We start from the raw sequence: 142294 nt of genomic DNA, 5'->3' as shown, positions 1-142294 counted from the left end.
TGAATGCCAGTAACAAGCAATATGTAACAAATGGAAATTTGGTTGGTAGTCCTGCTTTTATCAAGGAAGAAATTTCATGCTAAGCAAATGTTTGTGCTTAGCAGCTCTATGAAATTGGGCCCAGTCGTTTTCTTTATCTTTTTTTTTTCTTCAATTCAGTGTGCATTGTGTGATGTGCTTTTGATCATGTTATGTATGTAAAGGACACAATATAAGTTTCAATTTTTTTTATGAAATTAATATAATTTATAATATTATTTTGATGATAGAATTTTTCTCTGAAAATGGTCCGTAATAAATAATACAGCAACTGACCTTAGGAGGTGAATGAAATGTTTCTGTCAAGTTTGTGTGAAATAGGAGATAGGGTATGTGGTTGGGTAAACTTATTCAAAACTCCCTAAAAAACAGCCCCTAAAAAACAGCCCTTTGAGGAATTTTATCATGTATACCCCATTTGTAGGCAGATACTTGTATGCTCTGTGATATGGGAGTGGAAAGAGCTCGTTTTGATAATCTAATTTTCAAAGTAAATGCTTATTATGTTAGGCATTCTACTCCTGTAAGTGCGAGAGAGATTGCCATATTGATTTTGAGTTAAAATCTTGCTACTCTGCATTATAAGGCGATACAAATTCTGGCGCCTGGGCAGGTTACATGCCAACATTCCATAAAGTTTACACTACTGCAATTGGTGCCTCACCCATTTGTCTCATGCCAAACTGCTGTGTGACATTTGGCCCAGTACTAAAAGCACAAACAACAAACCCGTTTTAGAATTGGTTTCCCCCACAGGACTGTGAAAGCATATAGTCCATCACACTTCAGTGAAGTGTTATTCCAAAAGAAACATTTCCCATATTCCATGTGATATTTATTACACGTTACCAAACAGTTTCAATTAGATTGTTATTGCAGTTTCACTCTTCCAACCTTACTTACCGTTGCTTTTCTTTGTTTTATTTTGCTTTTATGGAGTGCACAGAACGGGTAATTTTTTTCAGGAATAAATAACCACAATTCTAATCCCTCAACTAATTGAAAACTTCCCCTTTCTGTCAATCCACCGCATAAAGTATGCCCGCATTGTTCATCACAATTGAAACAAGCATCAGTGCGCATGACAGACTACTGGAAATTCCCTGGGTTTTTTGCTGAATGTGCAATGCTGTTATTAAGTGGCACCACACCTAACGCCCGTTAAGTTAACATGACAACATTCTTATTGTTAAAAGATAACTGTTTGTTAACAACAGACCTGATACTTCACCCCTTGCCATTGCCTTTGTGTCCTTGAAATGCTCCAGTAGAAATTTACAATTTCCTGATAGGGTGCCCTTTGCCAAAGAGAAAATGCCTTGGTGCCCTTGCCCTTTCGAAAACGAAGCATACAGCCCTGTTTGTATGTGGAGGGAAGGGACCTTAGTCACATTTCTGTGGTATATAGTGGGGCACATTTAACTATAGATGCCCATGTAAATTTTTTATATTAAAATAGATACTTTTCAAACAAGACAAGCATTGGTGTATCCATCATGGATGCTCGCGGGGGCTGTGGTGTATAACCCCCTTTGCAAACCCATGATATATCTCACAATTTGCCGATACAAAATTTATTTCAGCAAAAAAAATTACCGGGGGAAAATGATCCAGTGGTTAAAAGATATTGATAAATAAAAATGTGGGCGTGGTGCATTGGCTACTTCACGGGGCTCGTGGAGATATATCGACGGTACATTATTTGTAAAAAAGCTATGATTTCGTCTGAAACGGTTCCCAATTGGTTAGAAATCAATAAAAGTCTTGTCTGACATTTTTAATCTCAACAGATCCTCCTGCAGCAATTAGGCCTACAAGAGATTCAAATCCTCAACTTTGTTGTATGTTGTGACAGTGACAGTTTTCTGTGAGTTTTATTGTATATATTTTTAATACCTATAAATCAGCACTACGTTGACACAAAACAAAAAGTTGTAGCTGATGAGCCCTCATTCAACTGACGAGCTTGGATTGTAGGCAAGAAAATTTCAAATAATGGGGGTCCCTTTTTTATTAACCCCTCACCCTCAACTCAACACGCTAGAGGGTGATTATTTCATACCAATAATTGTGTTTTTATGCCAGAAAAGGTTTGTTTTGATACATTGTCTGTAAAAGCGACGTTCCAATCGTCACGTAAATCAGCACACTAAGTTGGCAAAAATCCAAGAATTGTTGTAGCTTTCATCATCAGAATCAAGTAGCTGATGAGCTTGTTGGATCGCTAGTATTTTCTGGAAAAATTTAATGAGTCCCTTTCATCAATGCCACCCTCAACTTAAACAGCTAAAATGGTAGTTACCCAATAATTCTGGTTTGAGCTAGAACAAGTTTGTTTTGGTACATTAGCACCAAGGCGACGTCGCGTTCCCATTGTCTACCATTTTACGTAAGGGTAGTGCGTCAGAGCCTGCAGTTTACCCATGACCGTGCGTCATTCCCTGGCAAGCCTTGAACCCTCACCTAAAGCCTCCCATGAGCGGAGCCTGTTTTGTACATGAATGCGTGGGATTTTAAATCAACCCTTTTTCAAACAAACTCCAAGTAATGATAAAAATGTAGGGTGGATTAATGTAGAGACAACCCGTTTGTTTCATATCAATGAACATCAACTTTCTACAACTAGTTCCGTTCAAGATCTTCGTGGTTCTTGTGCGTTTAATTATTGGCACCAGGCCACATTTGTATTTTTCACTTGTTGACAACAAAATGAACAAAATAGCCATCTTTATCCCCAGATAACCAAACCATCACATGAAATTAATATGTTGTGCTTTCATTATACCCATAGAGCTATATAATAAGACCTAGCTCTATGATTATACCGTAGTAAACATAGTAGTATTTTACAAGATAGTAAGTATTGGTGCAACTCTACCAGCCCTTCCCACAATAAACAACACACAACAACTACAACATTGCCAACCAAATAAAACACATCAAACCAAACAAAACAAAACAAAAAAATACTAACAAAACTAACCAAACTTCTGAACTAAACTAAACTGAACTAAAAAGCTAACAAGCTAACTAGATTAAACCATGGAGGTGGATTAAACTAAAACAAAACAAAGGCAAATTAAAACAGCAACAGACAAAACAACAAGTTCAACTTGCGAATTAACCCCTTATGTTTTGTAACCGTGCAGTTTTTAAAATTAGTTTCAATTTTTCCGTTTTAGCAAAAATAGTTTACATGACTGAGCAACAATGCATCTAACTAACAGTTGTTTATCATAATTACTATTATTGCACACAGTTCATACCGAAATCGTTATAGATAGCTCTTACATGAATCTTTCTCTATGCATGTACTTTTTACGAGTCATTGTTCGTGTAGGCGGTTAAATGTGGGATTCCCCCAAATAAGACAATCCGATTGGCTGTGATATCACATGTTCAGTTTGGCCAATCAGCTGTATGGAAATCTGAAAAGGGGAATCCCCTGCAAAATCCACGACCGGCGGCTGCGTGGACAAATTCGACACTTACCAAAGCATCTCAACCCGAAGAGGAAGGAATCCCATTTAGTTGCAGTAAATTTTGTATTTGTATAATTTAGTATTTCGTACTCCCTTTGGAATCAGTTTAGATCCACAAAACCTGTGAAAAACTTCAGTACTTACCAGATTTCGCCAACGCAACGGTAAAAAATAAACGAGTCATTTGATTTTGACCACCATCAACTGAAGCAACGCACGTAATACACACAACAAACGGAACATTTTGTGTGTAGTCTCCAGCGATTCGAGAAGCAAATCAAAGACAAGATGTCTTTACCCAGTGATGTTGAAACAGACTCCGTCATGGATAGTCCAGCAGAGATTCAAATGAACATGAATAAGCTACAATCTAAACTTTCCAGCGTTACTCAAGACGAGAGATTTGACTCCGGAATTGACTCGTTACGTTCTGTTGATTCGGCGTACTGCTTGAGCTTCGAAAGGGAATCGAGTCTGGCTTCGATAAATGAGAAGACGTCTCTTACATCACACCTGGAACAGCTTCATCTTTCACATGAAACAAGAACAGAAACCCAGAAGACTGAAACGACAGTAGAAGACATCGATGAAGCTTATCATGATGAGTGTACTATGTCTGAAACACTCGACAATTTGGAAGAAACTGCAACAATTGTGGAATATCCTGAACAAAGATGCACAGGACGTCTTACAGATGATGCCTTCGACCAAGACCAAGAGGGAGATACGTAAGTTAGCTTTTGATTGTAAATTTTAACAAAGTTCAAGATGAACAAAATATGTTTCTTTAAATCGATAGCTTTAATTACACACTTTGATTAGAACGCTTATTCGGTTATTCTGTCTTAAACTTCAACCTTTGAATCACATTAGTTTTGTGAAAAGTACATGTTGTAACAAAAGAATTATTTAAGAAATTGAGTAATTTGTATTAAAACAATTGTTTCCCATTAAAATAATCCAGCCTTGCTTTGTTAAACAATATGTTAAACAATAATTGAATTTCTAAAATTGCCCTGTCAGCATGATTGAATTGAACTTTGAAGAGGGGTAACTGCAATATGAATTTGATAAAGCATCTTGTGAATTACATTGTATGTCTTGTTGGATGGGACGGGAAAGAGCAAAATACCCATTTTACAGTGACACTCGCCATAAAATTTCCCGGACGATGGAAATCACACCAAAGTTTCTCAATTCAAAGTTCATTGGAAATTGCACATTGGAAAAAATTCCCAGGGAATTCCCCCGTGTAGCACATACAAAGCCTACTCAGTTTGATTGATGATGTGCTGCGCACTGCGCAGTCGATCAATACACCCGGTTTATCGTTGCCAACATGACCGGTGCCACAGAGTGCAGTGAACTGTTAAAGTGATTCACCGTTGTTTTCCATGGCGACAATACTCGACTTTCTGAGAATTGTGTAATTTCCCTAAACTGTTTGTATTTTATTTTTAAGAGCACATGATCGATGTTGTAACATTTTTACCTAATTGCACGTTTGAAAAAAAAGATATAATAATAGTGTCGTACCCTGGACATGCCGGCTGAATCTGAAAGAGAAGTGTACACGCTGTATAATAATCTGGGATTAGTGGATGGTGCTGTTGGTTGAAAGTGAGACTTAACTTGACAAATAGTTTTGATTTATAAATCTTCGGGAAAGTTTCTGGGAAAGTCCCCTTGCATTTGCGGTTCGATACTTGGAAAAACCCAACAGTAGCCTATACAAAGGAAGGAACGTTAATTTCACTGTGAACTTAAATAATTGAAAAGTTTTCTAAATACAAAAGAAGCGAGACAATGGTTTTGGATGACAAAGATGTTATCGAAAAGGGAAATGTTGTTGTTGATTCAACGTATCATTATTGAGTCACCGGATTCTTCAACTTGCAATTGAATTGACTGAAATCGATAATTCACCACTGACCAACAGGATATAAATGCCACCGTATCACCCCCCCCCCCCCCCCCGCCTCACTTTTGTCAGTTTTTTAAAGGGGTATCATGATAATATTTCCTCTTAAGAGCGCGGTTCATCCTTCAGGCATATAAGCAAAGTGAATTTCTTGAGTGGCAAGTGAACAAACTTATAACATAAACAGGACTCGAGGAGTGAGGCCTACTGGCACAAATGAAAATATGATCTTTCTTTTGCATGCTCTGATAAGATTGAAAATATGATCTTTCTTTTGCATGCTGTGATAAGATATAGTAATAAAACAAAGCAGAGAACCTAACAAATGGAGGGCAACACAGGACAAAAGCAAAACGATAAAGGACCAACAACAAGCCAAATTAGGATGGTTCTGGGGAAAAAAAAGTCTTTAGGAGGTGGTTTAACACAGCCAGCGATGCAGCTTCTCTCAGACTTGTTGGTAGCGCGTTCCACAAGTTCGATGCAGCATCTGCGAAGGCTGTGTCCCCACTCCCCAACCTTAATTTTTGATCTAGGAATAAAGAGCCGGGTCAAGTCTGACGAGGATGTCTCTATTTTTTAATAGGAAAAATAGTAGTTTATGTTCAGAATTGTAGTTTTTTTTTTTTATTCCCCTCTTTTTTCCTCTCTCAAATTTTGTAACCTCCAGGCCCCTTCATCTTGCTATTATTCATAAGGAAGTGGACTTCGCAGAAAAATTCATCATCTTTGTTGCAGATCCTGAGTTACTGAACATCAGCAATGATCTTATGCAGGTACGAATTGTTACAAACTTTACTTCTTATTTATCAGGTGATTTGTTTAAAATTGTTTACAGATTACATGAAAGGATAATGAACTGTTGGCTTTAATTGTGAAAGTTTGCTTAATATCCTTCCTTGCTAAGCAAATGAGTACCAGAGAGTCAGAACAAAATGGTATCAGTTTTCCTGTTGCTCTTCACTTGGGGAATTTTGTTGACTGAGTCACTACAGGCTTTGTACGGAATTTGTGCGTGGGGTCAAGACAGGATTGCTATGCTACTTTCATATATCCCACTTGTTTCTATGTTAATTTTCAACATGCAGAACATCAAAAGTTAACTTGTTTAAAGGAGTTGATAGGTTGGACCCACGTTATATAGAAGTTTGACTTCTTTTCCATTAGTCACAGCTTTTAATCAAACTTAAAGGCAGTGGACACTATTAGTAATTACTCAAAATAGTTAGCATAAAACCTCACTTGGTATATGAGTAATGGGGAGAGGTTGATAGTAGTCTTTGACAATTACCAATAGTGTCCAGTGTCTTTAAACTCAGCAGGCCACGGAGCCCATGGCTTCCGTTGCCCCTGGTCTTGGCCTTGTGCCCTTTAAAAGGTTCCCATTGACTTTAAAAGGTTTTCCAATGGAATTGCCCTTTGCAAGCGAAAATGGCCTTGCCCTTTCTTTTACATTTAATTTTTGTTTGTTCAAACAGACTCCTTTACACCTTAGCGTATTAACAAGGCAACAAGATATCTGTCGTGCTCTCGTCTTGGGCAATGCCCAAATCGACTGCACCGACCGAAACGGCGACACTCCTCTTCATATTGCATGCAGACTGAGAGACGAGGGCTGTATCAGAGCTCTGACTGAAGGAATATCTCCACTCGAGCGTAAGAGAGGGATGGTTCCACAGAATAGAGCATGTGGGGTACAACAGCTTCCACAGAATCTTGAACTCAGAAACTTTGAAGGTAAGTTCTTTGTCATCAAAGTAGAGTTTTTTTTTAATGCAGTCCATCTTTTATCCAAAATAAGAAGATACAAATTGAAACTTACATTGTCAAGGTTCAACTTGTCTGCTTTGGTAAAATCAACGCGGAGTATGCATGCAAGTTGGTTTGTTATTATTCTAATTTAGACCTGGTCAAGTATTAAACCAGCGAGCTTGTTGAAATGATTGGTCAAGCTGGTCCGTTTCAACAACAGCCCTGATTCTTTCATAAAGGCTGATGAAACTTCACACAGAACCACACCCCACTCATTAACCGTTGATGTATTGTTCTATGAGTAACATGAGCATTGTTTCCCTGCTTTCAAAATCGATAGCCCCAGGCAAAACAACTACTGCCTGTTGTGTTTACAGCCCTTGTCTTTTGATCAAAGAGTCGTATGACATTTCTATTGGAAAGTCCAGTTGATTGAAACTACCACCAGTTGCATTGCATACAGGAAACAATGGCCCAGAACTAAAAGTAAAGGGAGTTCCGTAACTGGCTGTGATGGTCCTGCTGATGACCCTGTTGTTGCGTACCTTGCTCAAATCATGCTCAAATCAACAGACATAGCATGGCGTTGCCTGACCTGGGAAAGTTCCTAAGCACAGCCATGAAAATTTTCTCAGTTGTGGGATACCCCTGGGAAATTTTTTGCAGAGTTTCTCACCACTGGAAATTCCCCAACATTGAAACAGATTCATGGTGGGCTGATGCACATGCCACACGTACAACATGCAATACATCAGTCCATGTAGACCATCTCTGTATAGTTAATAATGGAGGCTGTATCAGGAATTTGTTTGCAAAGTAAATTCTATTTGAACAAGGATGAATTTTTTAGCTTTCATAAATTGTGCGCCTTGGAAATTAACCAGTGGAAATAATTGACTTTGTTTGCTAAATGCCTTCAAATGCGTCTAATCACAAGAGTTTTATCAGATTTTGTGTACTGTCTGTCTAGCATTTTACACTCAAAATAATATTGGCACTCGATGTATCTTTTTTTTCCCTTGGCATCTTGGTTGGGCTTACTTCACGAGCAGATTCCAAGCTTTAGAAACGTTAAAGTCCACTGTGTTATGAAATCAATGAAGCTGGCAAATAAGCTTACTGGCAAATACAGAGAGGAAAACAACAAATTAAAACAGTCCAGAGGGCTTTTTTTGTGTCGTTCGGAACACAGCTGCAAGTGTTTTTTTTTACAGGACTAGAACTGTTTTCCTTTCTTCTCTTCCTTATTTGGAAAGGGGATTGAGATTTTGGATTCGAGTCTCACTTCGAAACAGGTCTGCATACTGAAAAAAAATGCTCAATAAGAGTTCCCTTAGAAAGACCATGTAGGGCTCCACTGGATCGCAGGCCAACGGTTTCAGTGTCAGGCCAGTAAACTCACAACCAGACAAGTTTGGCAGTTTTGTGTTTTACCTACCGCATTTTGTAATGTCTTGAACAGAAACAAATTATGTTCAAATGTTGACCATGAGTCTGGAAAATACCTTTCAGTTCTGTTAGAGTAATGAAGTTTACATGAGATCAATATTCTCTAGCAGTGCTTAGAATAAAAAAATTAAAATGTATGTTACAATTTATCAGGAAGTTTTTTTCTCGTTTTCACTCTGGTCTTGTGCACACGTTTCAGATACAGTTAAAATATTGAGCTAGTACAAGCCCTGTAGTCTCGTAGGCAATATCTCACAAATTTGAGCCGTGAACATGTAGTTTGAGGTCAATAAGACCATGATCTTTGGACTGTTACGACTCTGGCCAGCAGCCAAATGCCCAGTTTGTTTTGTGCCCTGTAGTTTAACATTATACACTTGTTCTTGAAACCCTGATTACATTCAGGGTACAGTTTTATTATCTGCGGCTCCAGATTTTAGTTGTGATAAAAAAAAATACCCCCATGAAGGCTTTTGTAACTTGTTTGTTCCTTCCTCAATATTTGGAGAGACCCTGGGAAGAAAAACACTACACAAAAGACTATTATCTAGTTTATTAAGGAAAAAAAATCCCCCTGGAAAAACCCACAGTTGCATGGGAACCCCCTTCAATTGTTTGGGTATTATTGATAATGTTCAGTGTTCACGTTTGGATGACTTTGTGCACTGAGCCCATTCAGGACCTTCTAGCAAGTTTGGTCAAAGGTCAATAGTGAATAGGACTGCTCAAATTTGCATATGGGGAATACCCTTTGAGACTACCATGGCATTAAAGACTGTCCTCTTATTCAGAAACAAGTGTTTATCATAAACATCATGTGACCACAGATTGTTTTTATAGGCTCCTGGGAAGACCACAAGGAAGTACACAAATAAATAGAAATTTGCAAACAGCAACACAACTTTTGTCAGCACAAGAAAATACTTAAAGCCATTGGACCCTTTCGGTACAGCAAAAAAAAAAAAAGTTCACAGATTTACAAATAACTTACATGGTTTACAGAAGGTAGTGGTGAAATACTTGTCTTGAAATATTATTCCATGAAATGCTTTACTTTTTGAGAAAACAGTAAAACAATATCAATTCTCGTTAACGAGAATTACGGGTCCAATGGCTTTAACCATGTATTATGCATGAGATAGGATGTCGACTCTCCAAGATTAAATAATAAATAAGACTTTGTAGGAATAGATGCATTGATTATCAATAATAAGATAAAATTGCTATTATGACAAAAGATAACACTACTAATAGAGAGATTTGTATCCCATCCCTCTTTACTGTTACATTATTTTCACAGACTGCACAAATTAAGACAAGTGGAAGTTTTAATTATGTTTTTTCTCCCCTTGTATGTTGCAGGCTACACATGCATCCATATTGCAGGATTCGCTTGTAGCGCTGATCAGTTGGAGTACCTTGTGCAGTTAGGCGGCGACATAAATGCCCCGGATGGAAAGAGCGGAAGGACCATTCTCCACTACGCTGTAGAGGCGGGTGACTTTTCTCTTTGTCAGTACCTCATTGCGAACTTGGGTGCCAATGTTAATGCATTGACCTTTGACCAGTGCACACCCTTACACTTGGCAGTAGGGCGAGGCCTGAAGGCCATCATGCTGTTGTTAGTGGCGAACGGAGCAGATAAAGACATCACAAACTTTGAAGGAGAGCGACCTTGTGACCTGGCAAGAGATAGAGAATTGATGCTGTACATGAATGCAGGATCTGACGATAGTATGTACACAGATATTAGAATACAAGGACAATATTAAGGGTATTCTGAACGGTATAAATGCGCTTTGAACATGGGCATGCTGTATGCGCCATCTTTAATATGGGCAATTTTTTTTTTTTTGAGCTCGTCAGGTGTTCTAACTTTTCTATGCAGCAGCTAAGTTCCCCACCGACCAATTAAGGCAACAAATATAAATGGAAAAAAAAAAATGGCCTGTACCAAATGCAGCATTTGTGCAGAACGCATATTGTTTGTATTTGAAAAAATGATTTATCATTGCCCGTAATTAATGGCCGGCTGTGCACAGTGTTGCATCAAGTGGGAACTATCTTTCATATTTTACGACATTATGAAGGAGAAAGAGACGTATGTATAAATGTAAATACATCAGTTCATAATATGTGATTAATTTGCCTGAATATTAGGCCATGTAGTTTTAAGTAATTTCTCGGGACATGGTTGTGTATCAATTCTTTTCATATTTACATTAGACTAATTTTCTAAGAATTCTACCAGTCAAACATCAACAAAGAGTGTGATTCATCTGTGGATGTTATCAAGAAACCTGTAATTTGTTAAATATTCACAACAAAAGTGAGGTATAATGGGGTTCATATTAATGGCAATAATTTCACTTTCGTGGACCAATAAAGTCCGTCAAACAGTCAATGTCAAAATAGTTTGGATTGCGACATGCTGGTTTTTTATTAGTGACCTGTAGAGGGCAAAACATCAACTGCTCCGAAGGACTGGGCAAGTCTTTACAGTCAAGATTTGTCGCCACTTGCACCAAATTTGCAAAATTAGTAATGTCACTGTAAAAACATTACAGTAGACCAAATGCATTGACATCTTTGTTCTAGATAGGGGTAAACCAATTTTATTATGAAACATTGAAAATGAACAGATTTGTACTCGCATTGCAAAGCAATTGGGAGTTATTCAAAGGTTTAAAATGCCATCATTTCAGCATGCCTTGCTAGAAGTTTAACCTAGTTTCAGACTTTCTTGTCAGTATTGACTCTCATCCCTGCTTACTCATACACCATATGTTCATATTAAGCTCCATTTGATTTTTTTTTTATGCAGGTCAGGTTTGCGATAGCACCATGTGTAATTCTTTTTTGAATAGTGTTGGTGCTAAAAAGAAGCGGTGATTGACAACTCAATGTTTTGATTAGTATGCTCAGGTTGGCTTCAGAATAATGGAGTCTTATACAAATGTCTGAAGCTGTGTTTTTTGTTAAAGTTCATTAAGAAACCCTTCCTTGCTCTTTTCAACTCGTTTTATACTTTATGAAAGTTCAGATGGTGTCTGAATTGCACCATTAGCCAATTTGGCACCAGTGCGATTCTCTTTATTGACAGAAAGTCATGGTTGTGGAGCTATTAATGGAAATGGTGTTACATTAATAGTATGATCAAATTGTTTTTGACCAATCACCTGTAATGTATCTAGCAGAAGAACTTTATAGTTTTAATGTATTCGTGTAATAAATTTGTGAGTTATGCTTTTCAAGATGCTATATTTTAATTGAGGCACTTTTTAGGAGAGAGTGCATGTCTTTAAGTGCTTATGCAGATATTTAAGTGTAAGTTTGCAAGCTTCCCTCACTGGTAAAAATACCTTGCTGTTGACGTTGTTGTTGTTTTTAGGGGTGTGGGTAAAAAGCTTGGGAGGAAAGTTTTTTATAGGGGGTTTGTTGTTTACTGGAAAGGGCTATCATTGAATGAGTTTAGAAATTACTGGAAAAAAGGGTATTGAAAAAGTGTAGGAAAGCACATTGTCCTAGTGTGTAATAAAACGGCTTTTGCAGTCAAGTTTTATGTACAGTGCAGTGAGTTTTTGATGCTTTCAATAGTTGTTCACAAAGAAGACTTTTGCACCAACGTCTAGAGACCTATATAGTTCTTACATCATAAGCTAAAAAGCAATGGCACATCACTGTTATCTTATCACATGGTCATAAAGTATTCAAAATCTTATCTGATACTAGTTTTTCCATGTTTAAAAAGAAAAGAAAATGTTAACTTTATTACCTTGTTACAATGGTGTTAATGGTACTTGAAAATGGATTTTCACTGAAGAGGGTGTATGCTCAATTATTATCAAAATATGCTCAATTATTACCAAAATTTACTTTTTTGTAGATATTAAACCTGTGAGGAAGTAATAGCAGGAATTATGTACATTCTGGAAGGTTCCACAAATTTGAAGATAATAGCTAAGAGGGGAAAAACAGGTCCCAGAGTTGTATGGTCAAGCCAAGGATATAAAGGAATTCGACTCCAGGTGGCGTTTCGTTTGGGAGAAAACAGTAAAATAAATGACCATGTGCCATAACTTAGTGTTATCATTAAGGGTGACTACAATGTTTTGGGGGAATCGGGTAATAAATAATTCATTGGTCTAGTTGTTTGTAAGATATAGTGAGGGTTTGTAGTGTAAAGCCAACAGAGTGTTCGTTTAGAATGACTGATTTTATCACTAAATAATTTGTAATCAATTTAAGAGTTAATTGGCCTTATTTATTTACTCCCGTATACCCCATTACGATCGGTCATAAAAAAAAAATTAATTTATGAATTCCTATGCTAATACTTTTGTTTTGTTCCAAACAATTATTGTCGCTGTAAAGCTTTTTTGTGAATTAAAAAATTGCGGCAGAATTAATTCAGAGATTTAACTTTTGTGTGTTTTGAATATTGAGTTGTTTCTTAGGGTGTTTTGTTTTCCTTCACTACGTTTGACTTTCAGTTTGTGATGTTTCAAAGATTGAGGTAGATTGTAGACAAACACAATCATTTAATTAGATAAATGCAGGCAAAGATTCGAAGGGATGGGTCAAGGCTGGGGTCCTAACCCCCTTTCTTTTATCTGACTGTTCACTTCTTTTCCATTTTACTAACTTTGAACTTGCTGCATCATACAGCCTAGTCTCCAAACTGAACCACAAGACTATGACACTGTTAAGGCTCATATATAACTATTGATAGGCCTCTCAGTAAAAGATTGGGTCAGGCCAGACAAAGATGAGTTGGGACTTCTGTGATGGGAAACGGTAATAAAAAGCTGTGATTTAGCAGGCAATGGGCGAATTAGGTTATGGTCCTATAGCTCTATGGTTATACAAACATCAACTGCATGTCATTCATGTCGCGTAATTATGGCCTTGCGAATCCTTATTGAATAAAGGTGGATTGAGCTATTTTCTTCCTCCATGGATTGAGTAACAAAAATGTGGGCAAAGGCCAATAAGTCTGATTTGTTAGGATGGTTTGTGACGCAACCAGGAGGGAGGTCTCTGGCTCCGGCCCCTCAGTTCCAAGATCGAACAAAATCGTATTTTTCTCCGCTTACAAAATAAACATCACCCCTGGAAAAAGGAGACTAAAAGAATAGTACTTCTAAAAACTATAAGGCTCCGGGGAGCCTTATAGTTTCTAGAAGTAGGAGAATAGCTTTTAAACGGTTTCTTTCGCTACTTTCCACCAAAAACGGCGATAAAATAAAAATGTTATAAAATGATAGGCGTACACTTTAGGCCTATAGAAGTTGGTCTAGCCCTAGACTAGCCTATATGGCCTTGACAATTTGAGAGAGAAAAAATGCCCGAAAACCGTTGTGCACGGCTTACGGGAAACAAAATTGCTTTTGTTTTCGGCCCTCCTTGTTTTCAGCCTTAGACATAGGCCTCTCCATCTTTTGTTGTTGGTGTTTGTTTGCGTTCGATTTTGTTTCACAGAGTTTTTTTCCGTTTGATAATGATATCCCGTTTGCACATGCTGGACGACACGTTCGCCATTCGCAAACGTGCCATCTTCAGCATACCACATGTAACTTTGCAATTTATTTTTTGCGAAGGCCTCAAGAGCGCCCTCTACAGTTTTGTGTTCACTGTATAAGTTTGGCGCGAGTTCCGATACACAACCTATCCGGCCAAGTACAGAATTTCTCGATTAAAACCAACAACTAGACGAACAAAGAAGGGGGCAAAATGATGGCGACATCTATGATAACCGAAGATGAATTGGTTCAAGAGTTCGAAGATTTTGATGTTGAACTTTCAGATCCCGACGTGGTGGAAAAATGTAAGTATGCAGAGAGAGTGCACTAGAGAACGACACAGCACACATTAAAAACACACAATACAAACTACACTCATTGCAATTGCACTGCCTGAGTGCCACTGTCACTGTCAGACTGGTGTTTCATTACGCCTAACGTTACCTTACACATTACAGACTGAGGAATCCCAGACTGAGACTCAGTTGTGTATGTCTGTTGGTAACTGTCCTAGTATAGGCTATAGCTAATATTGCGATGTGTTTACTGTTTTGATATATTGAGGGATGTTTTGAAAATTTTTACCAATTCTTCCTCCATGATTGAACTAGCCCTAATTCTAATTGCAGATGATATTGATTGATGATGGGTACGGAAAAGTTTCTGCATGGCGCCACCACTTTTTCATTCGATGATGAAATAGAACAGTATCTAATTTACCTCAATGAGATGAGATATCCCTTTTTGTAAAAACGAGTGAAAAAGTGGTGGCACCATACGAAAAGTTATCCATGGGGGTACACTTTAAAGTTCAATTCAACAATAATAACATAAAATTTTAAAATAGTAAAAATGGTTTCCCACATTTTAAGTAGGAACGTCATACTCATAGTTCTACTTCTACTAGGCGTAGTTATGGTTCATCATGTTCATAATCATACGTAGAAGCATATTTGATAGTCATAAAGATAGTCTACACAGTCTGACAACTGGCTGTCAGTTGAATATAGACCTCTTGCTTGGAGTCTTGTCTTGGTGTCATCAGCAAGCATGCAATGCAAGTGCGTACATGCCAGGCACAACTAATGATTGCATGTCTTCCTTTGACCGAAGTATAAGACAGTGTTTGAGCTTGTGACATACATAAATTGGAGCAGTCTATAGCAATTTGTTTTATAAATTCTCAGGGAATGTTTACCATTCATCCCTTTGTTTTTTATTGATAAATAAAATGCAATTTTTCTGCATTTTGGTTCAACTTACAGTGAAGGAACTGTGCATGGTTTACAGGTTGGACTCAGCCAGCATCGTTTCAGAATGGGTTGCATTTTCAATTAGTCGAAGCAACTTGAAGATTTCAACAGAATCACTGGAAGAATTGGAACAAGAGGTTGGTTTGAAGTCAAATATTAAATGTGTACTTTCTTTGGAAGACTGGGAGACTTTTGAGACGCTGGTGGCAACAAACACAACTGTCCTATTTTGCGACTGACTGCTTCTGTGTCCCATATCCAATGAGGACGAAGGCTGAGTTGGATATGGGACGCAGACGCGCTATATTTTGTTCATATTCCACGAGCGCGCAACTTATAACAAATTTATCTTCCTGTTTCACGTCAACGCGCAAATTTTAAAATTTCAGAACGTTATTTCGCGACGAAGCGCACAAAGTTTAGATTATGTAAGTTATGCATTGTCCGTACACGGAGCGTGACGCATTGACATTTACAATACGCACTGTGCAATAAAAACAGAGGAAGTAGTATATAGGTTTTTATACCACCTCCAGTTCAAGCATCTGATGGTGGATTTAGCGCGTGATGGAAAATGAAGCCAGATGTCTTCAATCAACTTGATTGAATGGTGAGTATGTTTTTGGAAAAGTTGACTCTTCTGTGCTAGGGCACGACAACGAAACTGACTCTCTCATCACACCATACTTCATTGAATTTTGATTGTTGCTCAATTCCAGAGAATATGTAAGAAGAGGAAAGCTATCAAGGTGTCGTCTCATATTGAGTCTAGTCCAGCTCTCTTTCCTTCAGACTCGCTGATTGATGAATCTGATGATCTGATGAATTCATACACCCCTCAAGCTGGAAAGGTAATGGCAACCACTGCAGTGCAGCCTCATGAAGGGATGGTAAACTATACAGTTAATGCACGCCGTGACGGGGTCCATGACGTTTTGTACACCCGAGGGGGAAAATGGCACCCGAGCCAAAGCCGAGGGTGCCATTTTCACCTGAGCATGAGCGTGCAACAATTGTTTTGTTATACCTTGGTAACATGATTATTCCTCTTCTCAGAGTTATGTTGTCATGTTCAAACATTGTAACGACGGAGTATGCATAGTTTAATAAGCAGACGAACAGTTGTTCAAATACGAAACCATTCTTCACTGTTCCCTCGAAACGACCGCCGTACTAAGCCCTGGAAATCGACCAATGGTGGGAACGATCAAGTTGATGTACATCGGTTATAACATCACTCATGTTACCCGCCGTGAAGGCAGCTGTGGTACATGCGTATTTGTTGCACGGCACGTGATTGGTTCTCGACCAATCAAACTTCACAGTTTGTTACTGAGGTATAACAAATTCATTTGAACCACAGGGCTGAAGCCCTGGACTGCAGGCCCGAGGCCAGAGAAACTCATGACCAGACAAGTCTGGGCCCAATTTCATAGAGCTGCTTAGCACAAACATTTGCTTGGCATGAAATTTCTTTCTCGATAAAAACAGGATTACCAACCAAATTTCCACGTGATTTTCAGGATTTAAGCAAACAACAGCTGAATACCAGTAACAAGCAATTTGCAACAAATGGAAATTTGGTTGGTAATCCTGTTTTTTTCTCAAGGAAGAAATTTCATGCTAAACAAATTTTTGTGCTAAGCAGCTCTATGAAGTTGGGCCTTGGTGGTCTTGTATGTGTTTTGACGCGTTGTTTTACAGTCTGAATACATTCTGTTGGTTTGGAAAAATACATACCCATGAAACAAATCAGATAAATCTTCTTTAAATGTGCCTTTTCAAATACAAACAGTTCAATTCTTAAACTGTGTAGGCGTTTTTTAACATTTTAATTATGTTCTTGTTGACAAAACTCTTGTCCAGTTTTATTATTTTGAGCTACATGCCCTGCAGTCTTGTGGGTTCCCCTAAATTTGAGCAGTGATGAGTGACGACTGAGATCACTATCTTAAACAACTATTTGTGTGCCAACTTATCATCTGCCAGTCCATTTGCTTTTCCATTTCTCTCCATAGCTCTCTTGGGCTTCAAGTACAAAATGAACCGTAAGTTTCTCAAATGTTTAATATTGCTTCCCTGCCACACAGAATAAACATAAACGTCTTCATACGACACCAGAGAATCCAACCAACAAGAGACTATTGGGTCAGAATAGTGTGACGTTTTCACCATCAAGTTTCTCACCTACAGTGTAAGTCAAAGTATGTGTCCTAGGCCTAATTTCATAGAGCTGCTTACTTAAAAGCAGAAAATATTGCTTTTAAAACAATTTTCTGCTTAGCAGAAATGAGCAGGATACCAGTCACATGTTGTACGTGTGACATGGTAGTTTGGCTGCTTACCATATTCTGCTGAGCAAAATTTTATTGTGCTTAGCTACTTTTTGTGCTTTTAAGCAGCTTTATGAAACTGGGCCCAGCTTTGAAACTTGTAATATCCAATATCTTGGGTGTTTAAAACGGCGGTCCATCATGAATACATTCGATTCAATCCATAAATTATGGGTTGCAGGTGCGTTAAACGCTCGCTGCTCACCACTGTGGCCCAGGTTCCATTCCCGGTGCGACCATTTGTGACTATAGCCATGCATTGGTTCTCTCCTGTGCTACAAAGTCTTAACTCAGGACCTTCAAACACTTTTGAACTTTGGTTGTGCCCCGCGGACTTATGAGTCAATGTGGCTGGTTGCCAAAGGCGCCCTTGCATGCTTGCAGCTTGAGCATGTTGTAGCTGTATCCTTCGCAACTCAGCTTCTCAGCTGGGAGTAAGGATGATGAGCCTCCCAATTTATTTTAATTTTCATATTTTATCATAGTAATTATCAAGAAACATATCATCAAATTAACCAGTTGAAGTTTTAGAAGGAGCTTTTTTTTTCTCAGGAAAACAGTCTACGGAAAGGATTAACACTTTGTTTTATTCTTGGAGCAAATCAACAGTTACAAATGTTTAAAACCTGTTTTGAATTATTGGTTTTTTTCTGCTAACAATTAGTGCTACACCTTCACAAAAGTATGGCAGTCGGACCAATAAACGAGAGGTAGTTGCAAAGTTTGGTTCAACAGAAGGGACGACTTGGAAGGGTACCAACGCAGCGACGTGTTCAGTGGAATACTACGATCCTGAAGGCACACTCAAGCAGAACTACAAGTATATGTTCCAGAAATTTACAGACAAAGCTAGCAGTAAGTTGCTCTAAAGACAATGAGCCCTCAAAAAACAATATTAACTAAATAATAGTCGGGATTGTCAAAATTTGGAAAGTGGATTAGCTCTTTAGTGCGAAAAAAAAAGGAAAATATTTGATGTCATTTGTTAGGGGTTCATTGTATTAAATGAAGGTTGCCAAATATTTTTCTTGAAGTTTTGAGCAAAAAATTAACACTAGACTGCAGGCCCGAGGCAAGTTTTCTAAGCATCCGGAAAGTAAAGTCATGACTGGACAAGTCCGGCGTCTTGCACTTTTTGTTCAAATGGTGACTTTCAATCTTGTAACAATAGACCAATCCATTAGGCTCCGCCCACGACGCACGTTTGAGCAAGAACACGTGGGGCCCTCCAATGCCTTTCTGCACAACTCTGCCGCGCACGCATGTCAGACCTTATTTGTCGGATCTTCGTTGTGTTGTGATTGGTCAATACGCAATGGGGCGGAGCTTAATGGATCAGTCTATTCCCATATAAACAACTAATTTTGCTGAATATTTTTGTTTTTCAGTATTGAACGAAATGATTGAGAGTATGGGACAGCAAATTCAAGATAAATACAACATAGAAAGCTTCTCACACCTAGCTCTTCCAATCCAGGTAGGGAGGTCATGTCTACTTCTTACATCAAAATGGTTGTCTTAATTCAAAGGCATAAGAAAGTATTGTTCCAAGACACAAGAGCCACATACAAATTAATATTTACCTCATTGGGTTTACCCCGAAACAGAGAGTTGGGCCTGGATGAACTGAAATTTTGTGGTGATTAACTGAAAGTACATAAAACAAAGAGACTTTTCTTTGAATCTTTTTTTCTCAAAATTGTGAAAAAACCAAACCCAGAGCAGTGATAAAATCGATAGTTGAAGTGCCACCAGCCCTTCCTCCTGTCATCCAAAGAATAAAAAGTTGCAAAACTGTGTCCTATTCTTTCGAAATGGCTGTTGAATCACACCACCTGTTGAAAATATATGTACCTAACATGTGAAAATTCATTTTGCTTTGAAACATGTTTTACTATTCCAAGGAACCAGTGACGGTGGTAGGTCGAGTCTGTTGCGATACCAGCAGTGGGCGTCTAAATTCCCAGTCTGTGATCCTCGAGGGATCGGTGGAGACGTCAGCGGGCAAGCAAGTCATGTTGAACCTGTCCGAGATCAAGGAATATTCCCTGTTTCCGGGTCAGATCATTGCCATGGACGGAATCAACAGTAAAGGCATCAAACTGGTGGCTTCTAAAATATATGAGGTTTGTAAATATGTTGTCTCTGTTAAATTAAAGTAATTAATCATGTGGGAAACTGACTGGGTTTCTGTAGATAATTTTGGCTTGAACAAAGACAAGTTTACTAGAGCGGCACTTGAATATGTCACCTTCGGCACATTAATCTGGAGGTTCTAATACCACTGTAGTAAATTTGTCTTGCTCAACCTAAAATTTGAAAAAATATAACTAAAAGATTCATGGGAGTTTTTTTGCCTATGCTAGGTGCCCGCCAACAAACTTACAAAGGAAATCAATCAGAACTTAAGAACAAATTAAACATAAGTCATTTACTTACTGAACAGGGCAGGGAAAGTTGAAGTTGAAGTTCCAGTGTAATTATTTATTGTATTAAGCCCTGTTCATACTTGTGCCAAAGAGAATGCAAAGTGAATGACGCAGAATTCAGCGGTAAAGCAGAGGCATAAATCTGAGCTCAGCTCCTTTCAACCTCTACGTGAGGGTGCCCTACTAAAATGACATCGTTTACATAAGGTCCATAACCAAAGTTAGCCTTCAGATTAAAGAACACTTCAACATTTCTTTCTGACAATCACCAAAACTTCATGTAGAGATCGACCCCCTTATTGGATAAAAATAAGTAATTTTGTTCCAGCCCCTAAATTTTGAAACAGCAACCCACATTCACTCCCATTCTTCTACAGCTAAACTAGACCCCCAGCAGTACAGCCATACTGGGTACTGTAGATACTTTCCGCCCAGTCAGCCACATTGCGGATGACTGCTTTTGTGAAGAGCATTAAACACATTTGATTCACCAGAACAATCACCAAGACTTCATCTTCCGTCTCTTTCTTTTTCTCAGAGTGTTCCTCTACCTCTTTGTGAGTCTGAGGATAACTCACTCTTAGACTACGGTTCATTACATGTCATGGTGGCTGGTGGACCATACACAACGGCTGATACTCTGAGTTATGAGCCAATGAGCGATCTAGTCAGAGTTCTACTTCAAGACACACCGGATGTCTGCATTCTTGTGAGTGACTCTTTGCAAATTTATCTAGATTCTTGACAAAATTTAGCAGGAAAAAAAACTACTGTTTTGGGACCACTTCAGGCCTGGAATTTCAACTTTGTGTGGGCAGGGCCATTATGATTCTGCAAACGGCACTTCCATATGAAAATGTGCATGGGAATCTTGAAGGGGCACCTAGGCCAAGACCACGGCATCGGAGGCCATCGTGTAACTCCAGACCTCTTGCTTATAAAGGAAGTACTTTATTGACTTTGGAAGAGTAAATTCAAATTTGTTTTCCTTCAAAAAGTCAGCTTTTTGTTTAACCCCCCCCCCCCCCTAGCTAAAAAGGAGAAAGACCTCCGATTAATGGATCTGAAGTCAACATGGTTTTAATGAGTGCTCATTTCTGGCATAGATTTGCCAACATAAATTCATCAAATGTTTTTTATTCTGTGATTTCTCTTCATAGTTTGGGCCGTTTGTGGATGCAAATCACGCAGAAATCAAGGTAGGTTATTGTAAAATTACTTCACACCCCATCTTTCTTCCATTTAAAAGTTTAATAAAACCATTTTCATCAATTTGCCATCAATTAGAAACCTTTAATTTACTCATTCTCCTTATTTGGTAAAAAGACTTCTTCTTAAATTGGACATAATTCCTAAGGGAAATCACTTAGAGTTGAAATCATTTATATACAAACAGCCATTTTCAGAGCTCACACGGGGTGTCATATCCGGGCTATAAAGGGCGATGCACTCAAGTTCTGTAGTGTACAGAGTGTGTGTCCAAAGTTTTTAACTTCTAGAAATCCCTCATGAACTATTTTTTCTTTCTCTAGGATTATGCGCAAGATCCTGAAGATTTGTTCAAGAAGCAGATGACAAAACTAGTAGAAGCCACAAGGAAGTACGTCAGAGATTATTTGTTTTTAAGTTAACAATTCTTCTGAGTTTTCCTTAATCTTCCATTCATGAGGGTTCTCATTGTGAATAAATTTTAGTGGATAATACAGGGTTTTTCCATTGTCCTTAATTTGTCTAATGACCAGCCAGTGGGACCAGTCAGCTTGTCATTTCACTGGGGTGGATTTCACAAAGAGTTAAGGCTAGTCTTATCTCGAGTTAGGACGAGTACCCTAACTAAGGACTAGCCACACGTTTTGTATATCTCCTAGGACTAGTCCAAAGTTCGGAACTCTTTGTGAAATCGACCCCAGGTCTCCTAGCTTTTTCACAAGTTCATAATTTATAGAATATAAGGATATTTGTCGATGTGATTTATCTACTATTTACCCAACTGAACACTGTTAACGGGACGGCGCTGTGGACAGTTTGTCTTGCAAAAGCAATCAGCCGTCGATTTTACAAACTCTTCCTAACTTAGGATTAATCTTAGGACTTAGGACGAGTTGAGTTCCGTATCCAAATACGTAGGACGAATTGAACCCATCCTAAGTTAGGACGGTTACTTGTCCTAACTCGAGTTAGGGTTAATCCTAGCATTTTGAGAAATCGGATGCAGGCATGATATACTTCCTACTTAATTTGATTTCCAATTTTTTTTGCCCTTGGGAAAAATTAGACAAATTATGATTAAACAGCCTGAAAAGTCCTTTAAAGGTAACACCTTGTGTACATATAGGTTAGCTCTTGTACTCGATAAAATATTCCTACTTTTTTTCCAAAGACCAAATATCATGCCCGAGTTAAGGCGTGCCACTCTGCAAATCCAACAAAGTTTGATGTCGATATACACACCACTGTGGTAATATTTAAAACAATTCATCTTTAAGATGAATCCCAGTGCTTGGTAAAATCAATCCCTGATGATATGATTGAGTACTTACAATGTGGTCTCTTTTCCTTCCCCTGTTTCTAGAGCCGGAACCCACTTAGTCTTTGTGCCGTCTCTACGCGATGTTCATCATGAATTCATCTATCCACAACCTCCTTTCCCAACCCCAGATAATTTCCTAGACAAACATGTGAGTAACGTAACTTTTTATATAATGCAGCACTTGCGCTTTGTATTGCCAATTGGGGCCAACTTCATGGAGCTGTTTGAGCTGGAAAAATCAAACACTTTCAATCTTGGCTGTGCTCCGTGGTCATAATGGGTTGATGTGGCTGGCAGCCAAAGGCGCTCTTGCATGCCTGCTTCTTGAACAGGTTGTAGCCCCGTCCTTCGCAATTCAGCTCTTAGCTGCGAGTAAGGATGATTAGCCCCCCCAAATTATTATTATAATTATTATTAACTCAGTCTGTTTGAGCAGGCGACCAGAATTTTTTTGGGGCTGGTATCCGTTTCTGGCAGAATTGTGTGCTTACGACGCCCTTTAAAACGTAGAGTTCTGCAGTAAACAGTGGTGCCATTCAATTGGGCCCAGATGGCAAAATTATCATTTAAATTTGTTTCATTTTGGGTTCATTCACCACAGTGAAAGTCCAATGACTAATTACTGTTTGGTTTAAAAGTACAGAAACTTACTGCAAAAAATCGAATGTGACATCGATAAAGAATAAAATATATGTTAATGAGTACAAATTTTACAAAAAAGGAAAAATATCATTGAGATTCTTGATTATTGAAAAGGCAACTGAGAGTAAATTTCTAGTTATTCTGATTTTAAATATAAAAAACCCCAAATTAAAGGCACCAATCTACAATGACACAAGCCTCATTTTAGTTATCACCGAGTTGAATTAGGGAATACCAATATGGCTGCTTGTCAGATGATTTTTAACTCAAAGATATATGTTTATTTTCTCATACAGAGAGTACATCTTGTACCCGACCCCTGTACACTCGTTATCAATGGCATCGTGTTTGGATTGACATCAAGTGATATTCTCTTTCATTTAGGGAGTGAAGAAATATCCCAGTAAGTTTTAATATGTTTTAGGAATGGTGAAGTTGGTTCCCTTTAATAGTTGTATCAGACTCTCATTTTAAGGAAAAATAGAAACGCAAACGCTCAGGTCATAAATAAAACCATGTCTCTTCTAGTTTTGGGGTTCAGCGAAGACAAATTTACTTAAACTTGACTTGAACCTGTGACTTAAAGGCAGTGGACACATTGGTAATTACTCAAAATAATTATTATCATAAAACCTTACTTGGTAACAAGTAATGGGGAGAGGTTGATAATATAAAACATTGTGAAAAACAGCTCCCTCTGAAGTGACGTAGTTTTTGAGAAAGAAGTAATTTTCCACGAATTTGATTTTGAGACCTTAGATTTAGAATTTGAGGTCATGAAATCTTTATAAACAAAAGTTGTAGCCAAGTTAACTAAATCACTAACTTATGATTAAAAAACCCTGTTTGTAGATTAGGTTTTTATTCCCTATCTGGTTGCATAGGTTTTTCCCCGGATTATTTCTCTGAGATTTTCCTCCCAAATATAAAACTGAACCTTCCTTTTTTTGTCTTCTCTGTTTGGGGTTCTTAGTTAGTGTAATGATTAAGTTCGCTGAGAATACTTGGCTCCATAACCAGAATTAATAAAATTAAATGAAACTACACTGATTCCTCCCCTCCTCAGTCCTCCGGGTTCGTCGGATCGTCTCGGCCGTCTAACGAAGCACATCTTAACCCAGCAGAGTTACTATCCGCTGTACCCACCCCCAGAGACTATGCCCATTGACTACGAGCACTTTGAGCGTTATTCTCACATGGAGGTGACTCCCGATGTCTTCATCAGTCCGTCGGACCTTAGGTGGTTCATTAAGGTGAGGGGATCAGAGTTGGGTTTTAGACTCAAGGATCTGAAATAAAATATCCTCAGTCTCATGACAACCAGTTTAAGTCACTGACTCAATGGTCATGTTGGTTCCTTTGGTCACTTTATATTCACCAATAACCCTGGTCAATACATGCACAATGGCAAAAACTACTCGGACAAGGGGCTTTTTTTAAATTGTTTTTTTTCATGATGCAAGTCGCCAGACATACAAGTCCTGAAGGCCACTTCAAGTGGACTACAATTCCAGAGGCTGTTGCCACCTACTCCTAGGGCTGAAATAGGGTTACCCCCTTTTACAGTCCATACGGATGTGGTATCATCAGTCCAAAGCCTGGCCGGTAGAGCAGAAAGCACTACCTCCCCAATTTTACGTAGCAAGTGTCACGACCGGGATTCGAACCCACATTCTGCTGATCAAACACCAGAGCTTGAATCCAGTGCTCTTAACCGCTCGGCCATGACACTCTTACCCATAAATATGTAGAAACAGAATGCTTGCAAGTGTTTAGTGGTTTTCAAGTCAACAGTTTTTGGGTGTCACTGAATCAAGTATAATCTGTAGAGGTTTGTGTCTTTAAAACTTTCTCATTGGCTATGGATTCTTATTCTTTCTGAACTGGTACTTTTTTTGAGTTTCATTCAATGAACAAGTAAGTCAACAAAGTGTTATTTAAAATATTTTAGACTTCTTTGAAGATACCTATTTTTCAAGTGAACAAACGTCGTATTTCAAGATGGCATTTCTCCCAAAATATTGCAGGACTGGAGTTACATGGAGTTCCTGCAGGTCATAGCCTCCATTGCCCTGGTCTTTGCCTTGATGCCCCTTCAAAAATTATCACAGACTCTAAGTTCCGATGGAAGTGCCCTTTGCAAAGTGAAAATGATCTTGCGCCCTCAAGGATGAAAGTCCATGCCTGATATTGCTTCCTCCCCACCTTCATTTTCTTTCTAACTGAGCCATTTAGTGACCTTTCCCCCACTCTCTTTTTTCCACAACAGGAAGCATGCGGATGTCTCACTATCAACCCAGGTCGCTTGTCGAGAGGTCAAGTCGGAGGGACATATGCCAAGATTGTCATTGCACCTTCTAAGGAACCCACTACTGGCAGCGGAGTCGCTGCACGATCTACAGCCCAGATAATGAGGATTTGAAGTGGGACTCAAGAGGTTACTTAGGGATGCAGGGCCCAATTTCATAGCGCTGCTTAACGGTAAGCAAATTTTCGTGCTTACTGTAGCAGAAAAATTTGCTAAGGTGTTAGGTGGTCATTTTGCACGTTCACCATGGATTTGTTATGTTACGTCATTCATTTTTGTGCAGTAAGCACCAGAAGGTTAGCATGCATTTTTGTCTGCTTACGATTAGCAGCGCTATGAAATGGAAATAGTACAGTAAGCACAAAATCAGCATTTAAGCAGATCTATGGTGCCCAATTTCATAGCGCTGCTTAGCAGTCGATTTTGTGCTTACTGTGCAATTTCTATTTCATAGCGCTGCTAACCAGAAGCACATGAAAAGGCATGCTAACCCTCCCGGTGCTTACCACACGAAAATAAATGACGTCACAATGCAATCCATGGTAAATACGCAATATGGCCGCCCTATTTTTCTGCTTACCTGTGAAATACGCTAAGGCTTAAGCAAACTTTTCTGCTACAGTAAGCACGAAAATTTGCTTACTGTTAAGCAGCGTTATGAAATTGGGCCCAGGTTGAAGTGGTCCAAGGTTCGAATCATGACTCTGGCCTGACTAGAATCCTGACTCTGGCCAAGAGCCAAGTGAACTTTTTTGTTCAGTCTGTGTACTGCATTACTTTTAGTTCCCCTACCTAAGTTTCTAACTTTTGATGAATATTTCATTTTGAAATTGGGAAAGATTGTAAATAACAACAGCATTGTAAATAAAATAAAGCCGTTTTGAATCTCTTCACTGCCTATTTCCGATGTTGTTTCATAACTTGGGAAATAAAAGCAGAAATACGATTTTGGAATTCAAACTTACTCTTTATAAAGGAGAACCTTTTTAACAGGGCTATTTATTGTGAAGGATGAACAGTTCAGAGTATACTGTTTAAAATGTAGAGACCAAACCGGCCCTTTTCAGAGCCAACACTCAATGTATGAATTTTATCAACAATTGACTAGTTATTAAAGGTTTGTTGTTATACAATGTAATGATGCTTTTAAGTTAAACTGTGTAATCTTTATACAAAAATTCAGTTGGAAAAAATAATTTTGTACATTCCTGCGTATTTTTAAATGATTTATTTTCTTTAAAAATAATAGTCTTCAGAAACTCCCACATAAATAGGTCACTCGCTGACATATGGCTGGATTCCTACGTGACGTCACATGCGTTACATAACACATAATCACGAGTGAATTTGACAATAGAAGGAACACATATTTGTCAATCCTTTAGCAGACCCTGTCCCATAACAATTGTTCTCAGAAATAGGTCATGAATGTATTAAGTAATGACAACGTCACCTAGGGAATGTGGGTGTTCCTGGATGTTATTATTTTTAAAGAAAATAAATCATTTAAAAATACACAGTAATATACACAATTATTTTTCCAATTGAATAAAGATGACAAGGTTTCACTTAAAAGCATCATTACTTTGTATAACAGCAAACTTTTAAGGGTTAATACTTTCCAAATAGGAAATATTAGAACATCTTTACTCATAACGTCTGTTTGTAAAGAGCTTATGGATATTTAGCAAGATTCTAACTGCCTGTTCAGGTTTCACACACATGAGGTTTTTAAAGTTTTGTCTTATATCTGTTAACCTTCACCTTAAAGACACTGGACGTCTTCGGTAATTGTCATAGACCAGTCTTCTCACTTGGTGTATCTCACTCCACATAAGCATAAAATAACAAACATGTGAAAATTTGAACTCACTTGGTCGTCAAAGTTGCGAGATAATGAAAGAAAAAAAACCCTTGTCACACACAAAGTTGTAATTAGCAATAGTGTCCACTGCCTTTAATATCAGTTATGGAAATACTATCTTGACAGGTCAACTTGTCGTTTTTATTCGGCTACTCAATAAAAGGATAAAGAAATCCATATTAGATTATAATTTTGATAAATTGATATCAACTAAAAAGAAAAAGCGGAAAACAGTTCCGAGGTTTTTTGAGCACTGCAAACTTTATTCGAATTTCCACACACTGCAATAAGTTTAATTCAATAGTATAAACCAATCAGATTTACATATAAATGTATTGACCCATTTCACCTGACGTCATCAGGAGAAAAATCTTGAATGCGCCATACTGGTGGGCAATTTCACTGTGCGTTTTTATATAGAACTCTATGTTGCGCGTTATGCAGTGAAAGTGCGCGTTTTAGGCGACGCAGCGTCAATACACTGCCCACCAACATGGTGAGCGTGGCATTGGTCGCTGCGTGTGATGCAGTAATAGCCTTTGAACCTTTGGTAAAAGATTTTCACCAACTTTATCTTGAGTCAAAACAGAAGCCCCTCTTTAAAAACACAATGCTTGTTTCAAGTGTTAGAACCTGGAGTCATGCTTTTTAAAATACAATTTTAAAGTGTTTAATATATTTCTGCTATTAGAAAACAAGACCTATGTCCTTCTCTTTATTTTGTATAAAATTGTATTGCTATTGTTTAACAATGTATCGTTGTTAAAAAAAAATGAATCTTGGATAAAACTCAATAATATGTACATAATTAATGAATAAACTCTGTATTTGTACCATAATATCAGGTCAACGTGTCCTTATTTTATGTTTGGACGGAATTACTTGTGGACGGAATGTATAATGCACTTTAGTTCTTAATTGGTTTTACCCTAATACACCAATGTGTACTTTCCCGAGTCCTGTTTCTTTTGTTCACAGGACTTGGAAACGTACTGAGTATATAGTGCTTTACACACATTAGTGTTTGGGTAAAACCAACCATTACCGTAGTCTCTATCCCGATTCAAATTTAACATCTAACACTTGTCTGATAATATTTTTACTCCAACTTTCTGTCTCACTGTCTATTAAATGACAAATTCTTTGAATCTGTGGCTGTCCGACCAACTTCAACAAGATGTAATTAGGAACAGACCAACGCAATGCCAGAACACGTTACTTGAGGGATTGAGATTGCTAGTAATAAAAAATTATTTCAAAATTGTAAAATATTCAAAACTTTCTGCAGTTGTTACACTTATATCCTCTCATAGAGAAAAAAAAGGACAAAACATGGCAAAAGTATTCATACTTGCTTTCAGTTTGATTTCTTCGTTTTTTCCCTCTTGGAACCTAGATGCATATCTAGTAGGAGAATCTGCTAGTTTTGAGACTGGAACATTATTACCCCTTGCCATTGGGCCTTGGTTGTAAATCCTTAAACAGATCCTCCCTACAGTCTGTACTGCCAAGAATGTAGTGCATTAAGCTAAATGAAAAGAACCATTTTTGCCCCTTACAGGTACCCATTTACCGCAGGTGAGAAGAGAAGCTGTTATAGACAAATATACAAAACCCTCAAGGTGTTTTCATCGGCAACCAAACCAATAGACTGTATTGAATAACCCCTTTTTTGCTCTGTAAGTCGCCATCTTGTAGGGCGAACCGCACGCGCGTCCAAACGTGTACATCATTGAAGCACGCAGCACACAACATTCCTGGTTTGATTTCTAGGGCACATCCACGCACACACACGCACAGACGCCATGTTGTAGGTCAGTTATTAGAACAGTGCTGCATATTCAATACGGTCTATATCCCAGAACTTGAGTTGGGTCAGTGCATTGGAATACCAAGACCTGACATTCTTTAAAGCGTGTCCATTAGTGTTCTCTCACTGAAGTGCATAAACTTGCTTCTCAAAGCCACATTTTGAATTTGAAAAATGCTTGCATATCTGGGTCCTCCACCGTCTTCCGATTCACTCCCGCATAGACAGTCATCAAGAGTTTGGACTTGAATTTAGCATCCAGGATTTCAACATACTTCTCCAGACATCCTAAGGGGGTGGGGGTGGGGGGAATGGGGAAAAAACATTATAATATGAAGAACAATAAATCTCATGTATAATTACTGAATAACAGTGTGAGCACAAAGTCAGTGTTCATTGCATGGTAATGACCCGTGGTGTTAGGGTTGACCTGACTTGACTCTGACCAATGTTTCCAACATTAGTATAATTTCTATGTCCCTAAAACAAAATCAATTCTAGGTTTATAGGTTTTTATAGACAAAAAAATTCTTGAAAAGAAATGAATGGTATATATATAGATGATGTGACCTACGTTTCGTTAAAACCGCCCTCTGTTGACAAAACACTGTATACGTCATGTTACGCAAGCCTAAAAGACGCGCAGTCATGGTAAGATTGCATCACCTTCTAGCTGGCTGCCAAAACACAAAGGTTTTGCCCGGCGGTATGCGCGGGAATCATGTTATGGTTTTCGAGTGACGTCATCAGAGGTCACATTAAAGTAAACTCTTTTGTTACCTTCACAAGTTACAATGTAGCTCGGACAACAATGTTTGAATACGTGTGGTGGTTCCATGCTCTATTTACCAAGTTCATAAAAGTCTACTATTTGTGAATTCTTACCGATTCCCATGACCCTCCCCCAGGAGATCATGTGCTTTATCAGCCTGGAGTCATCGAACTGTTCATGCTTCATCAGCAGTCGTACAGCCTCACCGTGTAGGTATGCATCGTCAAACGAGGACTCCTCAGGGAACGGGAATCGGTCATAAACATCTACCGCTTTTAAGGGTTCAGTCTTGACTACCAGATCAGCCAGCTCAATGTAAGCATCATGGACCTTGACAAAGAATGCAAGATTTTTATGAAAAAAACACAAAAAACTGGCAGCACAAAGCTGAATTATGTGGCATTACAAGGTAAAATAATTGTTAAAAATTACACAGAAAAAAACATAAAATAGCAAAACCGCAGTATGGGGGTTCAAAAATGGGGGTACATTCTTTAAAGATGACATTAAATAGGAATATAAAACTGTTTAGTGAGTTTATGATAGGGATGTGTATGGCCATAGCAAAATATCAAAAACTAATACTTTCATTTGACAATTTGTGACTGATTACAGCGCCCTCTCATGATGAGATCAGTGAACAACAAGTGAAAAGCTGAATCTGGGGAAACTAAAAGAGGTCCTTTGATTGCTGAAATGAACTACTTGTGGTTGACTTGCTCATAAGTCAACTATTCAATTAAAACACTTCTGTTAAAGGCAGTGGACACTATTGGTAATTACTCAAAATAATTATTATCATAAACTTTTCTTGTTTACGAGTAATGGGAAGAGGTTGATAGTGTAAAACATTGTGAGAAACAGCTCCCTCTTACGTGACGTAGTTTTCGAGATAGAAGTAATTTGCCACGTATTTGATTTCCAAGACCTCAGATTTAGAATTTGAGGTCTCGAAATTTAAGCATCAGAAAGCACACAACTTGGTGTCGCGACAAGGGTGTTTTTTTTCTTTCATTAATATCTCGCAACTTCCAAGACCGATTGAGCTCAAATTTTCACAGGTTTGTTATTTTATGCGTATGTTGAGATACACAAACTGTGAAGACTTGTCTTTGACAATTACCAATAGTGTCCAGTGTCTTTAAAGAACCTAGATACAAATTTGTGTTCATATTGCGGACAGAGATGTGTGTTGTGAAACACGGACCGGCATAATTCAGTCCCTAGTGAACGCTTTCCCTCCTCGGGCCTCTGTGTTACCAGAAGAGGGTCTAATTTCCTTCGGATGAATATAATGTGCAGTAGTCAACTTATTTATGTGTAACAAAGTCAAACATATGGTTCGCCGTTGGTTTTATTTTGGTTTTCAGTTCTGTCATATCATTTCATGGCCTTAGTGCACTTTTCTATTTTCACACTTATAAACTCAGTGCCATATACTACCGGCTTTCCTGTCCTCCAAAATGAGGGTTTCTCCAAGACCAAAGTGGCCTTGCTCTAAAAATGTTGTAATGCCAGGCCTGTATACTTGATATTGATTTGACTCACCTGAGGAGCCATTACAATGACATCATTATACAGCATCTGAGCTTCGGTAGTATCGTCTGCATCTTTAGCAAGGGCTCTTGCGAGTCCAAGTCGTGCTGGGTGCGTGATGCGATTCAGCGGACCATTGCTTGGAACAGGAGCTGCCTGCTTGGCTGGTTGTAGTACGAGTAGATTATGAAATAATACAAAGGGGTTAGGTTTATGTTTAAAAACCAATACAAAGTCAAAGTACTAGATTGGTAATTTTTAAAGACTAGTGTCCATCTGAAGGCAGTGGACACTATTGGTAATTACTCAAAATAATTATTAGCATAAAACCTTACTTTGTAATTAGCAATGGGGAGAGGTTGATAGTATAAAACATTGTGAGGAACGGCTCCCTCTGAAGTATTTTAGTTTACGAGAAAGAAGTAATTTTCCACGAATTTGATTTCAAACCTCAGATTTAGAATTAGAGGTCTCGAAATTAAGCATCTAAAAGGTTTGTTCTTTAATGCATATGTTGAGACACACCAAGTGAGAAGACTGGTCTTTGCCAATTAGGCCTACCAATAGTGTCCAATGTCTTTAATGTTTATCAATTTCTCACTTCTCCTTCAGTGTCCAAATTAAAGGCTTTGAGATTGGCTATGGCTGGATCACTGAAAAGGCATATTCTTCAGCAGCCAGCAGCCATAGCCTAAGTCGAAGACATTATTATGATCATATATTTCTGGTAACCCTGTAGAGAAATACATTGTAGTATCTTCTGTATCGCCTCGAGTAATCTTTTATTAGAAATTGCACTTTACAAGTTTATATTGTTATTTATTATAATTATATAAGAAATGGTGTCACTGTCACTGTGGTCAAGTGGTTAGACTGCAGGACTTGCAATCACAAAGTTGTGGGTTTGAATCCCTCAAGCTAACCGCTGATTTCACAATGACTAGAATCGTTATTGTCTTCTAGTTACTGAATCACAATTTCTTGATTAGTGCAACTCAAAATTGTGTAACAAATTAATTTGTATGGGAGAGATTCCCCATTTCCCCCTTTTGGGAGTTTGCCGAGTTCCCTTGATTGGGAAGACCATCTAAACAAGTTCATTGCATCACTATTCATACCTGTCTCAGCAGGCTTGACTTCTGGTGTCTTGGCAGTGGCTGTTCCATTTGCTTTTGCAGGGGTTGCTACTTTGGTTGCACTGTTTGATGGGGATACTTTAGGGGCTGCCTTAGCTGGTGTCTTGGCAGCTGCACCTCCACGAGCTGCTGCACCCCCTCTTGCTGGAGTGGAAGATCCCTTGGGTGCAGTGGCCCCTCGTGCTGGATGCATGATGTTAAGAAGAGATGAGTTTAAAAAAGAAGACAGAAATTAAGTCAAACTGTAGCCATACCCGGTTGGCTTTATAGCTGTGCAATTTTATGGTTACTCAATTGACAATCACAGTTGGTTGATTTGTGCAATTCATAACCAGACATTAAACCACTTTTTGTATTCATACAAACATTGGTTTGAGAGAGATTGGCTGTTGCCAACTTGCGTTATTGTATCACCCTTGTTTCTCTTGTCTGTACAAAAAAACAAAAAAACAACGAACAACCCAAAAAACAAATAAACAACAAACCCTACCTGCTCCCCTGGAAGCACCCCTTGCTGCAGCACCCCTTGTAGTTGCCCCTCCTCTTGCAGGTGCACCCCTTGCTGCAGGTGCAGCCCTTGCTGCAGGTGCCCCTCTCCCTCTTGCTGCAGGTGCTCTACCCGCTGGTGCCTTAGTCGCTCCTGTTGCAGGTGTTTTGGCTTTCTCAGCTGCTGCTTTCTTGGCTTCCTCTTCTTTCAGTTTGTTCTGCCACCAAGCTTGATCTGCAATCAATGTCAAAAAGGTATTGTTTTAACAAAAATATCTAAAGATAAATTTAAAATGGATTACCTTGTCATACAGTTTTCCTGTATAAGCTTGCACACCTTGCACTTGTTTAAATACTCCTCACCATGTTTATATCACACATTCATAAATACCTCAGACAGTTTCGCTATTCCAAACACGTCACGTAGGGGTGTTTAAACGGTTGATAATGACCAGCTGGAGCTCTGTTTATAATCGGTTGTTTTCGGATACTACACGCTAGTCTTGGTGCAAGATCCTGTTACGGGCGATGCGCGCTGTTGGCGAGTTGGCCACGCTGTGTGTGAAAGGAAAATGAGAACGTCTTGCACCAACGCACACGAACGGTTCCGGAAACTGTCGTCTCAGCCATAGCAATGAAACACACGGACTTACAGAGCTCAATCACGTCGGAAACGGATAAGTTTTACAGAGTTTCTTACTTTATTACGCCTTTTACCCAAAAAGGCATTTATGTATGGGAATAAAAGAGTAGTGACTCGTTCTATAACGGCCGTGTAAAACCTTGCAGGATTGTTGCCGTGCGATAAAGGCTTCGGCTCAGGCCTTTATCGCACGGCAACGACCCGTCTGGTTTTAAACTGCTGTTTGTGAACTCGTCGCTACCCTTTTATTGCCTTATTTAAACATGCCCACATGATCTCCTCTCTCACATAATCATAATTTCCAGGGCATTTATATGTATATGTTTTTACAGGAATTCAGTCAATCTTACCCTTGAGTTGCTCTGGGATGTCTCTGCCAGTGATGGCTTTCCCCTCCTGTGCTATACTAGCTCGGTATGACAGTCTAGCATCAACCAACGCTTTCTTGCCAGACTCTGCAGCTGGATCGTTATCATACATAGCAAGCTGGGAGTTTCCAAGTTGGCACAGTGTCTGGCTGGATGTAGGCTGGGCTATCACACCCTTCTGGCATGTCTGTAACCAAAAAAGGTATCAACACAATTGTTCTAATTGGTAAGACACTGCTCTAGAATCGCAAGGGTCGTGGGTTCGAATCCCACCGGAGTAATATGCATGTGATTTTTTTTTCACAAAACTGGGAAAAGTACTGAGTATACAGTGCCAACACACATTGGTGTTTATGGGTAAAACCAAAAGAATATTCTCTATCCCGATGCAAATTTAACATCTATTCAAATTGTTCTTCTTTCTAATTTCATATTCACTACTTTCTGGAGAACGAGAACAAAACAAAAACGGGAAAGCAAAGGTCTCCATGGGATAATTCTAAAGACTGGAGTGTCCACAAGGAATTTTGTGTACAAAGTCTTTGGGAGGTTCTTAACTACAGGGACCAAGGAAAGAACAAAAGATGTCTCCAAAGGGATGCAAAATAGTTGTTAATGAATCAAATAATTAATGATGTGGGTGAGTAGTCTAGTGCACCAAGCTCAAGCTATAATCAGCAGGGGTTCAAGTCCTGATCTTGGCAAGACACCTGACCATTATTGCCTCACCCTTCAGATGGGATGCAAAGCCACTAGTTCCATGCGTTGTGTTATGCATGTGAAAGTACCAATATACAATTATACAGTTCAGAGAAGTGGTTCACCCCGGTGCTTTCTGGTATGGTCTACTGAAAATCGCGCCACAACACCTTGCTGCTATATGGGTCTTATAATTTGAACATATAGCCTCTACAAACCTTGTAAAAAAATAAAGAGCGCTTTGAGATGCCCTTCCGTACGACAAAGCGCTAAAACGAAAACTGCCTATTATTAATAATAAAGGAAACTTGTAATGCGCCATGTCTGTCACAGGTGACACTCCTGGCGCAGGAACCCTAACAAAGTATTGAATAATACCTTCTCCTGCAACTGGAGTATTTCAGTGCTTTGGGGTAGTGATGAACATCTTATAAGAGCAGTGACTTGCTGACATCGTTGAGCAATCCAAGACGTATTCCCTGGATTGGTCTCTTGTAACATTTCGAGGAGATTGGAGTGACAATCCAAGAGGATCCACTCCAAGGATTGATAAGTGTCACCTCGAGACACCAGAGAACACAGGTTTTGGGACGCAAGTAACGCTGTACTGTAGTGGTAACAAAATTAAAAGCAAAACAAATGAAGAGTAAAGCAAAAATCCATCAGCATGTAAATAATAAAAATGCTAATTATTATTAGTTTTTGTTTTTACCCATACACCGATGTTTGTTACACCGTATACTTTCCTGTGAAAAAATTATCACAGGCATATTACTCGGGTGGGATTCGAACCATGACCCTTGCAATTCTAGAGCTACCAACTTTTTTTTAATTTTTTTTTTTTACAGGACTCGGGAAAGTCATAAGTATACTGTGTGTCTGTGTGTCTCAACTGAATGGCTCATCCATTTTAATCAAGAGCTACATGAATGAATAGTGTTTGAGTCACTTGAACAAGAATTGCATTGTCCTTTTAAGATGGTACAGTTTTGCATCAAGATGGGCAGTTGATACAAAAACATGGACGCAAAAAAACTAAAGCGACAACAAATATTATTTGGTTTTTGCCCTTACACTGATGTACATTAAGCACTGAACACTCAGTATTTTCCCGAGTTCTGTGAAAAAAAAATTTCCTTCTCTGTTAGTAAAAACAAATAAAGTTGTCCCCCAAGCAAGAAGGGTAAAACTTTGCTTCACACTGTATCTGGAAATAAGGCCGGATCCGAATTGGCGGCTACGGCCACGGCTACGGCCGGATCGCCGCGTCATCATGCATTGAAGTATAGGACGCCCTTAGCAACACCCCTGGCAACGGTCGTAGCCGCAGCCATAGCCACCAACTCGGACACGGCCTAAGCATACACATGCACATACCTGTGGAATACATTCTGCGCTGCCATTTTGTTTGGCAGTTGTGATTTCTTAAGGAGTCCTCCCAGTGTGACACACCCACGATAGAGTTGGATGTTGCTGGATCGCCAAAGATCCTCAGAATGCAGAGGAAGGTCAACGACACTGTGTACATAAAAAAACAGGTTGCATTTAGTCTCTGGGGGCAAAGCATTGTTATGCACTTATTTCCATCACTGGGCATTGAAATCGCAGTGTTGCATTCCATATGTAACTCTGGTGTGCGGCTGTGTTCACTACCATTCAATTGAGTAATTTTATGCACTTATTGCCATTTACTTGAGCCAGTGTACAACACCTCACTATAATAATAATAATAAAAATAAGTAAAATAAAACCAGCTCTTATATAGCGCAATTCCAAAGAAATGATCAATGCGCTTTACACACAAACATTAGCAAATATAATTCACTAGAATAAATAAGCTGAAACTGTTTGAGAGGACCTTATGGTATGTGGTAATGTGTTCCAGTCCAGAGAGTTGGCCCGAAAACACTGAATGATCCATCGCCTATACGCCTGCTACTCTTTGGGATGGAAAGACGAGTAACGTCCCGGCTCGATCGCAGGCCTTCCCTAGAAGGTACATGGGTGGCAATGCAGTCTTTTAGGTAGACAGGTGACAGATCATTCAGAGCTTTGAGTAGTGTTTTGAACTTGATCCTTTTGTCAATTACTAACCCTGAGGGCTGGTAACACCGAGTCATGGCAGATCTGATTTATTTCACTGTTTAGGTTCAAATGTCCTGGGAGAGTCAAAGTCCTTGGTAATACTGACTAGACGGTTTCACATCTAAGAGGGGTCAGGTCCCAGAGCTTAGTAGTTTTTTTTGAGAGACTGAAATTTATTTCACTCATACACTTTGTGCACAAAATTGTACAGACATAGAGTGTAGAGCAAGTTTTTAGATTTGTAAGCAAATCTTGTAAATATAGCATCAATAACATAGAAGTATGTTGGGTTTTGTTGTAGCACATACTCTGATTGTTCCAACTTTGACATGTATCAGCACCAGTGTGAAAAAAAGAGTTTAAAAGAAATAAACTGATAAACAATACAATGGTGTAGATATAAATTCTGTGTAGAGTTAAGCCCAGTTCATACTTCCTGCAAATGTGATGCATTACAAATTTTGACGCCACAAATTCACAACAATTTGTTCACAACAGTTGAAATATGCTCAACTCCTGCGAAACACTCGCTGCGAAAACAGCCATGTAATGTCAAAATTTGTATCGCATTCGTATTTGCAAGAAGTATAAACCGAGCTTTAAGAGCCCACACCTACCTATCGGAATCCGACTCCGCCTTTAGTGTAACACACTGCAGGAGATACATCCAGCCATCATGGAGATAGGTGATGGCTTCTTTAGCTCGACTTCCTACTCCTCCTTTCTGCTGAGCAAGAGCAAGGCCGAGGTAAAACCTAGGTGAACAAAACAAAGATGTAGAATTTATACTTATTTATATTTTTTACCATCTTTAAAAGGGGGCCCATATTGGCTCAGAAAGCAATAATGCAAAAGCCACCATCATGCGGCCCACCCCCGCTCATGTCACATTAGGCATTTTACAGGCAACCTGTCCGAAGCAACATTAACATGTTCACATTAAGTTCCTTTGTGCATGCAATCTAGTTGGTTGCCTCCAAGTTACCTGGAAAAATGCCCTGTGTGATAAGGCCCTAATAGAATTCTCTTATTGACTGCACTTGGGCCGAATATAAATTTCATAGAGCTGCAAAATATTGATTAAACATTTTCTGGGCCCGGTCATAACTAAGCATTAAAACCTCTTCATTTTCTACAAGGCTCCAGGTCTGAGGTCTCCACCTGCCTTGTGCTACATTAAATTGATCCTTCATTAGTTCATTCCTGTATTAGAATCATTCTCTCTAAAGTCAATCAGAATGTACAGATTAAAATTATTTAAACATCTATTAAAGTCACCTGGAAATAGAATTTTTATTTTTTCAAACATAAGAGTATATGTTTAGTAACAATAAAACAATTTTTTTAAGTAATTGTTTGTCACGATTTATATGTTTAAAAAATAGATAAAGTTGTTTGGGGGGTTGACTCCGCCTACCCCTTTTGTGACGTCAATCGAGGCAGACTTTGCCTTGATGCATAGACTAAACACACGTGCAAAGTACATGCAAGTCCAAGTCGTGAGCTTGTACGTTTCAAAAAAAGTTTTTTCTTGCCATTTTCTGGCAATTCCGACCAAGTGTATTGCTGCTGGATGCAGCAAAATAAACAAAGATAGGGTCAGTCCAAATGGCTGGTCAATTTCACAAAAGCAATAGTGCCTACGGTCCGGTCCGACGTCTTTTTCAGCACTGTGCAGCATTTTCTCTTCAAATATCGTGCCTCGATTGACGTTACGAACAGCGCCTCTCGGGTCGGGGCCTACTCTTAAATTCGTAAATAAGGTAAGAACTAATTTTTGAGAACCTTAGTTAACTGTTTATTCACATTCCACTCATCATAACACATATATTAGTGGCAAAAGCTTTATTTTGACAAAATACCACTTCCAGGTGTCCTTAAGCATTTTTTGAGCCCCAGCAACCCACCTTGCAATAGTTAGATTGGGTTTCAATCCCACGGCTAGCTGAAGTCTTATCAATGCCTCATCAGGTTTGCCTTGTAGGAGAAGTAGGCGACCCACATGGACATTGTAGATGGCATTATTCTGATCAAGGGACAGGGCATCTAGGTATTTCAGGTAAGCTTGCCCGAGGGGCGTCTCTTGATCGGAGGCTGCCTGAGCTGCCCGACCATCCTGTATAATGAGAAAAAAGAAGGTATTACATATTTTTTTATTTTATTATCACAATTTTGTTTTGTTTTTGGTAGCCTCCTCAAAAAGTCAAAGCGGACTTAAAAGAAGCTAAGGAATAAAAAACTTAAGAGTATTGTGCAGAATTGGTAGAGCTGACAAAAATAGTCACAGTGTTCATGTTTTTGTGTTATCAACCCTATACATGAAATAACAAACCTGTGAACATTTTGGCTTAAACTGTCATGTGAGTCAGGCAAAAAGAGTAACGATTCATGCCCAACATACAGCATGTAATGACATTGCCCTTAAATTTGGTAATGACAACCGAAATCAGCTGTTGCCCTATTTTAGGTTTTCAAATATAGTTTTCTTGAAAATGTCTTCATTTCAAACAATTGTGATGGAACTAAATAGAATGGCGCCTTTTAAATAACTCAAAATATACTGCCGATCACCCAATGGGAGATGCTAGGAACCCAACAACGATGATGCCCAGCTTTACCTGGAGAGCTTGTTTAGACTTCCATATATACAACCCCTGGACGTAGTCTGCTTTCCCCGACTGCCCAGAATCCAAGAGGAACTTGTACTCTTCATCGATGGCTTGTAGTTGTCGAGCTAGTGGAGCATTGGATCCTGCCCCTCGCTGTACGCAGATAGCCTGGATGTCATCCTCTTTGCTGCTTGCTTTGGCATCAAGGCTAAGGGAAGCCATTCCCAGGCCAACATCATCTTCCTACAAACAGTAGTTGAAATCAGTAACATGATTCTGAAAATATGGGTTTTAAAACATTGCATGGTGGGGTATCAATGTATATTACATCTATTTTGCAGTGTAGATTGGTCGCAAAAACCAGAACCTGTTTTTGAAAAGTTAGTAATATCTATTTTTAAAATAATCACTTAGTTTGAAAAATTATACTTGCCTTTTGTTCCCAATGAACCACTCATTTTTTATCAATATGAAATTCATCAACAAAAGGTATTATTATCATTATATATTCGCCAATGTCACAATGTACAATAACAATACCTGTAATTGCAACCTTAAGCTATCTCAGTTAAAATGGCCTACTTCTGAATAGCTTGCATCTAATTTTTTAAGGCGCTCAAAAGCTGCTGCACGTACCTCAGTCTTGTAGCCAAACATATCTTGTGCATAATAATGCTCCTCCAAAACGAGTCCTAACTGGAAATGATGACTGGCTTGCTTAGGGCTCTCCTTCATGGCTAGAGCTAGATTGACGGCAGCTACTTGCAAATAATCCAATGGAGATTTCCCTCCCTGGATCCTGCCTGCCTGTCCTGATAACAAAAAGCAAAGACCAAAGTTTACATCACAACTATGTATTTATAGATAGTTTTCAATGATTCCTGTAAGTGGCGGCTATCCGCTGTTGGACATCGATAATAAAAATAAAATAAAAGTAAACTCCAGTTGATTATCCGTTTGGCGCGTCGTAGCTGAGAAGTCTAGTTCACCCGATCCAAGCTCTGGTGTTGTCAGCAGCAGAGTATGGGTTTGAATCCCGGTCGTGACACTTGTTCCCTTGAACAACAAGGCACTTATCCATAATTGCTTCGTACAAATTTGGGGAAGGTAGTGCATCTTGCTTTACCAGCCAGGCTCCTAGTGGATGATACACAGCCTACATCCTTATACGTCTACATCCTGTAAAGGGGTAACCCTATTTCAGCCCACGGAGTAGGTGGCAACAAGCCTCTGGTGGGGTCTTTCTCTCCTAACAGTGGACCGCCAGCCAAATGAAAGTTAAAACACCTGAGCACCAGTCAAAGTTCTCTTCAAGTGGTCCAGCTCGCGTGTTAAGTTTTCTGGAAATGTAATTTTTCTTAACCACCATGTTGGTGGTAGTAAGGCTGCTCTTGGGGACCAGGCCTTTGAAAACAGTGCACCGCACCTCAGGAACAAACTTCCACTGCATATTAGGAGAGCTGGTAGCCTTGATGTTTTTAAATCTGTTCTAACACTTATGTCATTAAAGAAGCTTTTTACTGATTGTGCACATATTGTTCCTTTACTAATTTATTTGGGATTACTGTTTCTGCAATTTTACTCTTTGGATAGTCCTGTAAGGTTCTTGTATTTTCATTTGTTTGGTTTGCTGTAAATTTTCCTGTTGTAAATTTGTAACGTTTTTATAATTATTTTGTTATGCGCTTGTGTACATTTTATGGAATGGGCGCAATATAAATGAATAAATTATTATTATAATTATTAAAAAGTATCCCTATTGAATATGGACTAGTGAACATCTGGTGGACTATTGAACTGACAAGCGAATCGATCCTACCAGATGGTAACTAAACAAGTTAAGATTGAACCTTGCCACTGGTTGAAAAAACACAGGATTCTTCTTGTAAACGTTTGCTGAGAGAATGATGCCGAGAGCTTGCTCTTCTTACATCGGTGAGATGAAAGCATATTAGATAATGACCTTGTTTTGGCAGGCTCTTCCTGTAGAGTTCAATCTGCTTCTTAGCCTCATCCTGGCTGCCAGATCCTCCAGTCTGATGAAGACTTTTCTCCCAAGAATGATCCTGAGACAAACACAAACAAAAACACATGAATTGATCCTCAAGGATTCTTTAATGAATCTTGACACCTTTGGTAATTGTCGAAGACCAGTATTCTCACTTGGTGTATCCCAACATATGTATAAAGTAACAAATTGGCAACAATTTGGACTCAAGTAGTCATTGTAGTTTCCCTCGTTGCACAAGTTTGGGTGCAGTCAGATGCCTAATAAAAGGATTCAGATCGGAGGTCTTTCATTATTTGACTGAGAAATTAGCCTTTCTCACAATGTTTTATGCTATCAACACCTCTCCATTGCACATTACCAAGTAAGTTTTTATGCTAACAATTATTTCTGAGTACCAATAGTATCCAGTGAAACCCAAAACTGTTAAGACAAACAGCCACTTTTAGACAAAGATTTTATGCAAGAGTTTTACACAGCATGGCTGAGTGGTCAAATGCACTGTGTTTCTGAACAGTGGGGTGTGGGTTCAAGTCCCTGTTTTGGCTCTATTGTCCTTAGGCAAACCACTATTGGATTAGAAAAAACTTTCAGGATTTTTTTTTACCTTAATTGAGTGTTTGATGTCTCTATCTGAGTGCTTACTGGTACACAAGTTGGCTTTATGCCAGTCACTTTCGCCCTTCAAAACCTTCCTGCTGCAATCTCCACATGTGTCTGCTTCTCCCTAAAAAATAAATAAAAATTGTTTAATTACTAGAATAATAAACTCTCCTATAGACCCCTTGCATTAGCCCCCTTCTTGGTGAAACAAGCATGCGTGAAAGGCTATCATTGACCGAGAGTTGTGCGCAGCGCACACACTTTTACATTGTTTTACATCAAAGATGGTGGTCACTGTGCAAGCCATTTACTGGAACGTCATTTCGTCTGATGAAGCCATAAGTTTTCATTACTTCCGGATCCAAATCTGGCATATGTTTGTGTGTAATTTTTGAACAAAATATCAGCCATTTTATTGCTTAAAAGAATTTCTTACGACAGAAACTTACAGATCTGAGAAGAACTTGAGTATTTAAAGAAATATCTACAAGCCAAGTCCACCGATTAAACTTGTCTCACTTAAATCCTCCTACAATTAAAAACTAGCTCAATGCAATTCCGATTGGCCTCTGGTAATTGTTGGATCCAGATTGTGTGTGAATTGGACAGAGAGGGACTCAGAAACATTCAAACCTGAGAAACAATTCTACTTGCAACATTGAATTGGGTATTTCAATTACAGATTATTCCTCGTGGACATAACCGCTCCAGATCTTTGGCAATAGATAAAAAATGCTACCAACTTTTGAAAGTAATTTTTACAGGTTAGTTCCAAAAACAAATGGTGTACTTTCCCATTAAACAGCCAATAAAGGATTATCTCAATATTTCAACTATTACCTTTTTATGGCCAAATAGACATCGTATATACCGGTTAATAACCATTGTTACTCTCAAAATTTGCATTTAATAATAAATAACTTGAGTCAAAAATGCACCTGGCCGCGCGACTTTTTCAGTCGAGAGTCAAAAACGGCTTATCCTAATTGGGTTTGAACACAGTTCTCCAGCTTTGGCAAACTGAGGGCACTATTTTCCACATCAAATAGCCGCCACTGACAGCACGATTCCTTTGCCGCGTTTTTCAGAAATTGGCTTGGAGCGTTCTGGAGAAGAACCCATTTTTACCATGTTTTAACGTGAGGTAAGAGACTCGTGATATTTTTGTTATGTTTCCTATGGACTGCAGCTATTAGAAAACTGTAATTTCTGTATATTTGAGATCATCCTTTATTGGTTGTTTAAGGTGAGTGAAATGGGTGAAGCATGACCAATACACTTTTGTCAAGCATTGTGGTACATACTTACAGGGACTTCTGTATCAGTCTTTGGTTTGAGGGTGCAATTTTTCACATGGCTGCCAAGTTCACACAGTTTGACTTTTGACTCGCATCCTGTAAAATAAATTAACAAAAAGTTCTGATGACAGTTTTGAACCTACATGTATGTTTTGCATTGCTGCTGTAATAAAATAAATAAATAAAATAGTTTGTTGTAAAAAGTCTCTCTGTCATTTGAATTTTGTAAAAAATTCATTCACACAATTAATCTTTAATTTTGGAAGGAAAAAGACAAAATGACTAGAGTTGAACCTTTGACCTCAGGATTAGCATGCCGTCACTCTACCAACTGGGCTATCTAGCCCTATATTGGCGGTGTCCCTATTTTGTCAGTATCCTTGTTCAGGTGTACCAGTCAGAAGCCATACAACCTGTAACTTCCGAATAGCTAGGGATCAACACCCAAGTTTATGACACAATCTGGACAGTGGCCAGCAGAGATGGATCAACTCACGGGAATGCAAGTTCTTTCATACCAGCTCAGTTGGTGGAGCACCAAAAATGTAACCAGAGGTTGTAGGCTAAAATTCTGCTCTCTAGTCAATTTTTCTTTGTTCAAACCAAAATTAAAAAGAATTTACCCAGTCAGTTCCCCTTCTGGTTTATAATTGTAAATATTTATCTATAGCAAATTGTTAAATAAATCTGATTTACCTAGAAAGCTGTACGGGCATTTTACAATGGCCCCGGAGATCTCCTTGTCTAGCGCCCTCTCTGTGACCTTCCACTCAGGGTCAAGGGGAGTGGCATCTAACGGATCCTGCTTTGATGTCTTAGTGAGTTCATCTATGATGGGTTCGCTGAAGACATGCTTAGGATCTGAGCCCGATATGCTTACAGGACGGTAGAGGGGGGCTAAGGTGATGGGACATTCAAACTTCAGGGCTTGGTTTGGATCGATGAAGGTGACTGCTTGACTGAACCAGTTTCTGATTACGCTGACTGAGTAGACCTGGAATACAATTACACAATAATTAAAACTATTGTCGTAATTGTACATAATTTTTACATTGTAAAATGAAAATACTGTTTTGTATTGTCCATTTTATTGATCAGTATTTATGACTTTTTTTTTTAACTTTTGTGAATCTCATCTTTTAAAATGGTTGTTTAAGTTTAACTTTTTAACTTTTTGCCAGCTTTATGCATCTAGATTCCTTAAATTATTTTACTGTGTATTACTTTGCTTTGTATAAATTTTGTCTGGTTCAGACTTTTATTGTTCTTTTCCAGCGCCTTGAGGCGGATTCTTTCTGCTATTGTTTTTGCGCTTCACAAATTTTTCTTTATTATTATTATTATTTTTTGTGTTCTATATTATTCAACATTATGTTGACTTGACTAGTCATGCCGAACCACAAATTGCAAGTTGGCAATAATTATTTTAAATTTTTTGATGTAATTCTGAAGAAAAAGATTTTGGCAAAAATAAAAGAAAAGCACAGCCAATGCTTCTATATAAGCCTTTTTGAGGTATGGTGACCATTATAGGAGTGAACTGTTTGGGTGTATAGCCTCTGGACAAACTTATCCAAACTGAATTGTGTTATTTAGTAAGGTGTCCACCATATCCCAAAATGGCTTATTGCATCGTTACTGAGATGAAATCAAATTATAAAAATTCAAATTTGTTATATGCTGACCTGCTTATTTGACCCATCAACTGAAGTGACCTCAATGCTGACCTCTGTCTGCCCAATATTGAGACTGACCTCTGACCCTGGATCTGACCCACACACTTTGACCCCTGTCTTCTTATCAGGAACAATAGGGGTCACAGTAATAGTTGTTGTGGAGCTTGGAACTGCACCTTTAGATTAAAAAAGAGGAGGTTTTTTTGAGTGATGTGTATCAACAGATACTTTTGGGCAAAATGTCATTGATTTAAAAATAAAATAAAAAAAACAGATTTTCCTTTCTTTTTCAGGGATTTCATGCAAGAGCGGTTTAGAGCATCCTATTCGAGTTCTGCTGGTTTAGTCATCAGGTTGTGGGGGTTTGAATCCCAGCCATGATACTTGTGTCCTTGAGCAAGATACTTCACTATAATTGCTTCTCTTTATCCAGGGGTATAAATGGGTACTTGTGAGGGTAGAGGTTGATATTGTATTTTGAAAAAGTCTTCTGAGCGCCACAGCAGTGGAGAAAGAATAAAGGCATACATGGTGCTGAGAAAGAATACAGGAATGTTATTGGCCCAATGACCAGGGCACTACTGTAAAGCACATTGATATGTTATTGTAAAATTCGCTATATATTTTAACTAGTTATTTTAATAATAATATTATAGACCAAGTAACCGGGGCACTATTCAGCGCCCCAGTTACTGGGTCTATTATTATTCCAACTTACAGATGTACTCCAAAACATCGCAGCTAAACTCCGGCTGTAAGGCACCACTGGATAATTTTATTCCTGTCAAAGAAGCGTCACTAGCTGAAAGTCTCTTTGCGTTTATCTGGTAGAGTTTGGTTGTACCATCTTCAGCTGACACCTCAATCTTTATGGCAGTGACATCCCCCTCTTTAAGTGGAAGAGTCCTCTCTCCACCACTTCCCTGTTTAAAATTAGTATTTAAATCAAATCTTTGAATCTTTATTATAATAAACCTGTTGGTTAATTAAGGAGTCGAATAATACCTACTCCTAAAATTATGAGGTTACTTTCATTACCGTTTTCACGCGAGACTATAGCGTAACGAACCTCACCCACCATAGTTTTAAAATGCATACCAAAATTTAATTAAAATTGTTACTTGTTAACTTCATTTATTTTTGTTATGTAAATTGTTTACACATGAAGTATGGAAACAAAAGTGAGTTTGTCACTTTTGAATTGAATGTCACTTTCAAATGCACCCCAGTCATGCCAGTATAAACTGTTACTAGAAAAGAAAACAAAAAGTTGACCACTGTGGTGTAACGGAATTCGGTGTAACACATTAATAAATATTTTCGTCCTGTCTAGATACTGAATGACAATTTATTGATTTGTGTAATTCATAATTACACAAATTAACATTTAAAAAAGGAGCACACAGTGCAGTGCCACTGCGACAGTACACAACAATGTGTTGGTTTTATTTTAGGTTAAGGGAACATGCAAAATTTAGAGGAGAACTACAACGTTCAAGTATACTGCTACATCTATGTCCAAGCTTGGAAGAAAGAACACAGTTTCATTTACCAAAATTTGACAAGACGCATTACTGTCACTTGTTAAACAGTCGACAGTCAACTTCTCCACATTGCAGGGAAGGGTCACTCCATATTCTGTTGTGTTGACATGAAATTTAGGGCTCAGCACACCCGGTTTTATCGACAACTTTTCCAAATCAGCATTGTCCATCTTTGCAGTTGAATAATGTCACTTGTCAGTAGTTACTTGACACTTTCTCTAGGGGAGCTCTCTTCAGCGCTACTTTTGACTTCAGCTAGTCTAGTCTTGAGTGTTGATCTTTTTTTGTAGATCATGCGTCGAGTGGCGTCCTTAGCAGCGACTGGTCGTAGGCTGAGCGCTTGAGGGCGGTACAACTTCAATAAAAAAAGTCCAACGTTTTGGGAAAAACAGAGTTCATCATTTTGCGTTTTTAAAGTCTCCAATTACTTAGTATTACTGTAAAATAGGCAAATCATAAACCATGTCTGTGTTTGTGAGAACATTTAGAGGTAACACGCTGTGTCTTGATTCAGATGTTTGCTGTAACAGTGGAGAAAATCTGAAGAGAAAAATAAGCGAATTAGAGGTAACGTAAAAACGTATCACGCATGTACGCATTAGACATTGCGCAGAGCATGCAGAATGCATGTAGGTGCATGTGCATTTCTTCAACGTTGTTTTTGCGCAATGTTTATTTCAAGCCGAGTTTTGCGCAAACTAACTTTTTTAATTGTATCCTCTGCTTACCAGTTATCACGCTATTATGCCTTTTTCTTTGAATTGGGAAAAAATAATGATGCAATATTTCAACCGATGCCCTAATTATCTTCATTTGTTAATATGAAGTATGCAAACATATATTAAAACTTGATGGACATTGAAATGTTCACACCACACACCGATCTTGGATGACTTCAACTGGCCCCATTTGTTTTGAGTTTTTCCTATTTTCACGGCAAACAAGAAAGTATGGTTTCCCGGTGAAGCCATACATGGAAGAAACATCTGCAGTGACTACAAGTGTTCTTTGAGACTCTGTGTATGACTGTATAGCCAGCAGTTGCCTTCATTTTATTCAAAATATTTTTTTATTAAATTTTTAAAGTTACCATGGTAACTTGCAAAAAATTTTAAAAAATGAAACAAAAATAAAAAGTGTGAATAATTACTGGCTTCAAAATCTGATTTCTATTTATTTTTGTTCTACTTTTTTTCTTAATATTTATAATAAAGCGTATTAATAAACAGTGATAATTGAATCAACAAGCTGATGTTTAAATTTTAATATAAATAATAGTATTGATACGAGGGTTACAAAATAAAAATCTCAAAAAATATTAGAAAATGATATAAGGCACATGGCTTCTTTAAGCCTCGGTATTTTTCTTTAAGAATGCTCAGCAAAACATTCAGTCACGTGATTTTGATCATCATGAATTGTGAATTGAAATAGCGTTTGATGAAACTTTTTCGGTGGGCAAATATTTTTTTATGGCCTCAACATTATGACATATTTTTGTACCTTGTAGAAACGCCTAAAATACAAACTTTTTTGCATTTACAAGTGCAAATGACCAGTGGAGCCTTACGTGTTTCTAAGTTTTGGTCAAAGAAGAGGAGACTCTTTGCTTGGCAAATAAAACCACACAATTTTTATCTAGGGACTGTTTACATCGCGCACAGAGAGGTAAAAGATTTGCCACGATATTAGGGACACCTCGAAAACAGGACCTCCTACGATAATGATTAGTAACGTGGTTCTTTATATAGCCTACCTAAAGTCATAAGTAATATTAAGGATAACTTTCCGTATGACGCCACCACTTTTTCACTCATTTTTACAAGGAGGGATAACTCGTTGAGGTAAATTAGATACTATATTATTTCATTTCGAATGAAAAAGTGGTGGCGCCATACGGAAACTTTTCCAGTATTAATAGAAAAAGTAAAAGAATTGTTTAAACATAATGTGAAACTGAATGTCTTTTTAGTCAATCTGGCAGTAAGTTAACTAATAAATAATAATAATAATGAATATTCAATGCGAACATGGTTTTAAGACTAACCCTAAGTCGTGTTCGCATTGAATATTCATTATATACTTAAAATGGTTAACTTTTACCGCCGCAAATTGTTAAAAAACTTACTGCCAGTATTAAGTCAAAGTGCGAACAGCCGGTAACATAGCGGGGTGGTAAGTTACCGCCACGGCGCTGTTAACTTTAAAACAGGCCAATATTTTAGCCACGGTAACTTAACAATGAATATTTACTCTACAGAGACAAGAAGTCCAATGCGAACGCACCATTCTGGTAACTTAACAATACTGTCATGTGACTTCTATCTATATAAAAGATCTGCTGATGTTCACCGCATGCCATTATGCGCTACTCTGAAAATTCAGGTTAAAAAAGCATAGCTGCATTTGCCAAGCCGATATGTTACCAGACCAAAACAACCAATGCGAACACGGCTTTAGTCTTACCACTTCTATAGTCTTTTGTTACTCTTTATCATTAACTTTTTAAGTTAAACTAAACTTTTTTGGGCCCCCCAATTGTTTTTATTTTGGTAATGTTGTAACTTATTTATTGCAATTGCAAGGGTTTTTCCCCATTGATTGGACAGTCTCTTGAAGACTTGGGTAAAAAGCACTTTTAAAAATTTATTTTCCTGTTGAAGAGTGTATTTGCAATGAACTTAAAAAATATTTGTTTGATTTTCCTTTTTGTAGGGAATCCCTTCTCCGTTCTTGCATCTGTATCATCATGGGCAAAGAGTTTGCAATGATGACATCATTGTACCAGGAGCAACCTATCAAGCACTGCTATGTCTCAATGGTGGCAAAGGAGGTAAGATCTATGACACTCAGTATTTCTGGTGAGGCTCCATATTCCTCGTATTTAACCCAGGGCTTTATCCTTGCACCAAACATTGTGGCCAGGAACTACCCCACGAGGCACAATAGACCACCATGGTAAATTATTAATCAACCTTTCGGGCCCAATTTCATGCGCTGTTTTAAGAGCAAATAAAAATAATGGTTGTTAAGAATGGGTGGTTCGTACCAGGTCATTCTTGTAAAGGTGAGGCAATGTTTTTAGAGGGCATCTTCTAAGAGGTAAATTTTAATTTGTACCGAAGCAAATCACAGGGCATCAGAGCAATGACCAGCTGGGCAGGGAGGCAATTGCCTCCACTGCCTCTGTGAAGTATCAGACCTGCTGTACTGTAGGCCTACCATTTATAAACCTGAGGAAATATACTAGTTTGGATCTTTGGACAGCCGCTTGAAGGAAGAACACCAATAGACCCCTTGCATAGGCTGCCATCGCTGAGGTCAAACAAGGGAAATGTGGAAGTGCGTACGCCCCACGCACAACACTGAACCAATGATAGGTCTTCATTTGCTCTCAGTGAGGGCGCTGTTTGAGGGCTCTGTGGAATTATGTGTTAAGAGCTAAATAGTTTGATTTTATGTTTCAGGGTTTGGATCCATGTTGCGAATGATTGGAGCACAGATTGATAAGACGACCAACCACGACGCATGTCGAGATCTCAGTGGGCGGAGAATGAGGGACGTGAACAATGAAAAGAAGTGAGTTGTGTACAGGGTTTGCCCTTAAAGTTTTCAGTCTCTAGCCAGCAGTCCTGTTAGTTTGTCATTTCACTAGTCGGCCAGCTTTTTCAATAGTCCATATTTCAAATAAAATAGGGATGCTTTCAATATTGAACATTGAATGTCCGTGACCTTGGAGTCATTATCGCAAGCACCTCACCTTCAACGAACACATCAAAAATATCTATTCATTCTGAGAGTGGCACAATGCCTTGAATTTTTTTTTTGAGACGGCTGTGATCTAAATCAAGATGTGTTATTTTAGCCTTCTTTTGAATTCAACGACAATGTCTGGATGTTATTATTGTAATCCAGCCATGCATTTGAATTGTTAAAAGGTTGAGCGACTGGATTGGCAAGAAAGCTGAGATGGAAGAGGAGAGAAAGCAGAAACGAGAGGAGAAGTTGGAGAGACTGAGACATCAACCCAGACACATCTTCGTTGACCCTAAGTATGATCAGCAGAAGAAAGAGGTGGTGGACAATCTGGATGATGCCATATCACAAGGTAAGAGCAAAAGAGGTAATCGCTCCATAAAGCCTTTCACTTTTGACATTTAAGACTTTCCTCTTCCCAAGATCTGTAACAAAAGAATCCACGTTTGAAAACTTTTGAAAGCATTCACCAGAACAAGTATTGGCATTGGTGAGATGTCTGTAAGTGAATTGATGCCTTGATCTCAGGTTTGTGCAAATCATTTAATCAGAGCATAAATTGTTATTTATGTATCCTGGAAGGTTACCATTCAATAACTTCTTCAGATGATTTTGTATTCAAAAATACCCCAGACAGTTTCTCTACTCTTATTGGTGGAGAGCGCGTCACAAGGGGGTGTTTAAACGGTCGATAATGACCAGGCTTTTATCACACTCAGGCTCAGGCTTTTATCACACAGCAATTCGACCCTGCCGGCTTTAAACGGTCGTGTAAGAACTCGTCGCTACCCTTTTATTCCCTTAATTTAACACTCTGTGGTCCAAGCTGTGGCCACTGTCAACATGCTGCAACCTTAAATGATACTTTCCTTAATCGTTATAAATTTAGCACTCGGGGGGTTTCAAGCTTCGACCTTCTTCAACAAGTTCTGGCCTTTGATGATATTTTCCTTTACTGTTGTAATTTATCACTCAGGCATCCAAGCTTCGGCCTCTGTTGACACCGGTGCCTCAACATCAGGAACAAGGGCTACCAAGAGGAAAGCACAAACCTCCACTAGAGGCAGCAAGAGGTCTACTACCCTATGGTTAGTGTGTGGGTTGATTGTAAGGTGCCAACAGTAAACACTAACAATGATGATGCTGTGCATGGCACTGGGTTAATATGGGTTTGGTTTACATCCAAAAGTGTACCCATTCCTCTAAGATTGAACGCAAACATAAGACAACTATGGTCAGTTAAAAAAAAGATAGCATTATAAAAGGCAACATATGCAAGAAACAATATTCTCATTACACTTTAAAAAGGTTTGTACTAAACCATTTCTTCAGACATGGCCTTAATTCTGGTTTGGGTAGTAAATTTAGTCTCTAAATCTAAGAAGAAAAAAAAAAAACTGATCTAGTTTTTGTCAGGAGACTGAAGAGAGTGACTAAGTAATACTTTGTTAAATTTCACATTCATCTCTTCCAGCCTGGGGAGCATTTGCTGAACCTTTCATTCAAACTGGACTTTATACAACAATCCAATGCAGAATGGAGACATCAGAAAGAAATTTTCATGCATCTCTTTATCTTGCCTTGGTGGACAAACTTCCCTAATCGCTTATTCCTTTTTGTGTAATGACTTGTACTTCAGGATGGGAATAGAAGGAAGCGAGAGCGAAGAAAGCGATGACGAGGAGAGAGCAATGGAGGCTTCTTCAGACCCAAGTTACGTATCAACAAGCAGTCGTGATGAGAGAGACAGCCCATCAAATACCTCGGACCAAGAGGCACAACCCGATTCTCAGCCTAGTAAGATTGATGTACAGGAATCAGAAGATTGCAAAGGAAGTAGTTCAACAGAAGCTAAGCATCCTTTATTGGCTGCTCTTCCCGTACCAGGGGAAGATAGCAGTGGAAGTGGAGGTGACGGTAGTAACAAGTCAACAGATAATGTAAGTGCAGATTGTTGCAGTATTGTCAATGCTTCTCATGCCCGGAAATTCATCTTAGAGAGAGGGCAGGGCCATTTTCATTTTGCAAAGGGCACTTGCGTTGGAAAATCTTAAAGTCTATGGGGAACTTTTGAAGGGGCACCAAGGCCAAGACCAGGGGCAACGGAGGCCATGGTCTCCGTGGCTTTCGTTTAATTCCAGGCCTGACTTCTATTACAGCAATCAGACTGACAGAAATTATTGTGGTTAGTCAATGGGTAATGGACAAAGGCATTAATTTTGAGCATTATTTATTTCATTGTGGTTCTAGCTGTTGAAGTATGTCTCACTCACATTACAGGTATGGGATTGTTTCACAGTATACAAGAAATCTTCATATGCTACAGGCTCAAAGTTTTTGAAAAGAATTTTGCAGAAGGAAAGATTTTCTTTGTAATGGTGAGACACAGAAAAGCTTCTCATCCTTAGTTGTTTATCTGTTTGTATTTTATTTTACATTTGACCTCTTTTACAGCTCTTTATTTTATTCAACATGAAGTTCGGGTGCATTGTTTTGATTCTCTTTTTCCTGGTTCACAAATTTTTATCTCGAAACTTATGATAATTCTTTGCAGGAGAATGGACCATTGGACTTGGCGAACTTCTCGTCAGCGGCGGAGTTAGAATCTGTTGGGTTAGATAGCCTGAAGTCGGCTCTCATGGCTCTAGGAATGAAGTGTGGTGGTACCTTACAGCAGAGGGCAGAGAGATTGTTCCTAGTGAAGGGCGTCAAACAGGAAATGATTGACCCAAGCCTGCTGGCAAAACCAAGCAAAGGGAAGAAGTCAAAAGGAAAGTAGAACATTACAATTTCTTCACCCTAACTCCTACAGAAGCTGGAAAGTAAAAGAAAACCTATTTTCAAGGGAGAAAACATTGATGCCTTGACCGCCAACATTGAGTTTACTTCTAGCTAGCAGTTACAGTTATAGCCCAGAAATTTATCAAACTTGACCACATCCCAGTGTTAGCCTGGGCGACTAGTGTGACTAATGTCGGAGTCGTGACTATTGATTGCTTAGTCGAGTCGTGACTACCATTTTTAGACTATCCGGTTAATCACGCCGCCACGAATACTACATAAATAGTCGCGACTACCAATTGTGTTGCTCTAGACTTTTTACGACAACATAGTTAACTTCTGAAATGCAATCAGATGTCAGTAACACAATCCTTCATTTCTCGGCTTGAATTTTGCTATATTGCGCCTTCACCAAACAATAGGACGCAGTGCACCTTGGGAATTAAACGTTTGTCCTGACTAGTCAAGTAGTAAAGTCAACTAGTTGCCCAGGCCTATCTCAGTGTAGTTTGAACTGTGCCAGCTGGCATAGCCAAGAGTAAAAGTAATCTCAATAGCATTGGAAGTACTGGATTATTAGATGAAAACACCATCTTGAGCTCAGAAAGAATACATAGGAATACATGTTTTTGTTCACAGCTAAAATGTGAAAGTGCACACCAACTGCTTTGTCAACAAAATGGGAGTGGAGCATTTATGTGAACCTATCAGTCAATTTATGAAAACCGCAAAAACTCAGTTGAAAATTGCATTCTCTATGGTTAACAAGACGACAGTTTGTATTTTTTCCCTATCTGATAACATGTACATGTCAAAGTATGTGTGTATTGTCGAGGGAGATAGAGATCATGGGCTGATGGTCCATTGTACCACTTTGGTTATAAGTTTGCTGAATTTTTTTTTTTTTTTTCAATTCTGTGTTTTTGTTTGTTCCTTTTTAATGATAGTTTCAGAAATGTGAGGGGGGGGGGGGGGACATTTTAAATTTGTAAATGTTAAAACATCAACTTTTTACGTATTTTAATTTGTTTTAAATTGTTACCCTACGAGTCTGCATGAGTGAAGTTATTGCTAGATACCATTTTTTCTAAATACTGTTTACTTCTCCCCTTGATGAGCCAGTTTGATTGATTGAGATTTTGTTGAACATGAAGTTCATAATTGTAACGATGGAAGTAACAACCTTCAATATGTCTGAAAGAGCAGAAATTGTTCTACTTAAGTTCAAAAGTTATGACATTTTAAACTTTTTAAACAGTCTTTGATTTAGTGTAACTTTATACCTGATGAGGTCATGATTGGTGTAAGTAATTTTTAGAGACTAAGACAAGAAGTAAGCTTCAATAAGACGTTTCATTTGTCACTTAAATCTATTAATGCAAAGAAGTACAGTTGCGGCCAAGAAAAGTCATGTGTTATTATTTAAGTGAATAGAGTTTTGATGAAAACAATACCTGTTCTGACCCATGGGTCGAAACAGCTAATAATTTTTAAATGCTTTGAAAGGAACACAGTGCTTTGGACTGGTCGAGCAGGTCTTTGAAAAGCGTTTTTTTTATTATAAAATGCATGTGGTTAGAAGGTGATTAAAAAGTAGAATACAATGATCCACACAAATTTGCCTTGAAATTGCATGGTTTTCCTTTTACTTTGCAAACTAACCTGGTCGGCCATTAATGGGAGTAAAAAATTTGACTCCCATAAATGGCCGACCGTGTTAGTTGACAAGGTAAAAGGAAAACCACGCAATTTCGAGTGACACTTATGTGGATCATTGTATTCTACTTTTAAAATATCTTTCTAATCATAAAAAAGAGCAATTGCCTCCATGCCCCGTTCATTGCCTTAGTGCCCTTACTCATGTAGACATTTACAATATCCTCATAGCGTGCCCTTTACCAAGGAGAAGATGCCTTGTTGCCTTTGCCCTTTCTAAAACGAAGCACATAAGCCTGATCCTTCCTAGCCGATTTGTCCAAATGGGGCAAGGTTGTTTCATGACAGACAAGGTTAGTGACCACATGGAGTCCTTAACATTGTTCAGAAAGATGTGCGGGGTGGATAAGTTTTTATGTCTCCTGACGATGACTAGAGCAAGCTAGTCAAAATGTTTAGACCAATTTAAGAACCGACTCTGTGGGAGTACAGTTAATCACGATCCTATAAACATAAAGTAGTAGCCCCAGCCTATTTCTATACCATCGAAACAAGCAGGACAGTTCTTTTTAGAACTGAGAAGTCTCCCAAACCCCGGACATCTACTTCGCAGTAGTATAATAAAGCAAGACACTTCTCTAAGAACAAACTCTACCTGGCGAGTAGATACACACATGGTGTTATCGCAAACCAAATATGTATTTTCATGTCTTATTTGTGTTTATTGTGAAAAAAATTCAAATGACAAGGATCTATGAACAAATTTGTGTTTGCATTGTTGCAGAATAAAACCTGATTTTTCAGTTTCAAAAGTTGAAAAATCCAGAGTTTACCTTGTTAACTTTTTTTTGTCACAATGAACTCAAATACATCACAAATTAGTATATTTAAATAGAGCATTATCATATTAAATACTGAGAAATAAACATCAAAAGTCTTTTTTGCATACAATTTAACATTTTAGTTATTTTGTTCAATTCTTACTTCAGAATTAAAAAGTATACATTCCATTTTATAGTTCATACCCAAAATCACGTTTCAGACAAGACCTTCATCGTTTTGTCAAGTTACAAAAAACTACATCTTGCCTCAGTATATAACTATATTATTGCATTTGTTAAAACTCTATCTTCGACAATCACAAAATTGCAAAAAAAATTGTATATGGTTTTCAAGCACAAAGCCAACGCCACGAAAAACAACCTTTGCTTGACACCAAATCAAGGTTTTTTTAAAGAAGATAAACACATTTTAGAAACTCAGATTTGATCTTTTTAAAGCCATTAGACACTTTTGGTACAGAAAAAAAATCACATATTTACAAATAACTTACAGGGTTTACAGAAGGTGAAAGACTTCTCTTGAAATATTGTTCCATGAAATGCTTTACTGTTTAAGAAAACATTAAAACAATATCAATTCTTGATATCGTGAATTATGAATTTGTTTTAAACACATGTCATGACACGTGAAACGTGCGAAAACAACGGTGGGTTTTCCCGTTATTTTCTTCCGACTCCGATGACCGATTGAGCCTAAATTTTCACAGGTTTGTGATTTTATATATAAGTTGTGATACACAAAGTGTGGGCCTTGGACAATACTGTTTACCGAAAGTGTCCAATGGCTTTAAACTGATTTATATCAACTGGATACCACAACCACCAATACTGAAAATTCATTTTTTTTTCCAGTTACCGATTCAAAACATAGTGTCAGTCAATGAAAAACTATAGCAGTGATATTTACACAATTCTGGCAAAAATCTTGAGTAGACTTAATAAAAAAACGTTTTATATTAAGCTTTGAACATTTGTAATTGATAAATATGTTCCATCTATAATAACATACAATGTTTGATTTAATTCATTTTAATGCAACTTTACAAGCTGCCATAAATGCAAACTTTGAAATAAATAACCATCCAACTTGGACAAATTTGGAAAACAAAACAATTTCATTCTCTTTAAAAAACCTGAGCAGGGAAGGACACTGTTCTACGACCCATGATGTTTAAATTTGGCATTTTTTTATAACAGCTTGATCGAAATGTAAAGCCGGCCTTAGGTCGACCTTGCGTCAACAAAAAACAGTCGGTGACTCGCTTTTCAGGATTACACTGCACCTGAGCTAAGACTGTTTGGAACTTTTCAGTCGGCGATTATTTACTACCCGAGCGTAACTGCGGTTATACTAAGACAATCTGAAACAGCCGCCGCTCGAAAAAAATGAACAGTTGCAAGAGTAGAACAGTTTTAACTTGTAGGACGTGATCCCGACTGTCGGTAACCAATCATGGGCGCAAGATTTCTCAGTTGTTGTGGCCTGAAAATCGCAGGTCGACCTGAGGCCGGCTTAAACCAGACAGTAGTGTTAGACAGTAGTGACTGGAAAGACATCAGTCATCACACACTCTGCATATATCACATTATGAAAACACTACATCTGGGATTGTCTCCATAATATCTGTGGGGGAAAGAAGGAGAACAAAAACCATTACTCTTCACATGAACCAATAACAGCAATTTTTGTTTCAAACTCCTAGGAAAATGTGATAACTATTATTTACAGATAGCCTAATATGTATATTTTCCATTCTTAATTACTTTAAAAGGCACTGGACACAATTGGTAATTACTCGAAACAATTGTTAGCATAAAAACTTACATGAACGAGCAAAAGAGAGCTGTTGATAGTATAAAACATTGTGAGAAACGACTCCCTCTGAAGTAACATAGTTTTTGATAAAGAGGTAATTTCTCACACAAATAATAAAAGATTCAGGCCAGAAGCCTTTACGCACAAAAGTGTGATATTTTATGCATTTGTTGGGATACACCAAGTGAGAATACTGGTCCTTGACAATTACCAAACGTGTCCAGTGGCGTTAACACTTGTGTCAAATTTGTGAATCTTTCTCTATTTTGCAATTTTGAAGTTTGGAGTTTGTGAAATTTAAGGGTATTGACCTTGCGGCATATGCTTTATCTTCTCATAGTCTTCAACATCATTGCTGACATACTGCCAGAACTTGGCTGGTTTTAGGGGTGATGGTCCGAGTCTTGAGATGATACATTCTGGTAGGCCGACTGCTTTGTCTGCAAACTCAAGTTTCTTCTTCTGGATGGGAAGGTTTTTCTGTGTGGCTCGGTTGCAGGTTACTGGAGGGGACACCTGATAAAAAAAAGAGTACCCTGGTAAATAGAGTATGCTCACTGTAATGGGACATGCTGTATCAACCTTAAGGCCGGTTTATAGTCGGTCGCCCGATGGTCGCGCGATTAAAATTTTGACACGCGACACAGTTTATAGTCATCGCTGAGGCCTAAAATCTGTGTCGTTTTTTATCGCGCGTCAAGATTTTCATCACCCGACCATCACGTGACCGACTATAAATCGGCCTTTACAGATGTACATTACTTTAGTAGTTTAGCTTCAAAGTGTCAAAAATACTGTTTAAATTAAACTGGGCATGAAATGGTAGTGTAAACACTAGAAACTAACTTATTACAAAAATGAGCCTTTGGAAGAAACGACGACTTTATCAGATAAATTAAAGGGGACAATCTACATGTAAGCACAGTCAAATCTAACACTCAAGAAGGTTCCACTTGAATTGGTCTAGTGAATAGGGCACACAAAACTTGGGGTAGGTGGTTGGAGAATCTTGTCCTGGTAGTGGGAAAGGAATCCAGGGTTTATTAAGTCCATCACATTCTTGATTTTGTGGGTCACTAATCCATTCCAGAAATGGGAACGGAAATCTAGATTGTGCTTAGCGGCGAGCTCCCGCAGAGAAAATAACATCTCTTTGCTTAAACCTGTTGAGAAAAAGGAAACAAGTACTTTAAGCCTCTTTTCTTGTTAACACCAATGATTCACAATTTAAGTTTGTGTTCCTGCTGCCTCAAACATTACAAAAGATAACAACTACAGAGATTAAGTTCTCATCAAATAAGTTCTCTGAATTGAAACCACCAAATAGATAACAGTAGAAAAGGAATTACTGAACATCTTTTCCAGTAACTCTACTTCTTTTATGACACAATGTCAAGAACTTTCCCACACTACCTTACCATTGGCGTCAGCTGATTAGCGACTTCCAGCTTCCATTTGTCCAGAATTCTCTTCTTGTTTGGCTTTCCAGGATACCCACTGCTTGGGCTGCTTCTCTTGAGCTGCCCCCTAGGGGTAGCATGGACTGGGTGTTGGGTGACTAGGTGCTGGGTGACTGGTTGCTGGGTACCCTGCTGCACCTCCTCAGGGGTGCTAGTGGTTGGCTTCAGGGTCTCGTTGGACGATGAAGTGGAAACTTGAATGGGTTCGGGCTGGAGAGAATAATGGAGAGGTTTGCTTTAAACCAGAAGCAGTTTTATGAATTTCATGAACAGAATACATCCAATGTGTAAATATCAAGGCTACCGATGCCTAACAATTAAAATTTAAATCAGACTAACTTCCATAACAATGCACCCTTTAAAATACTTTGTTGACTCGTTTTGATACTTTCGTATCAAATCAAAAAAGGAATTTTTAATCAAATCAGCATCGTTGATGAGTGAAATTTAAAATTCAGTTACATCAAAATCCATGAGTTCTTGTGTGCTGTGCCCCATTGCCGGTGTGGCTTGTGTGCTGTGTCCCACTGTTGGTGTGGCTTGTGTGCTGTGTCTCACTGCCAGTGTGCTGTGTCCCACTGCCAGTGTGTTTTGCCCCACTGCTGGTGTGGCCTGTGTGTTGTGCCCGACTGCTGGCGTGTTGTGCCCCACTGCCGGTGTTGCTGGTGTGTTGTGCCCCACTGCCAGTGTTGCTTGTGTGCTGTGCCCCACTGCCAGTGTGGATGGTGCCTCCTTCTGGTGGGTCACACTAGACGTAGCCTTGACTTGTAGTTGCTTTGGCGCATTGATAACCAAGTCATCATCACTGCATGATGGGAGATCTACAGCCGACACATCAAACTGCCAAGGAAGAAAAGTCAAACAATAAATACATCTTATGTTTTGACCAGATCCATTTGCTCACTTTTACTTCAATCCTTTTCTGAGAAAATAGAATTAGCTGTTGCAAATGTTGCTTTATATCATCCAAAAGGACCGATGGTATAAATGCTAAAATTAGTTAATGGGCAGTCTGAGTTTCCACCCTAGCAGTCTTTCTGGAAAGCTAGGGTCAAAATGTTAGCCCACTAACTTTTTTTCAATCCTATTCTGTTACATTCCCTTTACACTTTTAGACCACGCAAAACAATGACAGCTCAAAGCACTAAAAGGTAGGGTCACATAATTGGTAAATACTCCAAATATTAATCACCATACAAACTTACTTGTTGGGAAGCACTGCAGCTGTTGATAATCTTAACTCTTTTGAGAAAGGAGTTCCTTTGAAGTATTGTGGTTGAATAAATTTTATAACCAAAGACATTTTAGTCTAGGTTGATGTCCGTTCATGAAATGCTGCAGCCAGAGACGCGGTTGGTACCCACTAAAATACCATGAGTTTTTTTGCTGTATTCAGCTGAAACTTTCACATGTGACATTTATTGTATCTCTCTTGAAAATTTGGCCTATAAATCAGCATTTCTTTGACAAAAACCTCTCTAATACCCTACCTTTAAAAAGCACTCAGTTACCAAATCACATGAAGGCTACTCACGGATAATGCTAGCATATGAGCTCCTTTGGTTTTTCTTGATGGTCTCTGAGGTGTGCTGGTCAACCTTGTACCTCCTCTACTCTCTCTACTTATTGATGATCTTATAGTGTCATGATGCTTTGACGTTTCAAAGGAATGTGTCTAAAGCAAATTTGACAAGATTCAAACAAATAATTTCATTATTTGTATTCTTTCCTACAAATAGTTGTTACATCTATCCATTTAACAATTTCTAGGTCTGAATTGTTGGCCAATGTGACCATAAGATTTAGATTCAAACTTTAGATTGGGCTTAGATTTTATATAGATTAGAGAAAAATACATGCTTTCATTTCAGGTATTGCAATGGAAAAAACACCAATGTTTAAGGGAAATATTAGTTGAAACAGCATCATCTGTGAACAATTTACTTTGAGGAACCCCCCCCCCCCCAAAAAAAAAAAAAAACTCAAAAACCCCAAAACCACTGAACACCCAAATTAGTTGTGATGACTTGATATTACTTTCCACCTTCCATTTTACTTTTTTCATAAATGCTGTTATCAAAGAGACAATTTCTTACCTTCTTAAGGATGCTAGGAGATGGGCACAGCTCAGGTATATGTATCACCGCACAAGGTACAATTGAGGCAGGCTCGCTGAAATTTTCTCGGGCTTTACTGGACAAGAGAAACTTCACTTGCTTGCTGCTGCTGCTGTTCCTAGACACGCTTTCCTAAAAAAAGAAGACAAAACAAAATAAGAAAAACCCACAAAAAACAAAAAACATTTGATTAAACTATAATAAATGTTTTCTTTTAGAAAATTAAATTTCCAGATGAACCAGAACAAATTTACTAGAACAGTATTTGAACATGCAACCTCTGGGTTAACAGACAGCGCTCTACCAATTGAGCTATCTAGCCATAATTTTTGCACTCTCATCTATTTGTCAATATTTTTGCTAGGGGAAGCCAGTCAAAGGCAAATCAATCCAAAACTGCCATGTAGCCAGGGATCACACCCAAGTTTAAGATAAAACCCAGGAAGCGGCAGCAGAGGGACCACCATAAGGGGATGCAACTTTCAAATATCAATAGCCATTTTTTCCATTGGAAAAAAAAAAGGAGGAACATTTTCAAAGGCACAACCCAAGTGCGAAGCGAGGCAGTCAAAATGCCACGGGATATGAGACCCACAATGGTACCCTAGAAAATGTTGAGGTTTATTATGCTCTAAGGTGCATTGTTAGCATGTACTAGGCTTATTTTACATTATTGTAGTTGTACATTGTTGTTGCCAGGCATATACTAGGCATACATATTATTTTTTATTTATTTTTTGCGCCGATCACTTTTTTTTTTTAACGCGGAATTCCGCAGAAATGCGGAAAGAGTTGCATCCCTGTATCAAGTAACAAACCACAAAGGGGAAACTGACTTGGTACATTTGTGGTTTATTAGGAAAGCTGTTATCTTAATTAAAACATTGATTAACTCACAGTTGAGACCATTGCAGTGTTGTTTCTGAGACTGCTCGATGCCGACTTGGGGTATTGCCTGAACGAGATCCTTGGAGACATCTTGGGGGACGACCTCTCCAGTGTTTGAGCTTTCTTCCCCTGAATGCCGAGTGGTGTGCTCACTGTACAAGTCACAGTTTTAAATATAATCAAGAAAAAGGTGATTTAAAATGTGTTTGTGTACATTTTTAAAGAGCATATTCTTTGCTTTAATACTGTTAAAATCCTGTGTTGATGCCACATTTGTAAAAAAAAAAAAGGTTAAAGTAGAAACACCAAGAAATAGGAGAGCATAAAACTGAGAAAAGGGGGTTTAAAGTTGTTAATTGAAAATACATTAGAACATTTTATTTCAATGCTAATTGTAACCCCTTTTTGATTTTATTCATCAGGAAGGGGGTAGTTGCCAATATAAAATAAAATTAAATTGTGCATTTATAATTACACACAAATATTTGTGAAAATTTAACCCTTGTTGGCTTGTTTTGGCTTGTTTCTCTAACTGAGAGATTTCCGACAAAAGACTCAATGAGCTTGGTTGCATAAAAACTACATCAAACATTAATATAAACAATCCAACGAATACGGTATATGAAATACAAAAACTACTATCGCAAATAAACATATAAATTATATGGAATGAACAAAACGAAATAAATACTAACTACTTCTAAAAGTCGACGAGAGTTTGACTGATCTTGGAGCAGAGGCAAGCTTCTGTGCAGACTGTTCGGCTGGGCCTAAGCTTTTCTTAGTGCCTGGTCTCTGATTACTTGATGATGCCATATGGGACTCACTGAATAAGGATGAACTCAATGTCGGCATAGCTTCAATGGTTGGAAGTGCACAGGCATCACCTAGCAGAGATTTACAGAGAGTGATTAAAAGCACTGGACGCTATTGGTAATTACTCATAATAATTGTTAGCATCAAAACTTACTTGGTAACGAGCAATGGATCAGAGCTGTGGATAGCATAAATTGTGAGAAACGACTCCCTCTGAATTAGCATAGTTTTTGAGAAAGAGGTAATTTCTCGCTCAAATATTAAAAGACTTCAAGCCTGAGGCATTTTCTTTCATTATTATCTTGCAAGTTCAATCAATAATTGAGTCAAAATTTTCACAGGTTTGTTATTTTATGCATATGTTGGGATATACCAAGTGAGAATACTGATCTTTGACAATTACCAAAGGTGTCCAGTGTCTTTCAGAACATTTGCCCCCATGATAAAGTGCAAAATTTCCAGTTACACCAAATGCATGGTAGACTTCTGGATAGTGTGAATTGAAAATAACTGGTGGTATTTACAGAGCCTACATCATTCAAAAGAGATTCGTCACCTCAGGGTGACAAGGGTGTTACAGCAAATCTTACACTATATACTCATTCCCAATATAAAAAGTATGATAAGCTTGACATCCATAATCGTATAGTGGAAAAGCCTTCGAGATACTTGACAAATTATTTATATTTTCTTCGCTCTAACTGACATTTATTTACAATTTGTTTGTATGTTAATCCCTTAAAATGGCTATTTGTAACCTTGTGTAAATTCTTGACTGAAAAAAGAAATAAAAAAGTATGATTGACATTTGCTCTTTTCCTAAATAATGCAAGACAAATATTAATATTACCTTTGGTTTTACCCATACACCGATGTGTGTTAGCACTGTATACTCAGTACTTACCCGAGGCATGTTACTCGGGTGGGACTCGAACCCACAAACCCTTGCAATTCTAGAGCAGTGTCTTACCAACTAGACTACCGAGGTTGCCCGGTAGCTAGAGGCAGTTTGAATCCTATGTTTTGGCAGGGGGTACCTCAACGATATAAGAGATGTTAAATTTGCATCAGGATAAAGAATATTATTTTGGTTTTACCCATACACCGATGTGTGTTAGATGTTGCAAGAAGAATAGTTATATTGATGTAATCCTACCCTCAATTGATGATGCGTCCAGCATGAACCTGTTATGAATCACTGTGTTCCTGCCTTTGCTTGTTGGTGTTGATGTTATCTTGCTGGTTACAAATTTAGCCCTGGAGTTATCTTCTAGAGACAATGAAATGATATGAAATACAAATTGTTGTTATGAAAATAGTAACAACTGCACGAAAAACAGCCCCAAGACCTAACAAATAAAAGAATGTTCAAGGTGGTTGAAATTTCAGTTTTCTTTTTCTTAACACACTATTACTTTCCCCGATGCAAATTTAACATCTCTTATTATCGTTGCAAAACATAGGATTCGAACTGCCTCTAGCTACTGGGCAACCTCGGTAGTCTAGTTGGTAAGACACTGCTCTAGAATTGCAAGGGTCGGGTTCGAATCCCACCCGAGTAACATGCCTGTTTTTTTTTTCACAGGACTCGGGAAAGTACTGAGTATACAGTGCTAACACACATCGGTGTATGGGTAAAAACCATTTAATATAATTACTTTCCTCTATCTGTGTACATTCTTTGTGCCTTTTTTATATTGCAAGGGAAGATTTGTCAAACATAAAGCTACAGTAATCCCCTTGTTTCCCAGAAAAACCCTAGGAAACCATTTAGTTACATTTTTGACGGCAATTTTTAAATGTTCTAAAAGTTAATAGCAACCACCATGCTGACTTTTGCTTATTAAACTTTAGTCAAGTAGTTCTATTGTTATTACCAGATTTTTTAACAGACAAACCTATGGCTGAACCAACACTATAACTATAGGTATTTTTGATATCACCGAAAGATCAGAGCACTTAAAAAAAAACTAACTTATGAATAAAGATACAAGTAAAAAATGCATCGGTACAGGAGATACACAAAATATACAAGCAAAGTAATGTATGGCATGATTAAACGAATAAATATGTTTTGAGTCTAATTTTGAAGAGCTGAAGTGTGCAAAGACAAATGGCTGCGAGATCTGTGTACAGAAGTAGACGATGCACATGAAGCTAAGAAGACCAAGCAAATTTACGCCACTATTAAAACAATCACAGGGAAACGCACAACTGGTATGGCAAGCATCAAAGACAAACATGGAAAAGTTCTCACTGAGGACAACGAAGTAAAGGAAAGATGGAAAGAGAGTTTCAAGGATCTGTTCAATAAACCTAGCCCTGAGGACACCTCAATTCTTCAATCCATCCCAACTATCCCAGAAGAAGGAGAAGAACCAAATATCGTGTTGGATGAAGTTCACCGAGCCATTAGACACCTCAAGACAGGCAAAGCCCCAGGATTTGATGGCATATCGGCCGAAGAGCTAAAAGCAACAGGTGAAACAGGCACTAAAATCATACACAAACTGTGCAACAAAATATGGAACACAGGTGAAATTCCACAGGAATGGGGGAGAGCCATCATTGTACCCATCTTCAAGAAAAAGGACAAGTTGGATTGCTCCAACTACAAGGGAATCAGCCTCCTTAGCCTGGCGGGAAAAGTCTTCTGCAGCATATTACACAAACGAATGCAGACCCAAACAGAAAACATCCTAGCTGAATCACAGGCAGGCTTCAGACCAGGACGTAGCACCACCGACCAACTCTTTACTTTAAGACAACTAGCAGAAAAGTATAATGAGATAAGAAAACCTTTATACTGCTGTTACATCGATTATCAAAAGGCTTTTGACACAGTCTGGCAGGAGGGTCTCTGGCAAGCCATGCAACACCTGGGCTACCCATCAAAAACGGTAGATCTCCTTAGAGCTCTCTACGGTGTATCACAAAGCGCTGTAAGAGTTAATGGGGGAACTCACTTCATGGTTCACTACCACAACAGGAGTCTGGCAGGGATGTATACTGTCCCCCTAACTCTTCAACATCATCCTGGAACTGGTATTGAGACTTGCGATTCAAGATCAACAGATTGGTGTAAGAGTTCAAGGGCAATACATCAACAATCTTCGTTTTGCAGACGATATTGTACTTCTGGCAGAAAACGAAGAAGACCTCCAGTTTCTAGTTTCAGAGGTTGATACCTTCAGCAAGAAGTTTGGTCTGACAATAAACAAAAGCAAAACTGTAGTCCAAGTCCTTAACAGAGATAAGATCCAGCTTAACATACAGATAGATGGTAAATCCTTGGACCAAGTCGAAAACTTCATCTACTTGGGGGGTGTGAGTTCAGAAATCCCCACCAGTGAAAATGACATCAAGCGTAGAGTTGGACTTGCCATGGGGGCCATGCAAAAGCTTAACTCTATATGGACATCCAAAGACATCAAGAATTCAACCAAGCTTAATCTTTACAGAGTCTTGGTTCTACCAATAGCCACCTACAGCTCCGAAACATGGACACTAAAGAAAGCAGATGAGCAGAGATTAAGGGTTTTCGAGATGGCCTGCTTGAGGAAAATACTGGGGGTCACCAGAAGGGACAGACTTCGCAACACAAGAGTACGTGAACTGCTTCACTACTATAAAGATCTTCCAACTTCAATAAGGAAAACTAAACTCAAGTATTTTGGGCATGTGAACAGAATGGGCAATGGCCGATACCCCAAAATACTTCTAGAGGGCCACATTGCAGGAAACAGACCCAGAGGAAGACCAGGAAAACGATGGCTGGAAGATATCAAGCACTTCTGTGAAGAGGCTGACATACCATCTGTGGCAGCAGCAGGACACCTAGCAAGGAACAGAGACCTATGGAGACTCTTAGTTGGGAAGCCATCTCCGGGATCTACCTCGGGAGGACGGCTATGATGATGATGATGATGAAGTGTGTTGTCAAAAGAGACTTGCACATGGTTGTAAACAAAGATTTACTAGTAACATCATCATCATCATCATCATCATGCAAAACTTCAAGCATCACATAACCATACTCCTTCTGAGAGTTTTCTTATCTATTCCATACCTTTGATTGCTGATATTTCCTGGATGGGGTCGTACTCCTGGATGTTCAATGCGGACACATCTTCTGCCAGGGTGGAGTTCTTCCGACCTGTGACAGGCTTTTTGTTGAGCCATGCTGAAGACACTTTTCTAGGCATAGCTGTAATAACAAGTATGAAAACAGTTATGAAAACAGTTATAAAAAATTGTATTCTTCATGCAAACCTTAGAACTGCTTAATTGTCCTATAATACCTTAAAGGCACCTGGAAATAGGATTTTTTTTCTTTTAAACATAAGAGTATATGTTTATTAACAATAAAACAATTTTTTGAGTAATTGTTTGTCACGATTTATATGTTAAAAAAATTAATTAAGTGCTTGGGGGGTTGACTCCGCCTTCCCCTTTTGTGATGTAGGAAAAGGAAGACTTTGCCTCGATGCGTAGATAAACACACGTGCAAAAGTACATGTAATTCTAAGACGTGAGTTTGTACGCTGCGAAAAAGTTTTTTTTTCTGGCATTTTTCCGGCAATGCCGACCACGTGTATTGCTGCTGGATGCAGCAAAACAACTAAAGATGGGGTCAGTCTTCATCTATTTCCTGCAGATCCCAAGTATAGGCGGTTGTGGGCTGCGAAAGTCAGATTAACTAGAGCAAAGTGGTCCGGTCCGACGTCTTTTTCAGTGCTATGCAGCAAACACTTCGAGCCGTCGTGCTTCGAATCCGGGATACACCACTCATTTGACATGACGAGAAGAGCCATTCTTAAACACGACGCCATCCCAACAATTTTTCCAGCTAGTGGGAAATCGAAGAAGGTATCTGAAAGACGTAATGTACGGGGGTCTGACTACAAATTTTCTCTTCAAATATCGCGCCTTGAATTACGTCACGAACAGCGCCCTCTCGAGTCGGGGCCGACTCGTAAATTTGTAAATACAATCAAAACTAATATTTTTAAACCTTAGTTAACTTTTTATTCACATTCCTCTCATAAAAACACATATTTTAGTGACAAAAGCTTTATTTTAAAAAAATACCACTTCCAGGTGACTTTAAAAAACATTTGTAATTGAACACAGATCAGGCATGAAATTTGGTTTCTGGAAAAAAGTAGGAAATATTTTCGAGCACAAGGGCTGACCTACATTATTCCAATAAATAGACTTTTTAGGTATTTCATCACAAAAAACACAAAAATTAGTATTTTTTATCCCCAATGCAAATTTAACATCTATTATATCGTTGCAGTACCCGCTGCCAAAACATAGGATTTGAACTGCCTCTAGCTACCGGGCAACCTTGGTAGTCTAGTTGGTAAGACACTGCTCTAGAATTGCAAGGGTCATGGGTTTGAATCCCACCTGAGTAGTATGCCTGTGATATTTTTTTCACAAGACTCAGGAAAGTACCGAGTATACAGTGCTTAAAACACATCGGTGTATGGGTACAAAACCCAAAACTAATATTTAATCACGGTTTTTTTCATTTTTCCCCAAAAGAATTCTTAAATCAGGCTAAAGAAGAATATTATGCCTGATAGATGGAAATTTACTCCTCCTTCTTTCACACCGTACCACTACTCTCTCTCTCTCCATATATTTCATGCAAATGTCTTGAGTACCTTTGGTTGTATTGACGGCATTCTTTCTCTGTGTAGCCATGGATGCATTGGGTAAGAACAACTGGGCCACCTTGGGAGTAAGAGACTTCATGACCCTCACTGCTGGGTCTGTATAAAAGAATCAAATCCATTTCAGATATGAAGAAACAAAACAAGGTTGTTGTTGTCGAAATTTATTGCCTGTAAACCATGGCCTCTGTTTAATTGTCCAGTTTAATTGAACATTATGCACTTTTAACTATACTAAAATTTGTAATGCTTTATCAAACCCCTGCACTGGTTTTTAACTGCCTGCTTGATTTAATTGAGCATTGTTTCTAGTTTAAAGCAGGCCTGGAACTAAGTAGAAATGATTCTCAAATAGCTTTATACTTTCGAAAGCTGCCATTAATTTTAAGAGCAATTACCAAAATATGCACCTTCCCTTTAAATGATACCCCCTCCCCTCTTCGAGTGGCAAAACAAGTTAATCCAGAGAACACCGTCACATCAAAACACTTAGGCACAAACCTGGAACATCTCTGAGTATTTCAATGTCGGAGTAGTCTTCCTCCATCAGGGTGTCTTCTGTCGTGGAGTATCTACTTCCCGTGTCATCAGACATCATCAGGGTAGAGTCATCAGATGTTACCTCTGATTGATTAAAAGTACAAAAGAAGAACATTAAAATAGTAAATTTTTGAGCACAATTTTGAAAAAAATACCAGAGAGCTGAAATATTGATTAATTTGATGCTTCACTAAGGCCATTGCCTTGCTGCCCATTGAAACCTAATTCTAATATTAATTTACAATTTCCTCATAGAAGTACAACAAAGACCACGCCTTAGTGTCCTTGTGCTTTCTAGAACAAAGCATCAGGCCTGCTGAGGTTTTTTTCTCTTTTGTAATATTTAGTATTGTCTAGCTAAATGGAATACTTGTTTTAAAGATAAATAGAGAATCAGCAAATTAGGGACAAATCTTTCTACGATAAGTTCCTCACCATTTTCGCCAGTGTATGCAGCAGTACTGCAGCTATCAGTATAATATGCAGTAGATCCACTGAGCTGGGAGGAACTTTGCTCTTTGCCTCCTCTGCAATGTGGACTTGAGAAAACTCCTCTGCCTCGTACAAAGAATGGTACGTGCATCTTGCCTCCTCTTGGCTGTAAAAACTAAACAGGAAAAAACCCTCAATGCATAAAGCAAATTGCCATACAGTAACATCAAAGAAAACAAATGTATGATATAGATGGAGAATTGCAGCTGGGATAAAGAATGTTAATTTTGGTTTTACCCATATACACCAATGTGTGCCAGCACTGTATACTCAGTATTTTCTACTGTCTAGTTGTAAGACACTGCTCTAGAATTGCAAATGTCGTGGGTTCGAATCTCACCCAAGTAATATGCCAGTGATTTTGTTTTCACAGAGCTTGGGAAAGTAACGAGTATACAAATGAGGAAAGTGCCAACAAATCAACTTTAAAAGGACTAGTGTTTTTGGAACCTGATTGTGCTGACGGTTTTTCTTCACTCCACCTCTTCTCTCTTGACAATCCTCCATCTCAACATCCTTTGGGTCTTGAGCAGCAGTCTTTCTGTATAGATGGAATAAATATGAAGATGAACTATGATGCTGTTTCTTAAAGGCACTGGACACCTTTGATAATCGTCAGAGACCACCGTTTCAACTGGTGTATCCCAGCATATGCATAAAATAACAAATATGTGAAAATTTTGACTCTGCATGAGAATAATGGAAAAAAAAGTATCCTTGTTGCACAAATTTGTGTGCCTTCAGATGCATAATAAAAGGCTTCAGGCCTGAAGTATTTTATTGTTAGAGAGCGAAATTACCTCTTTCTCAAAAGCTATAATTACTTCAGAGGGAGTCGTTTCTCACAATGTTTTATACTATCAACAACTCTCCGTTGCTTGATGCTAAAAATCATTTTGAGTAATTACCAAAAGTGTTCAGTGCCTTTTGTGCAATTTAAAAGCAAAGCAGTGAACAAACAACAAGAGCGCATTACTTTCTGTTATGCATGCCTCAGTGTAGGTTAAGAGCTTGACATCAGTATCTACCATACAAGCTAGTCTACATACCTTTTGGAATCAGCCGCTTTCTGTTTGCCTCTGGTATCAGTCACACATTCAGAATCATCACCGGAAGAGGATTCCAGATCTGACTCTTGTATTGAGTCTAGCTGAGCACGTTGTTTGCTCTTGGTGTCTGTAATAAATAATTATGGTTGTTATAATCAAACCATAGCAATATTAGAAAACAATACTATTATTATTTTTTTTAATGAGATATTTGGCGTACTCACAAGGCCACTTCAAGGTGAGGGTTACTCTTTACTGATTTGGGCTATCGACCTAGATCAATTGTCACCAGCGATACATTGCTACCTACTCCTGGGGCTGAAACAGGGTTACCCCCTTCACAGTCCATAATGATGTAGGCATGGGTATCATCCACTAGGAGCCTGGCTGGTAGAGCAGAATGCTCTACCTTCCCAACTTTATATGAAGCAATGGTTAAGTGCCTTGCTAAATAAAGGGCACAAGTTTCATGATCATGATTCGAACCAACACTCTGCTGCTTGCTACTATAATTTACAATCAAACCCACAAAGGCTATTTTGGATGCAGTTGAAATGTTGACCCCCATCAAGGAAAGTTATTCCCATCCCACGGACTTTATGTTGAAGAAAGAGCCAATTATTTTGTACCACTTACTCAGCCACATGAAGGGAGCTCCTGTCCGTTTAGGTACAACCTTATTAGAATGCCTTTCATTGATGAAGTTACTGATGTTCTGCAACGGGGTAGAAGACTTCTTCTTGGTGTCAATCTTCCTGTAGTTTGTCAAACATAAATGAAAATACCAAGTGTTAAAACTCATGCAATGTAAAATTTGTTTTAATCTTTCTTGAATCCAGCCATTACAAATTCATTTTTTTTTTTTAAGTTAAATTAAGTTTTTTATATAATTATGACAGCATATTTAGTTAACAAGCACTATACATGGCATGCAAGAGTGCACACCACAAACCAACATCACATGCCGGATATTTTGGAGATAAAAAAATGCAAGTAAAAACATATTTCAGGTCTGTAATAGCGCTAAGTCCTTAGCAAGTGTTGCCCAGTAGCCTAGACAGGCATGGTTTTGATTTAACATTGAGTTAACTGCTAAGCAAAGTGTGATGGCAGAGTACAAATCACTATGGTAGTACAGACAGTTCATCTAACGGTGAATGTTAGCACTTTGTGAAATTGAGATAAGACACTTTATGGAGAAGCTCCAGTAGAAATTTAAATTTCCCTCAAAGGATTCAATTTTCAAAGTAAAAACTGCCTGGCCCTTAAAAGAACCAAGTCTCTGGCCTGTCTAATGTACCTTTAGTAGGTGGTTGTTCCCTGGCATTTAAGCTGTTGAAAGTAACTTTAGAGTATTCAAAAGAATAAACTTGCATGCCTGATCCGTACCCATGGGAACTAGTTGGAGTAGATTTATTTTATTTATTTATTTCCAGGCAAGCAGGACATACAAAGAATAGGCAATACAAATATGACTACACAGAGAACAAGCCTGCAGATAACCCAAAAAGCGAAAATAATCACTATCTAAAGGCGATCCAGACAATCAAAATAACAAAGGCACAAAAGGGCACAAGGACAAAAACGTCATAACAATTTTGAAAATAGCACATCAGATAGCAACAAAGGTGATTGCCTCCATGCCCCTGGTTATTGCCTTGGTGCCCTTGCAATGCTCCAGTAAAAATTTACAATTTCCTCATAGGGTGCCTTTTACCAAGGAAAATATGCCTTGGTGCCCTTGTCCTTATAAAAATTAAGCAAACAGACCTGAGTGTTCCTCTCTATTGTTGGCACTCACAGACTTAGTTGGTTCATTCTTTAATCCATTTCAAGAAAATGTTATGAGTGAAACCCCAAACCTACTTAGATTTCTTGGCTCCAGGAGTAAGAGTTACAAACGATTTCTCATCTTCTTCCTCGGTCGCACATTTATCCGCTTCGCTTGAAGGTATTATCTCAATGTCCAAATGATCTGAACAGGAAGAATCTGAAGATGGTGAGTTAGCAGGAGCCACGGTTGGTGCAATACTTGGCGGTAAAACACAACGGAATGGTGAAGCTTAAAGAGAAATAAAAGTAAGACAATTGTATCACAACAGTGAAAATGAACCCGATTGGAGAACAAACAAAACACAAACAAACCCTGAAATGTTAACCTTTGAAAAGAGGAGTATCTCATGGTTAAAGTTCATAGACAGGGGTTTAGACAGATTTTGAAATAAATGGAACCTTCATTGGTTACTTATAACAATGTGACATTTGAACATTGGATATAACTCACTGTTTGTTCAAATTCATTTGAGGTTCATGGATAAGATGTGAGATGTCAAAAAACAATTTCAATCTGTTAAAGAGAGTGGACACTACTGGTAATTACTCAAAGTAATTATTAGCATAAAACCTTACTTGGTAACAAGTAATGGGGAGAGATTGATAGTATAAAGCAATGGAGAAACAGCTCCCTCTGAAGTGACATAGTTTTTGAGAAAGAAGTAATTTTCCACAAATTTGATTTTGAGACCTCATGTTTAGAATTTGAGGTATCGAAATCAAGCATCTGAAAGCACACAACTTCGTGTGACAAGGATGTTTTTTCTTTCATTGTTATCTCGCAACTTCGATGACCAATTGAGCTCAAATTTTCACAGGTTTGTTATTTTATGCATACATGTTGAGTTACACCAAGTGAGAAGACGTGTCTTTGACAATTACCAAAAGTGTCCATTGTCTTTAAAGAATGCTGCAAATTATTAGTTTACCGTAACGTTAAGATAATATTAAGTTCTCCAAGAACATTGTTTTAGTTTTAATTTCAATAAATAATACATTTTAGTATTCAAAAGGTTATCACATTCTCATCAAACTTCTGTGCTTCTCTTCTTCAAGGAAAACAAAAAAACAAAATACAAATTTTAGTATACACAAGTTGATGTATTTAGCTGTACTTGACTGAATACCTGGTAATGAATTTCCAGTGTTTTTGGATGGTGGGAAATGTGGTCTGAAGGTCTGAAGCGGTCGGACTTTGGAGTACGTCTTCACAAAGACACTCCTCTTTTTAGTGAATGGTGAATCTGTCATGGTTTATTAGGAGATTTGTCCATTAACTGCATCGTAGGAGATCTGTAGAAAAGAAGTAAAAAATAAACTGGATAGCATTAAAATAATGTTTAACTAGATAAAAAATTATTAGGGTTTACCAAACAGTAGGTAGGCTCATCATAGACATACATTGGGTTTTGTCAATGTTTGTAAGCTATATATCGTAGGAGGTCCTGTTTTCGAGGTGTCCCTAAAATCGTGGCAAACCTTTTACCTCTTTGTGCGCGATGTAAACAGTCCCTAGATAAAAATTGTGTGGTTTTATTTGCCAAGCAAAGAGTCTCCTCTCCCTTGACCAAAACTTAGAAACACGTAAGGCTCCACTGGTCATTTGCACTTGTAAATGCAAAAAGTTAGGTATTTTTGGCATTTCTACAAGGTACAAAAATATGTCATAATGTTGAGGCCATATAAAAATATTTGCCCACCGAAAAAGTTTCATCAAACGCTATTTCAATTCACAATTCATGGTGATCAAAATCATGTGGCTGAATGTTTTGCTGAGCATTCTTATAAAAATACCGAGGCTTAAAGAAGCCATGTGCCTTATATCATTTTCTAATATTTTTATTTTGTAACCCTCGTATCAATACTATTATTAATATTAAAATTTAAACATCAGCTTGTTGATTCAATTATCACTGTTTATTTATACGCTTTATTATAAATAATAAGAAAAAATATAAAAAATAAATAAATAAAAATCATATTTGGAAGCCAGTAATTATTCACACTTTTTATAAATTTTTTGCAAGTTACCATGGTAATTTTTAAAATTTAATAAAACAATATTTTGAATAAAATGAAGGCAACTGCTGGCTATAGAGTCATACACAGAGTCTCAAAGAACACTTGTAGTCACTGCATATGTTTCTTCCATGTATGGCTTCACCGGGAAACCATACTTTCTCGTTTGCCGTGAAAACAGGAAAAACTCAAAACAAATGGGGCCAGTTGAAGTCATCCAAGATCGGTGTGTGGTGTGAACATTTCAATGTCCATCAAGTTTAAACACATGTTTGCATACTTCATATTAACAAATGAAGATAATAAGGGCCATCGGTTGATATATGGCATCATTATTTTTTTCCCAATTCAAAGAAAAACGCATAATAGCGTGAAAACTGGTAAGCAGAGGATACAGCCGATTTACAGGCCAAATTGTCATAATTGATAATTATTATTGTAAATACAAAAGAATAATTTATAAAGCTTTTGTACGTCTTGGAAGTTGGTATAGGCCTATTATTATTTACAGTGTCTACTTTTTGAGAATTAACAGAAACAAAAACTGTCCCAGACTTTTTTTTCTCAGAAATCAGACCACCATGCAGGTAGATTTCTACCTCCATGCTCAGACGGTCACGCAATTATGTTGTTAATGCTTAGTAAACTATTATCCCTAACCTTAATGTGATTTAACGATTGCAAATCAAGTTACCCTGCAAAACTATAGATTATAAATATAATAAGGGCCCTTCATGTCCCTTGCCATGTTTGCTCATGAGTCATTGCTGTCAGTCATGGCTGTTGTTGATCCCAACCAAATCACGATTTCAGACGTTTCTTCTGGCTTTTTTTCACCTGTTAACGAGATTAAAATTGTTCAAACATGCACACAAAGTCAAATCGTACATACCCACTGAACTTGCACTTTTAGATGATATTTCAATCCTTACAAGTATTCCACAAAAAATGTACTAAAGAACCAATTATTTTCTGCACCATTTTTAGTAAAAATCTCCAGGGTCGTCCGGTCGGTCAAAATTAAAATGCAGACTATTTGTACATGACACCACGCTGAGCTATGTAAAATTAGGTCGACCAGAAACGATTACACATAATACTAGCTTCCGAACTATTGCAGTACAGGAACAAGACTTGTTAATCGGAGGGGTGGCAAAGTTTTTGAAATGCATGTAGTAAACAAAACAAATACACAGACAGAATTCTAATGGTGCAAGACAAACATTTATGCAAGTGCAAACATAAACTGCTTATTTTAAATTAAATATACGATATATTTTACAAAAGTAACGGTTCATAAACTTGAAATTATTTGGGGGCTCCCTATCATATTACCTTCTGCAAAATGCAGTGGTCCAAATTCCTTTTTGCAAACACGTCCACAAAATAGCCGCGAAAATCGATGTTGTCGTCTGCTCACGTGAAACTTTTTGACTTTGTTTTGTGCTTGACATTACAACATAACGAAAATATTGGCAAGGAAGTACTCGTGTCAACTCCTGTAATTCTATAAAAGGTATTTATGAACAGTTTTTATAAAGAACAATAAATAAGTAGGGAGTGAAAACACGACTGCAACTTATTCACTTTTTTATTTGTGTGACTGTGTGATGGTGTGACTGACTGGTGGTGTGTGTGGGAGAGTTAGTTGACGATGTGATTTATTTACAACGACACTCTAGCACTCGACTCGCCATATTCATCCCGTAAATAAAGTAAACCACGGCTAGCTAGAATGCATGTAATGTGACAATTTGTATTACATTTTATTTCATTACCATCTTGTCGGGTGGCTCTGGGGGGGGGGGGGTTATAATAAAGTGCTACACTGAGTAGCTCGGCTTTACCATCATGATGGGTGGATGGGCTGAATACGTTTTCGATTACATACATTTTAAAAAGTGAGAAACTATTTAAAGAAGCCCAACCTCGCTGCTCATGCTGGGTAGTGAGATGAATGCTGGTCATCTCGCCACCTGACAAGAGATCGCCCCCAACAAAGTCGCCCCCTACCCGGTTCGCCCTGGGTGAAAACAAAGTCGCCCCCTGGCATAAGCGCCCCCAGCAAATGTCGCCCCCAAGCAAAGTCGCCCCCAGATGTTGTTTGGAAAGTAATTAAGCCTGCAGTACAATACTTATGGTAAAAACAATATAGTTAAAACATTAACCCTAACCGTAACCCTAACCGTAACCCTAACTAACCGTAACCCTAACCCTAACCCGAACCCTAACCCTAACCAATACAATAATTAAGCCATTATATTAGCGAAAGAATCCTTAATTATTTTCTGCGGGCAACTTTGCTAGGGGGCGACATTAGCTGGGGGCTACATTGTCAGGGGGAACCGTTGCTAGGGGCGACATTGTTTGGGGGCGACATTGTCAGGGGGCGACTTTGTAACAACTCAGGGCGAGCCGATTAGGGGGCGACTCTGCAGGTGGTGACTTTGTTGTGGCGAGATGACCAGCCCCGGTAAGATACGTCAGTCTCTGTACAACGGATAGTACATCAGTAGTGATACCACTACCAACCAGGGCTAAAACAATGATTAATGAAGTATTAATGAGTGCCCTAACCTAGTATTAGGCCTAAGTAAGACGAGTAAGACCCACAGGTGAATGTTGTTACAGATAGTTTTAGTTTTTACAACAAATGAGATTTACTAACTATTGAAATTGTGGTTTGGTGCCTAAACGTGTATATAAAAAAGAAAAAGAGACCTACATTAAACATAACTGTAAATTTTTGCCTACTGTGGATGTGGTTCATGGATTGGTGTTTAAACAATTATAATGTTAAATGTACTTGTGCCCTCACATCTTGTTCACAGATGAGTCAGGTCACAAAACGCCTGCGTGACCATGGCAACAAGACCTACAACTTTGTTTGACAGCTCACCATTTCATCATGTTCCATGCTCACCTTTCGTTGGGACAACACTATCATCTGGTTCTCCAGCCCAACGAGCTGTGCCGGATATTGGAGAGATGAACCCATCATTTGTGGCAGACAGTCCACAGTCCGTTGCTGGTAACCTTTGCTCTAATATAAAAATAAGCTTTTTTGTGATACTTGAAGTCATCAAAAACTACACAAGTACAATTAAGTTTGGGTGGGGTTCATCGGTTCCTTTTCCTCTAAAATACTCCAGGGAAGAGTTACGACTGGAGGGGTACCTGGGGTTACATTTCGAAACATTAATTTGTTTGTGGATATGACGTCCTCATTTTTGGGGGAGGGTGAAAGGGGGGTCAAGGTATCAGAGCCTGCTGGAGGATGGTAAGGGAGAAGGGAGTTGAAGTGGGTAGGTCAACATGTATGCAAAAACACATTTGTTCACTCTTCCCTTATGTTTCATATTGACCTAGCTTTTCCAATCTTTTTGTTTTAGTTTTAATATCCGAGTTAAAATGCTCTTCACGATGGGTACTGGGGACAAGAAATAGCACACAGGGTGACAAAACTGCATTAGGAAAAAACAATTTCAATCTTTTTTTTTAATACAAACTCAGTTTGTATCAAAATAAACCTTGTTTGGGACTAAAACCAGAGAATTGTGTATTTATTTTGGTAGGTCAAGATGTTCCTCAAACTCCAACATCTGCTCATATTCGACGACCTTCACGTATGTCTCTTCGGACTCAATTCACGCCATGCAGTGCATCACACCGACCACCAGCAACACCCGGTAAAATACTACATTTTTCCACGGAAGAAAAAACTAGCTGTTGTAAAACTTAATTTGGCAAAATGTGCCTACATAAAAAAAAACATTGTTACAGCTTTACTTATTATTTGTGACACATTTTTTTCAAAGTGTGTAGGGTAGGGTCTTCATAGCAAAGGGTCACAAAAGTCAATATATTTGGGAGGGGTCGGGGGATCAGTGATATTGGGATGTAGTGATTGCAGTTTGGAAAAGAATTTAACAGTCCCCCCACAACACACTTTAAAAACAGATTTGAAAGTATAAATCGAAAAAAGAAAAAGAAAAAAAAATGTGTGAAAACTAGTAGAGTGTAGATGTAACTTGTGCCATACGGATTTCTTGGCACTGGCACCCCCTCCCATCCCTGAGACAATGTTTCTTGTGCACTTTAGCTTTGACACACTCTTACTGTTTCGTTCATCTTTCGCGAATATGAAACTGTTTTTCCCCAATAAGATATAGGGCTGTTCTTCTTCCAAAAGTTACCCTTATACATAAAAGTATAAATCCAAGTTCTTGGTTTTGTTTTATTGTTTCAGAGCAAGAGGTGCCACAGACACCGATCAAGAGAGATGTTTCAGCAAAAAAAACATCACACCTCAAAGTAAAGCTGCAGCAGGAAAACAACAGAACAAAACTAGTTTCAAGAAAAGAGGAGTCAATGGAAATTAATCTTTTCCACGGTGATGACATTTTCGGATAGGATTTCCGTATTGTTCATGAGTGAGTGCAAATGCAGACATGATAGCTTTCCTACTTTAATCTTATTTCGAGTTTTCTTTTTGCCCTCAGACAAATCTGCAAAATTGTTATTGTAATAAACCTTGGACGTTTGTAAAAGTCTCTGCCAATATAGGTCAGCTTTTGTATGTCCAAAGGGCCAAATATCAATCCTTCTAATGGTTTGAATTTACTCATGTGTAGAAAAAGCATGAATAGAATTGTGATTAGCGGTTCATATAAAAGAAGTTAACTTAAGAAAAGTTGGAAATGATTGCAATAGGAAGTATTATATTGCATAGTTTTAATCAGTGAGATCCCGCAAGTTAGAGTGAGTAGAGAACTCGTACTTACCTCGCATCTTCTTCTAAAGAGTTGGAGACATTTGCACTTGTCCCTTACACCGCTGTTAACATCTTAGGGTTACTCTTGACCAATCCCTTTCAACGAACAGTCACATCATTGTCTGCAGAAGTGTTTATTTTCACATTCACAATTTTGGGAAATTTTGTTCCTCACTCAAAATGCATGCTGTCAGAACGCTGTCAGATCATAGGTACTTTCAGGCATATACTAAATCTGCTAAATCATTTATGTCCGGATCTCCCAGGTCTCCCCAACAAGACCAATTATCTATAGCTCAATTTTTGCGTTCACTTCACAACTGGCTCCCCATCAAGAAAATAATCGTGTTTAACAAATTTCTATTTGTATATACATGTAGATCCTTCCAATGGCAATTTCCTAGTTTGTTACTTTTCTGCCAATCTTACATTGTATATACAGATGGGCTGGGAGGTCACAGGTTGCTCCTCTTCCGATTTCAACCGGCTGGTTGGTTTCAAGCTCCAAAAGGAAGGGCTGAGGACAGCTCATTCTTTGCTGTTGTCCCTTTTAGGAACAACCAGCCGTGTGTTGACCCGCTATCCTACTGCGACATACAAGCGCAAATTCAACTCACCCATTTCCTAGCCTGTGATTAGGTTTGTTCTTATGTATTTTCTTCATCTCTTTGTGTAACTCTGATGTTGATTACAAGTCGCTGTATTCTTGTAGGGCGCCATAATTATACATGCTCTGTTATGTAATGTTATTGTTAAATAGCTAATAATTTGTCAGTACATTGGCGTTAATTTATACTAAACATTGTATGGTGGCAAATCTGCACCATCAATCAAAGATGATGAACACACCCAAAAACCAACAAACAGCCTTATTGTAATTTTGGACGTTCTATAACAAGTTGTGAAAAGTTCAGTTATCCACTAGAGTAAGGAGAATCACTCAAGTTTATAGCCACCATTGTTGGGCCCCAGGATTTCTTAAGACACTTTCAGGCGAGTGCAACTTGTTCAGACTTGTTGATTTGGTTGTATCACGACAAGCCCCATCTGAAATGGGTACACAAAGATGTTTGTGACGCCCTTAATGGCTCAGTTCACACATTCACCAAGTGACAGTCTGCAATGATATCGCTTGTGCGCATGAGTGCGTCCACTCACGTCAACCATTTTACTCTCCATATTGCTAATTAATGTGTATACATGTAATGTAATTGGTAAGAATGTTTTAAACTTCAGAAATAACTGAATTGTTGTATTTATGGTGTTGGAAAATGAAACAGCGAAACATAAACGTGATCTCTAGACCCATTTCCTGCTGTATCTTTACTGTTGTAGTATATCCAAGACAAAGTGTAATAAGGGTTATTATGTCAATCCTCAAGAGAAATAGCCTGGAAAGTGCCCGATATAAACATTGATGTACTATCTCTGACAAAACTTAGGGAATAAACCATACTTCTTCTTTTACCCGATAATGGTTCTCAAATAATCTTTAAAAGATCTGGTCATCCAAATTTTTCAAGCATGGAGAATTGTCTACAGGGGAACGACCGTGGCATGTGAAACGCAACTTTAATCGTACACTTCACTATCATTTAATGAATATGAAGTTTGACATTATTAATGTTGCTTTTGTATGAAAGAATAACCAAAGCTAAAAGGAATGACTTAGCTAAATGTCAAATTCAACCAACAATGACCATCACCGCTCAACAGTTTTCGCGAAAACATATAATGGTGTTCGGCCTTGATATTTTATGAAGATTATTACCTAACTATTGCGTTTTTGTTCATTGTCTCATTGCGGATTTGATTGTATGTTTTGATCAAGAGAAATGACCCGTCTTGTGGGCCCTTTGCCTATGTTTTGAAACGGACGGTTTATATAGATTAATGCACATGGATGTACCTCAGAATTAAGAATAAAAAGACCCCATGCATGCTGACGTCAGCAGATCAATTTCAAGATGGCTTATTTTGTATTAGTACGTCTAGTCGACCATGTTTACAAACACACACCACACAAGATGCACACTATTCTTTTACCAATTATGCCCGTCCGAAGGAGGCATTCTTCTATAATTAGCACCACGCGAGTAAAACTGACTCAAGAACAGTCAAGCCCTGATATGCTGCAAAGTCTGCCTCCCCGAAAAAGTCTGCCCCTCTCAACTTCCTCCGCTCCAAATGCCAAGTCCATCGGATCCTGCTTTGTGTTTGCACATAGACCAGACGGCATAATTGAGCCCACCGTCAGCCTGTGTAATCACGTAGCGGGGTTATCAATGGATTACGCCGATTGTGTTAACCTGATCATTCATGCTACTGGATGAACCGTCTGGACTTGTTCAGCCCATCGGCAATCATAAAAAGCTGGGATAACCAGTTTACAACTTCAGTGTCATCTCACTACCTCTTGCTGTTACATTGTACCTCTATTGCTCTACCTCGTCATACCGTATTTTCACAAGTCTTGGAATTTCCTGGAGATATCATGGAAGCTCGGCTCTTCTCTTTCTGGATTATTATCGTTGTTTCCGAGGTGCTGCTCTGCCTTGGTGCTCCCTTTCAGCCAGACCCGTTCAGGGGGATGGACTCTGAGGTAGACCCATTTGAGATGGACTTGATGGAGAGACTCGGTGTTAAAGACCCTTCAGCCACACCCAGCATCGACAGAAAAGACATAGTCATCCCGGATCATATTTACGCCAAATATTCATCGCTTCTAAAACATCACCGTATGAAAAGGAAGACTATCACACAAGGAGTACGTGAGAACCCTGGTAAGTAAAATAATATTTAAATTATTTTATTCTTTGTGTACTATGATTTAATCTTTTAATCAACGGCCCCTTTTTATTTCATGATTATATGAACAAGTCAAAAGTTGAAATGCGACTGAAACAATAAATACAATTCTTTCTAGTTTTGATACCAAGGGCAAACCATCAAAGTTCTTAAATTCACTTTATGCAAGCTTGCAACTTTTCGGCTGATCAGCCGATTTACACTTTGTTCATTCATTGTTCAGTGCCATAGAAAACTGAAACCCATTTTGCAAAAGTTTTGTGTGAGAGGCAGTCTCCCTTTTCTCCTAAAACAAAGTTACATGTACATTTCCGCAAAAACTGGACTTGTTAATAATATAAACAAAATATGTGTTTACAAAAATCAACAACTTAATTTTAATCTGTTCATCTAATCAAGGTATCCGCGGTCGAGTTGTCTCCGCCTCTCAGTCTCGTCATGTCTACACCTTCGACATGTCATCCCTGCCGGCAGGTAGCGAGGTAATGATGGCTGAACTCCGGATCTACAAGGAACTTCCGAATCATTCTATCCATAAGCCGAATGCAACCCACCGCCACGGAGTAACCGGAGGCCTCACCTCTCTCCATCAGGTGACTACCAACAACTCGCAAGGAGGAGGTGACAGTCCCAGTACACTACGCAAAGTTGATGAAAGGTTAGTATTTCAGAGAAATATTTTAAAAGAAAATCTTTTCAATATTATAGGCTTCAACCTGTTGATTTTTTGCACATTTTCGACTTCGGACATTGTCTTTTGAATTAGATCAGTTTTCTTCCGAGTTTAAATAGGCTTTTTCAAATAAATCTGTCTTTATTCATACATCTGTTTTTTTCTTAAACACAGAATTAATTTTTGAAATTAATTCTGTATTTTTAAAATGTAATGTTTTTTGTTTTTCTATAAGTATCAAATTTGAATCTTTTTAGTGCACACATGGAAAACAATTTTCACTGTTTGTTTGTAATCTGTGATGAAATAAATAAATTGAATTGAATTGAATTGAATCACCGTAATTCGTCAACAATTGCTGCTATGATGGATGCCAAAAACAGATAGTTTGATTGCATATAAACTATACATTCATAATAGTGTATTGAATTGTTCTCTAATGGTATTAAATTGTTCTGTCTCAACAGAGTAATCAACTTGGACTCGTTCGGTTGGAAGAATTTTGACGCCACAGCCCCCGTGACGCAATGGTTGGAGACACCATCGACCAACTTGGGTCTGGAACTGCACGTGGACCCAGTGAGATCCGGGTCTTACGCCAGGAGGGTTGCCGAGCGTGTGCACTTCAGTCCGGAGGAAGAACCAGACCACGAGGAGAGAGGTGTGCCGATGCTTATCGTCTACACAATCAAATACGCTCCAATGTAAGTGTTATATTACATTTTTCCGGTGCAACTTATTCTAAAAGAGAATCGGTCGTTTACTAACAACCTAAATTTGATAATTTCTTTCAAAATGATTTCAGATTGAACATTTTTGAGTGATTTTGTATTTGTTTGAATTACAACAAATATCAATCTGAAATCATTTTGAAAGAACTGATCAAATCAAGGTTGTTGGAACTCTCACTAGCGAACCCAGCACATTCACAACCAAAACAGAATATTAAAATACTGTGACAATTTTAGTTTGGGCTCATCAGAACGATAATGACATATGACATGATGAAAGTCTTTCTTATACGCGAACGACACATAAACCACTTTTGTACAAAAAATGACTAGTTGAACCATGGAGGAAGGAAATTGTATTCCTCCATCATTGAATCTACCAACTGAGCTATCTAGATGTTGACGGTCTCCCATATTTCGTTTTCCTTGTTGCTTTTTACTGAAAAAAATCAATTCAGGTACAGCAAAATTCTATTCCCTGTCTCAATATTACTCCATCACTTTTAACCAAATCCCTCCTGCATGAATAGATGGATTGCAGGTGACGTCATTGACCGCTGAAAAAAAACACGTCCACGACTCTCATCCAATGATAGCCTTTTACGCGTGCACGATTCATCAAAGATGGCGGCAAATGAAAGTGGTCTGAATACTGAAAACTAATCTTCCATTCTTGTTTCCCCTCTCCTCCTCAGTGACGACCCCGTAGACTGCTCCACAGACGGCTCAGACTCAGACCGCTGCTGTCGGATACCCAAACACGTGGACTTCAGGCGTACCTCGTGGACCAACCGTTGGATTATAGAACCAGCTGGCTTTGAATCCTACGATTGCGCCGGACCTTGCCAACGTAGCCATCATTCACGCAGAACCTTACGGGACGTTTTTGGACTGAGACCCGGTAGTTACCAGACATGCGGTGTGGCTAGATTCTCATCTCTACCCATGATGTACTTGATTGAGAGGGGCGGAGTCAGTGAACTTGAAGTAGAGGAAATACCTAATATGATTGTTGATGAATGCGAGTGTACGGCCTAGTACACATCATCACTCGAACATACATTATTATTCGAATATACATATATACATTTCATTCAAAATGAAATGTTAAAGTCGCGATTTTTTTACTAATTGAAAGAAAGCAATATTTTGGTTGACAGAAATGTGGCTGTTATGGAGACAGAAAAAGTCTTAGGTTTATCAAACAACTTTTTCAATTTTATATGGCTTTCAAATACCACAATTTTTTTGTTTACACATGTGAGCTTGCATTTTGATTTGATTTTTCGAGATTCAAAGTGAGTAATCACTTGCCAACTCACTTTTCCGAAATTTGTTATGACAAGCTCTAATGGTTCACCGCCCGTTTCAGCTGTTTTCCTCGTACCAAAATACAAACACGTGACAAAGCCAAGTCTGTTGGGACCGTAATAATATTTCGCCTATCAATTCTGTGTATAAAAAGAACAGTCACTCTGTGCAAATTGATCTTTATCATGATGGGACTATCTTGACTTTCTTGTTTTTCAACTAGATGCAACTAACCCGAGGCTAAAAGGAAAATACAGTCTGGTCCCCTGTAATGATACGAGAATTTAAGCTATTGACCACAGGGTACCCGACACAGGTGACCACATCAGGATAATGGTGTAATGACGCTATCACTGCAATCTTGGTCAGGTTCCCTGCATACCAAACAGCAACATTATTTCTATTTCTGATTCCACCAAAGGGTGCCAGACTATTTTCATTTCAAGCCTCAGTTAGGTTACAATGGTTTAATGGAAGATAAACAAGATGGTGACACCATGATAAAAGTATATTGCGCCAACCAAACGAAGACAATTTTAGGGGTTATTTTTGTTTATCACCAGCGTTGTGTTTTCACTACCTCTTTTGTAGATAATTTATGTAAAACCATACCATATTATATAAGTAGCTCTGAGCTACACAGCTGTATGTAAGTAGTAACACACAAGCGTTATGTACATAATTCTAATGTAAAGAGAGATAATATTACCATAAATTATTACCGTATAATATTAATTGAAACAAGTTGTTTTTAATTGCGTCTTTTCTTTCTGGTTTTTAGCTTACTTTACCCACTAGGCCTCCTTCCCATCACATTGTACCGGGTGGATTTCAATTAAAAATTTACATTTGGCTTCAATTTTGTTATGATGAAAAAATAACGACAGTGAACTTAACTTCAGATAAATCCAGCGGTATTCTTCCACATTCTATGCATATGTATTTATAGCTGATGTTGCCACTCTGACGTCACAGTTTGTTCACCAATTTGGAAACAATAATTGTGCCTCTGGATGCATGCACTCACTACTCCCATGGCATACAGTCCATGATGATAAATATTCAAAAAATACTCTGAAAACACTTAGAAGTCTCGCAGATTTTTAATTACAAAGAGCAATTTATCCAGTTGACACTCCCATAAATGTTCATCTAGAGCTCAATTTAACATGGGTTGTCCCAAAGGAAAGCCCGTCGAGCTATCTTCCCACCAAATAAAAAAACAACCACACGCACATACTTTCCAAAATTTACAAACGTCAAAAACCAATCTTGAAAAATGGCCTCTTCGGCTCTCGGCAAAACTCGGTTTAATACAAAAAATTTGAGAACCTACAAAATATTAAAGGAACACGTTATTGCCTTGGATCGGTCGAGTGCATGGTTAGAAAGATATTTTAAAAGTAGAATGTAATGATCCACACAAGTATCACTCCAAATTGCGTGGTTTTCCATTTACCTTGTCGACAAACATGGTCGGCCACTTATGGGAGTCAACTTTTTGACACATTTTTGACTCCCATAAATGGCCGACCGTGTTAGTTCGCAAAGTAAAAGGAAAACCACGCAATATCGAGGTAGATGTGTGTGGATGATTGTATTCTACTTTTTAAATATCGTTTTAATCATATGCATTTTATAACAAACGCTTTTCAAAGACCAACTCGACCGATCCAATGCATCGTGTTCCTTTAATGAGGCCCGACGCTGTGCTTTCTCCTTTACTTACTGTGGTGAAACCCTCTGTACAATTAAGTATTGTTTGAAGCTTTGCTGTTGTGTAGCGGTAAACACACATAATAGACCTTACCATTTACGAAAATAGTTTAATCAATTTGCGATCGTAGTTTTCAAATTAAAAAGTTGACTAAAACTAAAATACAACAGCCTATACTTAAAACCATTTGCGGATGAGGTGATGGTTCTATTCCATGTCTTTGGATGTGCCCAATCTGCTATATAAACATTTCCACGAAAACGGACTTGATCACCCGGGGCCTCTTTTTCACAAAATGACCAACGAGCGCATTGTTAGAGAATTTGCGTAACAATCATTGAAGACGTAAGTGGACAGAGAATCAAGTGTCTTCAACCATAGGGTATGCAACCGTCTTAAAATGGGCGGCACATGTAGGGGGCACGCGGCATCCGTAACTTGTCAATGTTGGTTATAGACACAACTGGCATACTACCATAATGAAGCAATAAAATAACACGGTATAGAATGAACACGCAAAACTTATTTTGATTCCGAATAGTACATTAGAGTGTACCCCTTTACGAATGGCACAATTGCCATTTTATTTTTATCAATTCCTGTGATTAAAGGCCCAAGTTGAACTAATTCATACGAAAGTCTGTGCCATATTTCTTTCAGGCGTAGACGCATAACAAGGTGTCCCATTAGTCAATACTATATACGGCACCACAACAAGAAACTGGGACGGTCTCAGAATATAGAGAAACAATCAAAACACCTTTAACTATGATTTAATGTTTCATGTGTAATAAAGCAATTTCAAGACCAGGACACCAGAACACAAATTGCTCCCGTAAAACCTTAATTAGCCCTAATATGGAAGCACTTTTGAAGTGACAACATATGTTTTTCAAAACAATTTCACTCAGTTCAAGTCTGGGTTTATTGGACAAGCAAGAAACCCTACCAACCGCAAACGCCATGAAGAGTAAACGATTTCCAGGACCTATATACCCGAACTACCCGGTTAAAAAAAAAAGTGCAAACAGAGAGCATTTGGGCGATCTGTTTGCACTCAATTCTGGGACGGCAAAACAGACGAGGTAGACGTTAAAGTGGCTTTACGAACTAACTAGTTCCGCACACAGAAAATTCAATTAAAGTTTTGACAACCTTTCCCAAAACCTGCCAAATCTGCGATCCACTCCCATACAAACCAATTAAGGTTTGCCAACACAGGCTTTCCAGACACCCTAAACTATTGCACTTGTTTGTCATTCCAGGGTGCCCTTTGAGGACATTACCTCGTCTGGTTGTGTTGTGGTTTGACTGCCAATTAGACCGACTGGGCTGAACCAAGCACCCTCCCCCTTGTGAGTAAACACCAAAATGATGGGGGCTTCAAACATGGAGGTAGAATTAGGTGTCCAAAATGCACCTCTTGACCCATTAGCAGTGCGATGACTAGGACACTTGACCATTCACAGGCAGCTTGCCTGCGATTCGATTAGAGAAAACAATCTATTCATGCCTTAATCAGGTTAAAGACTCAGTAATCTAGTTGTGACAGTTAGCTTGAAGCTGGATGAGACAGGACGATCTGTTGAATAATGAACTGTGTTTGCTCATGTATACAACCACCACAACTCAAACAATGAGCAGTCGTTGTGCAGGTGTTCACCATAGGTCCAACAGAAGAAAATGGATACTGGACTAGTAAATTGGAACCAGGTGAGCATACAACAAATCATCTCATGCTCACATTATCTCTTCAACCACAGACCAATCTTCATCTCTTCAATATTTGCTCCTAAGAACCCAGCTGCTGTAAGTGATGTTACAAGAGATCTGAGGAATCACGAAAAATGGTTTGCTTCTCCTGGCACAGTTTGGATTTTTTCATAGGGAAAAGTAAACCACAACACGAACAAATACCCTATCATTAAAGCAGAACCAGAGACTAATATCTAGTAATATTTCCACACCATCAAACTGAATCTACTCTTGCAAATTGCTCTATACATGAAATAACCCAGCAGTGAACTTGATCTCCTTTGCCATGAAACATGGCCCATAAACAATATCTAAGCAGATTTTTTCAGGATTTCAGTAGAAACGCTACCCATTAAATGAGTATCAATGCACACGAAACAAAATAACTAAATGATCACGTTTGCTTTATATATATATATAAAAACCTAGTCTTTACAACAGACTTGCCTAGTAAATCAAGCATTGCTCATACTAACTCTATGCTAAATAACTACACATCAATCTTATCTCTTTATGAAATATAACCCAGACCTCTTTAAAAACAAACCAACCTCCAAGTACCACATAATATTGAAGAAAACATGTGAAAATGATAGATATTAGATAACTATCAGAAACACAACTGCTGTACTTAGGTAAGTAAATATCAGTAACAATTTAACTGAGAGTACAGCATCTAAGACAGGGTAATATTTAATTTGTGAGGCTTTTTTTGGTAATTTTCAGAAAGTTTTATTTTTGCAGATGATTTAAACTTGAAATCAGTGATATTTTAAACTGTTACCTTTAAAATGATTTATTTTGGTTTTTAGAATTGCAAAGGTTGTGGTTTTGAATCCGACCCAAGTAATATGCCTGCGATTGTTTTTACAGAACTCGGGAAAGTACTTGCTAACACTCATCAGTGTAACAGTAAAAACCCAAATTAATAATCTTTATTCCTGATGCAATTTTAACATCTATCAAATGCACTTGACACTATTGGTAGTTACTCAAAATAATTGTTAGTATAAAAACTTACTTGGTAACGAGCAATGGTGAGCTGTTGGTAGTATAAAACATTGTGAGAAACGGCTCCCTCTGAAGTAACGTAGTTGAGAAAGAAGTAATTTTTCACTAAAACATTTGCTGACATCAGCTGAGCCAATTGAGCCCAAGTTTTTATAGGTTTGTTATTTTATGCATATCTTGGGATGCCCCAAGGGAGAATACTGGTCTTTGACAATTACCAATAGTGTTCAGTGACTTTAAGCAGTTTCTTTCAAAAATATTTTAAAACATGATTGACCCTTTTACCAATGCATATATGACACTCTCTCTTGAAAGCTCGAATCACGCTGCCCCTTCACTGCCTCTGATCTTCAGGGCAGTCTGGCTGCTTGCTTGGGTGTGAGGCTTTGAAGCTGTCCAGTTCCATTAAGGCAGCATTGATTCTAGAAATCACTGGAAACTTGGACATGTCCACTTTAAATCTAAAATTCCATCAACAAAAATCAAACATTAGTTTATACTATAATCCACCTGAGGTCACTGGATGTTGCACTGACAGGGTTTGGGTGTAAGACACATATCAAATGTACATGTACACATATTTACATTAAACTTACAAGGTTTAAAGATAATAATGGTAGAAAGCTTCCCCTTAAAATATTACTTGCTTAGGTGTTGGAGTTTTTGAGAAATGAGTACAACAGTGTTCACAAAAATTAGTTTTTTGTTAGAGTGAGACAACATTTGTTTTAGCATGTACAAATTATTTTAACATGATTTACGGGACTCTCCCGATACACTTACTTTTCTCAAAAACTTTACGACTAACGAAGCTGAAACTTCTATAGGTAAACCATATTAAATACATATCACTTCACAGTGAGTATGGATTCATGTCATGGCCCAAAATCTTCAAAAGGTACAACAATTTAGTTTAGTGGCAATAAAACGGTTAATTAAAAAGCCTATTAATCTGAAAGCGTCAGTTCTTAAAACTTGATCCAAGTGTCAATTCTCCAGAGAAAATAATTTCTGTATGAAATACAAAAGATGATTGCATGTGGCCTACAACTCAGTCACTTCTCCTTCAGCGCAACCATATCTGTGCATTGAGCTGATACAATGGCATTCCTTAAAGACATTGGACACTATTGGTAATTGTCAAAGACAAGTCTTTTCTCTTGGTGTATCTCAACATATATGCATAAAATAATGAAAGAAAAAACACCCTTGTCACACAAAGTTGTGTGCTTTCAGATACTTGATTTCGAGACCTCAAATTCTAAATCTGAGGTCTCGAAATCAAATTTGTGGAAAATTACTTTTTTATCCTTCTTACCTGTTGGCGTTATACACTTGTGGTACTAAGCAAAGATCAGCCATAGTAATTTCATCATCGACACAGTACGTGCCAGCAGTCTGCTCTAAAAGCTTCTCAAGGGCTTCAAAGCCTTCTTTGATCGCTCTATGACCCCATTCCCCTTTCTTCTCATCTCCTATGTAGCGAAGAACTTTTGAATTCTGGGGGCAAAATGATTCAGAAAAATAAAAGTTGCCTATTTCTTGACTTTCACATCAAAGTAACATGATGGTTTTCTTGAGGGAAAATTACTTTTTCCACACCGTATACCACACCGTATACTTTTGGTAATTGTCAAAGAACAGGATCCTCACTTGTGTGTCTCAACATATGCATAAAATAACAACCTATGAAAATTTTAGTTCAATTTGACACCAAAGTTGCAAGAAAACAATGAAAGAATAAATCACCATTGCTGCACAGATTTTTGTGGTTTCAGATGCATAAAAAAGGCTTTTTGCCTAATACTAGGGGCGGGAGGGGGGGAATTATTTATTGAGTTTTTTTATATCAACAGCTCTCCAAAGATCTTTACCCAGTACCGGTACATTTTTATGGTAATTAATTTACAAATTTAACATGTAGCTTTGGTGCTCACCTGAAAGGGCTGGATTCCACAAGAAATAACTTGTGACAGCTCGCGAACCTGAAACGCAACAAGAAGTGGAAAGACATTTTTATTTACATCAATTATGCAAATCAGAGTACTGGACCCACTTTCATGGGAAAAGCAAATAATTCACATTTAGGATACATAAACTTCCACAAAAACATAATTTTGTAAATAGATTCTGCAAGTTACGTGTGTATTTGAACATTGGGACCCGTTAAAGTGCCCGAGTTTGTTTCCTACACTTGTTAAATCATATACATGGGACCAAAGTGGTTCTAAAAATGTTTGAATATTGCTAAAAACTATGTGTTCTTTCTGTGCTTAACTGCCGCCTGTGACGTCATGCTATTGTTCTATCGCTCCATTTTTTTATTGCCAGAATGGCCTAATGGGACTGTATTAAACATTATGATGCCATTTGTGTGAAACAGTCAAGCACACGAACAATAGTATGATGTCAAAAGTGGAGGGAAACTTGCATAATGTCTTTGATGGGATACAACTGGCCCTCAGGGTTTGCCCTTGGGTCAAGCCTAACCATGAATTATGTACATCTTGGGCATTATCCTATACATATTTGCTGTAAGTATCTCATTCTACAACAGATAGCCCAAAGCCCAAAGCAAAATTTTGATAGGGTGTCAAAATAAGTTGTCAACCTAAAACGGGCATCAAAACTGCAATCTCTCAGTACTTTTACACTGTAAATTATCCGAGTGCCTTTATGAAGTCTAACAACATGCACGCTAACTGGAAGCTGGTAAACACTGACTGCAATTTCGCAGGAGTTGTGTCCATTGTGACGTTGATATGATCATTAAGATATCAATAACAGAAATTTACAATACTTACTAGGAAGCGTGTCTTTGGGTCTTTAGGAAGCAACGATGGAGCAGCCCTCGTCTCATCAAGGTACTCAATTATTGCATTCTGAACAGAGAAATTTTAATTTCATAACTAAGTATCAACAAGGGAGTCAGTTAGAATGATATAATTTATATATTATGTAAATACATCAAACTTGTGGTCTAAAGTTATTAAAATATAATAATTGGTTTCACATGAATGAAGGGACCTTGGAAAGAATGTGTAAAGTTTTGTTGTTAAAACTAAATTACACCTCCAAAAATGTCAACAGCCTAGCTTTCCACCAATCAGCAGTACCCAGCAACACCACAGTAATTTTATACTGGATGAAACTGGCAGTGGAAGCACACATGACATACATAACTTATTCCCACCGTCCTTCATTATTTCATCCATTTTCAAAAGAGAAAATATAATAAGCTGTTGCAAACTGCTTACCATTCAAGAGCAACTAAATGTATGGTATGTTAACAATAGTAAATGGCCTGTAGTAAAACGCGCAGCGCACATACACGCGCGTCTGCTGTCCACCACTTTGTGTCAAAACGTGCACAAAAGGATGGTACACGTGTTAACGCACCTCTGAACAATGCACGTCTACTATTTTCTGCCCATTCCTTTTTGACACACAAAGTGGCAGACAGCAGATGCTTGTGTACGTGCGCTGCGCGTTATAAATAGGGTCTGTATTACTTGTTTGATTCGTATTGATCATGACTTACTGACTGGGTGAGCACCATGCTGTCTATCTGCAAGGCTGGAACCTGGCCTGTTGGATTCACAGACAGATACTTCTCCCCAAGCTGCTCGGATTTTAACAGATTCACCGCTGAATATTCATGTTCGATTCCTTTCAATGCCAAGGCTTTGGGGATCAGGAAAGGGGAAGGAATTGATTTTGTTAATTTTGTTTTTATTGATAAACAATTATAAAACTAACAATAGATTTTATAGGGGGCTAGATACTATCTACTATCTAATACTATGGATAGATAGATAAATTGTTATGGTCCAACCAGGGGAAAGCCATAAGTTTGGCCTTTTGACAGAATAACAAAAAGTATAAAATAGACAGATAATTAAACGCAATAATTATTAAAACAACTTGCAAGTTACAATGATTCTAAACAATGTAGTAATGATATGATGCAGTTGGTAGTTTTGGTAAACAACCCATATGAATAGATAGATAAAACTTTATGGTCCCACTAGGGTAAAGTCATGTGTGGCCTTTTGACAGCATAAACAGCGCAAATAACAACGAAAATTTGTAAAGCATAAAGCATTGACAGCATAAATAAGCCAAAAGTAAGCAGAACATTGTAAGAATAAATGGAAACAGAAAAGTTACAATATTCTAAACAATTGACACTCTGGTAAATAACAAGCAACAATATAAACCATGTTTTTGAAAGAAAGAAAAAAGTTATTTATTTTGAGAGAAAAAAATAACTGAAAAGCAGGATAATTCACAGTAAACATAAATTGGTTTATCCAGTTACGTTAGGGTACACCCTCTACTTACCAATCCTAACTCGCCAAGAGCAGGAGCTTCGATAGTAAGAATACAAAATGGGCTGATAATGAAACAGATATAATTAATAAATATATGTTTTAAAAAGAGGTAACATGAACTTGCTTTCGGAGTTGGACAGTATTGACAAAATAGAAGAAGAAAACAAAAGAGGCAACTGATATGTATTTTGCCAGTACTTTTATAGAACTGAACATTTTACATATTCAGCATTCAAATACAAATTAATTTTAGCCAAATGCCTTCTGGGTTTTACAAAAGGTTAAAGTCACCTGGAAATATAATTTCTTTTTCTTTCAAACATAAGAGTATATGCTTACGAACAATAAAACAATTTTTTAGTAATTGTTTGTCACGATTTATATGTTTAAAAAATATATAAAGTTGTTTGGGGAGCTGACCCCGCCTACCCCTTTTGTGACGTCATTCAAGGCAGACTTTGCCTGCAATGCGTATAGTAAACACACGTGCAAAGTACATGTACGTCCAAGTCGTGAGTTGGTACATTTCAAAAAGTGTTTTTCTGCATTCAGCAGCAATAACCTGGTCGGCATTTTTTTTTTGAAACGTACAAACTCACGACTTGGTCCGTACATGTACTTAGCAATTGTGTTTACTCTACGCATTACAGGCAAAGTCTGCCTCGATTGACGTCACGAACAGCCATTGATCTCCATTATACTGACTGGATAGGACATTGCGCTATGCTGCGTGCATAAACACGCGGCCCAACAATGGCGGCGCAATTTCTTCAAACGGGTAAATTAATGTGCACTTGGTCGGGTTCGAGTCTGTCAGTTGAAGTTGTAAATTGAGAATAGAAATGGGGGGAAAACATGACGATCGATAGTTTAAAGTATGAAAAAGTTTCTGATTGAAATGCAATAAAGCAAACTAACTTTACATTTGTTTCTATCAAATGCCCTATTAGTATTATGATAATGATATTTAAATTTCTAAACAAACACTCGGCCGAGAAACTGTATTGGGATTCAGGTACATGTTTTTTTTTTTATTCTTTCAGTTCATTGAGAAAGTGGCAATAAACCATATAAAGACAAAACAAGAGTGCTCCTACAATAAACAATTCAAGTAGGCACTAGAGTGAGAACTACATACTCGCTAAAATCGAGGGAAAATAACAAGAAAGATGAAAACAAAATACAATGTGATAATTGAGAGTTGACTCCATTAAAAAATTACAACTTTTTATTGTTAAGCTTCTATTCATCATGTTAATTGAAAAACAATCCCAACAGCAAAACTTCCATAACCGTTTTACTGTTCCGCCAGAAATAAATGTTTTTATTTTGGTCACAAATAACGAAGTCGGCTATTTCCGAGATGACTGATCCTCTCAACGAACTTGTATCGTCTGTACATAATTCGCATATACTTGTCGCTTTCCCGAACCTTTTAATTATTGATGCTATGACAAACATCTGTTGAAATCCGGGCTTCCCGTCCTCGTCGATTCCAGACAACCATCTGTAACGGAGCGAAAGCAAAAATAGTATTGCTCGGTAAAAATAACAAATACTTGGCCTATAATAATTATTTTTATGAAAGATAGTTTAAATTTCCGGCTTATATTTGTAACGTTAGATATAATGATAATAATATGAATCGCTAAAAAAATGCAAAGGCCTACCTACTTATGGAAAGACAATCCCTTTGTCGACTCAGTTTTCCCTCCTCCAGTGATTGACAGCCGCGCACGACTTCATCATCAGCATAATAATTTTAGTTTGTTTGATCCGATTCCAATTGTATTAATCCCCAAATGACAATTAAAAGGACGAAAACTTCTCTCTGCTTGCAGCAACTCCGTTTAAAAGTGTACAACGCATTTCGTGTGACGAACGGTCTTCACCCGTTTGAAAAAATACGCGCGCGGCCTGCGTTTGGACGCGATGTCCTATCCAGTCAGTATAATAGACCTTTTCGCAAATACTGGGGCGCGCGCGTAAAGCTTGGAATTAGGTGCATTGTGGTCTAGCTGATTACAAATTTGATTCATATATATCCCACAATGCACCTCATTCAACAGTCTGCGCTTGCGCATTGGTATTTGCGATAAGGTCTATGGAGATCAATGCGAACAGCGTACTCTCGGGTCGGGGTCTACTCTTAAATTTGTAAATAACATAAGAACTGATTTTTTAAAACCTTAGTTAACTGTTTATTCACATTCAACTCATCAAAACACATATATTAGTGACAAAAGCTTTATTTTGAAAAAATACCACTTCCAGGTGACTTTAACAATGTTTTCCTGTATCAATAATTTAACTGCAAGATGAGAAGGTGGTGACAATTTGCAATGTATTGAAATTGAAGTAGCAATAACCACGGCTGATCAAGGTTGGAATAACTTCCATTGCACACTCATTTATGAATATTCAATTGCATCACCATTTATATGATCATAAAAAAAACCTGGCGGTTCTACACAATGCGTTGTATTTTTTGCACTACCGCCGTGGTTGTTTTTTTGTTGTAAGATTAAAGACAGTGGACACTATTGGTAATTGTCAAAGGCCAGTCTTCTCAGTTGGTGTATCTCAACATATGCATAAAGTAACAAACCTGTAAACATTTGAGCTCAATTGGTTGTCGGAGTTGCGAGATAACTACGAATGAACAAATTGGCACACGAAGTTGTGTGCTTTCAGATGCTTGATTTCGAGACCTCAAATTCTATACTTGAGGTCTCTAAATAAAATTCGTGGAAAATTACTTCTTTCTTGAAACTACTTCACTTCAGAGCGAGCCGTTTCTCACAATGTTGTATCGTCTTCACTTAAGGATTCTGCCGAGTATCAACGTTAACGTAAACGTAAGCGTATCAACCTTTCCCCATGGCATTACTCATTACCAATTGAGGTTTTATGCCGACAATTATTTTTAGTAATTACAAATAGTGCCACTGCCTTTAAAGAAAGTAGACACATATACATAAGACTTTATTATTATTAAGTTAACAAGAAATTTGATTCAACCATGGAGGTAGAAATGATTCAACAAACACAAAACAGGGAATGTTTTTAATTTTATCCAGCAATTTTGCAAGCAAGGAACCAGCGGCTCTTAATAATGCAATGCTAGTTATGATGGGACGAACGATTGTATTGTAAGCTGCGCGGGACACAAATATTTACACTCGGCATCCTTCTACATTCTTACACCGAACATGGAGGTTCTACCTCCATGTACCACCAATGATCATAGTGCACTGACCGACAGGGTGCACAGTTCATGCAATCACACCATCCATGAATCGTCCCAAGTATAGTTCAGTTGGTGTTGTTTTTATGGTATCGTAGGAGGTCCTGTTTTCGAGGTGTCCCTAAAATCGTGGCAAATCTTTTACCTCTCTGTGCGCGATGTAAACAGTCCCTAGATAAAAAAATTGTGGTTTTATTTGCCAAGCAAAGAGTCTCCTCTCCCTTGACCAAAACTTAGAAACACGTAAGGCTCCACTGGTTATTTGCACTTGTAAATGCAAAAAGTTTGGTATTTTAGGCATTTCTACAAGGTACAAACATATGTCATACTGTTGAGGCCATATACAAATATTTGCCCACCCAAAAAGTTTCATCAAACACTATTTCAATTCACAGTTCATGATGATCAAATCATGTGACTGAATATTTTGCTGAGCATTCTGAAAAAAAAGTACAGAGGTTTAAAGAAGCCATGTGCCTTATATCATTTTCTAATATTGTTGGAGATTTTTATTTTTTAACCCTCATATCAATATTATGATTAATATTAAAATTTAAACATCAGCTTGTTGATTCAATTATCACTGTTTATTTATACGCTTTATAATAAATTTTAAGAAAAAAAGGGGAAAAAATAAATAAAAATCGGATTTGAAAGCCAATAATTATTCACACTTTTTATTTAATTATTTACTTTTGTTATTTTTTGCAAATTACCATGGTAATTTTTAAAATTTCATTAAAAAATATTTTGAATAAAACGAAGGCAACTGGTGGCTATAGAGTCATACACAGAGTGTCAAAGAACACTTGTAGTCACTGCAGATGTTTCTTCCATGTATGGCTTCACCGGGAAACCATACTTTCTTGTTTGCCGTGAAAACAGGAAAAATTCAAAACAAATGGGGCCAGTTGAAGTCATTGAAGATCGGTGTGTAGTGTGAACATTTCAATGTCCATCAAGTTTTAATATATGTTTGCATACTTCATATTAACAAATGAAGATAATTAGGGCATCGGTTGGTATATGCATAGAGGACCTTCCTCTAGAGTCTATGGTATAATATGGCATCATTATTTTTTCCCAATTCAAAGAAAAAGGCATAATTAAAATAGTGTGAAAACTGGTAAAAGGAGGATACTACTACAAACAAAACTATGGAAAAACAAAAGTACGTAGTAGAAACATATGACAATGAAGGCGGACACAACACACTGATTAATTAATTCACCCACCTTTCCAGCCATATTAATGGATTAAACAATAGACAGGCTTAGTGGTTGGCAGACAGCAGACGAAACGTACCAGCTTTTTCAACAAAACGTGTACCGTACACAAACTACATAAAATAACTTTTAACTCTTGAGGGCGCTACTTCATTTGAGTTGCTGTTTATTGTTGTGTGGCCAGCCAAAGAAGGGGGCGGGGAATGAATTCAGTGTGGCTGGAGATTCTGCCCCCCCCCCCCCCCCCATATGGCGAACTGGGTACAAACTTCTTTTGATGGCGCCCCTTTTTTTGTTTTAATCATCCTCCGACACGGACCACGTTAACATCCCATAAGGAGGACAGCATCTCCGGTGCGTCATCTTCAAACATTCTTTACTGAAAGTATAAGACCGTATCAGAAGAACTCGTTGGTCTTTATTTTGAGCAAAACGCGACGTTGATTTTGCAAATCTTCAATTAATTTAATAAATCTCCCATGATTGGTCGCTTATTTTTTTGAATAGTAACTTGTGTGAAATAATTACTCGTGTGCTATCTGTTTTTCTTGTGTATGGCTATATGAGTTTCCAAACCAGGCTGTGTTGTTGCGTGGTTGACAGAATGGCCTCTATACGTCTTATACATTTTCGAAAGCACGGCTTCAGGTTAAAGGGAGGGTACACGTTTGGTAATTGTCAAAGACCAGTCTTCTCACTTGTTGTATCCCATCATAACCATAAAATAACAAGCCTGTGAAAATTTGGGCTCAGTTGGTCATCGAAGTTGCGAGAAAATGATGAAAGAAAAAACACCCTTGTTGGATGAATTTGTGTGCTTCAGATAAGAATAAAAGACTTCTAGCTAGAAGTCTTTTATTATTTTAGTGAGAAATTACCTCTTTCTCAAAAACTACGTTACTTCAGAGGGAGTCGTTTCCCACAATGTTGTATATTAACAACTTCTCTCTAATGCTCGTTACCAAGTCAGTTTTTAAGTTAATATTTGTTTTGAGTAATTACCAAACGTGTACCTTCCCTTTAAGTTTAAATTCGGCTTCAGGCTCCGTCCTCCCGTTTGAAGTCTTTAGCACGTACGTACGCACCAGCACGCACAGTGCAAAGGCAAAACTAGCCTGAGCCGAATCTGCATAATGTATTAATACATTTTTTTTAATTAAAGACTTAATTTCGATTTTTTTCCCGATAATAATTTCTTTTGACCCACCTACCACCTACCGGCAAGAAGCCGTGGATTCGAAAAGGGCCACATACGCTGTACATAGTCTATAAATAGCTGATGAGGTGCCCAGAAGTCTTTTCTCGTGAAAGCTCGTACGCTCTCGAGGTCAGCGTACACACTTCATTGATAAGGGGGAAACAAAGGCGTTTCGCTGGAGAGTAGAATAACCGTAAATTCGATGCTAGTGGATCGCAATAAAAAGAACTCAACATATTAAGGGAGAAATGTTGAACCAGGGATTTGTTGTCTTTAGTTTGCTTGAAGTGTTTCTGGTAGGAATGATGGGATTAACATGTAGCAGTAGTAGTCTACAGCGAGAGGCGGTTTTCGAGCCCAAGCATCGAGCCTGACTCCTCGGCCAGTCGTCCCTGAATATCTCGGGCATCTCTGCTGTAAGGTGTTCGGCCCGGTGTCTCCGTCATCATCGATGTGTTTCTTTCAACTACGATCGCATCAATCGAGTCTGTCAGCTGAACAACGCCTCGAAGGAGGAAACTACTGGGTTATTTCATCATCAAGATGGTTACTCGTATTATGAATTGAAGAACATCTCGACCTCCGCAATCAACACAGGATCACAGGTGGAGTTTAATTTTAATGACTTATTTAATATTCCGTTAAGGGATTTATGGTGTTGAATGTTTTTATTCGTCCTGTAAAAAGCGCTTGCGCTGTTCGGATGTTGAATAAAATAAAATGAAATAAAATAAAATAAAATAAAATAAAATAAAATAAAATAAAATAAAATAAAATAAAATAAAATGTAAAACTAGTTTTGGGAAGAGTTATAGATAAATCGCTTTTGTCAAACCCAAACTCCAATCAATTGCTATACAGATCGCATTCAATTTTTTTATTTTATTAATCCAAACAGTTTTCCAACCTGTGACAAAAATTTAATGCGTGTTCCTTATTCGTGTTTTTATTTGCAAAAGTGTAGGCCCCATTAAGTTCAAAACATGAGCTTGGTGAGCGTGAATGCTTGAGGGAGCATGCAGATGATGCAGGCACTCACTATTAATTATTTTGTTATTATTTTGTTTTTATATAATGCCATGCCTCCGAAAGAAAGCTTTTACAAAATGACTGATATTCTGGAACTGGTCGCTTTTAGGAGCTTGTTTCACTTTTCACACAGAAACGCCATTAAAGGCAGTGGACACTATTGGTAATTGTCAACGACTAGTCTTCACAGTTGGTGTATCTCAACATATGCATAAAGTAACAAACCTGTGAAAATTTGAGCTCAATCGGTCGTCGAAGTTGCGAGATATTAATGAAAGAAAAACCACCCTTTTCGCATCATGGTCACACGAAGTTGTGTGCTTTCAGATGCTTGATTTCGAGACCTCAAATTCTAAATCTGAGGTCTCGAAATCAAATTAGTGGAAAATTACGTCTTTCTCGAAAACTACGTCACTTCAGAGGGACCTGTTTCTCACAGTGTTTTATACTATCAACCTCTTCCCATTACTCGTAATCAAGAAAGGGTTTATGGTAATAATTATTTTAGTGTCCACTGCCTTTAAAAGACATAGTAAATATTAAACTGACTTCACACAGATCTTGTCATTTGTTTGGTACAGTTTGACGCCACAACCGAGTCCAATGAATCAACAACCATTGCCTATACCACGTTACAAGAGTCTACAATGGCAACAACGACCGGTCAAGCATCTACAATGGCAACAACGACCGGTCAAGCATCTACAATGGCAACAACGACCGGTCAAGCATCTACAATGGGAACAACTACCAGTAAGTTGATGTATTCTGTCACTCTGTTTAAACAATTCATTATTTTCAATATTTTTACAGTTTGCTGTAATGTTGAAGCTTTAGTCATTCAGGATGTACTGTTAAAAGAAAAATACGGAACAGGCTATGATATGAGCACCGAATTCAAGCTCTGGTGATTCTGTTCAGCGGAGTGTGGGTTCGAATCCCGGTCGTGACACTTGTGTCCCTGAGCAAGACACTTCACTGTAATTGCTTCTCTCCACCCAGGGGTAAATGGGTACCTGTGAGGGCAGAGTTTGTTCTTGTTATGGATTAGCCTTGATTGCGCTACATATTTGGCGGCACAGGCTGTATACTCCCCAGGGAGCTGAGATGGTTTAAGGAATGATTTTAAGGCCCAGTGACCAGGGGTAAATGTTGAAGCGCCATGAGCGTCACTGCGTGACGGACCTGAGCGCTATATAAGAAGCCACTATTATTATTATTATTATTATTATTATTATTATTATATAATAATACACATTATTTTCGTTTGGATTCGAGGGAACGACATTAATTTCGAGAGAACAAAATGCATTTTCCGTTTCATTTTTATCTGAATTTTATCTGTACACTTTTATAATTATTTTGTGACTTTTCTTTTACAAACTGTCCCTTTCCAGGGCCGTGCTCCGTAACTTTCTGTCAATATATTATTTCAAATTATCACTAGTTGTTTGTTTGCACTCCAAATTCAACCACAAGCTCTTTTCCATAATCAGATCCTTGCAGAAACAAACTTGGTATGGAAGATGGCTCCATTTCTGACGGTAATATCACCGCTTCAAGCAGTTGGAACGCAGAAGGGGGGTACATCGACGTCAGCACTCCCGCGGATGGACGTCTCAACAAAGTTCCCACACACGTGGATATCATAGGTGCGTGGCAACCCCGCGTTGCGAACCTCGACCAATGGATACAGGTGGATCTAGGCAGCCCGACCTTCGTCACTTGCGTACTGATGCAGGGGCGTCAGGATCATACGAATCAATGGGTGACCAAGTACAAAGTTCAGTTCAGAGAGACGTTGACGTCATCCCTACTCGCTGTGAATGATGACTTCGGAGTGTCCCAGGTGAGCACAACTGTTCTTATGTTATTCGTTTTTACCCACACACACCGATGTGTGGAAAGCACTGAAAACTAGGTAAAATGGCCTTCAGTACATAAACACTTTTCTAAGCACCTCGCTTGTGATGCCAGGATACGGAAATCTTCCCTAATGAACTAAACATGGATAGATAGATAGGTAGATAGCTAGATAGATAAAATGGTAAAAACCGTCCTTGCAGCACTAGCACTAAGGCTGAATGGCAACAATTTTACATAAATTTAAAATCTGAAACTAAGTGGAAGGCATGAGCTGTTTTCTGTTGCTTTCGCAATAATATCCATATTAATTGGGAAATGGCGGACGGTTTAGTTCACAAAAATAAAAAAACATGGTACGGTAGCTCAGTTTGACCAGAGCATTTCGTTCGTTGTTCCAATAGATGGATTCGTCATTTACCGCCATTTACTGAAGTACACGCGGTCGCGAGCAAGGTTATAGACCTTTATCACGTGTGGTCATCTTGATTTTACTCCATTCTAACTCATTGTAAGCAAACTGAGGCTGGACGAAATAATAGTCCGGTGCCATGCGCAATGAATATTATTAGCATTCCTTTAATACTTGGAAACATGAAAAATATGACCAATATGGTGAAAGCGTGATGTATATTGCTGAGTGTTGTGCACAGCGCGAACACGCGTGCACTTTTCCATTGTTTATTATACAAATATTGAGTGGCTCAGAGTGGAATGGGAGGAATATTATCGCAAGGTAAAATTTACACTCTGAGCCACTCAATATTTGTTTTATAATAACTGACATATATATCATTGTCATTTGATGTATTTTGAAAGTATAACATGAAAAATCACACAAATTTCTGGTTCGGATCAAATTGTATTCAACAATGCAATCGGATCACAACCTTTTGCACAGGTGCTCCTTTGTTTTAGCAGCAGCGCGGCGGCACTGTACGGCTCAAAAACATTGGGAACAAGGATGATCCTAGACTTGATGACAAGTCGTTAGGCGCTGCCTATTTGTCTGCCTTTCATGCAACAGTCACAGTGCGATGTTACACATGCAACAGTCGTAGGTAGCGCGAGGCAGCTCTAATTGCGACTGACTCACACACACATACTGGGATCGAGGGTGTGTGTATCGTCCCCGCAGCTACACCGCGCTGTAACTACACACCGCGCTTAACAATTACCGTCTTGACTTCAAGACTAGGATGATCCTAACTGTTGAATGGGAAATGCTATTCCCCATGGGCGAATAGTTGATCGCCGGTGCGGATGGGAGTAAAAGTGAATACCACGTGAAGTAAGTTCCACTAATCAAATGACAAGGATCTGTATGTCAGTTATATAACATCAAATATGGCGGTCGATCACGAAATCCATCATTATTGAAAATAAGTTACCGCAATGGTTTTTTTTCTCTCCTAACAACCCAGGTTTTTGATGGCAATGTTAACTCGAATGGTATTGTGGAAAGCTGCTTTGATGCGCCCATCCTGATGACAGTGGTGCGCCTTATCCCGGTGGAGTGGAACGAGTTCATTGCTATTCGGTTCGAACTGCTTGGCTGTGTTGTATGAGCTGGCCGCGTATTTGTTTTTCCTAGGACGAACGTGGGCAATTAACATAAAATGGGCGTGTTTTTGCCCCCAAAACACTCTCGCGCATGCACGAGGTTTAGTGGACCGCAAGGGACCTTTGGCCACTGGTGGTGGTATGTGGAATGAAAATAGTTGTGGTAAATAAATGGGGACCACACAACCTGCCTTTCTTCTACTATCGCTTCACACAATGGTGTACAGGTTGTGATGAACCAGTCTGGCTCCTATTTCTTCCTTCATGGTCCAACCATGGAGATATACCATCCATGGTCTATTTTCATAATTGCCCTCCCTCCCCCTCCCAACCATATCCAAACATATTTTATCGGGCAATCATGACTTGGCAATGAAAGCAAGCGCGACGCATTTTATGGACAAAAGGTAGAGTTACAAATACGCAGTTTTACATGGTACTAAATATACATGTACATTGCACATGTAACATGTGTACGTGTATGCGTGTATGTGTACATGTTTAATATGCGTGAGTGTATTTCCACAACTATTATTACGTCGAAGTACGCATGTGCATGGGGAAATGTATAGTTCCCCACGTTCGTCCTAGGAAAGAAAAATACGCGAGCTGTCCACTCATGCCGCCATGCCTGACTGGTTTATTATTTTATACATAACCAACTGGTAATCACCACAGCTGCTAAATGCTACTCTCACACTTGGGTAAATATTCTTGCGAATATGAATCTTTGAAATTCGCGATGAATGCGCCAAAATGTTTCGTGTTTCGATTTGATAGTGAATATTATGTTCTCGGTCGTCCTTAAACCTCTCCTTATCAAGATCTTACGCATAATACGCACGCTTTACCAACAGCACGAATGGCTTACCGATGCTTATTACGAAACGGATGGCGAATTACCGTCTTCACAACATTCGCGTAAATTTAGAAAGCGCTTCGTATTGCTGCTCTGACAGAGTGGCGAATCTTGCGAAGACGAATATTTTAATTTCGTGTTGAATTCGTCCAAAATGGCGGTTGGTCTAACCCCTCGATCCTCGGTCGGCCCTCTCCTTACCAATATCTTACACATACGAATGCTATCAATGCTTGTCACTGCCTTTACGAACGTTGCCAACGCTTACGCACGCTTTACCAACGGTGGTACCAATTCGACAGTGAATGACCGTCTTCGCAACATCCGCTGTAATTTAGAAACCGGTTTCTAAATTGACCGATCTTCGTTAATGAGGTGGGGAGTAATTTGTGGACGTTCCGAATTTGTTACCAACGCTTACGAAGACACGGCGAATATTGCGAAAAGTTTGAGCGAGTGTCAAATATTTCCTTTCGTTAGCATCTTCGCTAGCATATTCGCCGTGTGAGAGCAGCATATTGACCGATCATCGTAATGAGGTGTGAAGAATGACTTGTGAACGTTCCGAATTTGTTACCAAAGCTTACGACGAAGACACGGCAGATTTTGCGAAGTGTGAGCGATTGTTAAATATTTCCGTTCGTCGTGAGCACATTCGCTAGCATATTCTCTCCAGTGTGAGAGTAGCATTATTGAAATTTATACCGCTCTACACAAGTAGCATTAGTGAAACTTATACCGCTCTATACAAGGGCGCTTTGTTTTCATTCCTTTCCATGTAACCAAACTGCGGCTGGAACGAAGACTGGATTATTATGACGTCATAAACCATGATGATAACTCTTGGTCTTGGTTGCACCATTTTGACGCCATCCCAACAATTTTTCAAGCTAGTGGGAAGTCGAAGACGGTACCTGAAAGACGTGACGAACCTAAAGGAGCATTTGCTTTACGTGAAAAAAATCGGGTATTGTTTCAACTTTGAGGGCATGTTTTAAGCTTGCGCATAGCGTCAATATTTTTGTGTTGGCACTGCATGCGATTCACCGTGCTGGGAAGAGTGGACCGTCCGCACAGTAGCCTTGCTCAAGGCAGTCGCATTATTCGCTCCGAAAAGATGCCGCTGTAAACCCACCCGTATACCCTGTGCGTGGTGCGTGCGATCACACCGCATGACCCACCCGTATACATACTGTCACATCGTACGACTACTGTGCACACAAGTCATCAGCACTTGTACCACTAACCGCATGCGGAGGCCGTCAGGCCGACAGCCTTGTCGGGTCTGTAACTTCCGGGCTTAATGTGTTTCATGAAAAAATTTCCACTAGTGGAAAAAAATGGGGGGGGGGGCTCTCGGATATGCTAGTATACAGCCATGAATATGTATATCTTTCGTCAGACCTATCAGACAACACAGGATGTGAGGCAAATTAATTATTCATTTTGACGCCCAATCACGCACTTCCATTATCACGACCTTTGGACCCTATCATGCTCGCTGAGCGTCCGTGGTGGTGGTGTGTGATGTAAACATGTCTCGTCTTTCGCGGGCAATATGGTAATGAGCTGACCGTGGGAACTCTTCGCTTATTATAGTAATGAGGACAGTGGCTTCAACACAGACTCTACAAGGCTGTCGTCCTGACGGCCGACGCATGCGGATAGTGTACGGGGGCATCGTGTCGTGCGATGTTACGCACAGTGAATACGGGTGGGTTTTCATACAGCGGCAGTCTTTTTTCGGAGTGACTGCCTTGAGTAAGGCTATCCGCACGGCAGCCATACAATGCGTCCAGTCTGCTATGTGACCGTAGTTCTGTAGGGCCAGACTACACATTTTCTCTTCAAATATTGCGCCTTGATTGACGTCACGAACAGCGCCCTCTCGGGACGGTCCTACTTTTAAATTTGTAAATAAAATGGAAACTAATTGACTGTGCACAAGTCGTAATTTTGTTATGGATACAATTATGGTCGTAAATATTCCCAGTTACAGGCCCAAGTCGTACATTTTGTCGTAAACATTAAACCCTTCAATATTTACGACTTGAGGCAAAAAGTCGTGAATTCTGTCGTTCTGCTGTGGTTAGTATTCAAGGCTCAAGCTTAAAAAGGGGCACGTTGCCTTTGAGCGGGCGAGTTGGTATAAAAAAAAAGAGAATAATGTTTTAAACAATTTATTAGAAAGATGTTTTAAAAGTAAAATATGATGATCCACATATGCCTCGAAGTTACATGGTTTTCACCTTTAATTTTTGCAAACTAACGTGGTCAGCCATTTTGTAGAATCAAAAATCTGACTCCACAAAATGGGGTGCCATGTTAGTTCATGACGTTTAAGGAAAATCGTGCAATTTCGAGGCATAATTTTGTGTTGATCATTGTATTCTACTTTTAAAACATATTATTTCTAACCAATGCATTTCACAACACTCGGTTACAAATGCTTTTCATAGACCAACTCGCCTGATCCAATGCAACGTGTGTCCAATTAAGTGGTAAATGTTGGCGTCATGAGTTATGGCACAATTGGCGTCAAATTAGTCATTGTGACGTCAATACTCCGTCAAAATGGGGGCACAAGTCTGCCCTGCAATTTGCCAAGAGGTGTATAATATAGGCCCAGGGCAATTATTTCGAGATTGATAATAAGACGGTTGGGAATTGACAAATATTATATTGTTGTAAGATTTTTGGTAAAAAGCTGTAGGACTCATAAGTATTTTCGAATATTATGTATTAGCATTTCGCACTGTAGAGGCCTATGCTAGGATATTGGAGGGTTGCCCCTGGAGCTTAAAGGAACACTTTGCATTGGATCGGACGAGTTGGTCTATAAAAAAGCGTTTGTAACCGTTTGTTATAAAATGCATATGGTTGGAAAGATAATTTAAAAGTAGAATACAATGATCCACACAAGTTTGCCTCGAAATTGCGTGGTTTTCCTTTTACTGTGCGAACTAACACGGTCGGCCATTTATGGGAGTCAAAAATTTGACAGCATCTTTCTACCCATATGCATATTATAACAAACGCTTTTCAAAGACCAACTCGACCGATCCAAGGCAACGTGTTCCTTTAAGTGTTAATTTTAACTATTCAACGAATAACAAACGCCTCATCAGCGTTTTCATATTGACATGTTACAAATAGGTCAATGTTTCCACGAGAGCAATTTCTTTGAATAAATTATTGCCCGAATATTGATTATTTTGAAGACTTTGGTCACACGACACAATCGCTCATCAAACAGTGTGCCGTTGTGAGGGTATTATTGCATGCTGATTTTTGCAACGCAACTTGTCACGAGTTCTGACATGACTCTGTGGCTGCCTTTTCCACTAGTTTATCTCTAAAATTTGTTGTTTTGTTAACCTACATCGACGTGTGTTAAAGGGGTTTGATACATTTCGTAAATCAAGTTTTTGGCCATGACATGAATCCATACCATAATATAATTTAATCGCGGCGTTTTTGAAAAAAAATTGAAAATCAGAGTATATTCTCAGCAGGAGAATCGCGTAATACGTTGTACATGCTAACATTATTTTCGTGACATTACTACACTCATTTCTCCAAAAGTACAGCACCTCAGCAAGTAATATCTTAAGGAAAGCTTTCTATCAACATTATCTTTAAACCTAAGTTTGATGTAAATCTATTGACATTGTGTTTCGTGTCGTACAAAAAGTCGTAAAATGAACCAAAGCTACTGGACACCCCAGCCGCCTAAAGCGAACCACTGTATGTAACATGTAGGAGAAAACCTCGCTAGCTTGAGTTTGTAGAATTAAAAACGTGATAGTCATTAGAACGCATTTATCAATCCTAGTTTACAGATCATTATCAATTCCCCCCTTCACAGAGTTGTAAAATACCGACGCTAGTCTTATGATCTCCTACCCCTAAAAAAACTCATTAAAAAAAAACCCTGGTATGTCACCATGACAATTAGCAACTAATCAGTATATTGAGTGGCATGGGTAGCATGGTTGGCTTGTGCGTAAAGCGCTCGCCAAGGTGACCCCGGTTCGATTCCCGGTCAGGACCACCATATGTGAGTTGAGTTGTGCATTGGTTCTCTGCTGTGCCATGAGAGCTTCAGACCATCCGGTTTCCCTCCCTCGGGAAAAATCAAACACTTTGGATCTTGTCTGTGCTCTGTGGTTATAATGGGTTGATGTGGCTGGCAGCCAAAGGTGCCCTTGCATGCCTGCTTCTCGAACACGTTGTAGCCGCGTCCTTCGCAATTCAACTCTTAGCTGCGAGGATGGTTAGCCGCCCAATCATTATTACTATTACTATGAGAATTGAGCTGCATAAAAGCCTCGACAAAAACCCCTACAAAAATAATCGACATCAAATATTACCGTTGAATAGCCGTAGGCGAGAGGCATGATTGTTCCATGGGACATTTTTTACTTTGAAACAAGTATAACCGAAAATGATACGCAATCTACGTAAACAATAATATAAGCCTTGAACAATTATTTGAGAAAATGACTGCAAGAATATTGGAACCAATAAGCTTTTATCAGCTCTATTGCTACTCTCACACTTAGGCGAATATCTTGCGAATACGAATGCGATGAATTCGCCCAAAAGTTGCGATTTGATAGTGAATATGTTCTCTGTCGTCATTAAACCTCTCATTACCAATATCTTACGCATAATACTTCCATATTTTATTCACATAAATATTATTTTTATTTGTTAATTAGTTGAAAAAACAAAGTTTTTTGTATCAATTTTAGGCAACTTCCCTTGAAGGAGCTGTATCTGTAAAGGCACTTTCATTACGCTTACGTTCCATATGCAGCTACATTTACGTTCCAAGATATCCAGCTACGCTTATACCTTCCAAAATATGACGTTCCAAGCTACGCTTACATTCCAAGTTTTGCTTACGTTCCTTCTCAAGTTACGCTATAAGGTACGCTTTCAATCCTGAGTCAAGTTGCGCTTACACTCCATACGCAGCTACGTTTACGTTCCAAGATACCCAGCTACGCTTACGTTCCAAGATATGCTTACATTCCAAAAGATAAGATTACGCTCTAAGCTACACAGCTTCTCAGCTATGCTTACGATACATACGCAGCTATGTTTACGTTCCAAGATACCCAACTATGCTTACGTTCCAAGATATGCTTACGTTCCAAAAGATATGGTTACGTTCCAAGCTACGCAGCTACTCCATATCCATACAATCCATCATTTAGGTTTGTTACGCTAAAATAAAAAATTACGCTTCAATCCCGAGTCAAGCTAGGCTTACGTTTCAAGATTTGCAGCTACGCTTACATTTCAAAATACATTCTCACAAGGACGCTTTTGAATTCCTCACGATTCCCTCCCCCCCCCACCCCCAACCCCCCCCCCCCCGAGATTATAAAATGTTTCACTGTGAATAACAGAGCCCTTCAGTTTCATCTGTTTAGCAGAAAATACTGCTCACAAAGTTTCTTCACTATTCAAAAATTGAGTCGGCCACCAGCCACAAGTTCACCAGGAAGTTGGTGCCAGGAATGCTTTATTTACTTGTCACTGTCCCATCATATTCTGGGTTAGTTTTTCGTGTTCTTCGTGACGATCTTTGGATGTACGTCGAAGCACGACTACCTCCATCGTCGAAGGATTTGCCTGATCCGTATATGCTGGTTGTTTATACTTTATGGATAGACTGGATCCTTATGCTGCGTCGTAGAAAAACGTTGCTATAAACAAAGCACCAGTCTACTTGCAATATTGTGCGACGATGTCACGAAGACTCGACAGTTGCAACGGCTGGAAACACGATTACGCTGGCCTTTTACCGCTTTTGGTTTTTTAAATCATTTTTCGCTAATTACGTGACATTTTCATGATTTTTTTTACAGCAACCATCTATAAAAACATTATTTATGATTCTACAGCCCTAAACTGCGTACACGGTGAGCCGGTGTGTCCCTTTAATATCTAGTAATATTTCCACACCATCAAACTGAATCTACTCTTGCAAATTGCTCTATACATGAAATAACCCAGCAGTGAACTTGATCTCCTTTGCCATAGTCTCTTTCACCAAACCATGAAACATGACCCATAAACAATATCTAAGCAGATTTGTTCAGAACTTCAGTAGAAGCGTTTCCCATAAAATGAGATCAATGCACACGAAACAAAATAACTAAATGATCACGTTTGCTTTATATTAAAAAAACCTAGTCTTTACAACAGACTTACCTAATAAATCAAGCATTGCTCATACTAACTCTATGCTAAATAACTACACATCAATCTTATCTCTTTATGACATATAACCCAGACCTCTTTAAAAACAAACCAACCTCCAAGTATCACATAATATTGAAGCAAAACGGTGAAAAGGATACATGTTAGATAACTATCAGAAACACAACTGCTGTACTAGGTAAGTAAATATCAGTAACAATTTAACTGAGAGTACAGTATCTAAGTGAGTGTAATATCAAATTTGTGAGACTTTTTTTAATATTTTCAGAAAAGTTTATTTTTTGCAGATGATTTAAACTTGAAGTCATTATACAGTCAGTGATATTTGAAACTGTTACCTTTTTAAAATGATTTATTTTGGTTTTTAGAATTGCAAAGGTTGTGGTTTCGAATCCCACCCAAGTAATATGCCTGCGATTTTTTTTACAGAACTCAGGAAAGTACTTGCTAACACTCATCAGTGTAAGAGTAAAAACCCAAATTAATAATCTTTATCCCTGATGCAATTTTAACATCTATTAAAGGCACTTGACACTATTGGTAGTTACTCAAAATAATTGTTAGTATAAAAACTTACTTGGTAACGAGCAATGGTGAGCTGTTGGTAGTATAAAACATTGTGAGAAACGGCTCACTCTGAAGTAACGGAGTTGAGAAAGAAGTAATTTTTCACTAAAACATTTGCTGACATCAGCTGAGCCAATTGAGCCTAAGTTTTTACAGGTTTGTTATTTTGTGCACATCTTGGGATGCCCCAAGCATAGAGTAAGGAAAGTGAGATTACTGGTCTTTGACAATTACCAATAGTGTTCAGTGACTTTAAGCAGTTTCTTTCAAAAATATTTTAAAACATGATTGACCCTTTTACCAATGCATATATGACACTCTCTCTTGGAAGCTCAAATCACGCTGCCACTTCACTGCCTCTGCTCTTCAGGGCAGTCTGGCTGCTTGCTTGGGTGTGAGGCTTTGAAGCTGTCCAGTTCCATTAAGGCAGCATTGATTCTAGAAATCACTGGAAACTTGGACATGTCCACTTTGAATCTAAAATTCCATCAACAAAAATCAAACATTAGTTTATACTCTAATCCACCTGAGGTCACTGGATGATGCACTGAAAGGGTTGGGGTACTTTTTAGATGACACATATCAAATGTACACATACACATATTTACATTAAACTTACAAGGTTTAAAGATAATGATGGTAGAAAGCTTCCCTGAAAATATTACTTGCTAAGGTGTTGCAGTTTTTGAGAAATGAGAACATCAGTTTCAAAAAAATTAGAGGGAGACGAAAATTAGAGGGAGACGAAAATTATTTTAGCATGTACAAATTATTTTAACATGATTTACAAGACTCTCCGGAAACAATCATTTTTCTCAAACACTTTATGACTAATGAAGCTGAAACTTCTATAGGTAAACTATATTACAAACATCTCACTTCACAGTGAATATGGATTCATGTTATTGCCAAAAATCTTCAAAAGGTAATTTAGTTAAGTGACAATCTGAAAGCGTCAGTTCTTATAACTTGATCCAAGTGTCAATTCTCCAGAGAAAATAATTTCTGTCTGAATTACATAAGATAATTGTGTGTGGCCTACAACTAACTCAGTCACTTCTCCTGCAACAGCCCAACAATCTCTGCGCATTGAGCTGATACAATGACATTCCTTAACCCATGGTAAGGCCTACCAAAACAATAGTTTTGTTTCCTGCACCTGAACCAATCCTTTAAAAAAACCTGCTGACGACAAACAACTCTATCCATCCTTTGAGAAGTTTTTAAATGACTGCACGTTCAACTACTATTATACCAACAATTTCAAGACTTGTGAAGTACACCTCCAGAATTGTCAGAATCCCTCAATCCATATATATTCCCATCCTGCTTGCTTTTCAACTTGATTTCTTGGTGAAACATAATTATTGTTTTAGTAGGCCCTTTCAATGTAAATTGACAGAACATTTGACATCTTAAGGATGGATAAAACACAGCTTTGTAAAAACAAAACAATCAAAATATCCTTCTTACCTGTTGGCGTTATACACTTGTGGTACTAAGCAAAGATCAGCCATAGTAATTTCATCATCTACACAGTACGTGCCAGCAGTCTGCTCTAAAAGCTTCTCAAGGGCTTCAAAGCCTTCTTTGATCGCTCTATGACCCCATTCCCCTTTCTTCTCATCACCTATGTAGCGCAGAACTTTCAAATTCTGGGGGCAAAATTATTCAGAAGAGTAAATTTGCTTGTTTCTTGAGTTTCACATCAAAGTAACATGATGGTTTTCTTGAGGGAAAATTGGATTGTCCTTACAGGTACGCCAGGTATGAAGAATCAAAACATTGAAAAAAAATTACAACAACTACTACTAATAATATTTACATGTTGTTATATCGCGCATTTCACAATAATCGTCTAAATACGCTTTACATTAGTGTCCTGTTCATTGGGGCCAATAACTTTCCTTTAATCTTTCCCAGCTCCCTGGGAGTAAACCACCAGGGCAACCGTAGCGCTCCAAAGGTTTTTCATAGACAATATCAACCTCTACCCTCATAGGTTCCCTGTTTGTAACGCTGGTTGAAGAGAAGCAATTATAATAAAGTGTCATGACCGGGACCTGGACCCACACTCTGATGACATAACAACCATGCTTGGCCATGACACAGTTAATTACCGTCAGCTTTATTTACTCATTGGTAATTGTCAAAGACCAGTATCCTCCTCACTTGGTGTATCTCAACATACGCATAAATTAACAAACCTGTGAAAATTTTGGTTCAATTTGACACAGAAGTTGTAAAAAAAACAATGAAAGAATATATCACCCTTGCGCAGATTTGTGTGATTTCAGAGGCATGAAAAAGACTGAATGCCTGAAGCTTTTCTCAGATTCAGTTTTACGGCAAAGGGTTTTGTTTAAAGATGCAATGTCAGATTTTTGGCCAATTTGACCCAAAAGTTTTGATTTAAAATACAATAGGTATTTTAATGGGGGTTGAGAAGGTTACAAGCTTTTATTTGAGCCATTGCATGCTCGCAAAAGTCCGCATATTATTAGTAGCAGTGAAATAAAGTGGTCAAAATTAGTTTTTGTTTGGAATATCATGTGACCAATTCTTATGTGTTTTATAAGAAACCTTTTAAATTTTTGTCATGGTTCCTGACCATTAAAAGTAAAAGTTAAACTTTTTTCATTAGAGCGGGTGATACTTTTTGAAATACAATTCTCTCAAAAAATCTATTTTTAAAAAATCTGACAAAGCATCTTAAATGTTTAAACAAAGTTTTACAATATCAACAGCTCTACAGTGCCCTTTATGAAGCAAGTTTTTATGACCATTAATTTTTTGAGTATTTACAAAACATGTAGGCCTACCAAACCTTTAAGCCTTGGTGCTCACCTGAACTGGTTGGATTCCACAAGAAATAACTTGTGACAGCTCACGAACCTAAATGCCAACAAGAAGTGCAAACAGATTTTTTATTTACATCAATCATGAAAACCAATAGAGAGTACTGGACCCACTTTCAATGGATAAGCAAATGACTCACATTCAGGGCAAATAAAGTTTCCCAAGAACAAAAGTAAATAGATTGTACAAGTCTCGTGTGTATTTGAACATTGGGACGAGTTAAAGTGCTTGAGTCTGTTTCCATTTACTCGTTAAAGCATTGTATGTGGGACCAAAGTGGCCCTAAAAGTGTTTGAATATGCGCAGGACTTGCACAGTCTAATGCTAAAAAACTATGTGATCTTTCAGTGCTTTACCTCCACCTGTGACGTCATGCTATTGTTCTATAGCTTCATTATTTTGCATGAATGGCAATGGGTACGTATTAAACAATATCATGCCATTCGTGCGAAACAATCAAGAACTGGAACAATTGGAGGTGAAGTCGCATAATGCCCTATAAAATGTACAACCGCCATTCGTGGGATACAAAGAGCCCCAAGACTTAGCCCTTGGGCCATTCCTAGCCACGATTGATGCACACCTTGGGCATTATCCTATACAGATTTTTTGTTGGAAGCTCATTTCACTTTAGATTGCCCAAAGCCACAAGCAATCTTTTTTAAAAGGGTGTCAATTTGATACATGGCATCAAAACTGCAATCTCTCAGTACTTTTACACGGTAAATTATCTGAGTGCCTTTATGAAGTCTAACAATATGCACGCTAACTGGAAGCTGGTAAACACCGACTGCAATTCCACAGGAGTTGTGTCCATCGTGACGCTAATATGATCATTAAGAGAAAATAGTACTTACTAGGAAGCGTTTCTTTGGATCTTTAGGAAGCAATGATGGTGCATCCCTTGTCTCATCAAGGTACTCTATTATTGCATTCTGAAAAGAGAAATTTTAATTTCATAACTAAATATCAACAAGGGAATGAGTTAGAATGATATAATATATATATTATGTAAAATACATCAAACTTGTGGTCTAAAGTTATTAAAATATAATAATTGGTTTCACATGAATGAAAGGACCTTGGAAAGAATGTGTAAAGTTTTGTTGTTCAAACTAAATAACACCTCCAAAAATTTCAACAGCCTAGCTTTCCACCAATCAGCAGTACCCAGCAACACCACAGTAATTTTATACTGGATAAAACTGGCAGTGGAAGCACACATGACATACATATTCCCACCGTCCTTCATTATTTCATCCATTTTCAAAAGAGAAAATATAATAAGCTGTTGCAAACTGCTTACCATTCAAGAGCAACTAAATGTATGGAATGTTAACAATAGTAAATGGCCTGATGTTCCGACCCTAGCGGAGCATTTTTTAAGGCTTAATCAAGAAAGACTCTGCTAGGGTTCAAACATCATCAGGCCATTCACTTATTTTCCATTGTTGTAGCTTAAACACCATTTCTCACTTTCAATTTGCAAAGGTTATTTATCCATCAGAAAACTTCAAGTCTGAGGCAAAGACCAGGGGCCACTGAGGCCATGACCTCTGTGACCTCTGCGTAAATCCAGAGATGCAATAGACCCTATTTAAAACGCGCAGCACACATACACGCGCGTCTCCTGTCCGCCACTTTGTGTCAAAACATGCACAAAAGGATGGTACACGTGTTAACGCACCTCTGAACAATGCGTGTCTGCTATTTTCTGCCCTTTTGGGATGTCCATTCCTTTTGTACATGTTTTGACACACAAAATGGCTGACAGCAGACGCGTGTGTACGTGTGCTGCGCGTTATAAATAGGGTCTGTATTACATGTTTGATTCGTATTGATCATGACTTACTGACTGGGTGAGCACCATGCTGTCTATCTGCAAGGCTGGAACCTGGCCTGTTGGATTCACAGACAGATACTTCTCCCCAAGCTGCTCGGATTTTAACAGATTCACCGCTGAATATTCATGTTCGATTCCTTTCAATGCCAAGGCTTTGGGGATCAGGAAAGGGAAGGAATGGTTAATGAAAACGAATCAAAGATAATCAATTGATTTTGCTAATTTATTGATAAACAATTATAAAACTAACAATAGATTTTATAGGGGGCTAGATACTATCTACTATCTAATACTATGGATAGATAGATAAATTGTTATGGTCCAACCAGGGAAAATCCATAAGTTTGGCCTTTTGACAGAATAAAAACAAGTATAAAATAGACAGATAATTAAGCGCAATAATTATTCAAACAACTTGCAAGTTACAATGATTCTAAACAATGATATGATGCAGTTGGTAGTTTTGGTAAACAACCCATATGAATAGATAGATACAACTTTATGGTCCCACTGTGGCCTTTTGACAGCATAAACAGCCGCTAACAATGAAAACTTGTAAAGCATAAAGCATTGACAGCGTAAATAAGCCAAAAGTAGGCAGAACATTGTAAGAATAAATGAAAACAGAAAAGTTACAATATTCTAAACAATTGACACTCTGGTAAATAACAAGCAACAATATAAACCATGTTTTTGAAAAAAAAAAGTTATTTATTTTGAGGAAAAAAAAATAACTGAAAAGCAGGATAATTCACAGTAAACATAAATTGGTTTATCCAGTTACGTTAGGGTACACCCTCTACTTACCAATCCTAACTCGCCAAGAGCAGGAGCTTCGATAGTAAGAATACAAAATGGGCTGAAAATGAAACGGATATAATTAATAAATATATGTTTTAAAAAGAGGTAACATGAACTTGCTTTCGGAATTGGACAGTATTGACAAAATAGAAGAAGAAAACAAAAGAGGCAACTGATATTTATTTTGCCAGTACTTTTATAGAACTGAACATTTTACATATTTAGCATTCAAATACAAATTAATTTTAGCCAAATGCCTTCTGGGTTTTACAAAAGGTTAAAGTCACCTGGAAATAGAATTTTTTTTCTTTCAAACATAAGAGTATATGCTTACGAACAATAAAACAATTTTTTAGTAATTGTTTGTCACGATTTATATGTTTAAAAAATATATAAAGTTGTTTGGGGAGCTGACTCCGCCTACCCCTTTTGTGACGTCATTCAAGGCAGACTTTGCCTGCAATGCGTATAGTAAACACACGTGCAAAGTACATGTACGTCCAAGTCGTGAGTTGGTACATTTCAAAAAGTGTTTTTCTGCATTCAGCAGCAATACACCTGGTCGGCATTTTTTTTTTTTGGAAACGTACAAACTCACGACTTGGTCCGTACATGTACTTTGCAATTGTGTTTACTCTACGCATTACAGGCAAAGTCTGATTTTTTAAAACCTTAGTTAACTGTTTATTCACATTCAACTCATCAAAACACATATATTAGTGACAAAAGCTTTATTTTGAAAAAATACCACTTCCAGGTGACTTTAACAATGTTTTCCTGTATCAATAATTTAACTGCAAGATGAGAAGGTGGTGATAATTTGCAATGTATTGAAATTGAAGTAGCAATAACCACGGCTGATCAAGGTTGGAATAACTTCCATTGCACACTCATTTATGAATATTCAATTGCATCACCATTTATATGATCATAAAAAAAACCTGGCGGTTCTACACAATGCGTTGTATTTTTTGTACTACCGCTGTGGTTGTTTTTTGTTGTAAGATTAAAGACAGTGGACACTATTGGTAATTGTCAAAGGCCTGTCTTCTCACCTGGTGTATCTCAACATATGCATAATGATAAAATAACAAACCTGTAAACATTTGAGCTCAATTGGTCGTCGGAGTTGCGAGATAACTACGAATGAACAAATTGGCACACGAAGGTGTGTGCTTTCAGATGCTTGATTTCGAAAACTCAAATTCTATACTTGAGGTCTCTAAATAAAATTCGTGGAAAATTACTTCTTTCTTGAAACTACTTCACTTCAGAGTGAGCCGTTTCTCACAATGTTGTATCGTCTTCACTTAAGGATTCTGCCGAGTATCAACGTTAATGTAAACGTAAGCGTATCAACCTTTCCCCATGGCATTACTCATTACCAATTGAGGTTTTATGCCGACAATTATTTTGAGTAATTACAAATAGTGCCACTGCCTTTAAAGAAAGTAGACACATATACATAAGACTTTATTATTATTAAGTTAACAAGAAATTTGATTCAACCATGGAGGTAGAAATGATTCAACAAACACAAAACAGGGAATGTTTTTAATTTTATCCAGCAATTTTGCAAGCAAGGAACCAGAAACCAGAAAATTTCAAAACAAATGGGGCCAGTTGAAGTCATTGAAGATCGGTGTGTAGTGTGAACATTTCAATGTCCATCAAGTTTTAATATATGTTTGCATACTTCATATTAACAAAGGAAGATAATTAGGGCATCGGTTGGTATATGCATAGAGGACCTTCCTCTAGAGTCTATGGTATAATATGGCATCATTATTTTTTCTCAATTCAAAGAAAAAGGCATAATAGTGTGAAAACTGGTAAAAGGAGGATACTACTACAAACAAAACTATGGAAAAACAAAAGTACGTAGTAGAAACATATGACAATGAAGGCGGACACAACACACTGATTAATTAAGTCACCCACCTTTCCAGCCATATTAATGGATTAAACAATAGACAGGCTTAGTGGTTGGCAGACAGCAGACGAAACGTACCAGCTTTTTCAACAAAACGTGTACCGTACACAAACTACAGAAAGAAACCTTTAACTCTTGAGGGCGCTACTTCATTTGAGTTGCTGTTTATTGTTGTGTGGCCAGCCAAAGAAGGGGGCGGGGGAATGAATTCAGTGTGGCTGGAGATTCTGCCCCCCCCCCCCCGAACTGGGTACAAACTTCTTTTGATGGCGTCCCTTTTTTTTGTTTTAATCATCCTCCGACACGGACGACGTTAACATCCCATAAGGAGGACAGCATCTCCGGTGCGTCATCTTCAAACATTCTTTACTGAAAGTATAAGACCGTATCAGAAGAACTCGTTGGTCTTTATTTTGAGCAAAACGCGACGTTGATTTTGCAAATCTTCAATTAATTTAATAAATCTCCCATGATTGGTCGCTTATTTTTTTGAATAGTAACTTGTGTGAAATAATTACTCGTGCGCTATCTGTTTTTCTTGTAGATATGGCTATATGAGTTTCCAAACCAGGCTGTGTTGTTGCGTGTTGACAGAATGGCCTCTATACGTCTTATACATTTTCGAAAGCACGGCTTCAGGTTAAAGGGAGGGTACACGTTTGGTAATTGTCAAAGACCAGTCTTCTCACTTGTTGTATCCCATCATAACCATAAAATAACAAGCCTGTGAAAATTTGGGCTCAGTTGGTCATCGAAGTTGCGAGAAAATGATGAAAGAAAAAACACCCTTGTTGGATGAATTTGTGTGCTTCAGATAAGAATAAAAGACTTCTAGCTAGAAGTCTTTTATTATTTTAGTGAGAAATTACCTCTTTCTCAAAAACTACGTTACTTCAGAGGGAGTCGTTTCCCACAATGTTGTATATTAACAACTTCTCTCTAATGCTCGTTACCAAGTCAGTTTTTAAGTTAATATTTGTTTTGAGTAATTACCAAACGTGTACCTTCCCTTTAAGTTTAAATTCGGCTTCAGGCTCCGTCCTCCCGTCTGAAGCCTTGAGCACGTACGTACGCACCAGCACGCACAGTGCAAAGGCCAAATTAGCCTGAGCCGAATCTGCATAATGTATTAATACATTTTTTTTAATTAAAGACTTAATTTCGATTTGTTTCCCGATAATAATTTCTTTTGACCCACCTACCACCTACCGGCAAGAAGCCGTGGATTCGAAAAGGGCCACATACGCTGTACATAGTCTATAAATAGCTGATGAGGTGCCCAGAAGTCTATTCTCGTGAAAGCTCGTACGCTCTCGAAGTCAGCGTACACACTTTATTGATAAGGGGGAAACAAAGGCGTTTCGCTGGAGAGTAGAATAACCGTAAATTCGATGCTAGTGGATCGCAATAAAAAGAACTCAACATATTAAGGGAGAAATGTTGAACCAGGGATTTGCTGTCTTACGTTTGCTTGAAGTGTTTCTGGTAGGAATGATGGGATTAACATGTAGCAGTAGTAGTCTGCAGCGAGAGGCGGTTTTCGAGCCCGAGCATCGAGCCAGACTCCTCGGCCAGTCGTCCCTGAATATCTCGGGCATCTCTGCTGTAAGGTGTTCGGCCCGGTGTCTCCGTCATCATCGATGTGTTTCTTTCAACTACGATCGCATCAATCGAGTCTGTCAGCTGAACAACGCCTCGAGGGAGGAAACTACTGGGTTATTTCATCATCAAGATGGCTACTCGTATTATGAATTGAAGAACATCTCGACCTCCACAATCAACACAGGATCACAGGTGGAGTTTAAATTTAATGACTTATTTAGTATTCCGTAAAGGGATTTATGGCGTTGAATGTTTTTATTCGTCCTGTAATAAGCGCTTGCGCTGTTCGGATGTTGAATAAAATAAAATAAAATGTTCAACTAGTTTTGGGAAGAGTTATAGATAAATCGCTTTTGTCAAACCCAAATTCCAATCAATTGCTATACAGATCGCGTCCAATTTGTTTTCTTCTTTCAATTACTCCAAACAGTTTGCCAACCTATGACAAATATATAGTGCGTGTTCCTTATTCGTGATTTATTTGCAAAAGTGTAGGCCCCATTAAGTTCAAAACATGAGCTTGGTGAGCGTGAATGCTTGAGGGAGCATGCAGATGATGCAGGCACTCACTATTAATTATTTTGTTATTATTTTGTTTTTATATAATGCCATGCCTCCGAAAGAAAGCTTGTACAAAATGACTGTTATTCAGGAACTGGTCGCTTTTAGGAGCTTGTTTCACCTTTCACACGGAAACGCCATTAAAGGCAGTGGACACTATTGGTAATTGTCAAAGACTAGTCTTCACAGTTGGTGTATCTCAACATATGCATAAAGTAACAAACCTGAGGAAATTTGAGCTCAATCGGTCGTCGAAGTTGCGTCATGGTCACACGAAGTTGTGTGCTTTCAGATGCTTGATTTCGAGACCTCAAATTCTAAATCTGAGGTCTCGAAATCAAACTAAATTTAGTTGAAAATTACGTCTTTCTCGAAAACTACGTCACTTCAGAGGGAGCTGTTTGAGCTGTTTCTCACAGTGTTTTATACTATCAACCTCTTCCCATTACTCGTAAACAAGAAAGGGTTTATGGTAATAATTATTTTGAGTTATTACCAATAGTGTCCACTGCCTTTAAAAGACATAGTAAATTATATTAAACTGACTTCACACGGATCTTGTCATTTGTTTGGTACAGTTTGATGCCACAACCGAGCCCAATGAATCAACAACCATTGCGTATACCACGTTGCAAGAGTCTACAATGGGAACAACGACCGGTCAAGCATCTACAATGGGAACAACTACCGGTAAGTTGATGTATTCTGTCACTCTGTTTAAACAATTCATTATTTTCAATATTTTTACAGTTTGCTGAAATGTTGAAGCTTTAGTCATTCAGGATGTACTGTTAAAAGACAAATACGGAACAGGCTATATAATAATATACACAGTATTTTCGTTTGGATTCGAGGGAACGACATTCATTTCGAGGGAACAAAATACATTTTCTGTTTCATTTTTATCTGAATTTTATCTTTACACTTTTGTAATTATTTTGTGACTTTTCTTTTAAAAACGGTCCCTTTCCAGGGCCATGCTCCGTACCTTTCTGTCAATATATTATTTCAAATCATCACTAGTTGTTTGTTTTCACTCAAAATTCAACCACAAGCTCTTTTCCATAATCAGATCCTTGCAAAAACAAACTTGGTATGGAAGATGGCTCCATTTCTGACGGTAGTATCACCGCTTCAACCAGTTGGAACGCAGAAGGGGGGTACATCGACGTCAGCACTCCCGCGGATGGACGTCTCAACAAAGTGCCCACACACGTGGATATCATAGGTGCGTGGCAACCCCGCGTTGCGAACCTCGACCAATGGATACAGGTGGATCTAGGCAACCCGACCTACGTGACATGCGTACTGATGCAGGGGCGTCAGGATCATTGGAATCAATGGGTGACCAAGTACAAAGTTCAGTTCAGAGAGACGTTGACGTCATCCCTACTCGCTGTGAATGATGACTTCGGAGTGTCCCAGGTGAGCACAACTGTTCTTATGTTATTCGTTTTTTAACCACACACACCGATGTGTGGAAAGCACTGAAAACCCACCGTAAAATGGCGTTCAGAACATAAACACTTTTCTAAGCATCTCGCCTGCGTGATGCCATGATACGGAAATCTTCCCTATAATGAACTAAACACGAGCTGTTTTCTGTTGCTATCGCAATAATGTCCATATTATTTGGCAAATGGCGGATGGTTTAGTTCACAAAAAAAACAAAAAACAAACAAACATTCCAACTCTTTGTAAGCAAACTGAGGCTGGACCAAATAATAGTCTGGTGCCATTATGCACAATGAATATTAGCACTCATTACTGGGAAACAGGAAACAATTATGACTAATATATGGTGAAAGCGTGATAAAGGTCTACTGCCGAGTGCTGTGCGCAGCGCGAACATCGTGCATTTTTACATTGTTTATTATATAAAATATTGAGTGGCTCAGCATGGAATGGGAGGAATATTATCGCAAGGTAAAGTTTACACTCTGAGCCACTCAATATTTGTTTTATAATAACTGACATATATTCCATTGTCATTTGATGTAATTTAAAAGTATAACATAATGAAAAATCACACAAATTACTGGTTCGGAACAAATTGTATTCAACAATGCACAAAGCAATCGGATCACAACCTTTTGCACAGGTGCTCCTTTGTTTTAGCAGCAGCGCGGCGGCGCTGTACTGCTCAAAAACATTGGGAACAAGGATGATCCTAACTGTTGAATGGGAAATGCCATTCCCCATGGGCGAATAGTTGATCGCCGGTGCGGATGGGAGTAAAAGTGAATATCACGTGAAGTAAGTTCCATGGCACTAATCAAATGACAAGGATCTGTATGTCAGTTATATAACATCAAATATGGCGGTCGATCACGAAATCCATCATTATTGAAAATGCGTTACCGCAATGTTTTTTTTTCTCTCGTAACAATCCAGGTTTTTGATGGCAATGTTAACCCGAATGGTATTGTGGAAAGCTGCTTTGATGCGCCCATCCTGATGACAGTGGTGCGCCTTATCCCGGTGGAGTGGAACGAATTCATTGCTATTCGGTTCGAACTGCTTGGCTGTGCTGTATGAGGTGGCCACTCATGCAGCCATGCCTGACTGGTTCATTTTATACATAACCAACTGGTAATCACCACAGCTGCTAAATGCTACTCTCACACTCTCTTGCGAATATGAATCTTTGAAATTCGCGATGAATGCGCCAAAATGTTTTGATTTGATAGTAAATATTATGTTCTCGGTCGTCCTTAAACAGTCCTTATCAAGATCTTATACGCACAGTACGCACGCTTTACCAACAGTACGAATGGCTTACTGATGCTTATTACGAAACGGATGGCGAATTACCGTCTTCACAACATTCGCTTAAATTTAGAAAGCGCTTCGTACTGCTGCTCTGACAGAGTGGCGAATCTTGCGAACACGAATATTTGAATTTCGTGTTGAATTCGTCCAAAATGGCGGTTGGTCTAACCCCTCGATCCTCGGTCGGCCCTCTCCTTACCAATATCTTACACATACGAATGCTATCAATGCTTGTCACTGCCTTTACGAACGTTGCCAACGCTTACGCACGCTTTACCAACGGTACCAATTCGACAGTGAATGACCGTCTTCGCAACATCCGCTGCAATTTAGAAACCGGTTTCTAAATTGACCGATCTTCGTTAATGAGGTGGGGAGTAATTTGTGGACGTTCCGAATTTGTTACCAACGCTTACGAAGACACGGCGAATATTGCGAAAAGTTTGAGCGAGTGTCAAATATTTCCTTTGTTAGCATATTCGCTAGCATATTATTCGCCGTGTGAGAGCAGCATAAATTGATCGATCATGAATGAGGTGTGAAGAATGACTTGTGAACGTTCCGAGTTTGTTACCAAAGCTTACGAAGACACGGCAGATTTTGCGAAGTGTGAGCGATTGTTAAAGTCACCTGGAAGTGGTATTTTTTCTAAATAAAGCTTTTGTCACTAATATATGTGTTTTGATGAGTGGAATGTGAATAAACAGTTAACTAAGGTTTAAAAAAATCAGTTCTTATGTTATTTACAATTTTAAGAGTAGACCCCGACCCGAGAGGGCGCTGTTCGTGACGTCAATCGAGGCAGACTTTGCCTGTAATGCGTAGAGTAAACACAATTGCAAAGTACATGTACGGACCAAGTCGTGAGTTTGTACGTTTCAAAATATATATATATATTTTTTTTCCGGCAATGCCGACCAGGTGTATAGCTGCTGAATGCAGAAAAACACTTTTTTAAATGTACCAACTCACGACCTGGACGTACATGTACGTTGCACGTGTGTTTACTATACGCATTGCAGGCAAAGTCTGCCTCGATTGACGTCACAAAAGGGGTAGGCGGAGTCAGCCCCCAAACAACTTTATATATTTTTTAAACATATAAATCGTGACAAACAATTACTAAAACAATTGTTTATTGTTCGTAAGCATATACTCTTATGTTTGAAAGAAAAAAAAAATCTATTTCCAGTTGACTTTAAATATTTCCGTTCGTCGTGAGCACATTCGCTAGCATATTCTCCCCAGGGTGAAAGTAGCATTATTGAAATGTATACCGCTCTATTGCTACTCTCACACTTGGGCGAATATCTTGCGAATACGAATGTTTGAAATTCGCGATGAATTCGCCCAAAAGTTGCGATTTGATAGTGAATATGTTCTCTGTCGTCATTAAACCTCTCATTACCAATATCTTACGCATAATACTTCAATATTTTATTCACAGAAATACCATTTTTATTTTTTAATTAGTTGAAAAAACAAAGGTTTTTGTATCAATTTTAGGCAACTTCCCTTGAATTTTGCTGGGTTTAAGGAGCTGTATCTGTGAAGGCACTTTCATTAAATTGTAAAATATGAATATGCAAATATACGTAGGGGAAAAATTTCCGTATGGCGCCACCACTTTTCCATTCGATATGAAATAATATAGTATCTAATTTACCTCAATGAGATATCCCTTTTTGTAAAAATTAGTGAAAAAGTGGTGGGGCCATACGGAAAGTTATCCATTTTGTCATTTACACTCGGCATCCATCATACGTTCTTACATACACCGAACGTGCCGAACATGGAAGGAGGTTCTACCTCCATGCACCATCACTGACCATGCTGACCGACCATTTACACTCGGCATCCATCATACATTCTATACACCGAACATGGAGGTTCTATCGTAGCGTCATACGTTATCGACCCTCATATGTTTTCGAACCCCCAACTTTGATTACCGTTTACCGCGAGATTGTGCAAGCTGCACCGGTTGCAGAAGCTATGCAGTTTACTCACGGTCTGTATTTTTTTTTCAGGCTTAATCATGCTGAGAATAAAGTTTCCTGACGTTGGTTATGCTCAAATATTTATAAAATGATTGATTTTTGGTACAAATCACTAGTGCATTATTATGCCAACATTCAAATGAGTCAAAGAAACATCATCCACCCTCGAAAGTTCAAAACAAAATTACTATCTGCAAGATTCATTCTGTTTTAGTCACTAGATGGATCACGTGAGGTGGTTACTATTTGGGATTCTATGGTGTGCCGATATGAGGAAAAAATTTAAATATTTTAAGTGAAAATGACAAAAGATTTTTTTTGGGATTAACTGCATACTGTAATAAATTCTGATAAAGCGTAATAAATATTACGTCTATATTAAAGAGAATATATCATAGATTGGTTTCTTATCTCCTGAAACAAAACATTAATGGTCTAAAATGGGGGAAAACGGATTGTTATGAAGTGTGTGTGTTTTAAGGGGGTGGGGTGTTTTACTACCATGCCTTATGATATCTCTCGATTCTAATATAGTAGCCACAATGCCTTGGGACAAAAAATGTAATTAAATTTGTTAAGTAGTAATTGAATAATATTTTTGATTTATTTTGCACGCCATACTAGCTTCAGAATATTCAATAAAATACCAACCAATGAAAGGTGTGAAAACATGTGACGTTGCTCCAATCAATGTCGTGCATGCATAAGCACTGTTAATGGCGGACTGTCTCTCGCAACGTAAAACCAAAACTTTAAAAATTTCAACACACCATGAAGTGTCAGTGTTATTGTTAAAAAAGTGGATAGATGATTTGAAAAAAAAAACATTCAGTTTTTGATTGTGAACAATTTTCCTGGTATCCTACTGAAAACACATGACACCAGGATACCTCCATGCACCATCACTGACCATGCTGACCAAAACTATGGAAAAACAAAAGTACGTAGACCGTAGTAGAGACGTATACTGGCAGGCAGGGCGGCTTCCTGGAAGGCGATGGATGATGTAGCCAGGACAGCAGCTGTGGGCAACTGGTTCCAAATCTTCACGGTGCGTGGATAGAAGGAGAACTTGTATAGATCAATGGATGCTTCAGGAATTGTATATTTCAATGGGTGGTCATGACGTCCAATGTAGTGTGCTGGTTGGATAAATGATGGAAACTGGATATTGACAAGCCCATGGTGGATTTTATAGAACATTGTCGTTTGGAAAAGTAGTCGCCTATGAAATGGATCCCAGCCCAAGGTAGTGATAAGGGGCGTGACCGATGTTGTTCTGCGGTGTGATGTCATTATTAGTCATGACCGAACTTTCACCCAGAGCCTGGTGGTGAGAAGGTCATTGTGGTAGTAATGGGTATTCCTAGAATACTGAGGTGGGTGTTGAGGTCAGTGGTCAATGACCTACCTGGACTCAAGGATGTGGTTCTTGCCTCATTCCAGGAATGACTACTCCTCAAGGAGTTGAAGGGAAATAAAAGAGGGATGGGGAAAGTAAATGAATTATTCTTATCTTGGGCACCTAAGGGTGCACACCTATGTTAAAAGCCATATGTAGAAATAAATAGACTGCATGCAGAAGAAGTTAACAACAAATCGTCTTCCGTGAGTCTTTGTATTGAGTAAATCGTACTAATGATATTGTTCTGAGTAGCAGTATCACAACATGCAGTAATCACCAAAGACAAAGCGAGCTGCAGCTCTTTGAACCTGCTCTAGGCGGTTGACTCCATCCAGGGTGTATGGATTCCATACCTGGGCGGCATACTCGAGTTGTGTGTGGACGAGCGTTTGGTAGGCGTTTGCCTTGACACCTTGATGACATGGTGAGAGTGTGTGACGGAGCAGTCCCAATGTTATAAAGTATACCGTATCAGAAGAATTTGTTGGTCTTGTGCAAAACGAATTTGACGCTCCGCGATTCAGCTGGTGTCCCAGTGAATTACTACTAATATTTTTAGATAATTTAATATTTTAATTAACCATGTTCGAGAAGTGAAAAATATTAAAACATCGCAATACAAGTTCTTTTAAAAAACAACTGTCGCAATACTGGAACTGTGAAACTGCGATGGTTGGCACGGTCGGCTGAATGTTGGCAAACATTCAATGTGTTGACATTTTTCTGCCCAAATTAATTTAACATTTTTTTTTGCAAATCTTCAATTAATTTAATAAATCTCCAATGATTGGTCGCTTATTCTTTGAATAGTAACTTGTGTGAAATTGTTACTCGAGTGCCATCTGTTTTTCTTGTGTATATGGCTATATGAGTTTCCAACCTCAAACCAGGCTGTGACGTTGCGTATTGACAGAAAGGCCTCTACGTCTTATAAATTTTCGAAACCACGGCTTCAGGTTCAGTTTAAATTCGGCTTCAGGCTCCGTCCTCCCCGTCTGAAGCCGTGAGCGCGTACGTACGCACCAGCACGCACAGTGCAAAGGCCAAGCTAGCCTAAGCCGGGAAGGGAAGGTACACTCTTGGTAATTGTCAAAGATTGTCGATTGGTCATCGGAGTTGGGAGAAAATGATGAAAGAAAAAACACTCTTGTCGGACGAATTTGTGTGCTTTCAGATAGTAATAAAATACTTCTAGCTAGAAGTCTTTTATTATTTTAGTGAGAAATTACCTCTTTCTCAAAAAATACGTTACTTCAGAGGGAGTCGTTTCCCACATTGTTTTATATTATCAACAGCTCTCCAATGCTCGTTACCAAGTCAGTTTTTAAGTTAATATTTGTTTTGAGTAATTACCAAACGTGTACCTTCCCTTTAAGTTTAAATTCGGCTTCAGAGGCTCCGTCCTCCCGTCTGAAGCCTTGAGCACGTACGTACGCACCAGCACGCACAGTGTCAAATGCCAACCTAGCCTGAGCCATTGATCTCCATTATACTGACAGTATAATGGAGATCAATGGCCTGAGCCGAATCTGCATATTATGTATTCATACATTTTGTTTTTTAATTAAAAACTTAATTTCGGCTTCCGCAAGAAGCCGTGGATTTGAAAAGGGCAACATACGCTGTACATAGCCTATAAATAGCTGATGAGGTGCCCGGAAGTCTATATTCTCGTGAAAGCTCGTATGCTCTCGAACACTTTATTGATAAGGGGGAACAAAGGTGTTTCGCTGGGGAGTAGAATAACCGTAAATTAGATGCTAGTGGATCGCAATAAAAATAACTCAACATATTAAGGGAGAAATGTTGAACCAGGGATTAGTTGTCTTAAGTTTGCTTGAAGTGTTTCTGGTAGGAACGATGGGATTAACAAGTAGCAGTAGTAGTCTGCAGCGAGAGGCGGTTTTCGAGCCCGAGCATCGAGCCCGACTCCTCGGCCAGTCGTCCCTGAATATCTCGGGCATCTCTGCTGTAAGGTGTTCGGCCCGGTGTCTCCGTCATCATCGATGTGTTTCTTTCAACTACGATCGCATCAATCGAGTCTGTCAGCTGAACAACGCCTCGAGGGAGGAAACTACTGGGTTATTTCATCATCAAGATGGCTACTCGTATTATGAATCGAAGAACATCTCGACCTCCACAATCAACACAGGATCACAGGTGGAGTTTAAATTTAATGACTTATTTAATATTCCGTAAAGGGTTGAATGTTTTTATTCGTCCTGTAAAAAGCGCTTGCGCTGTTCGGATGTTGAATAAAACAAAAAAAAATAAAATGCAGAACTAGTTTTGGGAAGAGTTATAAACAAATTGCTTTTGTCAAACCCAAATTTCAATCAATTGCTATACAGATCGCATCCATTTTTTTTTTCAATTACTCCAAACAGTTTGCCAACCTGTGACAAAAATTTAATGCGTGTTCCTTATTCGCGTTTTTATTTGCAAAAGTGTAGGCCCCATCAAGTTCAAAACATGAGCTTGGTGAGCGTGAATGCTTGAGGGAGCATGCAGATGATGCAGGCACTGACTATTAATTATTTTGTTATTATTTTGTATTTATATAATGCCATGCTTGTAAAGCTTGTACAAAATGACTGTTATTCAGGAACTGGTCGCTTTTAGGAGCTTGTTCCACTTTTCACACGGAAACGCCATTAAAGGCAGTGGACACTATTGGTAATTGTCAAAGACTGGTCTTCACAGTTGGTGTATCTCAACATATGCATAAAGTAAAAAACCTGTGAACATTTGAGCTTAATCGGTCGTCGAAATTGCGAGATATTAATGAAAGAAAAACACCCTTTTCGCACCATGGTCACACGAAGTTGTGTGCTTTCAGGAGTTTGATTTCGAGACCTCAAATTCTAAATCTGAGGTCTCGAAATCAAATTAGTGGAAAATTACGTCTTTCTCGAGAACTACGTCACTTCAGAGGGAGCTGTTTCTCACAGTGTTTTATACTATCAACCTCTTCCCATTACTCGTAATATTAAACTGACTTCACACGATCTTGTCATTTGTTTGGTACAGTTTGACGCCATAACCGAGCCCAATGAATCAACAACCATTGCGTATACCACGTTGCAAGAGTCTACAATGGCAACAACTACCGGTCAAGAGTCTACAATGGCAACAACTACCGGTCAAGCATCTACAATGGGAACAACTACCGGTCAAGCATCTACAATGGCAACAACGACCGGTCAAGCATCTACAATGGCAACAACTACCAGTAAGATGATTTATTGTCACTCTGTTTAAACAATTCATTATTTTCAATAATTTTACAGTTTGCTGAAATGTTGAAGCTTTAGTCATTCAGGATGTACTGTTAAAAGAAAAATACGGAACAGGCTATATAATAATACACATTATTTTCGTTTGGATTGGAGGGAACAACATTCATTTCGAGAGAACATTTTCATTTCGAGAGATACATTTTCTGTTTCATTTTTATCTGAATTTTATCTTTACACTTTTGTAATTATTTTGTGACTTTTCTTTTACAAACTGTCCCTTTCCAGGGCCGTGCTCCGTCACTTTCTGTCAATATCTTATTTCAAATTATCACTAGTTGGTTGTTTGCACTCCAAATTCAACCAAAAGCTCTTTTCCATAATCAGATCCTTGCAAAAACAAACTTGGTATGGAAGATGGCTCCATTTCTGACGGTAGTATCACCGCTTCAAGCAGTTGGAACGCAGAAGGGGTGTACATCGGCGTCAGCACTCCCGCCGATGGACGTCTCAACAAAGTGCCCACACACGTGGATATCATAGGTGCGTGGCACCCCCGCGTTGCGAACCTCGACCAATGGATACAGGTAGATCTAGGCAGCCCGACCTACGTGACATGCGTACTGATGCAGGGGCGTCAGGATCATTGGAATCAATGGGTGACCAAGTACAAAGTTCAGTTCAGAGAGACGTTGACGTCATCCCTACTCGCTGTGAATGATGACTTCGGAGTGTCCCAGGTGAGCACAACTGTTCTTATGTTATTCGTTTTTTAACCACACACACCGATGTGTGGAAAGCACTGAAAACCCACCGTAAAATGGCGTTCAGAACATAAACACTTTTCTAAGCATCTCGCCTGCGTGATGCCATGATACGGAAATCTTCCCTATAATGAACTAAACATGAGCTGTTTTCTGTTGCTTTCGCAATAATGTCCATATTATTTGGCAAATGGCGGATGGTTTAGTTCACAAAAAAAACAAAAAACAAACAAACATTCCAACTCTTTGTAAGCAAACTGAGGCTGGACCAAATAATAGTCTGGTGCCATTATGCACAATGAATATTAGCACTCATTACTGGGAAACAGGAAACAATTATGACTAATATATGGTGAAAGCGTGATAAAGGTCTACTGCCGAGTGCTGTGCGCAGCGCGAACATCGTGCATTTTTACATTGTTTATTATATAAAATATTGAGTGGCTCAGCATGGAATGGGAGGAATATTATCGCAAGGTAAAATTTACACTCTGAGCCACTCAATATTTGTTTTATAATAACTGACATATATTCCATTGTCATTTGATGTAATTTAAAAGTATAACATAATGAAAAATCACACAAATTACTGGTTCGGAACAAATTGTATTCAACAATGCACAAAGCAATCGGATCACAACCTTTTGCACAGGTGCTCCTTTGTTTTAGCAGCAGCGCGGCGGCGCTGTACTGCTCAAAAACATTGGGAACAAGGATGATCCTAACTGTTGAATGGGAAATGCCATTCCCCATGGGCGAATAGTTGATCGCCGGTGCGGATGGGAGTAAAAGTGAATATCACGTGAAGTAAGTTCCATGGCACTAATCAAATGACAAGGATCTGTATGTCAGTTATATAACATCAAATATGGCGGTCGATCACGAAATCCATCATTATTGAAAATGCGTTACCGCAATGTTTTTTTTTCTCTCCTAACAATCCAGGTTTTTGATGGCAATGTTAACCCGAATGGTATTGTGGAAAGCTGCTTTGATGCGCCCATCCTGATGACAGTGGTGCGCCTTATCCCGGTGGAGTGGAACGAATTCATTGCTATTCGGTTCGAACTGCTTGGCTGTGCTGTATGAGGTGGCCACTCATGCAGCCATGCCTGACTGGTTCATTTTATACATAACCAACTGGTAATCACCACAGCTGCTAAATGCTACTCTCACACTCTCTTGCGAATATGAATCTTTGAAATTCGCGATGAATGCGCCAAAATGTTTTGATTTGATAGTAAATATTATGTTCTCGGTCGTCCTTAAACAGTCCTTATCAAGATCTTATACGCACAGTACGCACGCTTTACCAACAGTACGAATGGCTTACTGATGCTTATTACGAAACGGATGGCGAATTACCGTCTTCCCAACATTCGCTTAAATTTAGAAAGCGCTTCGTACTGCTGCTCTGACAGAGTGGCGAATCTTGCGAACACGAATATTTGAATTTCGTGTTGAATTCGTCCAAAATGGCGGTTGGTCTAACCCCTCGATCCTCGGTCGGCCCTCTCCTTACCAATATCTTACACATACGAATGCTATCGATGCTTGTCACTGCCTTTACGAACGTTGCCAACGCTTACGCACGCTTTACCAACGGTACCAATTCGACAGTGAATGACCGTCTTCGCAACATCCGCTGCAATTTAGAAACCGGTTTCTAAATTGACCGATCTTCGTTAATGAGGTGGGGAGTAATTTGTGGACGTTCCGAATTTGTTACCAAAGCTTCCGAAGACACGGCGAATATTGCGAAAAGTTTGAGCGAGTGTCAAATATTTCCTTTGTTAGCATATTCGCTAGCATATTATTCGCCGTGTGAGAGCAGCATAAATTGATCGATCATGAATGAGGTGTGAAGAATGACTTGTGAACGTTCCGAGTTTGTTACCAAAGCTTACGAAGACACGGCAGATTTTGCGAAGTGTGAGCGATTGTTAAAGTCACCTGGAAGTGGTATTTTTTCTAAATAAAGCTTTTGTCACTAATATATGTGTTTTGATGAGTGGAATGTGAATAAACAGTTAACTAAGGTTTAAAAAAATCAGTTCTTATGTTATTTACAATTTTAAGAGTAGACCCCGACCCGAGAGGGCGCTGTTCGTGACGTCAATCGAGGCAGACTTTGCCTGTAATGCGTAGAGTAAACACAATTGCAAAGTACATGTACGGACCAAGTCGTGAGTTTGTACGTTTCAAAATATATATATATATTTTTTTTCCGGCAATGCCGACCAGGTGTATAGCTGCTGAATGCAGAAAAACACTTTTTTAAATGTACCAACTCACGACTTGGACGTACATGTACGTTGCACGTGTGTTTACTATACGCATTGCAGGCAAAGTCTGCCTCGATTGACGTCACAAAAGGGGTAGGCGGAGTCAGCCCCCAAACAACTTTATATATTTTTTAAACATATAAATCGTGACAAACAATTACTAAAAAAATTGTTTATTGTTCGTAAGCATATACTCTTATGTTTGAAAGAAAAAAAAAATCTATTTCCAGTTGACTTTAAATATTTCCGTTCGTCGTGAGCACATTCGCTAGCATATTCTCCCCAGGGTGAAAGTAGCATTATTGAAATGTATACCGCTCTATTGCTACTCTCACACTTGGGCGAATATCTTGCGAATACGAATGTTTGAAATTCGCGATGAATTCGCCCAAAAGTTGCGATTTGATAGTGAATATGTTCTCTGTCGTCATTAAACCTCTCATTACCAATATCTTACGCATAATACTTCAATATTTTATTCACAGAAATACCATTTTTATTTTTTAATTAGTTGAAAAAACAAAGGTTTTTGTATCAATTTTAGGCAACTTCCCTTGAATTTTGCTGGGTTTAAGGAGCTGTATCTGTGAAGGCACTTTCATTAAATTGTAAAATATGAATATGCAAATATACGTAGGGGAAAAATTTCCGTATGGCGCCACCACTTTTCCATTCGATATGAAATAATATAGTATCTAATTTACCTCAATGAGATATCCCTTTTGGTAAAAATTAGTGAAAAAGTGGTGGGGCCATACGGAAAGTTATCCATTTTGTCATTTACACTCGGCATCCATCATACGTTCTTACATACACCGAACGTGCCGAACATGGAAGGAGGTTCTACCTCCATGCACCATCACTGACCATGCTGACCGACCATTTACACTCGGCATCCATCATACATTCTATACACCGAACATGGAGGTTCTATCGTAGCGTCATACGTTATCGACCCTCATATGTTTTCGAACCCCCAACTTTGATTACCGTTTACCGCGAGATTGTGCAAGCTGCACCGGTTGCAGAAGCTATGCAGTTTACTCACGGTCTGTATTTTTTTTCAGGCTTAATCATGCTGAGAATAAAGTTTCCTGACGTTGGTTATGCTCAAATATTTATAAAATGATTGATTTTTGGTACAAATCACTAGTGCATTATTATGCCAACATTCAAATGAGTCAAAGAAACATCATCCACCCTCGAAAGTTCAAAACAAAATTACTATCTGCAAGATTCATTCTGTTTTAGTCACTAGATGGATCACGTGAGGTGGTTACTATTTGGGATTCTATGGTGTGCCGATATGAGGAAAAAATTTAAATATTTTAAGTGAAAATGACAAAAGATTTTTTTGGGGATTAACTGCATACTGTAATAAATTCTGATAAAGCGTAATAAATATTACGTCTATATTAAAGAGAATATATCATAGATTGGTTTCTTATCTCCTGAAACAAAACATTAATGGTCTAAAATGGGGGAAAACGGATTGTTATGAAGTGTGTGTGTTTTAAGGGGGTGGGGTGTTTTACTACCATGCCTTATGATATCTCTCGATTCTAATATAGTAGCCATAATGCCTTGGGACAAAAAATGTAATTAAATTTGTTAAGTAGTAATTGAATAATATTTTTGATTTATTTTGCACGCCATACTAGCTTCAGAATATTCAATAAAATACCAACCAATGAAAGGTGTGAAAACATGTGACGTTGCTCCAATCAATGTCGTGCATGCATAAGCACTGTTAATGGCGGACTGTCTCTCGCAACGTAAAACCAAAACTTTAAAAATTTCAACACACCATGAAGTGTCAGTGTTATTGTTAAAAAAGTGGATAGATGATTTGAAAAAAAAAACATTCAGTTTTTGATTGTGAACAATTTTCCTGGTATCCTACTGAAAACACATGACACCAGGATACCTCCATGCACCATCACTGACCATGCTGACCAAAACTATGGAAAAACAAAAGTACGTAGACCGTAGTAGAGACATATACTGGCAGGCAGGGCGGCTTCCTGGAAGGCGGTGGGTGATGTAGCCAGGACAGCAGCTGTGGGCAACTGGTTCCAAATCTTCACGGTGCGTGGATAGAAGGAGAACTTGTATAGATCAATGGATGCTTCAGGAATTGTATATTTCAATGGGTGGTCATGACGTCCAATGTAGTGTGCTGGTTGGATAAATGATGGAAACTGGATATTGACAAGCCCATGGTGGATTTTATAGAACATTGTCGTTTGGAAAAGTAGTCGCCTATGAAATGGATCCCAGCCCAAGGTAGTGATAAGGGGCGTGACCGATGTTGTTCTGCGGTGTGATGTCATTATTAGTCATGACCGAACTTTCACCCAGAGCCTGGTGGTGAGAAGGTCATTGTGGTAGTAATGGGTATTCCTAGAATACTGAGGTGGGTGTGGAGGTCAGTGGTCAATGACCTACCTGGACTCAAGGATGTGGTTCTTGCCTCATTCCAGGAATGACCACTCCTCAAGGAGTTGAAGGGAAATAAAAGAGGGATGGGGAAAGTAAATGAATTATTCTTATCTTGGGCACCTAAGGGTGCACACCTATGTTAAAAGCCATATGTAGAAATAAATAGACTGCATGCAGAAGAAGTTAACAACAAATCGTCTTCCGTGAGTCTTTGTATTGAGTAAATCGTACTAATGATATTGTTCTGAGTAGCAGTATCACAACATGCAGTAATCACCAAAGACAAAGCGAGCTGCAGCTCTTTGAACCTGCTGTAGGCGGTTGACTCCATCCAGGGTGTATGGGTTCCATACCTGGGCGGCATACTCGAGTTGTGTGTGGACGAGCGTTTGGTAGGCGTTTGCCTTGACACCTTGATGACATGGTGAGAGTGTGTGACGGAGCAGTCCCAATGTTATAAAGTATACCGTATCAGAAGAACTTGTTAGTCTTGGGCAAAACGAATTTGACGCTCCGCGATTCAGCTGGTGTCCCAGTGAATTACAACTAGTATTTTTAAATAATTTAATATTTTAATTAACCATGTTCAAGGAGTGACAAATATTAAAACATCGCAATACAAGTTCTTTTAAAAAACAACTGTCGCAATACTGAAACTGTCAAACTGCGATGGTTGGCACGGTCGGCCGAATGTTGGCAAACATTCAATGTGTTGACATTTTCTGACCAAATTAATTTAACATTTTTTTTTGCAAATCTTCAATTAATTTAATAAATCTCCAATGATTGGTCGCTTATTCTTTGAATAGTAACTTGTGTGAAATTGTTACTCGAGTGCCATCTGTTTTTCTTGTGTATATGGCTATAGTTTCCAACCTCAAACCAGGCTGTGACGCTGCGTATTGACAGAAAGACCTCTACGTCCTTTAAGTTTCGAAACCACGGCTTGAGGTTCAGTTTAAATTCGGCTTCAGGCTCCGTCCTCTCCCGTCTGAAGCCGTGAGCGCGTACGTACGCACCAGCACGCACAGTGTCAAAGGCCAAGCTAGCCCGAGCCGGGAAGGGAAGGTACACTCTTGGTAATTGTCAAAGACTAGTCTTCTCAGTTGGTTATATCTCAACATTAGGCATAAAATAACGAACCTGTGAAAATTTGAGCTCGATTGGTCATCGGAGTTGGGAGAAAATGATGAAAGAAAAAACACCCTTGTTGGACGAATTTGTGTGCTTTCAGATAGTAATAAAATACTTCTAGCTAGAAGTATTTTATAATTTTATTAGTGAGAAATTACCTCTTTCTCAAAAACTACGTTACTTCAGAGGGTGTCGTTTCCCACATTGTTTTATATTATCAACAGCTCTCCAATGCTCGATACCAAGTCGGTTTTTAAGTTAATATTATTTTGTTTTGAGTAAACGTGTACCTTCCCTTTAAGTTTAAATTCGGCTTCAGAGGCTCCGTCCTCCCGTCTGAAGCCTTGAGGGCGGGTACGCAACAGCACGCACAGTGTCAAATGCCAACCTAGCCTGAGCCATTGATCTCCATTATACTGACAGTATAATGGAGATCAATGGCCTGAGCCGAATCTGCATATTATGTATTCATACATTTTGTTTTTTAATTAAAAACTTAATTTCGGCTTCCGCAAGAAGCCGTGGATTCGAAAAGGGCAACATACGCTGTACATAGCCTATAAATAGCTGATGAGGTGCCCGGAAGTCTATATTCTCGTGAAAGCTCGTACGCTCTCGAACACTTTATTGATAAGGGGGAACAAAAGGTGTTTCGCTGGGGAGTAGAATAACCGTAAATTCGATGCTAGTGGATCGCAATAAAAATAACTCAACATATTAAGGGAGAAATGTTGAACCAGGGATTAGTTGTCTTAAGTTTGCTTGAAGTGTTTCTGGTAGGAACGATGGGATTAACAAGTAGCAGTAGTAGTCTGCAGCGAGAGGCGGTTTTCGAGCCCGAGCATCGAGCCAGACTCCTCGGCCAGTCGTCCCTGAATATCTCGGGCATCTCTGCTGTAAGGTGTTCGGCCCGGTGTCTCCGTCATCATCGATGTGTTTCTTTCAACTACGATCGCATCAATCGAGTCTGTCAGCTGAACAACGCCTCGAGGGAGGAAACTACTGGGTTATTTCATCATCAAGATGGCTACTCGTATTATGAATCGAAGAACATCTCGACCTCCACAATCGACACAGGATCACAGGTGGAGTTTAAATTTAATGACTTATTTAATATTCCGTAAAGGGTTGAATGTTTTTATTCGTCCTGTAAAAAGCGCTTGCGCTGTTCGGATGTTGAATAAAATAAAATAAAATAAAATGCAGAACTAGTTTTGGGAAGAGTTATAGACAAATCGCTTTTGTCAAACCCAAATTTCAATCAATTGCTATACAGATCGCGTCCATTTTTTTTTTCAATTACTCCAAACAGTTTGCCAACCTGTGACAAAAATTTAATGCGTGTTCCTTATTCGCGTTTTTAATTGCAAAAGTGTAGGCCCCATTAAGTTCAAAACATGAGCTTGGTGAGCGTGAATGCTTGAGGGAGCATGCAGATGATGCAGGCACTGACTATTAATTATTTTGTTATTATTTTGTATTTATATAATGCCATGCTTGTAAAGCTTGTACAAAATGACTGTTATTCAGGAACTGGTCGCTTTTAGGAGCTTGTTCCACTTTTCACACGGAAACGCCATTAAAGGCAGTGGACACTATTGGTAATTGTCAAAGACTGGTCTTCACAGTTGGTGTATCTCAACATATGCATAAAGTAAAAAACCTGTGAAAATTTGAGCTCAATCGGTCGTCGAAATTGCGAGATATTAATGAAAGAAAAACACCCTTTTCGCACCATGGTCACACGAAGTTGTGTGCTTTCAGGAGCTTGATTTCGAGACCATTGCGTATACCACGTTGCAAGAGTCTACAATGGCAACAACTACCGGTCAAGAGTCTACAATGGCAACAACTACCGGTCAAGCATCTACAATGGGAACAACTACCGGTCAAGCATCTACAATGGCAACAACTACCGGTCAAGCATCTACAATGGTAACAACGACCGGTCAAGCATCTACAATGGGAACAACTACCGGTCAAGCATCTACAATGGCAACAACGACCGGTCAAGCATCTACAATGGCAACAACTACCAGTAAGATGATTTATTGTCACTCTGTTTAAACAATTCATTATTTTCAATAATTTTACAGTTTGCTGAAATGTTGAAGCTTTAGTCATTCAGGATGTACTGTTAAAAGAAAAATACGGAACAGGCTATATAATAATACACATTATTTTCGTTTGGATTGGAGGGAACAACATTCATTTCGAGAGAACATTTTCATTTCGAGAGATACATTTTCTGTTTCATTTTTATCTGAATTTTATCTTTACACTTTTGTAATTATTTTGTGACTTTTCTGTTACAAACTGTCCCTTTCCAGGGCCGTGCTCCGTCACTTTCTGTCAATATCTTATTCAAATTATCACTAGTTGGTTGTTTGCACTCCAAATCCAACCAAAAGCTCTTTTCCATAATCAGATCCTTGCAAAAACAAACTTGGTATGGAAGATGGCTCCATTTCTGACGGTAGTATCACCGCTTCAAGCAGTTGGAACGCAGAAGGGGGGTACATCGGCGTCAGCACTCCCGCCGATGGACGTCTCAACAAAGTGCCCACACACGTGGATATCATAGGTGCGTGGCAACCCCGCGTTGCGAACCTCGACCAATGGATACAGGTAGATCTAGGCAGCCCGACCTACGTGACATGCGTACTGATGCAGGGGCGTCAGGATCATTGGAATCAATGGGTGACCAAGTACAAAGTTCAGTTCAGAGAGACGTTGACGTCATCCCTACTCGCTGTGAATGATGACTTCGGAGTGTCGCAGGTGAGAACAACTGTTCTTATGTTAAGGCCCGGTCACACAGGCCCCGATAACGAGAACGAAAACGAGAACAAGAACGATAAAAATGCACGCCCTCGATTGGTTGAATGAGCGTGGGCGTTCCTTAAAGGAACACGTTGCCTTGGATCGGTCGAGTTGGTCTTTGAAAAGCGTTTGTAACCGTTTTTTATAAAATGCATATGGGTAGAAAGATGTTGTAAAAGTAGAATACAATGATCCACACAAACATGCTTTGAAATTGCGTGGTTTTCCTTTTACCTCGTCGACTAACACGCCGGCCATTTATGGGGGTCAAAATTTTGACGCCCATAAATGGCCGACGGTGTTAGTTCGCACAGTAGAAGGAAAACCAAGCAATTTCGAGGCAAACTTGTGTGGATCATTGTATTCTACTTTTAAAACATCTTTCCAACCATATGCATTATATAAAAAACGGTTACAAACGCTTTTGTTTTGACCAACTCGTCCGATCCAAGGCAACGTGTTCCTATAAAGTCGTTTTTTACCCACACACACCGATGAGTGGAAAGCACTGAAAACCCACCGTAAAATGGCGTTCAGAACATAAACACTTTTCTAAGCATCTCGCTTGTGATGCCAGGATACGGAAATCGTCCCCAATGAACTAAACATGAGCTGTTTTCTGTTGCTTTCGCAATATATCCATATTATTTGGCAAATGGCGGACGGTTTAGTTCACAAAAATAAAAAACATAGTACGATAGCTCAGTTTGACCAGAGCATTTCGTTCGTTGTTCCAATAGATGGATTCGTCATTTACCACCATTTACTTAAAGGCAGTGGACACTATTGGTAATTGTCAAAGACTAGCCTTCACAGTTTTTTTGTATCTCAACATAAGCATAAAATAACAAACCTATGAAAATTTGAGCTCAATCGGTCATCGAACTTGCGAGATAATAATGAAAGAAAAAACACCCTTGTCACACGAAGTTGTGTGCGTTTTATTTTTAGATGGTTGATTTCGAGACCTCAAGTTCTAAATCTGAGGTCTCGAGATCAAATTCGTGGAATATTACATCTTCCTCTTCAGAGGGAGCCGTACTTCAGAGGGAGCCGTTTCTCACAATGTTTTACACCATCAACCTCTCCCCATAACTTGTCACCAAGTAAGGACTTGTCACCAAGTAAGGTTTTATGCCAATAATTATTTTGAGTATTTACCAATAGTTGTGCGCAGCGCGAACACGCGTGCACTTTTCCATTGTTTGTTATACAAATATTGAGTGGCTCAGAGTGGAATGGGAGGAATATTATCGCAAGGTAAAATTTACACTCTGAGCCACTCAATATTTGTTTTATAATAACTGACATATATATCCTTGTCATTTGATGTATTTTAAAAGTATAACATTATGAAAAATTACACAAATTACTGGTTCGGAACAAATTGTATTCAACAATGCACAAAGCAATCGGATCACAACCTTTTGCACAGGTGCTCCTTTGTTTTAGCAGCAGCGCGGCGGCGCTGTACTGCTCAAAAACATTGGGAACAAGGATGATCCTAACCGTTGAATGGGAAATGCTATTCCCCATGGGCGAATAGTTGGTCGCCGGTGCGGATGGGAGTAATAATAGTGAATGTCACGTGAAGTAAATTCCACTAATCAAATGACAAGGATCTGTATGTCAGTTATATAAAATCAAATATTTCTCTCCTAACAACCCAGGTTTTTGATGGCAATGTTAACTCGCATGGTATTGTGGAAAGCTGCTTTGATGCGCCCATCCTGATGACAGTGGTGCGCCTTATCCCGGTGGAGTGGAACGATTTCATTGCTATTCGGTTCGAACTGCTTGGCTGTGTTGTATGAGCTAACCACTCATGCCGTCATGTCTGACTGGTTTGTTATTACATAACCAATTGGTAATCACCACAGCTGCTAGTACTCTCACACTTGGGTAAATATTCTTGCGAATATGAATCTTTGAAATTCGCGATGAATGCGCCAAAATGTTTCGATTTAATAGTGAATATTAAAATGTTCTCGGTCGTCCTTAAACCTCTCCTTATCAAGATCTTACGCATAATACGCACGCTTTACCAACAACACGAATGGCTTACCGATGCTTATTACGAAAACATTCGCTTAAATTTAGAAAGCGCTTCGTATTGCTGCTCTGACAGAGTGGCGAATCTTGCGAAGACGAATATTTGAATTTCGTGTTGAATTCGTCCAAAATGGCGGTTGGTCTAACCCCTCGATCCTCGGTCGGCCCTCTCCTTACCAGTATCTTACACATACGAATGCTATCAATGCTTGTCACTGCCTTTACGAACGTTGCCAACGCTTACGCACGCTTTACCAACCGTACCAATCCGACGGTGAATGACCGTCTTCGCAACATCCGCTGCAATTTAGAAACCGGTTTCCAAATTGACCG

The 142294-nt window shown here is 38.6% G+C and overlaps 13 protein-coding genes and 1 pseudogene across 17 annotated transcripts in view; 10 read left to right on the top strand and 4 right to left on the bottom strand.

Moving 5' to 3' along the window:
- Nucleotides 1–314, top strand: part of LOC139937402 (prostamide/prostaglandin F synthase-like) — a 13391-nt gene extending 13077 nt beyond the window's left edge. The window contains exon 8 of the mRNA XM_071932533.1: nt 1–314. This exon is cut by the window's left edge and continues 906 nt beyond it. The gene's annotated coding sequence lies outside the window, so the exon portion shown is untranslated.
- A 3180-nt stretch (nt 315–3494) lies between these two features.
- On the top strand, nt 3495–11868 carry LOC139937394 (NF-kappa-B inhibitor epsilon-like). The gene is made up of 4 exons (XM_071932521.1): nt 3495–4249; nt 6113–6218; nt 6921–7179; nt 10006–11868. Exons 1-4 carry the CDS (start codon nt 3810–3812, stop codon nt 10413–10415), a joined length of 1215 nt encoding a protein of 404 aa, XP_071788622.1. The 5' UTR covers nt 3495–3809; the 3' UTR covers nt 10416–11868.
- Nucleotides 11869–14295: 2427 nt separating this feature from the next.
- LOC139937384 (DNA polymerase alpha subunit B-like) lies at nt 14296–27804 on the top strand. The gene is made up of 14 exons (XM_071932509.1): nt 14296–14470; nt 15431–15555; nt 16138–16269; nt 17509–17612; nt 18416–18606; nt 19140–19228; nt 19656–19877; nt 20719–20889; nt 21341–21379; nt 21713–21780; nt 22753–22858; nt 23649–23755; nt 24419–24605; nt 25622–27804. Exons 1-14 carry the CDS (start codon nt 14377–14379, stop codon nt 25772–25774), a joined length of 1788 nt encoding a protein of 595 aa, XP_071788610.1. The 5' UTR covers nt 14296–14376; the 3' UTR covers nt 25775–27804.
- A 140-nt stretch (nt 27805–27944) lies between these two features.
- LOC139937374 (uncharacterized) lies at nt 27945–47088 on the bottom strand. The gene is made up of 19 exons (XM_071932498.1): nt 46806–47088; nt 45972–46176; nt 45263–45429; nt 44274–44571; nt 43588–43673; nt 42284–42403; nt 41632–41734; nt 40305–40480; nt 39678–39911; nt 38967–39175; nt 37677–37814; nt 36352–36492; nt 35353–35581; nt 34258–34462; nt 33269–33499; nt 32761–32961; nt 31655–31806; nt 30220–30436; nt 27945–29622 (listed from the first exon to the last, which is right to left on the bottom strand). Exons 1-19 carry the CDS (start codon nt 46965–46967, stop codon nt 29483–29485), a joined length of 3414 nt encoding a protein of 1137 aa, XP_071788599.1. The 5' UTR covers nt 46968–47088; the 3' UTR covers nt 27945–29482.
- Nucleotides 47089–47179: 91 nt separating this feature from the next.
- Nucleotides 47180–53595, top strand: LOC139937367 (UBL fusion protein SDE2-like). The gene is made up of 7 exons (XM_071932485.1): nt 47180–47364; nt 49513–49630; nt 50265–50376; nt 50736–50905; nt 51530–51641; nt 52193–52493; nt 53108–53595. The coding sequence occupies exons 1-7, from the start codon at nt 47260–47262 to the stop codon at nt 53330–53332; spliced, it is 1143 nt and encodes a 380-aa protein (XP_071788586.1). The 5' UTR covers nt 47180–47259; the 3' UTR covers nt 53333–53595.
- Nucleotides 53596–56605: 3010 nt separating this feature from the next.
- On the bottom strand, nt 56606–75554 carry LOC139937355 (uncharacterized). Of its 2 annotated transcripts, none has more exons than XM_071932472.1 (19): nt 75439–75554; nt 73655–73820; nt 72561–72756; nt 71331–71449; nt 70695–70821; nt 70096–70186; nt 69589–69760; nt 69115–69237; nt 68605–68712; nt 66999–67136; nt 64086–64196; nt 62809–63000; nt 62123–62265; nt 61205–61357; nt 60643–60783; nt 59571–59948; nt 59067–59318; nt 57960–58164; nt 56606–57456 (listed from the first exon to the last, which is right to left on the bottom strand). In XM_071932472.1, the coding sequence occupies exons 2-19, from the start codon at nt 73776–73778 to the stop codon at nt 57419–57421; spliced, it is 2811 nt and encodes a 936-aa protein (XP_071788573.1). In that variant the 5' UTR covers nt 73779–73820; nt 75439–75554; the 3' UTR covers nt 56606–57418. The 2 variants fall into 2 exon arrangements, with proteins under 2 accessions (XP_071788573.1, XP_071788563.1); XM_071932462.1 differs by having other exon boundaries at nt 56609–57456; nt 64086–64199.
- Nucleotides 75555–75922: 368 nt separating this feature from the next.
- Nucleotides 75923–81286, top strand: LOC139937344 (uncharacterized). The gene is made up of 4 exons (XM_071932451.1): nt 75923–76062; nt 77378–77577; nt 78122–78235; nt 78796–81286. Exons 2-4 carry the CDS (start codon nt 77409–77411, stop codon nt 78957–78959), a joined length of 447 nt encoding a protein of 148 aa, XP_071788552.1. The 5' UTR covers nt 75923–76062; nt 77378–77408; the 3' UTR covers nt 78960–81286.
- Nucleotides 81287–81371: 85 nt separating this feature from the next.
- On the top strand, nt 81372–86291 carry LOC139937323 (left-right determination factor 1-like). The gene is made up of 4 exons (XM_071932430.1): nt 81372–82103; nt 82528–82786; nt 83269–83505; nt 84228–86291. The coding sequence occupies exons 1-4, from the start codon at nt 81650–81652 to the stop codon at nt 84568–84570; spliced, it is 1293 nt and encodes a 430-aa protein (XP_071788531.1). The 5' UTR covers nt 81372–81649; the 3' UTR covers nt 84571–86291.
- Nucleotides 86292–86389: 98 nt separating this feature from the next.
- Nucleotides 86390–98251, bottom strand: LOC139937333 (maleylacetoacetate isomerase-like). The gene is made up of 7 exons (XM_071932441.1): nt 98143–98251; nt 93671–93722; nt 92868–93010; nt 92131–92208; nt 91264–91311; nt 90645–90826; nt 86390–89787 (listed from the first exon to the last, which is right to left on the bottom strand). The coding sequence occupies exons 1-7, from the start codon at nt 98152–98154 to the stop codon at nt 89661–89663; spliced, it is 642 nt and encodes a 213-aa protein (XP_071788542.1). The 5' UTR covers nt 98155–98251; the 3' UTR covers nt 86390–89660.
- A 1328-nt stretch (nt 98252–99579) lies between these two features.
- LOC139937314 (uncharacterized) lies at nt 99580–103791 on the top strand (annotated as a pseudogene).
- Nucleotides 103792–108234: 4443 nt separating this feature from the next.
- LOC139937300 (maleylacetoacetate isomerase-like) lies at nt 108235–119002 on the bottom strand. Of its 2 annotated transcripts, XR_011786057.1 has the most exons (8): nt 118894–119002; nt 116959–117010; nt 116161–116303; nt 115166–115243; nt 114297–114344; nt 112923–113104; nt 110731–111926; nt 108235–110001 (listed from the first exon to the last, which is right to left on the bottom strand). XR_011786057.1 is itself a non-coding variant. In XM_071932407.1 (7 exons), exons 1-7 carry the CDS (start codon nt 118903–118905, stop codon nt 111800–111802), a joined length of 642 nt encoding a protein of 213 aa, XP_071788508.1. In that variant the 5' UTR covers nt 118906–119002; the 3' UTR covers nt 110060–111799. The 2 variants fall into 2 exon arrangements, 1 of the variants encoding a protein (XP_071788508.1); XM_071932407.1 differs by lacking the exon at nt 108235–110001 and having other exon boundaries at nt 110060–111926.
- Nucleotides 119003–120322: 1320 nt separating this feature from the next.
- Nucleotides 120323–124599, top strand: LOC139941396 (uncharacterized). Its single transcript, XM_071937871.1, has 4 exons — nt 120323–120679; nt 121627–121738; nt 122121–122473; nt 123443–124599. The coding sequence occupies exons 1-4, from the start codon at nt 120323–120325 to the stop codon at nt 123584–123586; spliced, it is 966 nt and encodes a 321-aa protein (XP_071793972.1). The 3' UTR covers nt 123587–124599.
- Nucleotides 124600–125923: 1324 nt separating this feature from the next.
- Nucleotides 125924–133350, top strand: LOC139941051 (retinoschisin-like). Of its 3 annotated transcripts, none has more exons than XM_071937486.1 (5): nt 125924–127649; nt 129202–129385; nt 130256–130457; nt 130849–131201; nt 132171–133350. In XM_071937486.1, exons 1-5 carry the CDS (start codon nt 127642–127644, stop codon nt 132312–132314), a joined length of 891 nt encoding a protein of 296 aa, XP_071793587.1. In that variant the 5' UTR covers nt 125924–127641; the 3' UTR covers nt 132315–133350. The 3 variants fall into 3 exon arrangements, with proteins under 3 accessions (XP_071793587.1, XP_071793579.1, XP_071793571.1); XM_071937478.1 differs by having other exon boundaries at nt 129069–129385; XM_071937470.1 differs by lacking the exon at nt 125924–127649 and having other exon boundaries at nt 129029–129385.
- Nucleotides 133351–137814: 4464 nt separating this feature from the next.
- LOC139943700 (uncharacterized) lies at nt 137815–141723 on the top strand. Its single transcript, XM_071940483.1, has 4 exons — nt 137815–138171; nt 138851–138974; nt 139515–139867; nt 141580–141723. The coding sequence occupies exons 1-4, from the start codon at nt 137815–137817 to the stop codon at nt 141721–141723; spliced, it is 978 nt and encodes a 325-aa protein (XP_071796584.1).
- The last annotated feature ends 571 nt before the right edge of the window (nt 141724–142294 follow it).

The sequence above is a fragment of the Asterias amurensis genome, chromosome 1 (genome assembly GCF_032118995.1).
Source record: "Asterias amurensis chromosome 1, ASM3211899v1".
NCBI classification, from domain to species: Eukaryota; Metazoa; Echinodermata; class Asteroidea; order Forcipulatida; family Asteriidae; genus Asterias; species Asterias amurensis.
This window is presented reverse-complemented; position numbering and strand designations above follow the sequence as displayed.

Bases quoted from the DNA above. Each gene is read 5' to 3' on its own strand.
- LOC139937394 (XM_071932521.1), top strand. From the start codon at position 3,810: ATGTCTTTACCCAGTGATGTTGAAACAGACTCCGTCATGGATAGTCCA. The intron at 4,250-6,112 runs GTAAGTTAGCTT...TGTAACCTCCAG, and splicing joins CAAGACCAAGAGGGAGATAC to GCCCCTTCATCTTGCTATTA. The intron at 6,219-6,920 runs GTACGAATTGTT...TTGTTCAAACAG, and splicing joins TCAGCAATGATCTTATGCAG to ACTCCTTTACACCTTAGCGT.
- LOC139937384 (XM_071932509.1), top strand. From the start codon at position 14,377: ATGATGGCGACATCTATGATAACCGAAGATGAATTGGTTCAAGAGTTC. The intron at 15,556-16,137 runs GTTGGTTTGAAG...GCTCAATTCCAG, and splicing joins TGGAAGAATTGGAACAAGAG to AGAATATGTAAGAAGAGGAA. The intron at 18,607-19,139 runs GTAAGTTGCTCT...TTTGTTTTTCAG, and splicing joins ATTTACAGACAAAGCTAGCA to TATTGAACGAAATGATTGAG.
- LOC139943700 (XM_071940483.1), top strand. From the start codon at position 137,815: ATGTTGAACCAGGGATTAGTTGTCTTAAGTTTGCTTGAAGTGTTTCTG. The intron at 138,172-138,850 runs GTGGAGTTTAAA...GTGTGCTTTCAG, and splicing joins CAATCGACACAGGATCACAG to GAGCTTGATTTCGAGACCAT. The intron at 139,868-141,579 runs GTGAGAACAACT...CTAACAACCCAG, and splicing joins ATGACTTCGGAGTGTCGCAG to GTTTTTGATGGCAATGTTAA.
- LOC139937323 (XM_071932430.1), top strand. From the start codon at position 81,650: ATGAACCGTCTGGACTTGTTCAGCCCATCGGCAATCATAAAAAGCTGG. The intron at 82,104-82,527 runs GTAAGTAAAATA...CATCTAATCAAG, and splicing joins AGGAGTACGTGAGAACCCTG to GTATCCGCGGTCGAGTTGTC. The intron at 83,506-84,227 runs GTAAGTGTTATA...TCTCCTCCTCAG, and splicing joins ACAATCAAATACGCTCCAAT to TGACGACCCCGTAGACTGCT.
- LOC139937344 (XM_071932451.1), top strand. From the start codon at position 77,409: ATGGCAACAAGACCTACAACTTTGTTTGACAGCTCACCATTTCATCAT. The intron at 77,578-78,121 runs GTAACCTTTGCT...TTATTTTGGTAG, and splicing joins CAGTCCACAGTCCGTTGCTG to GTCAAGATGTTCCTCAAACT. The intron at 78,236-78,795 runs GTAAAATACTAC...TTATTGTTTCAG, and splicing joins CCGACCACCAGCAACACCCG to AGCAAGAGGTGCCACAGACA.
- LOC139937367 (XM_071932485.1), top strand. From the start codon at position 47,260: ATGTCTGTGTTTGTGAGAACATTTAGAGGTAACACGCTGTGTCTTGAT. The intron at 49,631-50,264 runs GTAAGATCTATG...TTTATGTTTCAG, and splicing joins TCTCAATGGTGGCAAAGGAG to GGTTTGGATCCATGTTGCGA. The intron at 52,494-53,107 runs GTAAGTGCAGAT...AATTCTTTGCAG, and splicing joins GTAACAAGTCAACAGATAAT to GAGAATGGACCATTGGACTT.
- LOC139937355 (XM_071932462.1), bottom strand. From the start codon at position 73,778: ATGACAGATTCACCATTCACTAAAAAGAGGAGTGTCTTTGTGAAGACG. The intron at 60,784-61,204 runs GTAAGAAATTGT...AATTTGCTTTAG, and splicing joins CTCCTAGCATCCTTAAGAAG to ACACATTCCTTTGAAACGTC. The intron at 59,319-59,570 runs GTAACTGAATTT...TATTCTCTCCAG, and splicing joins AAGAACTCATGGATTTTGAT to CCCGAACCCATTCAAGTTTC.
- LOC139937374 (XM_071932498.1), bottom strand. From the start codon at position 46,967: ATGGACAATGCTGATTTGGAAAAGTTGTCGATAAAACCGGGTGTGCTG. The intron at 42,404-43,587 runs GTAAGTATGTAC...TTTATTTTTTAG, and splicing joins AGACTGATACAGAAGTCCCT to GGAGAAGCAGACACATGTGG. The intron at 36,493-37,676 runs GTAGGTGTGGGC...TTATGTACACAG, and splicing joins GCGGAGTCGGATTCCGATAG to TGTCGTTGACCTTCCTCTGC.
- LOC139941051 (XM_071937470.1), top strand. From the start codon at position 129,029: ATGTTGAACCAGGGATTAGTTGTCTTAAGTTTGCTTGAAGTGTTTCTG. The intron at 129,386-130,255 runs GTGGAGTTTAAA...TGTTTGGTACAG, and splicing joins CAATCAACACAGGATCACAG to TTTGACGCCATAACCGAGCC. The intron at 131,202-132,170 runs GTGAGCACAACT...CTAACAATCCAG, and splicing joins ATGACTTCGGAGTGTCCCAG to GTTTTTGATGGCAATGTTAA.
- LOC139941396 (XM_071937871.1), top strand. From the start codon at position 120,323: ATGTTGAACCAGGGATTTGCTGTCTTACGTTTGCTTGAAGTGTTTCTG. The intron at 121,739-122,120 runs GTAAGTTGATGT...TTCCATAATCAG, and splicing joins TACAATGGGAACAACTACCG to ATCCTTGCAAAAACAAACTT. The intron at 122,474-123,442 runs GTGAGCACAACT...GTAACAATCCAG, and splicing joins ATGACTTCGGAGTGTCCCAG to GTTTTTGATGGCAATGTTAA.
- LOC139937333 (XM_071932441.1), bottom strand. The intron at 93,011-93,670 runs GTAAGTAGAGGG...TGATCCCCAAAG, and splicing joins CTCTTGGCGAGTTAGGATTG to CCTTGGCATTGAAAGGAATC. The intron at 92,209-92,867 runs GTAAGTCATGAT...TTCTCTGTTCAG, and splicing joins GCATGGTGCTCACCCAGTCA to AATGCAATAATTGAGTACCT.
- LOC139937300 (XM_071932407.1), bottom strand. The intron at 116,304-116,958 runs GTAAGTAGAGGG...TGATCCCCAAAG, and splicing joins CTCTTGGCGAGTTAGGATTG to CCTTGGCATTGAAAGGAATC. The intron at 115,244-116,160 runs GTAAGTCATGAT...TTCTCTTTTCAG, and splicing joins GCATGGTGCTCACCCAGTCA to AATGCAATAATAGAGTACCT.